Source organism: Molothrus aeneus, chromosome 29, assembly GCF_037042795.1.
Source record: "Molothrus aeneus isolate 106 chromosome 29, BPBGC_Maene_1.0, whole genome shotgun sequence".
Taxonomy (NCBI): domain Eukaryota; kingdom Metazoa; phylum Chordata; class Aves; order Passeriformes; family Icteridae; genus Molothrus; species Molothrus aeneus.
Window position 1 is genome coordinate 2,118,424 of NC_089674.1, and position 119,460 is coordinate 2,237,883.

Below are 119,460 nucleotides of genomic sequence, written 5' to 3' on the forward strand. Positions count from 1 at the left end.
TGCACATCACCCCTTTCCTTGCTGTATGTTCATCACCTGTAAGAGCCGAAATGAGGGATGTGGGACTCCAGGCAGCTCTCCAAAATGCAGTTTATTGTATCCAATATGCAGTTTATTGTATCCAAAATGCAGTTTATTGTAACCAAAATGCAGTTTATTGTATCCATTATGCACTTTATTCCATCCAAGGTGTTACAGCAGTCCAGGCTGGTGGGTGACAGAGCTGTGCCCACAGCTGTCAGCTCCAGCTGCAGGCAGGCCTGGAGACCCTTAGTTAAGGTTACAAACGCATTATATCATTTTCTTTTGGTTACAATGCATTATTTACTTTTCTTTGCTGAGCATCTTCATACAGTAGAACCAATCTATACCTTAACTATTATCTACAGCCTATCATAACTACTATAATTACCATATTCATGGTACTGTTCTCCAGTCACTCACAGTCAGTACATTACAGTTTAAGCTGGAAGTTGTTTTTCAGTTTTCTTGCAGTGGAAAATTCTGAGACCTTTTTTCTCCTTGCCAATTTGCTGCCTTGTTTGCCTGTGCTCTCTCCCTGCTTGGTAAAAACATCTTCTTGTTTGGGGTGGGTTTATCCTTTGCTCTAAGCCACAAAAACCCTTCTAACTAACAGACCCTTTGCCTCCTTGGTTATCCAGTGAGACTGGCTCAGCAATTCTTTTCTTCCATATCAAGACTTGCTTCCATCTCACATTCCTATGCTCTGAAGCACGTTTGTCACACCTTGGGCTGAGGCAGAGTTTAAGCTGTGAGCACTGTCAAGGTGCCCTGAGAAAATCTGTGTGGGCTGCACACAAAGGCTGTTTGTCTTTCCAAGGCTTCCCAGGACTTCCCAACCCAGGGAACCAGAGCTCTGTGCCACTGCCTGGCTCCATCCCTCATTTTGTTTTTAAACCCTTTCTCACTGCACCTGGGAATTCATCATTCCTGTGCCTCCAGCTTCTCCAGCCCCCTGCACACAGCGTGGGGGGAGATTTCCACACTCAAGGAGCCCCAGTGCCCAAATTGTGGCTGCTGACATGTGCAAGGGGGAAGTGAGACATTTCCCACCTGTTCAGCTCGTTTGCAGCTTGGTGGGATATTTCCTATTTTTAACTGTAGCTGCAGTTAAAGGAATAAATTTGTGAAATCAAACATAAGGTAACAACCAAAAGAAGTCGTTTTTTTAGCTGCAGATCTCTCTGATTCAGTACCTGGTGAACATTTTCTTTAGCATAATGGTATTTCTTAGGGTGCATGATAAAAACCTGCAGTAATCAACAGGCACTGTTCTCAGTTTTCAGTCTCATCATTAGCATTTTGCTCTCATTAACCTGAGCATGATAAATTGCTTATAAAACAGCTATTTCTTTGTTGGGCATTAGCAGGTCTAGTTGTGAGGAGAGATGTGGGATTTGGTTTACAGAGTTTTGCATCATGAATATGAACTGTGTGTGGCTCTGACACCGCAGGTCAGGCCAATGTAAATCAAGGAACTGTTTCTAGACTTTAATCTGAACTGAGACCTAGGGATTTAAAGGCATTTAAACTCCTAGCCAGGTGTTTGCTTGGGCTGGGAAACAATCAGCCTTGCTGTCTGCAGGTGGAGTGTCCTCCCACAGAGGTGGAAGCTGCTCTGGCTGTTGCAGGTGAGACTCTGCCCTCTCTCTCTTTTCTGACATTTTAGCACTTTTTGTGCCTTTTTGTCCCTGTGTGCCATCCGCCGTGGCTGCTGGCATCCTGCAGAGCCAGAGTCCAGCTGGGATGCTCACTGGGATGCCAGCCTTGGCTGGGAGCACTGCAGGGGCACACAGAGCGCTTCAGCTGCCAGAAAATTAGGCTCATTTATTTGAAAATCTGTTGTACACAAAGCACTTTAATAACCACATTCATCTAAAGGCCACATCAGGAGAAACAGTACTGCCTGTTCCCTCTTGGATGCCAGTTTTGGGGAATGCTGCTGCTAACATTTAGCAGGAGCTCCAGGTCACCTTGATATAATCAAGCTAAGACACATTTTAATGGCTGTTTAATTAGATTTACCATAGGGAAGGTGCCATGGAAGAAGGCTGCATTTCTGCTTCTAGTGCTGGTTGAATTAAAAATGCAGATAAAGGACTGCAAGTGATAAAGATGAGGGGGTTTTGTACCCCTGTTCAGTGTAATTTTTTACCTTCATTTAAGTGATGTGTCTGCTCTTTGCCTGCACTTGCAGGGCTGGAAAATCTCACACCCCCACAGACTGATGCTGTTTCCTGCCTGCCATAAAAACGTAGGTTCTCCTCAATGTGTGATTTTCTTTTAGGTGACCTGAACTTCGAGCACCTCACTGTAAGGCTCCCACATCCTTCAGAAGCTGCCCCTGTGTTATAAACAGGATTGAAGCAGAAGGGAAGGAATGCATCTGATTTCCAGCAGCAATACCTGAACCTCATGGCAAGCTGGTCCCTGTATTAGAGAACAAATAGCTCATCTCACACCAGTTTTGATTCCTTCATGAGGCTGTGGGAGACTCCAAGGAGCATTTTTTAAAGTGGCCACTTGCTCCTCCATAGGAAATAAAACATTGAAACATTGCTATAAAGGATATGACATCTCTCCCAATGGATTTATTAAGAAGACCACAAGAATAAGGAGTTATAAAACCTGATCCAGTCGGCACTTCAAGCTGTGTAATTGATATCCATTATTTCCCATTGACTGCTCTGCATGAATTTGCTTTTTGTAGCATCAACAGATTCTGCCTCTGAGCTGCTGGGGCTTGGCAGAGAGCAAAGCCAATAGCAAACCTGGAGTGTGAATCCCAGGAGACAGCCAAGGTGCTTTTCCTCAATTTCTTCCATAAATACCCACCTTTATCATCATTTGCACAGTTTCTCAAGTCACTGCGTTTGCACAGGGCAATACAGATCTGCTGTGGCTTTGCTGAGGCAGAGGCTGGGCATCAGTTTGGGTTCCACAACGATAAAATTCCTCCTCGTCTGCTTAAATTCATGGCAATTTTCTGTTTTTACAGAAATTGGGTTATTATAGTGAAGAATTTGCCGAAACAACACAGGCAGAGAGGGGCCATCCCCAGAAATGCAGGTTAATCCTGTGCCACAGTAGCCCCAGCTCTGCTGGTGTCTGTCTGTCCTGAGCACTGTCTGTCAGCTGTTAGGAACAGCCCATCAAGGCTTCCCCAGGACTTCAGTGTTTGGTTTCAGTGTTTGGTTTCAGTATTTGCTTTGCTTTTGGTGGGCGTTGGAGCAACCCAGGGTAGCTGAGAGGCTGACAGTGCCTGGGTGCTGGCTGTGCCAAGGGCTGGGTGTGCTCCCAGGCCTGCAGGACCCCTGGGCACCCTGAGCACAGGAGGGGCCCCTTGCCCATGCCAGCCTCCTGCCCATGCCCCCACACAGGTCAGCATTAGGCAGATCCATCATTTTTCCCTTCTTACTCCTGCAAATCATTTGCTTTTCCAGATGCTTCACTATTAACTCGGACTGTTTCTTGCTTTATTTTATTTTATTTTTTTTTTCATTCTCCTTATCTCACCTCAAGAAGGAGAGGGATTACCTCATTTCCACTGCCTCAGAAATAAATCCTCATTATGGATTTGTACCTGCGGAGGAAGAAACTGATTTCCACTCCCAGCCTGTTCTGGACAGAAATTTGAGGGTAATTGTTCAGTCCAGGGATATCTCACTTGTCTAATAACCATAAAGAGCACTTTTATTAGAGCTGGGCTTGGGGTTGGGACTATTGAGAAGATATTTATGGGGAAGATACCATTTCAGAAAACTAGAATATGGACATCAAATTTGTGGTTTTATTTTAAGTTGGAGCAAAGGGAAGGGACCTAACATGCAATAAATGTCTTGAGTGCTGGTGGGGAGCTCATCCCCAGGCCAGGGTGGCTGCACTGCCCCACCAAGAATGCAGTGTGAAGACACAGGCCTCCCTGGATTGCCTCAGATTTCTTCCAAACCATCCTCTAAGCTGGCTAAACCCAGCAGCAGCTTTTCCCTCGTGCTGTAGTTGTGAAAACTGCTGTGAGCTAGCAGAAAATAGTGGTTTTACTCAGGATCCAGAAGGTATGCCTGGGTTCTGCCTCACTAAACATGCTGGAACACCAGGCTGAAATGGCAGTGGGATGCAGCTCTTTTTTTTTTCCTGGCTAATTGCTGCAGGATGAAATAAGGGTCAGAATAAAATGTGGTTATCTGCTAAATGGCTGCTGCACCCAGCTGTCAGGCTGTTTGCTGCAGCCCTGAATGTATTGACTGGGGAGCTTTGGATGCTCCAGCTCAGGGCAGGATTGTGCAGTGATTTCCCTGGGCTTTGACAGAGCTGGGGCTGAGCTCCTGCCACAGAGCCATCAGTGATGCACCAGCCACAAATGAGAGCCCATGGGAGCTTTCAAGAGGAGAAATGGCTTGGTTCAGTGTTGCAGGTTTCCCCCAAATGTACGCAGATGAGCAGAGGTGTGCGACAGAGGTGTGGGCACAGTTCTGGGGCTCTGGAGCTCTGCAGGGTGTGTGAATGTGCCCTGCCCTGCTCTGGAGCTCTGCAGGGTGTGTGAATGTGCCCTGCCCTGCTCTGGAGCTCTGCAGGGTCTGTGAATGTGCCCAGTTCTGCTCTGGAGCTCTGCAGGGTCTGTGAATGTGCCCTGCTCAGTTCTGAGGCTCTGGAGCTCTGCAGGGTCCGTGAATGTGCCCAGTTCTGCTCTGGAGCTCTGCAAGGTCTGTGAATGTGCCCAGTTCTGGGGCTCTGGAGCTCTGCAGGGTCTGTGAATGTGCCCTGCCCTGCTCTGCTGCAGCTCTGGAGCTGCAGGGACCCTCAGCCACCTGCTCAGCATCCAGCTGGTGCTGAGGATGGATTTTCCTGAATGATTCATGAGGAATGGCATCAAACTAACACAATCACAATTCCCATTTCGCTGTGGGAGCACAGTTGTTCATCCTTGATGATTCAGGACAGTGAGTGCTCACACCCAAAGCTGCTCCCCAGCCCTGGAAGGAGACACAAGGGTTTGTTTGTACAGGTCCTGGTCCCAGTGAAATGGAGAACATGTAAATGAGACTTAGATATAAAGAAGATGATAGATTAAGTTATGTTTGACTGACAGTTTTTCCTTCTGCAGCCTCCACATCCATGCTCTGCCTAGGAGGCTTGGGATTAAGGCCATTAAATTACTTAGTTTATTGGAAAAAATAAAGTATCAGGAACAGATGAAAATGAAAAGAGAGAGAAATGCAAGCTGAATGAGTGCTAAAAAATTACTAATGTAAGGCAGCAAATGAAATAGAATAGCACTAAAACTGGATGACATGTAAGAAATTCTCAAGTGGCAGTGCTGTGGAGTCTGCCTTTCAAACTGTGGAGTTAAAGACAGACACCCACACTGCCCAGTGCCCAGCTGCCTGCCCTGGGCTGGGACAGGGATGGAGGAAATCAAAAGCAGGGCATGGATGGAGCTGATCCTGAGCTCTCTGGAGGCAGGGATTGCTCCTCCTCTGTCTGTGCCTGAGCCCCAGGGAAGGTGCCCGAGCCAGCAGTGCAAGGCTGGAGGGTGGCTGTTGTGGTGTGATGGCAGAGCCTGTGTCAGTCATCCTGCTTCTTTGCCCAGATGTGCCAATGCCCTCTCCCTTCCCCTCCCTTGCCCCCTTGCTGAGTGCTGTCCGTCAATCTTGGCATTCAGGGCAGCGTGTGATTGGCAGAGTTCAAAAGATGCCCCTCAGCCCTGGGGGCACTGGGCCATCCAGGTGTCCTTTGTCCCTTTGTCCCTCCCCTCCTGTCCCTGCTTGGTGGCTCCCTGCCCCTTCCCTGCCCCTCTCCCCGGGGTTCAAAGGAGCAGCAGCCACGGGCTCAGGGAGTTCTGTGGGAGCTGGTGCTGCATTCAGAGGCCTGAGGGCCAGAATAAAGCTCTGGATCCAAAGCCTCCATCAGAACCGACTCCTTTCCTTCACCATGGCCTGAAAGCTTCTCCACAGAGGGAAACCTGAGGAGCAGCCCCTGTTATGGGGGGAAGCTCCATCCCAGCAGCACCAGAGCTCCTGCAGGCCTGGACTTGTCTGCAGGGCCCAGCTGCAGCACCCAGGCAGCCAAAAATGTCTGTGGGGTGAAACACCACACACCCAGGCAGCCCAAAGTGTCTGTGGGGTGAAACACCACACACCCAGGCAGCCCAAAGTATCTGTGGGGTGAAACACCACACACCCAGGCAGCCCAAAGTGTCTGTGGGGTGAAACACCACACACCCAGGCAGCCCAAAGTGTCTTTGAGGTGAAACCAGCACAGCTGCTGCCTTTGGCCAAGCAGCAAGGGCCAGACGAGCCCAGGCACGTTCCATCTGCCTATATTGATATTTAATTCCAATAGGTGGCCTCAGTCCTGCCTCCTCCATGGCAGTTCCCACATCTCCCCCAAATCCAGGCAGAGATGGCTTTGGAGAACTCCTGGTCACCTCTCTTTGTACCTGTATTGCCTCCTTCCTTCCTACCAGTACTTGCACACGAGGCCATGGAGAGAGCTCAGATCCTGCCCTCTGCTTTGGATCCTTGGAATGGGCTCTCACTGCACTCTTGGGTCCCCTGAAAGGAAACAGAACTGCTGCAGATGATTGCAGGCAGGGCCATGCTCCTGAGGAGCTGCATTTTCTAGAGAGCCCTGAATATGAGCAGTGAAACATTTCCTGGAGATTTGATTTCATCTCAGGGCTGGGGAGACTGTGCAGCTCCACAAACAATCCATCAACAGCTGCCCAGAGAGGAGCAATAGATTCATCTTCTTCTGGAACAGCAGTGCAAACTGCCTTCCCTGCACGTGGAAAAATGCCAGATTTGGGTCAAAGGAGCAGCTTTCAGCTCCTCCTTCCCTGCCCACAGTAACCCCTGTGAGCCCAGCTGCTCTCCCAGCAGCTCTGCTCCCCCTTGCCTGGACAGCTGTGCTGCTGGCAAGAATTGTTGCTGCCTTTTTCCCAGCCTTTGATTTAGGCTCTGGATGAGGATGGTTGTTAAATCTCTGGAGCACAGTGAGTGTCCACTGGGGTGGTACCACGTGCAGCCTGATGTGGTATTTGCAGGGATGAGTGAATCTGACTTCATGTTCTTAGAAGGCTTATTTATGTTCTGTTATATTATATATATTATATAATGTCATATTATGTCGTATTATATTGTATTGTGTTGTATTATATTATATTGTATTATATTATATTATGCTAAAGAATAGAGAAAGGATACAGACAGAAGGCTTAACAAGAATGATGATGAAAAACTCCTGACTCTCCCGAGCCTCAACACAGCTGGACAGTGATTGGCCACGAAGTTAAAACAATTCACATTAAACCAATCTAACAACCACCTGTTGCTGAAAAAAAAAAACTCCAGACCACACTCCACAGCAGCAAAACAGGGAGAAGCAATCAGGTAATTCTTGTTTTCATTCCTTTCTGAGGCTTCTCATCTTCCCAGGAGAGGAAATCCTGGCGAAGGGATTTTTCCAGAAAATGTGACAGTGTCAGCCTGACTCTGTGAGTGTCGCTGTCCTCAAACACAAAATGCCTTCAGGTAAGCACAGGGCTTGTGCTCTGTCCAGGGCAACACTTTTCAGGCAGATTTCCTCATCATCCTCATCATCCTCGTCCTCCTCTTCCTCTTCCTCCTCATCCTCCTCATCCTCATCCTCCTCCTGGCAGGGCCAGCTCCCAGGATCACTCCCAGCTGGTGCCCTGGATTTCAGTGAGGTGCCAGAAGGGGCAGATCCTGCTGGATGACAGGGCAGAGGATGGAGATCCAGCCTCTGCACCAAGCTGTAAGTGGTTTAATCACATCACAGCTCAAAGGGAAGAGTGTGAGAAAACGGGGTAAGAGAACATATTCTCTCGTGTTAAATCACCACTCTAGGTCCTGTTGCCATTGGCAGCCTGAGGGATATTTTTCAGAGATGCTAAAACACATCGTAAATTAGGAAAACAAGAGAGAAACCAAACCAAAACACCATATTGTGTAAGATCATGTCTCTTGATACCAGAAAAGCTTCTCAGAATGAACCACCTCGTTCGTGTTTACTCTTGTTTGTTTGGGGTTTTTCATTTGAAGAAGTGAAAAAGATGTCATTTCTGGTTTTCTGTAAAAAACCAGCTGTTGTCATCCATGCCACCTCTGTAGCCTTGCCTCACTGCCTGCAGAGGTCAGCAGAGCCGGAGCCCTGGTGGAATGTGAGCAGCCCTGCTCCTTCCAAGGCCAGGAAAAGAAGAAAAAAACCATTCCGTGATCCTTTAACTTGTTAAATGTAAAAACTTGAAAAGTCTCACGCTGAGATCTCAGCAGCCCCAGGTAAGTTTTCCTCAGCCAGCTTTGTCATCTCTCTGCTAGTTAAGGAGGTATGACTACAGCCCATAATTACTGAGTTCCAGTCTGGAATTCCTTCAGGAAACAGCAGCAGTTCGCTGGAGAGCGCTCAGGCTCACACTGAAAGGAGAGAATTGCAGGTGTTTGCCCTTTTGGAACTGTTGCAGGGGAATATGCAAGGAAGGCCTGAAAAGAGGGAGGTGAGTGTTGGCAGCACCAAGCCTGGGAGGTGCAGCCAGCACAGGTGTGATGCCCCAGTTCTGTCCCTGGTTTTTGGGACCCCAGTGCTCCCAAAAACTTCTGACTTCAAGGACTGAAGGTGAAGGAGCCCTGGGTGATGGCTCAGCAGCATCACACTTTCAATCACTCTTGCTACTTCTATTGCAGCTGCTCGAAGCTTCCCCAGAAAACCTGCGGGAAAATGAGAGATCAGATGTTCTGGACTTTGCTTGTGAAAAGCAAGCAGGGAAAAAAAAAACAGAATAATGTGAAGTGCAGAGAGACTCGTGGTTGTACTTGGCATGCTGAAAGGAGAATAGGGAGGAAAAACTGCAGGTCAGTTTTATACAAAACATCAAAGAAGGTGGGAGTGACTGCTCCTGGGCATGGCTGGCGGGGAAAGCAGCAGCCAGGAGAGAGTTCAGAGCACAGCCAGCCAGGGAACCCAACAAAAGCAGCAGGAGAATTCCCCTGTCCTCAGTGTGAGTGAGAAACTGAGCAGGGCAGAGAAATTCCACTCAGCACTGGATAAACCCAACAGCAGAGTGCCCAGAATCTGATTTAATTTGAAAGACCACAAAATTATATTTCTCTGCTGATTTTCCAGGTGGCAGGATTTGATACAGAGTTTTTAGTTTTTCACTGCTTCCTTTTAAGTCAATTTGACAGAAATGGCTTTTGGTACAAGGCAGAATTTGCTGGGTGTCGCAGCAGGGATAATGGAAACATCAGAGAAATGGCAAAGCCCAACTGGGAGAGATCAAAACTCTGTCTGGAATGCACTGGAATGCATGAAGGCTGTGAAAAACGCCAATCACTTGTTTTTTAAAATTTTAAAAGTTTAATAGTAATAAAATGGTTGTAAAAATAGTAATACAATTAGAGTAATAATAATTTGGACAAATTGAATTAGGACAATATGAGACAATAAATACAAAGAGTTATGGACATCTGGGTACCTTTTTCTGGGCAGCATGAGCCTGAAAAAGGACCCACGTTAACAGAGGATTAACCCTTAAAAGCAACAGCCTGTTGGATATTCATACACCCCATCCATGATGCATAAATTCCATTCAAACACAGGATTCTGTCTGGGCAGTGTCAGCTTCTTCCTCTGAATCCTGACAGCGCCTTTGAGGTGGGAAGAAGTTCATTTCTTTTGAAAAGAGGGCAATAAATTCTCTTTCTCTGAAAGATTCAGGTGTCCTGTGGCTGCTATCTCGCTGAGAGTCCTTTCTTTAAAAAAAGTATCCTACATAGCATAGTTTCTATTTTAACAATTTTTATAACCTAAAACTACATTTAACACACTATTTAAGAGAATTAATACAGCCTTACTTTCTAACACAACACATACAATATTCATTTGAATATTTGCGAAAAGCCAATCATAAAATACATGCATTTTTCACAAAGGCCAAGTTTTCTGGAAGAGCAGAAGTCAGGGAAATTTGTCCCACCTCTTGTGGGACATTCACTGGTCCACCAAAGCAGCCCCTTTTACTGGGGAGACCAAGAGCTGCAGCAGGATCTGGCAGACTGGGTGTGTGCCGGCCTTTGTGAGGATGGGGAAGGGATTTTTGCAGGGTTGGCAGAGCATGGCCACGAGCACGACGCCTGCAGGGGAAGGAAGGGTGGTGGCCAGAGCCAGTGCAGCCACAGGGACACCCTGCAGGAACAAGGGGAGCTGCCCTTCCTCATGGCTTTGCTGATTAAGGAGCTCCTGTTCTTGGCACTGTGAGCTGGGATTAAAGCATTGCTGGGAGAGGCGCTCAGGGGCGGGCGAACAGCTTGTTCCCAGCTGGCTCAGCACTTTCCTGCTCGCAATTCCACCTCTCAGAGCTCAGAAAATGCTCCCTGAAGGCAACAGGGTGCTGGGCTGGCAGCCCCACACAGCCCTGGGTAGGCACAGCCTGTGGCGTTTGTGGGTGCTCAGGAGGAGGTGAGAGATTGAGAATCTGGCTCCATGTTCTCAGAAGGCTGATATTATATTATATTATATTATATTATATTATATTATATTATATTATATTATATTATATTATATTATATTATATTATATTATATTATATTATATTATATTATATTATATTATATTATAATCATATTATATTATAATCATATTATATTATATTAATACATTATATCATTATATTATATTAATATATTATATTAAATAATATATTAATATAATATAATTATGTATTTTTATTATATTATAATATATTATAATATATTATGATATTATATTTTATATTATAATAGTATATAAAATATAATGTATTTTATATTTTATAATTTATATTATATTATATTTTAATGTATTATATTTTAATATATTTTAATATAATATATTATTGTATTATATGCTATAATATATATAATATATGTTATATATATTATATATATTATATATATGGTATATGTATAATATATATACTATATTATATACTATATAATTATAGTATAATGCTATACTAAAACTATACTAAAAATACAGAAAGGATAGAGACAAAAGGTTTAACAGGAATGAATAATAAAAACTCATGACTGCTTCCAGAGTCCTGACACAGCTGATGGTGACTGGTCATTAATTAAAAACAATTCACAAGAAACCAATGAAACATGCACCTGTTGGGTAAACAATCTCCAGACCACATTCCAAAGCAGCAAAACACAGGAGAAGCAATCAGATCATTGTTATTTACATTTTTTTCTCTGAGGCTTCTGAAGAAGAAATCCTGGCAAAGGGATTTTTCAGAAAATATCACAGTGACAACAGCCCCTGTGCCCAGCACCCCTTGGCTGCAGCAGGGCAGGGGCATCTCCCTGTGCCTTGGGAAGGGCTCCAGTGTGGATCCCAAGGGAGCAGCACTGGAACAGAGGCACCAGAAGGCTGTGCTGGCTTGGAAGTTCATTTTGGCTGCTGGGTGTTGCGGGATCCTGGAGGCTTTGTCCCCTCTCCAGGGCAAAAAGGGGATTTTCAACATGACCTCTGTGAGGAAAATTACAAACACCAGAGGTTTATGTCCAAAAAGGAGACAGAGGAGTCCTTTGACTTTATTCCAATACAGGCAGAGGCCATGGGGCATTCCTCTGGGGTCTCTCAGATTTTTAGAGGATGCAGCCTCCTTTTTATCCCAATTTCCAGCCACATTTCCCTTCTCTCTTTCCCCATTTCTGAGGTACTTGAGAGGTTCAGACTTCCCAAAACACCTGATCCCAAAGATTCCCCTCTAATGTATAACCCTCCCTTTTCATTTTTAATTCTTACTGAATTTAGGGCTTTTTCCCCATTGTTTCTTTCATCTTTCAATGTCTAATTTCATTTATCACCAACCCTAAAGTTTATTTGTAAAAACAAATCTCTTTTTCCATTCATCAATCAGTGGAATCCTTCCCATGGTTTCTTTTCTCTCCCAGTGCTGGTTTCATCTCCCAGCAGACCCAGAGCTTGTTTGCAAACACAAATCCTCCGTTCCTCTCCCTCCAAACTGGAGGAGCTGGGGGTTGTGTCTGCCCCAGAGGGTCACCCCTGCATGGTTTAAAGGTCGAGTGGCTCCTTCTGGCCCTCTCCCAAGTGGCAGAGCCCTCTTGGGCTGCTCTTGTCACAGGGAGCAGGGACACGTTTGGCTCGGTGGTGGCTCCCCCTGCTCCCCCTGCCAGAAATGCTCTGCCTGGGAAATGGGCTGTGACTTAGCAGGCAGCTTTCTAATGACTCCTCAAACTGAGATTTTTATCCCTGTAAATGCAACTAGGTCTCAGTGTCCCTGATTAGTTTCTTGTGACAAATTCCATCTGTCTGCCTGGGAACAACAAAGACCTAAAAAACCTGAGCACCAGCCATGCAGCCAACTGCTCCCATGCTGGGCTTTGTCATCACAGGAAATCACTTACAAAACAGGAAACTCTTCCTTGTTCCACTCAATTTCCTGGGACTATTTGCTGTGAAATGTCACCTTCTCAGATGAAGGGACGGGATTTATCACAATTAAGGGAGGCTTTGACCTATCCCTTTAAGTGAATTACGGGTGCTATAATTCTGAATTCGCCCAGGGCTTTGTTGGTGCGGCGGGAGTCCTCAGAACATCAGAATCATGCACATTTTTGGGCAGCTTTTGGTGTGATTTTGCTGCTCCTGGCAGTGCGGGCTGCCAAGGCTGACCAGGAGTGGCTCATTGTCAGAATGCTGGCCCTGAACATTCCTCAGGAATGCAGACAGAGAGGACTCTTGTCCTGGGTTGTTGATTGACTGAGCTGCTTCCTATGTGTTTGGGATTTTGAGCCACAATGCACCCGCGTCACTGCCCTCGTCAGTCACCGCTTTCCTGCTCTGAGATTTCGGCTCTTACACGAGACCCAGAGGAGCTGGACCTGTGGCACGGGGGTTCTGTGGCACAGGGGTTCTATGGCACAGGGGTTCTGTCTCACACAAGTTCTGTGGCACAGGGTTCCTGTCTCACACAAGTTCTGTCTCACACAAGTTCTGTGGCACGGGGGTTCTGTGGCATGGGGGTTCTGTGGCACACAAGTTCTGTCTCACACAAGTTCCGTGGCACACAAGTTCTGTGGCACTGGGATTCTGTGGCACAGGGGTTCTGTGGCATGGGGGTTCTGTGGCACACAAGTTCTGTCTCACACAAGTTCTGTCTCACACAAGTTCTGTGGCACGGGGGTTCTGTCTCACACAAGTTCTGTCTCACACAAGTTCTGTCTCACACAAGTTCTGTGGCACACACGTTCTGTCTCACACAAGTTCTGTCTCACACAAGTTCTGTGGCACACAAGTTCTGTCTCACACAAGTTCTGTCTCACACAAGTTCTGTGGCACAGGGGTTCTGTCTCACACAAGTTCTGTCTCACACAAGTTCCGTGGCACACAAGTTCTGTGGCACTGGGATTCTGTGGCACAGGGGTTCTGTGGCATGGGGGTTCTGTGGCACACAAGTTCTGTCTCACACAAGTTCTGTCTCACACAAGTTCTGTCTCACACAAGTTCTGTGGCACGGGGGTTCTGTGGTACAGTGGTTCTGTGGCACAGGGGTTCTGTCTCACACAAGTTCTGTGGCACACACGTTCTGTCTCACACAAGTTCTGTCTCACACAAGTTCTGTCTCACACAAGTTCTGTGGCACACAAGTTCTGTCTCACACAAGTTCTGTGGCACGGGGGTTCTGTCTCACACAAGTTCTGTCTCACACAAGTTCTGTCTCACACAAGTTCTGTGGCACAGGGGTTCTGTCTCACACAAGTTCTGTCTCACACAAGTTCTGTGGCACACAAGTTCTGTCTCACACAAGTTCTGTGGCACAGGGTTTCTGTGGCACAGGGTTTCTGTCTCACACAAGTTCCGTGGCCCACAGGTTCTGGTTTCGTTCCAGCTTGAGCGGCTCTCCAGCCACAGGAGGGCGGCACCAGCACAAGCTGCCAAACTGCTGGTTACAAAAGCCTGGCTTCGTTAGGAAAGGAAAACAAAATCACAAACCAAATTAGCGCATATTTGTGTGTGTGTTACGAAATAAAAGATAAAACCTTAACAGGAAGGAAGGAGGGAACCCTCAAGCATCGCCCAGCCCCGCTGAGCCCTTGTGCAAACCCAAGGGGAAAGAGTGTTTATTTTTCAAAGCAAGATTTATCCCTAAATCATTTTTTCAGTATCGAAAGAAGGTTAAGCCCCCATGAAGTGATACAGCAGAAGAGCCCTGTTTCCTCTAAGAGCTGGGGGGGACTAGAAAGCCAGCAGGACTTTTGTGGGACCTTTCCATGGTCTAAATGTGCTGCAACAGACTTGGACAGTGACATAATGCACTATTCATTCACAAATCATTTATCATCTCAAATATCTCTTTTAAAAGGGTAAAGATTTAATTCGGTGGCTGTCTTGAGTGGCTTGGAAAATAATTAAAAGAGAAAAATAGTGAGTGCTGAGGTCCCAGGGTCTCTCTGGGTACAGTTTTTGTGGGGTCAGGAGGCTCAAGGGGGCCTGGAGCCACAGAGAAACCCCCAGGGGTGATCTTAAAGCTCCTGCTCAATCTCCTGCTTCACTAAATAAAGGAAAAGTTATATAAATGGTGTTGAAATGCAGAATTGCTGGCAATGCTTTGCAGCTTGGCTGATGTTTAACCTGAAACCCGCTCAGGTGATGGGATTTGCCTGTCTGAGGGGTGTGTGAGGCTAAGGCCAGGCCAGGCCAGCCCTGCTGATGTTTTCTGCAGGATAAAGATAATTTCTTGGCCAGAGCTCAGTCTGCAGCAAGGCAAGGGCATTACCTTCCAAAGAGGTTTGTTTGGTTGGTTGTTTGGTTGGTTGAAGTGAGATGTTTCTGAGAAAGGTCCCTGCAACCACTCCAGGTTAAACTAAGAACTGGCACACAGTGACAAGGGACAGCACTTGGGAATCAACACCTGAACTAGCCAAACCCTGAAAAAAGAGTCCAAAATGGAATTCTTTTATTAGCTTTCCCCTGGCACTGGCACCTGCAGACTTTTATCTGCAGCTGTGTGGGAAGAGCTCGCACTGCAAACCTAATTCCCATAGGATGGGACCTTGAGGAATCAAACTGTGCTTGAACCCTTCCTGGAGAAGTGTCGCAGACATCTTTTATGAAAAATCCTTTCCTTAGGATTTTTCCCTCCTGAGGAAGGGAGGGAAAAGCTGAGAGGCCTCAGGAACAAAATGTAACCAATGGTTATCTGCTGCTGTGGAATGCAACAGGTGCATCTGGGATTGGTCTCATGTGGTTGTTTCTCATTAATGGCCAATCACAGCCCAGCTGGCTCGGACAGAGAGTCAGAGACAGAGCCTTTATCATTCTTTGCTATTCTATTCTTAACCAGCCTTCTGATGAAATCCTTTCTTCTATTCTTTTAGTATAGTTTTAATATAATATATATCATAAAATAATAAATCAAGCCTTCTGAAACATGGAGTCAGATCCTCGTCTCTTCCCTCAGCCTGAGACCCCTGTCTTGGGTGAGAAATAGGTCTCCAAGAGCTTGTGACACCTGGCTGGAGGAGACCCATACTTGGTGTATTCTTTAGTTACATCTCTTAGAAAGACTGCAACATGTGCCCTTCCTTACTGGAGCCAAAGACGTCCTGGCACTGAGATGTTTCTCTGTAAAGAGTTTTGTTATTTTGCCTTTTAATAAAACCTTTTTGTTTCCAACACTGCCATAGAAGCCATCCTGCTGATTTTATACCTTCTGAGGTAGCTGAGCTATCTTAGGTGAGAAATAGACCTCCAAGAGCTTATGAGACCTGGCTGGAAGAGGCTCCTATTTCTCCCAGCCTGTCCAGGCTGCTGAGAATTAATGGGGCTCTTCCTCTCTCTCCATTACTGGGTACCCACCTGTGAAGCTGTAAAGGGTAGAACAGTAAATCTTACAATCAAATATTAAATTAAACCTAATTTATTTGCTTATGGTAAGCTCTGCAATCAAGTGTGTCAGGCTTTATGTCACAAGCTCTCCTGGGAGCCAGGGGACGTGCCTGGCCGTGGATTTAGGGGGGTTTGCTGAGCACAGGGACAGGCAGGGACTGACCCCTGTAAATCTGGGGTGTCCCAGGCACAGAGGCCCTGGAACAGCATGGGTTCAGCTCTGCCTGCTCCCTGACTTTGGTAAATGCCTCTCCAACCTCACAACGTGGTTTTTTTTTTCATATTTATATTGTGCTAAAACATTCAGTGTTTAGGAAGGAGTTTATTGTTTGAATGAGGATAAAGCCAGCATGTGTTTGGCAGCACGTTCTGCATAATATATCAAAGGTTTTTTACTTCTGTATCAAATCCTTCAAGTCACCTGGAATTTTTCCATCGACTGCGCTCTGCTCAAGGTTTCAATTTGCCTTAGAGTTGGACATTTGTCCTTGTCCTCTCTGTGCTGCCTTCCTGCAAACTGGCTCAGAAAATGGTACCAGGGTGAGGGTGCAAATCAGAGCCCCCCAGAAAGTCTGGGGGAAAAAAGGGTCTGATGGCTCCCAAGCAGATTTCTAAATGAGAAATTGTGTCTTGTGCTTTACTGTTCAGGAAGAGGGGGAGAAAAAAAACGTGTCTGGATTGGAATATTTTCAGCATTTGGGAAGGCAGGTGAATTTTAAACAGAGCCCAGCTGGGTTACAGCCAGTCTGGGAAGCACAGTGTGGCAGTTTTCTTTTCCCTTTCCATTATGGTCCAGGCAGAAACAACAGCAGGTGGAGAAAGTACTTTTAGTCAGATTTTCCCTGATTCCTTGAGGCATTAAAGCATCTCTACATTGCAAAGACGATGGAAATCCACTTTTCTACGGGCATGAATGTTTTAAAAACTGAATTTTCTTTTATAGAAGAAGAGAAATTTGATAGACTGTTGGTTTACCCAGTGTCATTGGAGAGGTGGCACTGTCACCCTCCAATCCACCGTTGTCACAGACATGTTTTATGAAAAATACTTTTGCTAGGATTTATTCTCCTGAGAAGCTGAGAGGCCTCAGAGATGAAATGTAAACAATAAATATCTGCTGCTGTGGAATGCAACAGGTGCATCTGGGATTGGGCTCATGTGGTTGTTTCTAATTAATGGCCAATCACAGCCCAGCTGGCTCGGACTCTCTGCTCAGTCACAATATTTTATTATCATTCCATTCCTTTCCTTTCAAGCCTTCTGATGAACCCTTTCTCTATTCTTTTAGCACAGTTTTAATATATCTTTCCCTTTAAAAGATATCATATATATTATATATATATATATATATATATTAGTATAATATATATCATATGTATTATACTAATATCAAATATTATATTATTATAATTATAATATTATAACATTGTATATTATATAATATTATATATTATAATATTGTATATAATATTATTATAATATTATATATTCTATTATTATTATATATTATAATTATATATATCATATATATATATTTATTTATCAAAATAATAAATCAGCCTTCTGAAACATGGAGTCAAGATTCTCATCTCTTCCCTCACCCTGTTCCCTGTGAACACCAGCACAGACTGTCACTTTTGGAAAACTATAACTGTTTGACGACTTTGGTTATCTTGACTGATGATGTTATCAAGTGCTGATCGTTCTTGGGTGTTCTCAGGTGGTTCTGGGGGAAGTCCAATCTCCGCACCAGCCTCGTTTTTTGTTTTTTATTTGTTAATGAGGCATTCTTTCCTGCTGCCACCAGTTTCACAACTTCTGCGTGGCAATCCGGGCTGTCCGTGGTCTGAGGCTCGTTGGATTTTCGTTACATGTATCATTTATTTTACGGTTTTTATTTTACACATTTTCCACCCGAGCGTGAACTACTTTCCATCACATATAACAACCCTGCAGATGAATCAGTGCCCCTTCCCAGGCCTGGGGCGGTGCTGAGCGCTGGAAAAAGCGGATTTTCCACGGGGGAGGCTGCAGGAGCCGCAGCCTCCGGCTGGGTGATGGCCCCGATGACTCCGCAGTGATTGTGCCGGTGATGCTCCCTCGGCGTGGGCGCTCAGCCCGGGAGGAGCCGCTGCCCCAGCTCTGATTCACTGCCCGGGGCCCCAGCTGGGAGCCCTGGACCAGAAAATGGCACAGCTTCCCACGGCACAGCGTGCTGGGGCCGTGCTGCGGGGAAAACTAACCCGCAAACACCAGAGCTTCGTGTCCAAAAAGGAGACAGAGGAGTCCTTTGACTTTATTCCAATACAGGCAGAGGCCATGGGGCATCCCCTGGGGTCTCTCAGAGTTTTGGAGGACGCAGCCTCCCTTTTTATCCCAATTTCCAGCCACATTTCCCTTCTCTCTTTCCCCATTTCTGAGGTACTTGAGAGGTTCAGACTTCCCAGAACACCTGATCCCAAAGATTTCCCTCTAATGTATAACCCTCCCTTTTCATTTTTAATTCTTACTGAATTTGGGGGGTTTTCACCATTTCTGAGGTACCTGAGAGGTTCAGACTCCCCAGAACACCTGATCCCAAAGATTCCCCTCTAATGTGTAACCCTCCCTTTTAATTTTTAATTCTTATTGAATTTAGGGGGTTTTCTTCCCCATTGTTTCTTTCATCTTTCAATGTCTAATTTCATTGATCACCAAACCTAAAGTTTATTTGTAAAAGCAAATCTCTTTTTCCATTCATCAATCAGTGGAATCCTTCCCATTGTTTCTTTCATCTCCCAGTGCTGGTTTTATCTCCCAGCATACCCACAGCTTGTCTGGAAACACAAATCCCCCGTTCCTCTCAGTGACATGGGTGCAGCTCACAGGGAATAAGGGGCTTTTTCAGGATTGTGTATTAAGATTCTGGTCATGGCCCAGCTTTTGGTTTTTTAGCAGAGATAAATGGCAAGTGTGCCATCTCCTGTTGCCTGCAGTATTTTAGAGGCTTTTTGTCTCATAAATAGCCTTGTCTTGACACTGGAGCATCATTTTGCTGCACGTGAGGCGCTTGAGCTTTGAAACCCCAGCCCAGCTCTTTTCTGTGAAAACCACACGAACACATCCACAAATCTCACTCTTTACAGCTTGTCACTCACACTTAACCTCCTTTAGAGCAGAGGTTTCCCTTGGCAGCTGCAGATGAAATGTTTCACCTGTGACTGTTTCCACAAGCACGAGGCACCCCTATGCCAAGGGCACCCAAGCTTTTGCTCTCCTGGTTTGCTGTGAAAAATGCCAATCACTTGTTTTTGAAATTTTAAAAGTTTAATAGTAATAAAATGGTTATAAAAATAGTAATACAATTAGAGTAATAATAATTTGGACAAATTGAATTAGGACAATATGAGACAATAGAGCAAAGAGTTACAGACAATCTGGGTATCTCTTTCTGGGCAGCATGAGCCCGAAAAAGGACCCACATTAACAGAGGATTAACCCTTAAAAACAATAACCTGTTGCATATTCATACACCTCACACATGATGCATAAATTCCATTCAAACACAGGATTCTGGCTGGGCAGTGTCAGCTTCTTCCTCTGAATCCTGACAGGGCCTTTGAGGTGGGAAGAAATTCGTTTCTTCTGATAAGAAGGCAATGAATTCTCTTTCTCTGAAAGATTCAGGTGTCCTGTGGCTGCTATCTCGCTGAGAGTCCTTTCTTTAAAAAAAGTATCCTACATAGCATAGTTTCTATTTTAACATTTTTTATAACCTAAAACTACATTTAACACACTATTTAAGAGAATTAATACAGCCTTACTTTCTAACACAACACATAAAATATTCATTTGAATATTTGCGAAAAGCCAATCATAAAATAGGCCTTTTTCACATTTGCCGAGCAGAGTCTGTCCCTGTGGGTGCAGCAGGGCAGGAGCTCAGCTCAGCAGTTAATTTTTAACCTGCCTGTTGCTCCATGGTGGAAGGGAAGCTGCCAGGCAGGTGTTGCTGTTGACTGGAGCACCCTGTCCCCCCACACACACAACCACAGCCAAGCGAGGGCTTGGCTTTGGACTCTGCTCCTGCCTGTGTGCTGGATTTCAGCAGGCACTGAAGGTCACAGGACTGGGTGTTCAGACTCTGGGAACATCCTCATCTCCTCCTGAACACTCTGCTCAGGTTGAGCCGGGCTGCTGGCTCGTTCCTAACCCATCTTTTCATCTTTGGAGAGATGGGGATGGCTGTTTGTTACTACAGGATATGAAATGACACGACATGCACACACTGGTGTTCTCAAGGCAAAAAAGGGAAGTTTATTTTCCGACTCCAACATTTATAGATTTCCAAAAATGACAGTGGATTGGAGGGTGACAGTGCCCACCTCTCCAATGACACTGGGCAAACCAACAGTCCATCAAACTTCTCCATAAAAGAATGCAAAACAATCAGTAATTTACAGAAAGTGTGTGAGAAAGTTCGTCACAAGAATGTAAACATAGAAGGCTTAGAAAATCTTTAAAAATCAAGGTGACAGGTGTTTGATGAGGGGACAGAGGGTGGGACCTCTGTTTGGTCTGCTGTCACTGACACCCCCTTTGCTCTGGGCTTTCTCTTTGCAGCACCTTGAGTTGCTCCCCACCTTGCCCAGTCCATTAAGCCAGAGCTTCTGCCAAAAGTCTTCTCCTTAGTTTGTGTCCTGCCTTTCTGTGGCTTCTCCCCACCAGCTGAGCTGGGCTGCTGACTTGTTCCAACCCCATCTTTTCATGGACTTTCTTTGGAGAGACGGGGATGGGTGTTTGATGAGGGGACAGAGGGTGGGACCTCTGTGTGGTCTGCTGTTGCTGACACTCCCTCTTGCTCTGGGCTTTGTCTTTCCAGCACTGTAGCCCCACATTTCTCTTCACACAGAGAAAAGCAAGGCACAATTAATTCTTCCCAAGAATATTTCTGGGTTTCGCATTCTCTGAACCTCAGAGAAAGAAAACACAATTCTTATCATTTGCTGTGCCTGTTTGTGCCAATGTAGAATGCAATATGGAGATGCAATATGGAGATTGTTTGCCCAAAGTGATGGTGTTTTGTTTCCTTGGCCTGTCAGGGCCAAGTGTGTAGCCCCACATTTCTCTTCACTTCAGAGAAAAGCAAGGCACAATTCTTCCCAAGAATATTCTTATCTCATTTGCTGTGATTGTGTTTTGCAAAAGTAGAATGCAATATGGAAATTGTTCACCCACAGTGATGGGGTTTCTTTTCCTTGGCCTGTCAGGGCCAGGTGTGTGTGTGTGTCAGAAGTGTTGGGTGACAGTCACAAGATTCTGTGCAGTGCGTGCAGTTTGAGTGCTTGGCAGATTCAGTTTTAGATGCATAGAATAATATAGTATAATAAAGTATAGAATAATATAGTATAATAAAGAATAATATAGTATAATAATTAATTAGCCTTCTGATAAGATGGAGTCAGATGCATCATTCTTTATCCCCTCGTTGGGATTGCCTGCGAATTCAATACAGCACCTTGAGTTGCTCCCCACCTTCCTCAGTCCATTAAGCCAGAGCTTCTGCCAAAAGTCTTCTCCTTAGTTTGTGTCCTGCCTTTCTGTGGCTTCTCCCTACCCAGCAGTGCTAGTGGGGAGCCACCAGCACCCTCCCAGCACGGCTGCCAAGCAGGGCATTAGACAAACTGGATAAAATTAGCTGTTCATCCTCACGTTCCTCAGGATGCTGGGACAGGGGACACCCAGTACAGCCAGCCTGACTCATGGAGAAGAATTAATGGAAACGCCCGGCTCCTGCAGGGAGGAAATTCCTTGAACAGCCTTTTCCTCTGTTTGTTGTGCCGGAGGCTGACAATGGGCTCTGCTCCTGGCCCCGCAGGCGCCGGGACTTCGGCACCGGCAGCTCAGGAAGGGCTGGTGACAGTGACAGCACCGCCCTGACCTGCCCTCCCACACCTCCCAAACCCAAACTAATCTCTGCCATCCTCTCAGAACCCGGGACATCCCTCTGGCTGCCTCTGACAGACTGCTTCAGCTTGTCAAAGTGTGAGTATTTTTACGGGCAAAAAAAAGTTGAAACTGCAAATGCCACTGGACCAATCCACACCCAAAGAAGTCTCGTGCTTCTTTCCCTTCTGTATTTAAACTAGAATTCAAAAACTAGTGCTCTTCAGCTGTCTAGTTGTTTGTAATTGACTATATCCTTCTCTCTTGTACTGTGCATGCAGAAGTTCACCAAACAATTACGGAATCTCCCAACATATTTGGAGACATCTATTCTCAATTTATTTCTTTTAATCAAACTGCAAGAATGAGTAATTAACATTAACATGGTTTCTTCCATACATTTACTGGATTGGGAATGCTTTAAATGTAAACTGTCTGCTGAGCCCAGGGGGCTCAGAGGCCTTGGCACAAAGCCCTGTGCCTTTGATCACGACCCATGGAAAAAATTGCCAAGCTTATATGAGGATTTACAAGCCACAAAAGTTTAAGTAGAATGATAGTGAATTTGTCATGGGGTGAAAGATAGATTTTTGAGGTTTTTAGAATGGGGTTCAGGGTCCCAAGATGGAGGAATCTGGGCGTGCCTTGTCCTTTTTCCTTCTTCTTCTTCTTGGCCTCCATCTTCTGGGTGATGTTGGCATTTTTAGATTGGTTTAGAGTAGAAGCTCACTGTCTAACATAGGTGATAGGTATTGGGAAGTTATGGTAAAATATGTACACATAATTTTTAGTATAAAAAGATAGCACTGCCCCGAGGGTGGCCAGAGTGCCTCTGTCTGTCCTGCTGGACGAACCTCAGCAGGCCAAAGAAAGAATTTTATAGATAAGATACAATAAACAACCTTGAGACCGAGAACTGAAGAGCTCTGACTCCTTCTTCAAGCACCAGGCTGGGAAAAGAGACTTTCCAACACACCTCAGGGTCACTGTGGGCAGCAGAGATTCCGAGACTCCCACACCTCTCAAACCTGAACCAATCTCTGGTATCCCCATGTGCAAGTATAGTTTCAACCCAAACATTAGGCTGTGATTCTAAAACTAGGAGTTAACCCTTCTTATCTGCCCAGGGGAGGTTAAACCAGCGAGAACTCCTAATTCTTGCAGAGTGGGCAAGGGCCTTGGGATGGTTGGGCATTTCTACCTCAACCTCTTTTTGGCCTGTGTTCCATGAGAATTCACTGCAGGTTTTGTTGAGCCTTTTGAGTAAGGCACGTTCCTGGAGAACAAACCTGCCAAAGCAGCAGACAGGCTGCAACCAAGGAAAAGTGCCTTTTTTCACTGTAAAAACACAATAATCACATAACTTCTTAGTAAGTGGCCTTTACTTATCAGGGATACCACTCAGGCTAATGATTTCAATGTAATGAGACAAGAGGGACTATAAAATCCCCAAGTCAGCAGATGTTATGAATCATGTTGTGCAAATCTTGTGAACAGGACTGTCTGGGCAATCCCAGGACGTGCCAGCAGCAACCACTTCAGAGGGTGTGGATTTCAGTCTGCCACAAGCTTGGCTTCTGCAAAATTTGCTTCCTTCTTTCAAGGAAAGGCTGGTGGCAAATGCTGCCCAGGTCATTGGTAGCAAAGGGGAGCTGGGTTTGGTTTTGGGGACACAAAGGGTGACAAGGCTCTGCCTAATCCAGCATTGGCCCTGGCTGGGTTTGGTTTTGGGACCCAGAGAGTGACAAAGCTGTGCCAAATCCAGCATTGGCCCTGGCTGGGTTTGATTTTGGGGGCCCAAAGGGTGACAAGGCTCTGCCAAATCCAGCATTGGCCCTGGCTGGGTTTGATTTTGGGGCCCAGAGGGTGACAAGGTTCTCCCAAATCCAGCACTGGTCTTCCTGGGAGGGGAAATCATCGTGCATCCCAGTCCAGTTATAAATAATTATAATTGCCCATTGTATTAGGTGACTTAAAAGATTATTTCCAGTCTCCCTGACTTATTGGCAATTTGGAGTTCTTACTGTAGGCAAAAAAAAAAAAAAACAACTGTTGCTGGGCTATTGCTCTTCCAAGCTGCTTTATCTTTGTTGCTCTAAGCAGAGTCATGGGAATGTTTTTATCTAAACCATCAGGTTATTAGAGGACAGACTTATAAATAACCAGTCTTTGCTATTTTTAAGTACTTTCAGCATCGTCTATCATGATAGTACAGCACAACCTGCAGAAAAACAGTCCAGTTCTGCTGCCAAAGCTTTGTAACTTACTGCTGTTTCTTTGGGTGGTGAGGAGCCAAGCCCATGTTTTCTCTGCTCTGCAGAAATGCCAAAGGCTGACAAGCCACGCTCCTGAACTGTCATTTTCTACACCTTTCCTCAATGCAGAAGATGTAATTCTGCTTTATTACAGAGGGGGAAACTGACGCTGGAGTTGATTAGCAATAAATTTGGTGAGGCTTTTCTGGGGAAATGACATGGTTGCCATAGCAATTGTGGGCCAGGCTGGTGCTGGCAGGTGGGATGGGGGAGCCAGGGGCTGCTCCACATCCTTTGAGCTGCCAAAGCCATATCTGGGGAATGAGGGACAGGTGCAGGTAGTCTGCTCCTAAACCAGACCTCTATGAAATGCCAAAAAAAGTCTAACCCCACCACTCCAGGAGAACTGAGCATTTCAGACAAGATAATTTAGATTTACTTCATAATTTATTAGTTTTCACATCACTGTATGCAATAAATTATAGCCAATATAATATTAACATTGTCATAAAATATTGCCATGAAGTAAGTACTCATCTAATAGTGGCTGTCACCTACACAGAGAAGAACTGTAGTTATTATATTTAGATTTTTAGTGTTAGTGGTAAGTGAACATAATATTAAGGAACTTCACAGTAAATTCAGGGAAATCTGTCATTATTATTGCTTCTGTGCAAAAGACTTTTCCTGCACACACAGAGCTTGGCAAGGAAAGGCCCAGCTGTGCAGTGTCTCTGGAGCTGACGCTTTCCCGGATGGCTGAACTCACTGCACCACACGCTGCCTTTGGGGGCATTTCACAGATTCAAAGTGACCCTGCCCAGCAGCTGGGAGGTCTCCAGAGCCCCCCCACCACCACAGCACCGGGGCTCAGAGGCAGAGTGAATCTGTGAGCACCAAGTCCATCAGGAGGTCCTGGGTGTGGGGGCTTCCCCCAGCTCAGTCCCGTGGCTGCCCAGAGGAGCTCGACTGCCCCAGCTGGGAGCTGCTGTGTCTCTCTGCGAGCCTCTGGCCACCAGGCTGCTGTCCCCACTGATGTGCTGTGGGCACTGGTCCTGCTGGCCACACTGGTCCTGCTGGTCACACCATTGTGCCATGGGCACTGATCAGGCTGCTGTCCACACTGATGTGCTGTGGGCATCGATGCTGCTGTCCACTCCAGTGTGCCATGGGCACTGATCCTGCTGGCCACACCAGAGCTGCTGTGGGCACTGATGTGCCATGGGCACTGATCAGGCTGCTGCCCACACTGATGTGCTGTGGGCATTGATGCTGCTGGCCATACCAGTCCTGCTGGTCACACCAGTGCTGCTGGCCACAGCAATGTGCCATGGGCACTGATCAGGCTGCTGGCCACACTGATGTGCTGTGGGCATTGATCCTGCTGGCCATACCAGTGCTGCTGTCCACGTCAGTGCTGCCGTGGGCACCGATGCTGCTGGTCACACCAGTCCTGCTGTGGGCACCGATGCTGCTGGCCACACCAATGTGCCATGGGCACCGATGCTGCTGGCCACACCAATGTGCCATGGGCACCGATGCTACTGCCCGCAGTGCTGCTGCTGTTGGCTCATGGTTTGCAGTGGAGCTGGAGCCCCCTGCATGGACTCTCAGGTCCCCAGGCCCACGGGGCAGCCGAGCATGCTGAGCGTGCTGGGAGCTCTCAAACAGTCCCGTCACAAAACGTTCTCCCTCCGCCAGCTCAGTGAACTTTGATGGAGTATTTCCGAAACGTCAGGAACTGCAGCAGTTTGTCTTTTCTCCTCTGCTTTAGTGCCATCAGCGCTCTCGTTTTTTCCTCCATGTCCTGGTCGGTGGCGAGGATTATCTTGGCTCTCTCCTCCGCCTTCTTGTCGCCGGAGTTTTTGAAGAGTTTCTGCAGGGACGCCTCGTTGATGCTCTCGAAGATGTTGGCCGCGGCTTTCTTGCGCAGCGCGGTGTCGAAGCGGTACCCATGGACCGAGGGGCTCACCCGCAGGGATGTGGACATGGCTGCAGTGCTGGAGCTCGTCTTTGCTTTCATCGAAGCTCTGCCGGCTCTGCCCCGCTGCTGTGCTGCCTCCAGGAGTGGTATTTAAAGGCAGGCTGGAGGAAAAAGCCGGAGGGCTCCGGTTACAGCGGTGAGATCACGATGATGTCAACAACCAACAGTCGCAGGCAAAGTTTAACATTTAAGTTGCCAACTTTCCTGTCGTGCGGACGAGATGAAAAGTCCTCTCTGCTTCTGGAACTCTTCTTCTTCTTCTTCTTCTGGAAATGTTGGGGTTTTTTGACCCACTACAGAGCAGGCTTCAACCATGGGACTGAGCCAGCACAGCCCAAACTGCACTGCTGTCCTTGCTGCATGTGAACAGCACTGTGTGCACAATATATCAAATCATAAATGAGTAAATCTCCAGGTGAGACCTGCTGCAATGCTAGCAACAGGCTGGAGCCTGTGCAAACAGCCAAGAACTTGGCTCTGTCTCCACTGCCAACACTGCAAACCTGCTCCTGTCTGGACATGGGTTCCTTTCTGCTTCCCAGCAGGTGCAGCTCATCTTTAGTGCACACAGAGCTGCAGTTTCTGACTGACAAGTGTTGTCCCAGAGGCAGGTGATCCATAAAATCCCCCGAGATGACTTCCCTGGGTGTTACACCCTCAGCTGCACATGGCAATGGTCTCAGGGAGAGCAAGAAAACTCAGTCTGCTGCCCTGCTCCTGCCTCCAGTGTCCTTTTGCTTAAATTTCATGCTCATTAGTGCTGGAAAGAAAACTCACCTCTGCTCCACAAGGCTTTCCATACCACCCTTGGTCAATGACAAGCCCTTGGGCTGGGAGGACTCTCTCTTAGTCATGCAGGTCAGTTTTGGCTCCTGTGAGGAGCAGGGAGCTGCACTCAATGTCCCTTTGGGTCCCTTCTCACTCCAGGGGCACTGTGAGCAGAGCACAGCTGCCAGCAAGGGGCTGCCTCTGCCCACCAGTGCTCCTGCTGGCCTCACACACCTGGACTGCACTGAGCACAATCCAACCTGGCCCAGAATAGCTGTGGGTTCAAGAGTCACTTAAGGCCAGGAGCCAGAGATAAGTGTATTTTGGTTAATGTTTTAAAGCGGCCGGATGCTGCAGAGGCTCTGTTTAGGAAAGTAGAAATTTGTTTACTGTTGCTGCTGACCCTGTTACTCATCCTGGCTGAAAGGCTCCAGGAGCAGCCTCTGTCCCCATCCCACTCAGACCAGGGGTTTCCCTTTTTTACCAGAGAGCTGCGGAAATCACCTCTGACCACACTGAAGAACAGATCCAAGGAAACATCACCCAGATGCTTTTTATTCCACATTCCCTTTAAAACTTCAGCTCCTTCGAACAGAGGGAGGGGACATGTCTGAGCCACACTCAGGGGATATGTCTGGGCCTCTCTAGCACTCAGCAGGAGCAGTGAAGAGCTGAGCACACCTGAAGCCTTTGTGTAGATGTTTGTGCTGGCTCAGAATGGAGAAGGGGATTACCTGTGACTTGTTGGTCACCAGGTGAACTGTGAGCAGGGCACGTTGCTCCTGAGCCCCAGAATGATTGGCAAGCCCAGCTCCAGCCAGGCTCAGATCAACTTCCAGCTGGCCAGGACTTGCCAGGCTTCTTTCCTTAGGAGAGGGGGTGGCCTCATTTCAGTGTCTGGCCACTTTTCTACCTGGGACTTGGGACTTGGTGCTGCTGGGCACATCCTGAAGCAGCCCTGAACCCTGCAGTGCCCATATCCTGCCAGGACATGGGTTTCCTCAGTGCTGCCAGGACTTTGCCCTGGCATGAGCTCTCTCTGCACGTGCCATCGCTTCCTGTGGTTCTGTCATTGTGTGAGTTGCTTTTTACAAGTTTTTCACAATTCCTTTTGTATGTGCTGGATGTTCTGTGCTTCAGTGTGTAAACAGCAGCTTTGCAAGTCCCGGGGATTCTTCTCCCACCAGGCAGACGTGCAGCCTCTCACCTTGCCACGGCCCTGCCAAATTGGTGAGACCAATTCGTCAGCTGCTTGTTCAACATTTGCAGGGCTGATAAATCCACCCTGGAAATAGAACAGTTTTGGTGTGGCTGCCTGGAAAAGATCTCATGGTTTGTAGACTGTGCTAACATGAAATGTGATGGGGGAGCAGAAGGAAGCGGGGCCACATGTGCTGCCCAACCCATCCTGCTCAGAGCTGCACTGGGGGGTAAATCTGCCCAAAACACGTGCCTGGATGAAATGCTCAAAGTGCTTTGCTTCACAGGACAGATAACACAGTGTCAGGGTACTTGGGGCAAAATTCAGTGCCAGGAGATCAGCCAAGATCTTGTGGGCTGAAGAAAACAAACCCTTTTTTTTTTGTCCCCTGGTCAAAAACCAAGAGCTGAGGCAGGTTCACGTGCGCCTTGTTTTCACCACTCCCACTGCACATGGAATCACTCTGCAGGTATTTGCAGAGATGTGGCTGACAGCATAAATTAGCAATATCTGGGGAAGATACAAGCTCAGAAAAGTATCTGCCATGGAAACCGAGACTAAAGCTGATGCTTTAGGAGTAAGACATCAAAAAGCTGCCAAGATCAAGCACGCGTTCCTTGTGAGCTCATCTCACACAGAGCAGTAACAAATGTCTTTGCCCCTTCAAGCTTCTCTGCCCACTTTGTATAAATTTAGTTGTGCTTGGCTCTGACAGAGCGATGAAGCATGCCTCATCTGTTTTTTTCCAGTAATTCTTGTTTATATGGGTGTTTTAATACTGCTTTCCCAGTAATGCCTAGGAGGAATTATTCATGTGTTGGATTGGAGAGCAACTTGAGAGAAGATGTGATTTCTATCATCGTTCTCCGTCTATTCTTGTGTAATTGCTTTGTGAGACGCAAACGCTCCATTTCACCCGTTAATGGGAGGATTAATTCCCATCCCCACCGTCTGCAGAGAGGCGCAGCCACATCTCTAATTGTGCTCTGCTTCTCCTCCCGGCGGGACGGGCTCGGGGTGCTGGGGATGGGGGCGGTTTTGCTGCCAGGAAAGCCCCGGGACTGGGCAGGGATCTGGCAGCCCCAGGGCAGGAGCTGGACGGAGCTGGAGCAGCCACAAACTCCTGCAAAGAACTGGCTTTGCCTTCATGTAACCTCCAAAAGCGCTCCAAAGAAGGTAATCCGGGATGCCTGGCAGCTCCCTGGGGCATGTTTTGCATAGCTTTCCCTCCACTGGCTGCTGCCAAAGCCTGCACGGTCTGGAGCACCCATTTGGGGTCAGAGGATGCAGCAGCCCCATGGAGCACCAGCGCTGCCCTGCCCTTCCCAGCCATGGGGCATTGAGAAACTGAGACTCAGAATATCCTGTGAGATGGAACAGATAGATATGGGTGATTAGATATAGATAGATATAGATATAGATATAGATACAGATATATAGAAATATAGAAATGTAGATATATAGGTATATAGGTATATAGATATATAGAGATATAGATATATAGAGATATAGATATATAGCTATATAGATATATAGATAGATATATAGATATGTAGAGATATAGAGATATAGATATAGATAAAGAGGATATATAGATATAAATATAGATACATAAATATAGATAAAGAAGATAGATATAGAGATATAGATATATATAGAGAGAGATATAGAGATATAGAGATAGATAAAAAGATAGATATATATATAGATATAGATAGATAGATAGATAGATAGATAGATAGATAGATAGATAGATAGATAGATAGATATAGGTAGATATTTGCTTTGTCTTCAGGCCACTCAGTGAAAACCTAAGAATGGGAAATGTCCAGGAGCCTCCAGCCATCTCTGCTCTTCCCATCCCTTCCGTGGCTTGGAGCTCTGGCTCCTCAGCTGGGGAAGCCCAGCCTTTCTCAGGGGCCAGAAATGCCACTGGCTGCTGGGAAGGGTTTCCAAGATGGGAAGGTTTCCGAGATGCAGTGCTCTGCAGACAGCTGTGGGATGGCTCTGAGGTCAAGGAGGAGCTGGTTCATTGTGCTGCTCTTGGAATCCAAATTCCTGGGAGGTTGTCAGGCGTCCAGGTCATGCGAATGGCAGTGCCTGCCCTGGCTCCAACCTGCCCACAGCCTCTCTGCTCTGGGACTTGTGTGCCTCTGGGACTCCACCTGAGATTTCTGTTTGTTTGGCCATTGCTTGGGTTTTTCTGTGGTTGCTCTTTCTTTAATAGAACATCTGGGAACACTTGTGCAAATCTCACGGCAGGACACGGTAGCCTTTGCTCAGAAACCCCAAGAGTTTAACTTGGCCATCTGTGCTCCTTGTGACTCCTCCTGTGGTCCCCATTTCCGAGATATGGGACAGGGCAGGTACTTGTCCCCAGTTCAGAGGTACAGGAAGGAGGGGATGTTTGTCTCCAGGTCAGAGGTTCAGGATAAGGAGAGTCTTTTAAGGGCACTTCTGTTGCAGTTCAGTTGCTGGGAAGCACAGATAATGTCTCAGACAATCCTCACACAGCTCCCTGGCCTGAAAACAGGAAAAACATCCTGGTTTTCAGACAACAGAAGGCACGATGGCACAATTAAGCCAGTTAAATTCCATCAGAAAATATTTTAATAGGGGAAAAAATAAGGAGAATATTTCTAAGTGAGGGGAATGCAGCCCCAGAAGTGTGCAGAGCAGCCCTGGCCTGCTCTGGCCCAGGGAATGGCTGGAGCTGGCTGAGCCAAGCATTGCTCTGTGCAGGGAGACCATATAAGAGTAAAGCCTGTGGTGTTACTGATAATGAATGTCTCCTGATTTCTCATAAATTCTCTGCTAAATGTACGATCACCAAGTTAATAATGCAGTGCAGGGCATGACGGATAGCCAGTTACAGTAAGTAAATCATGTCTGGTAAGAAACAGAAGAGAAACAGAAACTTCTGGCACTTTTACCAGGCAGGACCCCTTGAGAGAAGCCCTGAATGCAGCAAAGCAGAGCTGAGGACACATCTGGTGTGGCTGCTGTGGGACTGCAGGGTCTGGAAATGCAAGGCCTTGCTGTGTAAGGAAGCCACAGCTGATTCTCTTGGTGCTTGAGACTTCTGAAATCCATCTTGCAAAGAGAAACTCTGGCTGTGGTGCTCCCCACATGTCACGGGAGATCATTCCTGAAACACAGTGCTGGGCTGCTATCCAGGGCATTGCCACACAAAGAACAGCCTTGTCTGTGGGGATGCAGGTGAGCAACACCCGGGGGTGTGCAGCAGGGTGGGAATTTAAGGGGGAAAACTCCATCATGTGCCAGCAGGACCAACCCCCTGGGATGGCACCAGCACCCTGGGATGGCACCAACCCCCTGGGATGGCACCAGCACCATGGGATGGCACCAACCCCCTGGGATGGCACCAGCACCATGGGATGGCACCAGCATCATGGGATGGCACCAGCACCATGGCATGGCACCAACCTCATGGGATGGCACCAGCACCATGGCATGGCACCAGCACCATGGGATGGCACCAGTGCCCTGGGATGGCACCAGCACCCTGGGATGGCACCAACTCCCTGGGATGGCACTGGCACCCTGGGATGGCACCAGCACCATGGGATGGCACCAACCCCCTGGGATGGCACCAGCACCATGGGATGGCACCAACCTCATGGGATGGCACCAGCACCATGGGATGGCACCAACCCCCTGGGATGGCACCAGCACCCTGGGATGGCACCAACTCCCTGGGATGGCACTGGCACCCTGGGATGGCACCAGCCCTTCATGTCCTGCTATTCCCCTGCGAGCCAAGGAATGTATTTGAATATCCCTGATATTCTATGCCTGAATACACTGATGACTTCAGCATCTTCCTGCCGGGTCAGGAATGAAAGTTTGGACTTTGGAGCACGAACAACCTTTTCTTTCTCTGCCCAGTTTCCTGTTTGATCTTCCTGCAGGTCCCGAGGAGCCGTGGCTGGAGAGGGGCGCAGGCAGAGCCGTCTCCAGCTGTCAGACAGTTCATTGTGTGCTGCCTCGGGGACGGGCCCACGGAAATCCTGCCGTGGGGCAGGGCTGGGGGCTGGCCCGGGGCTGGCCCGGGCCATTGTCACAGCGCCCCGCACACGCTCGGCGCCGCCGTGCCCGCTCCTGGGGCTGGAATCTCTGCCCAGCCCTTCCTCTGCTGCAGGAGAGGTGGCAGACAGGATGTGCCTTGGTGCCTTTGTGCTGCTCTGTTGTGTTGCAGTAAATAGTTTTTACACTGCTCCTCCTTCTGGGGGTCTGCAGTGCCCCCCAAAGCCAAGCCACCGTGGCCATTGTAAATCAAAGGTGACTCCGACGAAGGGGAGAGAGAATGATGAGGACTCCATGGATATCAGAAGGCTAATTAATGACTTTATTATACTATACTATGTACATTTCATCTAAACTGAATCTGCCCTGCACTCACTCTTGCTCACAACTGCTCACACTGCACTCATCTCTGATTCTCTGGTGACTGTCCCATGACAGTCCCACACACACACACACACACACCTGGCCCTGACAGGCCAAGGGAACAAAACATCCTCACTTTGGGTGACCAATCTCCACATTGCATTCTACTTTGGCACAGCAAGCAAGATCAGAATTGTGTTTCCCTTCTTCTCTGCTTGTCTCACAGCTTCTCTCTGTGCAGAGGGCCTGTGAACACCACACGTGGCTGCCCCCAGAGCTGGATGGAGGGAGCAGGGTGGGTACCAAGGGTGGGGCAGGATGGTGGCACTGGGGCAACCTGGGGGTGTGTTAAGGGTGAGAGACAACTGCTCTCTTTGAAAATTTAAAAAGGTTTATTTAAGGTTTATTATCCCAACAGGGCTTGCCCCACACAGCTCAGGGGAAGGAGCCGTGCTGCCCTTCAGGATCCCCCTCCTCACCTGGGGCACCATGGGGTGAACAGCTTGGGGCTGAGGGTGCTGTGAGAAACAACTGCTCACTCTGAAAATTTAAAAAGGTTTATTAAACCTTAACAAAAATACAACATAAGGAAAAAGTTGCAGTGCTGGGAAATGCCCCTTGTGCACACCATGACTTCAAGATGGATGCTCAGTCTTTTATACCCCTGGGGCTGCATCAGCCAGCCCTGGCCCTTCCCAAAGTCTGTCACTCAGCTCTTCTCTGCCATTTATCACTGGAAACTGCTTTGGAACTGGATTGGAGCTCAGGTGTTGCCATGCTGCACCCCCTGAGCACCCCCAAGCTTTTCCATTCCCAGCTGCCCCAGGTAAGGGACACATGTGCAGCCTTCTTTTTGTCACCATCACATTTTCTGGAAAAATCCCTTTGTCAGGATTTCTCTCCTGAGAAGCTGAGAAGCCTCCAAGAAAAATGAGAACAATAATGATCTGATTTGCTTCTCCTGTGTTTTGCTGCTTTGGAATGTGGTTTGGACATTGTTTACCAACAGGTGATTGTTTCATTGGTTTCATGTGAATTGTTTTGACTTAATGACCAATCACCATCAGCTGTGTCAGGGCTCTGGAGAGAGTCAGGAGTTTTTCATTATTATCTTTTACCCTTCTGTCTGTATCCTTTCTGCATTCTTTAGTATAGTTTAGTACAGCATTCTTTAATATAATATAGATCATAAAATAATAAATCAGCCTCCTGAGAACATGGAGTCAGATTCTCATTTCCTTCTCTGTCTGGGGAACCCCGAAAATCCCACACTTTGTACCTGTCCTGGACAGCCCAGGCTGTCTGATGGTCACAACACAGGGGAAAGGGAACTATGGGGAGAACAGGGACACCTAAACCACAATAACGTAACTGTACATCACTAAAGCTTTTCTTGATATTCACACAATAGTTATCTTTTAATTGTGAGAGCCAATCATCTCATTATCCATCTGTAACATTAAAGGTGGTCTGGGCTCCCCAGGGAGGGTTGTGGCCCTGCAGAGGAGATCCTGGGCTAGGCAGGGGGCACCAAAGGCTCAGGACCATGGCTCTGTCTGGGGCCAGGCACAGGGGAAAGCCTGGCTGACCTCTGTGCAATGTTTGAAACCCTGCAAGCAGCCCAGGCTGGGAAACACTGGCTTCGTGCTGAAAGAGCTAAACCCAAGGTGAGAGGCGCAGCCTTGTTGAGAAGTATTCAGTTTTCAGTTCCTTAATTCTGTGTCAAAGCAAAGGGGAATGGGGCAGAGGGAGCTCCTGACCTGGCTGTGTTTTGGAGAGAAATGGCTGAGGTTTGTGTAGCTGAATAACACTGGGAGAAGAATACCAGGAAGGGAAGGGAAGGGAAGGAGGGGAAGAGCAAAGCTGCATCTGTGGAGATTTATCAGGGAGTCAGGGCTGTGCTGATCGTCTGGGAGATGAGCTTGGCACTGCAGAGTCATCAGCCTTATAGCTCATTTCTCCACTAACAAAAGAGTTTCTGGGAGAGAACAGATGGTGTTTGGCTCCTACCACCATCTCTGGTGGCCCAGCAACTTTGCTTTGAAGCTGCTAGAAAAGCAATTTCTGTGATCCCCTTCCCATCCCTGTGGCAGTGCCTGAGCCACAGGGACTGCTGGCTGCATTGGGGTATTTTGGGGGCTTTTTTTGCATGATCCTCCCCAGGTTCAGCTGCTGCAGGAGGATGGGAGCTGCTCCAGGGCTGTCATTCAGGTTTGTGCTGGGGCTCTGGCTGCCCCCAAGGCCACTGCAGCTGTTAGGGCAGGTAAGTGAACTTTTGCCAGTGTTGTTTTCCCCAGAAAGCTGCCTCAGCTGCACACGTCAGCCCTGCTCAAAGAGCAGCTCAGGGCTGTAAAACCTATCTGTGGGACAGACAAGGCTGGCAGCTCCAGGCACCAGAGCAGAGCCGCCTGCCACAGGTCTGAGCTGGGCAGAACTGGAGCAGGGAGGCTCCCAGGAGCCCTGAATCACCTCTGGGGTGAAACAAACAGGGCAGGAGACGTTTCCTTCTTTTGATGACTTCAGTAAAGGTGATCAGCTCAAGGGATCCGCGGTTTTGCTGTTGCCGCTCCCAGAGTGACTCGGAGGAGGAGAAATGTGCAGCTTTGCCCACTGAGGAGCAGAGCTGGGGGTCCATTCCTCACCCAAGCAGTGGATGTAGCCCTGTGTAGCAGCTTTTGAGATTTCTAGGGTTGTGGTCTTGGTTCCAGCTGAGGTCGTGGTCAGGGCGAGGGGCAGCAAAGGTTTTTGGCATCTCTGCAGGCTCGGCACGCTGTTCCTCATGTCCAGACATCACTCTGATCTCTTAATTCTGTATTGGCTCGTTGTTTTTGGGGTCTTTTCAGTAAGTTTGGTGGGGTAGCTTCCCATGGCATGCTGGTGCTGAGGTTATTTTGCATTCTCTCTGATGCCCCCCCTCATGTCCCCTCCTCTCACCGTCTGGGTAGCAGGAGCATCAGCTTAGCCCCAGGCAGGGCCTTACCGATACAAAAGGAGCAATTAACGAGAACGACCGGTGATTACAATAACAAACAGGCAGAACTTCACCTTGGCAGCAACTGGTTTGACTGGTTCTGCAACCCTTTTTTTTCCCAAAAAAAATAAAAATTGGCCGATTTTTTTACTTATAACACGGGGCAGCTCGGGACAGCTCAGAGAGCTTCCCCTGGTGTCCCGGCTCCAGCAGAGCCCCCAGCCCCAGTGCTGCCACCACCAGCCCCTGCCCCCAGAGGGGTTTAACTCTCCCAGCAATGTTCTGGATGTTTCCCCACAGCCCCAGTCTCAGCCTCAGTGAGTGATGCCTTGTTTGCACGGGAGCCTTGTCTTTATTCTCCAGATCTGCCCTTGACTTGCTGTCGGGTGTTAGTGAGCGGGGGCTTCAGGCTGTCTGCTGGGTTATTTATGCAGCAGTTCAGATGAAAAAGAACCAGTTTAGAGCTGCCAGTAGATTTCAGTTCTGGGAGGGAGGGGAGGGAAGGGGAGAGGGGTGATGCTGTGTGTACAGCAAGCAGTGTAGTCCCTCTAGCAGGGTCTGGCTGAGCAGAAAAGTGCTGATGGTGAGCCTGGGATCTGAGCCCTCAGTGGTTCAGGGTCGAACCAGAAGCCCAGCCAGCAGTTTGTGCTCTGGAGTTGTTGGCATCTGCCTGGGAGAAGTAAATCCTGTTTGACTGAGTGTCTGCCTTGTGGAGAGGATCTGCCCATCGCGAGGGTCTGTGTGAGACCGAGGGAGGTTGTAGGGTCAGGGGACACATGGGGAGCCCTCACCACTCTGATGGGAACAAAAAAACCAAACTAAAAGCTGTGGTCTGTCAGTAAACAGTGCTGAGTGTGACGTCAGGTGGCTGAGGCCATGAGCTCATGTCCAGCACCCTCTGTGCACAGAGCTGAGTCAGTTCCGGCCACTGTGGAAGGAGCATTTTCCAAAGCTGTTTAGGGAAACCTTACAGAGAAAGTAAACAGATATCTGACCCCAACCCCTGCCCTTCTGCAGAGCTCTGTGATCAGCTGGGGAAGCAAAGGGGATCCTCACCCCAAGGTGCTCCTGGTGCTGAGTTTGGCAGGCACCGAGGTGAACACCAAGCTGCTGGTTTGGCAGATTAATTGGAGAAGAGAAAGGAATAATAGCCTAGCCACGTGCCCCTGGGCTGGTGGGACGGTGTCCTGACTTCTGGGACAGTGTCCTGACTCTCAGGGGTGCTGTCCTGATGTGCCCCATCTGCTCTGAGCTCTGTCCCACGTTCCCCTCAGGCAAATTCTTTCCTCGGGGACTTCTCCCCCCACCCACCCCTGGGGCTGTGGGGCTCCTCTCTGTTGAGGAAGTATCTTTGATCAGTAGAAATGAAACCAGGAAAATATTTTCCATTTGTGTCAGGATAAAAATGGCTCAAGCCAGGCGTGATTGAGAGCTGAGACAAAACGGGAGCAGCCCCTGTGCCGTTTCGGAAGGCTTCCCACTGTCCTTGCTTACAGTAAACACTGAATAAATTTAGCTGCAGAGCCCAGCATGACACAGCCTCTGACTGCAATAATAGCAGCTCCTTGTCTCTTTTACTTTTTTTTCTCTTTTCTAAGAAATGAGGTTGAGTAGAGCTCCTGGGAAGCCGGGTGGTGATTGCCTCACGGGTTCACTGGACACCAGGATCTGTGTTTGCCCTTGTTTACTCTGAGATAAACTCAGCAGAGAGTGGAGAAAGATGGGGATAGAAATCAGCAATCCTGGCACAGACCAGGAGCACAGGGAGAGGTGCCCTTGTTTACCAGGGCTGGCACTGTGGGCTGTGCTGACTAACTTGGCAAACAGGTCCGTGGCACATCCTCTGAGTGGCACCAGTGACGTGCCACCATGCACCCCTGGCCAAACCCTGACTGGGCACCCTGGGCAGCAGAGAAGTGTTGACTCTCTCATCAGGACCTGCCTGTGTCTTATTCCCACCCTTTGCCCCACGTTATTTTTATTCTAGTGCCAATGTTTGGGTTTCTTTATTTACCAACAGCTGTAATAGTGCAATGTTGTACAAACAGACACCAAGAATTTTAGGGAAATAAAACCCCTTTCCAAAGGTCCCTCTGGGCATCCATTTATCTGATAATGAAGATTTTACCATCTCCCAGCCCTGTGCCATCCAGCAGTGGTGGCATCTCAATCTGTTCCCCAATCCTTCTCCATATTAGGTGTAATTTAGCAGCTCCTCTCTCCTCCCCCTTGCTGTAATTTGCACTTTTTGGCTTGAGTCATGGCCTGTAATCATACAGTAGCTCTGCAGAGGTGAGCCCTTCCCCAGGTGCAGATAAGCCCCTGCTTGTGCCAAGGGAACACAGTGCTCCAGGCACAGCCTGAGCTCTGTGCAAGTGGCAGCACAGGAAGAAGGTGAAGGCAATTGTTTTCTGTGCTCTCAGATCCCTCCCAATGGGAAATCACAAGGCAAATTTGGTTTTTATTAATAAATTCCTTAGAGACCTGTGGTCAAGGCATGCAGGAACAGAGCCTGGCCAGGTGAGAAGGAATTGTCCCCCCAGCAGAGCCCTGGGATGGTCCCTGGTCACAGAGCAGGGACATTTGGGCCACAGGTGTGACAGCACTGGGGACTTGCTGCCTTTCCAAGGTACTGCAGGTGGTTCTGCAGCAGGGGAAGGTTTGGGATGTGTAGGAGTGTCAGGGGTAGGACGGTGGGGATGGATGGAGATGAGAGATCTCTGCAGCCAGGTGTGGAATTTGGGGTTTATTGCAAAGGGCCAAGGGCAGGGCCCTGCTGGGAGCTGCCAGGCACAGCTCAGAGCAGGCCTGAGAGAAGAGAGGGGGAGAGAGGATGAGAGGGTGAGAGAGTAAAAGGGGTAAGAGAGTGAGGTTCCCATTCCAATACCATAAATCTTCTTCTGTGTTGAATATTCTCATTCTCACTAACCAATCTAATACAATATATATATCTTATAGCATTTACACACAGCCTATAGAATCATTACATCACCATCCTGTGTTACATTTTAAACCCTAAAAGGTCCTCTTTGGGCCCCTTCTGCCAAGCTGTAGGGTCTGCTCTGACCCTTGGAGCTGTCTGCAAGCAGAGGGTGTTGTTCCATCAAAAGGGGATCACCTTCAGCAGCCACACCATGGTTTTCCAGTAGTTCAGTAACTGAGGCATCTCAAAGCTGCTTTCATTTCAATCTGGCTTACAGTTTCTATATTCTCAGAATCTTTTGCCAGACAATCATTTTTATAAGGCTTTCCTGTTCCATCTTCCCCAACAGGGATACAGCATTTGGAGCCCAGCAGCCCCTGGGTGCTCCCAGGAATGCAGCAGCTCCAAAACTCTGCTCCAGCAGCACGAGTGAGGCAGGAGCTGGGGGAGTTGCTCTGAGATAAACTCAGCAGAGAGTGGAGAAAGGTGGGGATAGAAATGAGCAGTCCTGGCACAGACCAGGAGCACAGGGAGAGGAATGGCAGCCGTGGCTCAGGCTGGAATTGGCCATGGCTCCAGTGGGACCTTCAGGATGTAACAGCAGCCTGGGGACCCTGAGATGGGGCTGCAAACTCCCAGCCACTTTAGGGAGGTTGATCATGAACGAGTTTATGGCTTATGAGGGCTTTGTAAGGGAGCCAGGACCCAGATAATGGGGGATTTTAATTACTTGGATATTGATGGATATAATAAGTGTGCAGCAAACCACAAAGGGAAACCTATGGCTGGAGGGGAGAGTGAGATTGATCTATGCACAGCATGCTAAATCACTTAAATCATTCAGAGCCTCTTCTGGCCCCAGCTCCAGGAGCAGAGCCAAGTATGATAAATAAGGCCGCAATTGGGAAGTGTCTGGAATCCAAATGTTTGTGTTCCTGTTCGATTTCAAATATTCATGGGACAAAAGCAGCAAAGCACTTGGCTGGAGCTGCCTGGGGGCTGTGGGAATCCCTGTGGAGGGGGCTGGCCCAGCAGCAGGAAAGGTGCTCAGGAACTTTTGCACAGATTTGTCTCAGTGGCGACCTGGGTGAGACCTGGGCATGGCAAGGAGGGACCCGGAGGCCAAAGCGATTGGGGAGGATGGAAAGTCTGAGCCAGCAGTGTGGGTGGGATGGCAGGCTGGGCATGGCCCAGGGAGCACAGGGAGCCTGCAGGCAGGGCTGGCCACCTCCTGTGGGGTGGTGCCAGGGCTGGTGAGGCTCTCTGGGGTTTGGTGTGTTGCTATAGGACACGAAACAACACGAGCACACACACGGCTGCTCTTAAGGTGAAGAAAAGGGAAGTTTATTTTCTGACTCCAACATTTATAGATTTCCAAAAGTGACAGTGGATTGGAGGGTGACAGTGCCACCTCTCCAATGACACTGGGCAAACCAACAGTCCATCAAATTTTTCTTCTTCTATAAAAGAATGCAGAAAACAATGAGTTATTTGCAGAAAGCGTGTGAGAAAGTTTTTTACAAGAATGTAAACATCAGAAGGCTTAGAAAATCTTAAAAAATCAGGGTGACACTGGTGCATGGAAGGTGTGCCCAGGTGAGGTCTCCTCCTGCCACCCTGGGCATGCACCAGGCTCCATCACACAGGCCTGACCACCAGAGACCATGGGGGAAATCTCTGCTTAACAAAAGCAAGGAGTCAGGAGCCAAAACTCCAGTTTGTGGCTGGAAGAGCTGTTGGGCTGCTCTGAGTGGCAGCTGCTCGATGGAAACTTGTGCCTCGGTGCTGCAGGGACAGGGCTGGCTCCAGAGATAAGGGAGATTTCTGTGTGGGTGGCACTGCTTTGGGTCTGGAGCTGCTGCTCTGCATGTGGACAAGGGCTGTGACATCTCTCCTGCTTTTCCATCCACTCCCTGGCAGGCGTCAGCCCCAGCTGACCCAGCAGATACTGCTGGGCTCGGGGAGTTGGTGCAAACTCCCTGAAAAGTGGAAATTGCAGGGCCACTGCCTCAAGGCCTGCACAGAAAGTGGTGTTTTTTGAAGAGGTTCTTGGCAGTCAAGGATCCAAAAATCTTTCAAATCTGGGTTTAATCTCAGAAGGCAGTGAGAAGCTTTGGGTGTGGATCTCTGACCCCTACAGACCCTGCACCTCTGGGAGCTGAGGTCTGGGGAGCAGCACCTCTGAGAGAAGGAGGGGAGCAGCTCTTTTGCTGAAATACCATTAATGCTATTGCTGAGCTGCAGAAATGGCCTTAACCCTGCCCGTTCCAGGGCTCAGGTTGTCCCAGCTGGGGTCTGACAGAGAGCAGCAGAGCCTGGACATTGCTGCTCAGGGTGAGCCCTGTGCTTGACTCACCCCACACATTCTGGGCTGTGCAGTGCTGCCAAAACAAACCCTTGAGGACAGAGCAGGGCCTCAGGTGGGCAGCCTGTTCCCTCTGGTGGGATGCAGCATGGATGCCAAGCACATGGTTGTCCTCGAACACCTCGTGCCATTTTTAGGCACAGGCATAAATTATTGAAAGGCCACGTGCTTCCAGTCAGAATGCACCTGAGAGCTTAGATGTCTGTGTCTTGTGATCAATGTTAGACAGCAGTGGTTTGAAAACAGAGAGGAATCAAAGCTCTGCTGGAGCAGCTGTCCCAGCCTGCCAGGAGAGCACACAGGAGAGGTCTGTCCTCAGTTCTGGGTTCTTCCAGAGCTGCAGAATCCTCGCTGAGCCCCATTCCAAAGGAGCTGCTGATTGTTTGTGAGCTGGCTGTGACAGAGCATTTGGTAAGCACAGAGCCTGTGCTGTGCAGTTTGCTGGCTGACGCTGTCTCTGCAGGTTTTTTGGCACCTCCCTTGTCCACCAAAAGAAGGGCAGTGTGCTCTCCAGAGCAGGGAAACTTGGCTCTCCAGAGCCCTCTGACATGATCAGTGTGGGAATCCACAGAATCAGAGGGGTTTGGGAAAGCTGCAAAAGGCCTCAGAGACAGCAGAACTGTGATTAGAGCTGAGCAGCAGCCATGAGATTGGGCAGAAAAATTATGTAAAATGTAGAAAAGCAAGGACAAATAGAACAATGCTCTGTGTATTAACACTTGTCTAGAATAACTCTCTAAACTACAGAAAAGTTTATCTAGAGAGATATTAGGGAGTTCTAAGCTTAATAATGGAGCTCTGTGTGTTGTGTTTGAAGGCTCACAAGCAGGGATTGTATTTGAAATAAGCAGGCATTGTTTAACCAAAGGTACCTGTGCTTACAGTGGTTGGATAGAACTACTGTCAATGTGCTTTTGCTTTGTGGGATTGGTCAAAACACTTATAAAGTGAGTTGTGACATTGAGTTCTTGGTCTGCTGCCTGGGATGTGAGCTGGTGGCATCTTCCCATTGTCATCACCATGGAATGAGGCTGATGCTGGAAAATGAAACAGCTCAAGGCACATTCCCAGCAGTCCTGTCCTGTCTGTGATTTGTACATAAACCCCAGCCAGTGCTAATCAGCCTCCCTGATTTCCCATCTCCCCTCTTCTCTTCTGAGGTGACAAATCCCTGCTCCTGAGGACCTGCTCCTGGCCCTGGTGACACAGGGCAGCGTGTTTGGGGAAGGGAGTTGGCAGAAGGAAGAAAATCCCCTTGCTTGGGGTCCTGTGCCTCCCCTGGCACCAGCACTGCTGCTCCCAGCAGGGTTTGGGCATTTCCAGCCTGTGCAGAGCCCCCATCCCTGCAGGGCCAGCCTCCCTCCAGCCCTGGCTGTGTTTCTCATTTAGATGGAGTGATTTTTCCCCTGGCCCAAGTTTGCTGTTTTCCTGAAATGGTCTGAAATGTAATAGGCCAAGACAATCATTGGGATGAAATATTTCCTCCATGAAATATGCAGCAGCTATTCAGAAATGAAGATCAAGTGGAAGGAGCGCTGCCAGGCAGAGATTTAAAGGTGCTGACACGTTCCCGTGGGTTGTTTACTGAAGTCATCTCAGAAGCCCCAGTTTTAGGGCTGTATTCAAAAAAAAAAAAGAGCACAAAATACAATTTAGCAAGAGTTTAATAATTCAAGCTACAGCGTTCTGAGCTTGTTCTTGCCCTTATGGGAACATCATCTCATTTCAAAGGACCTTGACTCTCCTGGTCGTGCAGAAGGGGCACTGCCAGGGCTATTTTTGCACCAAGACACTGACTGGGTGTGAATCCTCCTCTGGTGCTGGTGCCAGCAAAACCTGGGGAGGCAAAACAGAGCCATATGGCCCCATTTCCCTAAAGATGCAAATTCCAAGGAATCTGGGCGTGCTGACTTGCTAGAAAAGGGCAGCACAGGCACCTGGCATTATAAAAAAAGCTTTAGCACGGCTCTTGGCACAGGCTCTGCCCACTCAGCCCAGCTGGGTGGTGCAAGGTGAGCCCATTCCTGCAGCCCTGGGCTGGGCAGGGACATTCTGGAGCAGCCACACCCAGCATGGGGGATGCTCCAGGGTCTCACTTCACCTGCAGAGGGGTCAGAGGAGCCTCTCTATGGGGCTGACACTGCCACCAGGCTGTGTGCTGTCCTATCTATTCTATTCTATTCTATTCTATTCTATTCTATTCTATTCTATTCTATTCTATTCTATTCTTTCTACTCCACTCTACTCTACTCTGCTTCTATTCTGCTTCTATTCTGCTTCTATTCTATTCTTATTCTATTCTATTCTATTCTATTCTATTCTATTCTATTCTATTCTATTCTATCCTATTCTTTCTACTCCACTCTACTCTACTCTGCTTCTATTCTGCTTCTATTCTGCTTCTATTCTATTCTATTCTATTCTATTCTATTCTATTCTATTCTATTCTATTCTTATTCTATTCTATTCTATTCTTTCTACTCCACTCTACTCTACTCTGCTTCTATTCTGCTTCTATTCTATTCTATTCTATTCTATTCTATTCTATTCTATTCTATTCTATTCTTTCTACTCCACTCTACTCTACTCTGCTTCTATTCTGCTTCTATTCTATTCTTATTCTATTCTATTCTATTCTATTCTATTCTATTCTATTCTATTCTATTCTATTCTATTCTATTCTATTCTATTCTATTCTATTCTTATTCTATCCTATCCTATTCTATTTCTACTCTACTCTACTCTGCTTCTATTCTACTTCTATTCTACTTCTATTCTATTCTATTCTATTCTATTCTATTCTATTCTATTCTATTCTATTTCTACTCTACTCTGCTTCTATTCTGCTTCTATTCTATTCTTATTCTATTCTATTCTATTCTATTCTATTCTATTCTATTCTATTCTATTCTATTCTATTCTTTCTACTCCACTCTACTCTACTCTGCTTCTATTCTGCTTCTATTCTATTCTATTCTTATTCTATTCTATTCTATTCTATTCTATTCTATTCTATTCTATTCTATTCTATTCTATTCTATTCTATTCTATTCTATTCTTTCTACTCCACTCTACTCTACTCTGCTTCTATTCTGCTTCTATTCTATTCTATTCTATTCTATTCTATTCTATTCTTATTCTATTCTATTCTATCCTATTCTATTTCTACTCTACTCTACTATGCTTCTATTCTACTTCTATTCTTATTCTATTCTATTCTGATTCTATTCTATTCTATTCTATTCTATTTCTACTCCACTCTGCTTCTACTCTGCTTCTATTCTGATTCTATTCTGATTCTATTCTATTCTATTCTTATTCTATTCTATTCTATTCTATTCTATTCTATTCTATTCTATTCTATTCTATTCTTTCTACTCCACTCTACTCTACTCTGCTTCTATTCTGCTTCTATTCTATTCTATTCTATTCTATTCTTATTCTATTCTATTCTATTCTATTCTATTCTATTCTATTCTATTCTTTCTACTCCACTCTACTCTACTCTGCTTCTATTCTGCTTCTATTCTATTCTTATTCTATTCTATTCTATTCTATTCTATTCTATTCTATTCTATTCTATTCTATTCTATTCTATTCTTATTCTATTCTATTCTATTCTATTTCTACTCCACTCTACTCTACTCTGCTTCTATTCTGATTCGATTCTATTCTATTCTATTCTTATTCTATTCTATTCTATTCTATTCTATTCTATTCTATTCTTATTCTATTCTATTTCTACTCTACTCTACTCTGCTTCTATTCTGCTTCTATTCTATTCTATTCTTATTCTATTCTATTCTATTCTATTCTATTCTATTCTATTCTTATTCTATTCTATTCTATTCTATTCTATTTCTACTCCACTCTACTCTACTCTGCTTCTATTCTGATTCTATTCTATTCTATTCTATTCTATTCTATTCTATTCTATCCTATTCTTATTCTATTCTATTCTATTCTATTCTATTCTATCCTATTCTATTCTATTCTATTCTATTCTATTCTATTCTATTCTTATTCTATTCTATTCTTTCTACTCCACTCTACTCTACTCTGCTTCTATTCTGCTTCTATTCTATTCTTATTCTATTCTATTCTATTCTATTCTATTCTATTCTATTCTATTCTATTCTATTCTATTCTATTCTATCCTATTCTATTCTATTTCTACTCTACTCTGCTTCTATTCTACTTCTATTCTATTCTATTCTATTCTATTCTATTCTATTCTATTCTTATTCTATTCTATTCTATTTCTACTCTACTCTGCTTCTATTCTACTTCTATTCTATTCTTATTCTATTCTATTCTATTCTATTCTATTCTATCCTATTCTATTCTATTTCTACTCTACTCTACTATACTTCTATTCTTATTCTATTCTATTCTATTCTTATTCTATTCTATTCTATTCTATTCTATTCTATTCTATTCTATTCTATTCTATTCTATTCTGTTATTCTCTAAGGATCAGGGCTTTGTTACGAGCATTTTTGCCATGCTGGCCCCTTGGGGGTGCCATGTGTCCCCATGTCCCTACTATAGCACTGTGTGATCCTAAAGGGAAGCCTGTGTGACCTCCAATGCTGCAGCTTTGTACTTTTTGTAACCTCCTGAGCCCTTCATGAACCAGGAGATGGATTTGGCATGGAGAGCAACCTCTGTACCCCAGTGCCTCGGTGCAGCCTCCTGGACACCCCACATTTGTCCCAGCACTTGGCTCCCTTTTCTCATCCCACACTCCTCCGGGGAGTTTGGGTTTGAGCGGTTTCAGCGTCACTCCCACGACAGAGGGTTGGTGTTTGTTGGGGTAATCACGGTCCCTTTGCGGCTGTGGGGGGACAGGAGCCGTGTCCGGGTGCCAGCGCCTGGGGGTCACAGTGGGCAGCTCCTTCTCGCCCTGCATCCCCCGTGCCCACCTCTCCATCCCTGCCCCGCTCCGTTCCCCCGGTGCCAAACGCGGCTTTCTGCCGCCACCTGGTGATGGACACAAAAGGGCTGTGACATCTCAGGGCCCGGCAATCGCTGCTTTATTGGTGCCTGTGACCCACCCGTGTCCATCCGGGGTGGAGCAGGGAACAAGCGGGGCTTGGAGGGACACAGCTCCTCCCTGGGGCCCGGGCGTGATGTGCTGGCATCAGTGCCACAGGAGGACCCTGTGCCCGTGCCAGGGGAGTGTCAGGACTTTAGCTGGTCAGAGTGACCCTGAGATGTGTTAGAAAGTCTCTTTTCCCAGAGTCAGAGCTCTTCATTTCTCGGTCTCAAAGTTGTTTATTGTTTCTTATCTATAAAATTCTTTCTCCTGTCCAGCCGAGGTCCATCCAGCAGGACAGACAGAGGCACTCTGCCTCCCCCAGGGTGGTGTTATCTTTTTATACTAAAAACTATGTGTACAATGTTTACAATTACTTCCCATACCTATCACCTGTGTTAGACAGTGAGCTTCTACTCTAAACCAATCCAAAAGTGCCACCATCACAGCAGAAGATGGAGACGAAGAAGAAGAAGAAGAAGGCAAAGATGGAGGTGAAGATGGAAGCGAAGAAGAAGAAGGTGAAGAAGAAGGAGGAGGAGGAGGAGGAGGAGGACAGGACATGTTCAGATTCTTCCATCTTGCCCCCTGAACCCCCATTCTAAAAACCCCAAAAATCTATTTTTCACCCTGTGATAAATTCACTATCATTCTACTTAAACTGTCGTGGCTTGCAGATCTTCATCTAAGGTTGGTAACTTGCTCCATGGGTCATAATCAAAGCCACAGGGGCATCTTGGGCTCTGTGCCAGGGTCTCTGAGCCCCCTGGCAGGGGTCTTGGCAGCCCAGGACAGCCAGAGGGATGTCCTGAATTCCAACAGGAGGATGCTGAGCTCTCAGCAGCAGCAGCAGCACTGCTCTCTGTCACCAGCCCCAAGCGTGTCCCTCGTGTCCCAGCCTGCACAGGTGGGAAGGTGCTGCTGATGGGAGGTTTTCCATCTTGGCTTGTTGCAGATGGAGCCCCTTGGCCTCCTGTGCCCACTTTGGGCAACCCTCAGGGTGGGGCAGGTGTCACTGACATATTTTCTGAAAAATACCTTTCGCTAGGATTTTCTGCTGAGAAGCTGAGAGGCCTCAGAAATGAAATGTAAGCAATAACTATCTGATGGCTCTGGAATGTGGTCTGGAGATGGTTTACCAACAGGTGCATCTCATGTAGATTGGTCATCAAGTAAAAACAATCACGGTCCAGCTGTGTCGAGGCTCTGAGTCTGTCACGAGATTTTATTATCATTCTTTGCTAGCCTTCTGATGTCTCCTTTCTCTCTCTTTAGTATAGCTTTAGTATAGCATTTTTAATATAATATATACCATAAAATAATAAATCAGCCTTCTGAAGCACAGAGTCAAGGTTCCTATCACACCCACAAACACTGCCACAGTCAGGCCCTTATCATCCCCTCCCTGGTGGTGTCCCTGATGCTCTTCAGGAAGCTGAAGATGTGCGACCCTCCCGTTCCTTTGTCCTCCAGTGCTGACGGCGCCTTTCCCACAGCGGGGCCGGCCCCACTCAGCTCTGCCCGCCTGGCCTTGGCTTTGGCCGCTGCCACGGCGATGTACTTGGTGACAATGGTGATGTGGTAGGACCTGAGCTCTGCCAGCGCCCACACGCAGCGGTTGAAGGCGTCGCGGAGCCGCGCGTCCCCCGAGGAGAGCACGAGGTGCCGCGGGGACCCCGCGCCGCGGATCTGCTCCACGAAGGCTCGGTGTGCCGGGGGCATGTACTCCCTCATCCTGCACAGGAAGGCGGCTGTGAGACACCAGCAAAGGCAGGAGTAAGTTGTGGGTAAGCGGATCAAAAGCCCCGACCCTCTAGGAGAGAAGCTGGCATGGAGCTGTATTGTAAATCAAAGGCGACTCTGAGAAAGGGGAGAGAGAATGATGCATCTGAATCCATCATCAGAATGGTGATGATGGAGTCAGATTCATCATCTGACTTTATATAATACTATATTATACTATATATTGTACTATAATTTATATATAGTATATATATACACTATATATAAATTATATATATATAAATATTATTATATATATTATCTATTATATTTATTTATTTATATATATAAAAATATATATAGTACATATATACTATATATAAATTATATATAGTATAATATATATCATATATATATTATAGTATAATATATACTATATATTATACTATAATACTTTATTATACTATAGTATGTACATTGCATCTAAACTGAATCTGCCCTGCACTCACTCTTGCTCACAACTGCCCAGAACTGCTCACACTCTCATTCTCTGGTGACTGTCCCATGACAGTCCCACACACACACACACACACCTGGCCCTGACAGGCCAAGGGAACAAAACATCCTCACTTTGGGTAACCAATCTCCATATTGCATTTTACTTTAGCACAGCACAGCCACAGCAAGCGAGATAGGAATTGTGTTTTCCTTCTCCTCTGCTTGTCTCACAGCTTCTCTCTGTTCAGAGGGCCTGTGAACACCACAGAGCTGTGGTGCTGACACAGCCTGCACAGCCTCCTCTGCCCTGCCTCCAATTAACTGAGAAAGAAAACCCATATTAGGTCAGTGCTCCATTAGGGCTGGTGCTAACCCTAAAAGGCAGGGTTTAGCCCTGCTCCCAGCCCTTTGGTTTTTGGTTTTTTTTTGTTGTTTTTGCTAATTTCTGGTAAATATTTCTGTCGTGGGCTGGACTAAAGTGGAGCTTCATGAAAGGCTTCTCACTGGCAGGATGCCTGCACGCTCTGCTCCCTCATCTCTGGGCCCATAGAGAACCTCAGCAAAAAGCTGACGTGCAAGAAGCCAAATGAGTGCTTTTATGAATTTATCATGGTGAGGAAGCACCTGCCAGAGGCACATTTATAACCTTCCTCCCTGAAACTGAGCAGAGCCTGGTGCCAGCCAGGATGAGATGGGCACATGTCCTCCTGCCTGCCAGAGCTGGCACACTCATGGGAATCACTCTGGCTCATCTCTTCCCCAGCCCCTCATCTGCTTTGGAGAAGGAAAAGTGTCACCATCATATTTTCTGAAAACTCCCTTTGCCAGGATTTCTTCTCCTGGGAAGCTGAGAAGCCTCAGAGAAAAATGAAAACCATAATTATCTGATTGCTTCTCCTGTGTTTTGCTGCTTTGGAATGTGGTCTGGATATTGTTTACCAACAAGGTGCATGTTTGATTGATTCCATGTGAATTGTTTTTAATTAATGACCAATCACCATCCAGCTGTGTCAGGACTCTGGAAGCAGTCATGAGTTTTTGTTATTCATTCTTGTTAAGCCTTCTGTCTGTATCCTTTCTCTATTCTTTAGTATATAGTATAGCATTCTTTAATATAACATTGTGGTGGTGTTCACAGGGGTCCCAGGATGAGGGAAGAGATGAGAATCTTGATTCCATGTTTCAGAAGGCTGATTTATTATTTTATGATATATATTATATTTTAAAAATTATATATTAAAACTATACTAAAGAATAGAAGAAAGGATTTCATCAGAAGGCTTGAAAGGAATAGAAAGCAATGATGATAAAATCTTGTGACTGCTCACAGCCTCGACACAGGTGGCTGTCATTGGTCATCAAGTAAAACCAATTTCACATGCTGGGTAAACAATTCTCCAAATCACATTCCAAAGCAGCAAAACACGGAGAAGCTGAACCTTCCCAACTTTTCAGGAGAAAAGATCCTAACAAAAGGATTGTTCATAAAATATGCCTGCGACATAACATAATACCATAAGATAACAAATTAGCCTTCTAAGAACACGGAGTCACATTTATCTACTCTCCCCTCATTGGGGTTGCTGCAAATTGGACAGAAAAGCTGGTGGCTCACCACAGTCCTGGCGGTGGCGGATGCCCAGGAGCTCATCGAAGGCGTGCAGGACCGTGCTCTGCGCCGCGCTGCCCCCCGAGAACGCCAGCGCCTCCGGGGACACCCCCTCGTAGATGAGCCCGTGGGCCATGGCAGGGTTGTCCTTCCAGCTGGGCAGGAGACACGGAGTCAGGCAGCAGCCATGGGGCTGGGGACAGGGCCCTGTGAGAAGGGACCTTGGGCTGCCAGGATTGAGCAAAACTGTCCTGGCCCAGCCCATGGATCTCCTCCTCCAACACGGCCATGGCAGCCTTCCTCAAACAGGAGATAATCTGATTTCTGAGTTTCAGTGCCAAATCAGATTCTGTGCCAAATCAGATTCTGTGCCAAAGCGCACAATGAGACCATGGGGGTAAGGAGAAATCCTTCATTTTTTTCTGGGCCCTGTGAGAAGGGACCTTGGGCTGGCAAGATCGAACAAAACTTCCCTGACCAATGGATCTCCTTCTCCAATGCAGCCGTGTCAGCCTTCCTCAAACAGGAGATGAACTCAGAAATCAGATTCTGTGCCAAATCAGATTCTGTGCCAAATCAGATTCTGTGCCAAAGCACACAATGAGACCATGGGGGTAAGGAGAAATCCTTCATTTTTTTCTGGGCCCTGTGAGAAGGGACCTTGGGCTGGCAAGATTGAGCAAAACTTCCCTGGCCCAGCCCATGGATCTCCTTCTCCAACGTGGCCATGTCAGCCTTCCTCAAACAGGAGATAAACTCAGAAATCAGATTCAGTGCCAAAGCACACAGTGAGGACATGGGGGTAAGGAGGAATCCTTCATTTTTTCTGGGCCTTGTGAGAAGGGACCTTGGGCTGCTAAGCTTGAGCAAAACTTCCCTGGCCCAGCCCATGGATCTCCTCCTCCAACGTGGCCATGTCAGCTTTCCTCAAACAGGAGATAAACTCAGAAATCAGATTCAGTGCCAAATCAGATTCTGTGCAAAAGCACACAGTGAGGCCATGGAGGTAAGGAGAAATCCTTCATTTTCCTTTGCCAGAAGAGTTCTCTGGGATCTCCCCGCCCTGGTGAGCACCCTGTGGCCTGGTGCTGGGACACATTGCCCTGCCTGGCTGCACCTCCTGCTCCAGCTCAGGAAGGTTTCTGCAAGCAGAGAGGGGAGGGGACACTTTTCTGGGCAACAGTGGCACTTTACATCAATTCCTTGAATGTCAGTGGCCATTTGGAGAAGCAGGCAGTCACCCAAACACTCCTTTGAGCCCCTGAAGTCTGGATTTTCCTTTGTTCTTGTTACTCAAGGTGATGTCTTTTTAAAAAGCATTTGAAAGAAAAATAGAGGCCAGGCCAGCCTGCTTCTATTTATCTCTGCAGATAACAAGGCAAGGGTGGGATTTCCTCCCTCTGAAGCTGCTGGTCCTGAGCAGGTGGGGAGCCAGCACTGCTGGTGCCTCCCACACACACCCTGGACTCAGACCCTGTCAGCCCCACTTTTGCTGAAATGAAGAAGTGCTCACACCCAAATGGAGACAGGAGTTGGGATTTCAGAGAGGTAAAGTGCCTGGCACAAAAATATCGGTGGACTTTTAGCAGAATGCACCATTCCATGAGGCTTTGGGTGCTGGCTGCAGTTGGGCTACAGGAACAGATTTTACACAAACTGCAGAGAAAATAGATTCATTATCAAATACCAAAATATTTTTAGTCTTCCCAGGATTGTATTTATAGTAACCTCTACTAGTGGGAAGTTCTTAGAAGCAGAAGGGAATTTAAAAGGCATGTTTTCCCAAGCTGATGACCATCGAGACAAGGTCGGCTTGGATAAAAAATGAGACAAACTTAATCACAATGCACGGAGCCTTTTACTTGGAAATGCTGAGATATGATGGAGAGAAATAAAAATAGAATCCCCCTGAGAAGCCTGGGATTTAGTGTCTGCAGATGCTGCAGCCCCACAGGGTGCTGGGGGATGCTGAAGGCTCCGTGCTGGGCTCTGGGCTGTGGTTCTGCCTTGCCCAAACAGCATTTTCAGGATTTGGGGGGGATTTTCTTTTTTTTTTTTTTGAACTGACAGAATTGTAACAGAGCAGCAGCAAGAGGATTGTTACAGATGTTTGCTTAACACGCGGTGGGAAGAGCCTCTGCTCAGCTCTGCAGCTTTGTGTACACAGTGTGGAAGGAAAGAGAAATTCCTCTTCTGTCAAAACTGTTCAGCCAAGAGCAGGGAAGATTCATTTGTGCACAATTCTGGCTCTTGGGGCTGTCAGGGCTGAGCTGAAGCGTGGGATGGAGAGAAGCTGGAGGGAGGCAGAGCCCAGCCCTTGGCCACAGTCCCTGCCCAACTGATCCAGTGCCTAGGAGGGACAGGGTCATGATGCTCCAGGGAGAGCAATGCTGGTCCCTACCTGCCCTGGGGAACTCCATATCCCACCTGGGCTGCCCCTTCCCTGCACATCCCCAGCTTCCCCCAGCCCTGGGAGCTGCCAGCACAGTGACCCTGGAGGGAAACAGAGAGAAAGATCCACTCACCCAGACAGAAAGATCCGGATCACAGAGTAGAATACTTCTGGATCCACATAGTCTAGGAGGAAGTCAATCAGATCAGATCAGATCAGATCAGAGGTGATGGGCAGCTGCAGCATGCACAGGCACCAGCTGCTCTCACCATGCATCCTCCTCAGTGCCTCCCTCATGGCCTCGATGGCCCCTGCCAGCTCCTCCAGGGCTCTGTGCAGGGACTCCTCATCCCCCTGCAGGGTGGCACCGAGGGCCCGGGGGATTGCCTGTGGGAGGAGGAGGGAGAGCACCAGGTCACAAAGGGGGAGGATGTCTGTGCACAGCAGCTCTGGACATTTGCTGCCAGCCATGGCAGCCCTGCCCCTTCCCCAGCCTGGGTTCAGGGGCAGGAACACCTTGGGGTGCACCTCAGGCACTGGGCAGTGCAGGTAAGACCCAACACAGGGTGGTACCCACCTTAATGCCAGGCACAGCTGCCTTCTCAACAAGCAGAGTAACAAGGATGAAGCCCCTCAGACTCTCTCCCCCAGGCAGTGTGATGATCGTGTCCAGGTTCCTGCACAAAAGGGCCAAGAACAGGGATTGGGGGGAGTGGTGGCTCAGGATTTCCTTACACACTGTGGGACCCTGGGAACAAAACCATCCCAGAGTCCAGAGCCTCTTATTTGCACCCCATGCAGAGAGGAGCTGGCACAGAGTGAAAGGGGAGTGTGGTATTTGCAGGGTCCCCAGGATGGAGGAGGAATTGAGAATCTGACTCCATGAAGGCTAATTTATTATTATATAATTTATATTACATTATATTACATTATATTACATTACATTATGCTATACTAAAACTATACTAAAGAATCCAGAAAGGATACAGACAGAAGGCTTAACAAGATACTAATTAAAAACTCGTGACTCTCCAGAGTCCCAACACAGCTGGACAGTGATTGGTCATTAATTAAAAACAATTCACATGAAACCAATTAAACATGCACCTGTTGGATAAACAATCTCCAACCACATTCCAAAGCAGCAAAACACAGGAGAAGCAAATCAGATCATTATTATTTTCATTTCTCTCTGAGGCTTCTCAGCTTCCCAGGAGAAGAAATTCTGGCCAAGGGATTTTTCCAGAAAATATTACAGAGATGGGGGAGCAGGACTGCTGTGGTTTAGGGGCCCTCCCCATGGTCTGTGCAGGCAGAGCAGCCCAAGCAGTGCTACAGAGCTGAGCCAATCCAAACAATCGCCAACACCGTTAGAAAATAAATGAGCAGTAAGTACTTACTCAATTTCCAGAGGCCTGAAGGCATTGCAGTTATAGCCAACAAAATGCACAAGAAAAGGAGAGAGAGAGAGAGATTATAAATTGTTCTAGTAACAATTGTTCTAGTAACCTTGGCTCTGCACAGGAGAGCTCTTCATCTCCTTTCCCTCTTTTCCTCCCTCTGGGCATGGAGGGAGCTTGGTGACTTTAGCCTGGGACTCGTGTGTGCAAAGAGCAAATCTGGGCAGAATTGGGGCAGGGAGGGCTTGGGTGGACCTTGGGATCTGTGCTGGGCACAGAAGGTGTTTTCCATTGCTGTGAGACTGTCTGCTGTGCAAAGTAGACTTAATACCCAGCAGAGGAATGACTTTTCCATTTGACGGAGCTGAAATGGTCCCGTGCTCTGCAGGGAATAGAGGAGCTGTTCCCAGGGGCTGCTCCCAGAGACACCCACATCCCCACAGAGTTCCTGTGTCCACAACCACGAGGCTGAGCTCAGCAAAAGTGGGGTTCAAGGGGCTTTGGCAGAACAGGAGCAGTTTGGGAACAGTCTGTCCTGCTGATCACTGATCCTGTCCCTGACACCTGCAGGAAGAACCGTGCTTGCCCGCTGGCATTTGCTGTTTACCCGCTGGGGTCCTTCCTCCTCCAGTTGGCCAACACAAAGTCTGCATGGCTGAGGATGGGCGGGAGGCCCAGGGCCTGGGACACCTCCCAGAAGGGGACAGCGAGGTTTCTGGGCAGGACCTGAGTGTCACAAAGCACAGGGGAAGGCGGGGATGTGGTCAGGCTGCAGGAAGGAGGCAGCAGCTCCTGCTGCAGCCACAGGAAAGGGGATTTGCTCCCATGGCGTAGGTGCTAAGGGAGCAGCACCAGCTCCCAGAGCCCAAGGAGCAGGTGAACCTGCTTTACCTTGCCTTTACCTGCACGGTGCCTTTACCTGCACGGTGCCCTCCTCGCCCTCCTGCCAGACGTAGCCCATGGTGATGAAGCTGAGCACCAGGTGTGCCAAGTGCAGCTCCTCACGTCCTCGGAGCTGCCGGGGGCTCAGCTGCGGCATCTGCCAGGGAAACCCTTGGGAGCAAGGAGCAGAGCCAGCAATGCCAAGGCCCCTGTGGTGGAGGGGCTGCCCTGCCATGTTGTAGTGGGGTTTTATTTTGTAGGTTTTTGTTTGATTTGTTGTTGGGTAGTTTTTTGGGCTTTTTTCCCCTTGCTTTTGGAGTGACACAGACTTGTCTTTGTTATTCAATTGAGCCAGGAGTTGGTTTATCTCTTTGCTACTTAGCTACTTTTCTGCCAAGTTTCAAAACCCCTTCCTCCTACATCCAGCTGTTAACCCCTCCTGTCCCAAGCAGTTTTCCTCCCTTGTATCCCTCGCCCTTGTGTTCCACCCCCAGTTCTCCTGATTAGCTGAACATTGTGTCCTCCCTTGAGACCTGCCCCCCTGTATAAGCTGTTGTTTGCCCCCAGCTCATTGCCTGGGAGTGTAACATCAAATAAAGGAACCCAGTGCCACCCCAGGGCCCGTGCTGCTGCTGTGGCCTTTTTGTTCCGTGCTGTGCCTCCACTGGCAGCTGGGATTCTGAAGAGGGCGATTGTCACCCCCCTACTGTCACCATGTAGCCAGGACATGCGACACTGCCAGCTGCAAGGAACCCTCCTGGTGCTTCTCTTTATGCCTTCCTTCCCAGCCACTCTGCAGGATTTGCTCCTGCTGCGCTGTTACTGCTTTGTGAGTAAAATCCATAGGGTTTTCCTCCTCCTGGTGCTGGGACACCCATGGGGCAGCTGATCCCAAAAAGGGTCGGGCCTGACTGGGAGCTGGCATCAGGGAGCCTGGCTGGGATGAGACATGGCTCTTGTGACACCTAGAGGGGCATGGCTGGGATGAGACATGGCTCTTGTGACACCTAGAGGGGCCCTGCTCCAGCCCTTGCTGCCTGCTGAGCACTCGGATCTGCTGCAGGAGCTATTCCTGTGCCAAAGTTAAGACTTTGCTGTCGCCTGGTGTCAGCCCTGGCTCAGCACACACCTGGGCTGCTTTGGCAGGTTTTGCAGATGCTGCTGTGTCAGAGCAAGGTTTCAGAGAGCTCTTCTGGGGGAAGGAAGGAGAAGGCCATACCTGGTGCACGCGTGAGCGGAGCTGACGGCTCGTGATCAGCTGGGGCAGCTCATGGGCAATGTCCATCCAGGGGCTGTAGGCTGCTGGCAGCTCTGTCTTGGTGGAGAGAGGCAAAGGGAGGGCTGTGAACGTGCCCAGGCTCCCAGCTGTTATAGTAGCTTTTTTGTTATGTTTAATAAGTTTTCGGAGGCTTGTAACACACTTGAAATAACTTAGCTACTTTTAAAAGCATAAAAATGAACAAAATAGCTTTTGTCACAGTGTTAAAAATAAAAAAGTTTTATAAAAAGCAAAATAACAAACAAAAAAAACTAAGTTAGATGTTAAACGTTTTTGTTTTTAGTAAAATACTTTATAAAAGTGATTAATTTATTTGGTTTTTTTTAAAATTAATTACTTAAGCAAAACTTTTTAGCTTCTGTCCAATTAGCTATCCTTAAGTTTAAAGCTAAATCTCTTAAAACAATAAAATAAAATAAAATAAAATAAAATCTTCTAAGCTTCTTTCCTTTTTTAAAAAAACAAAAAATAGTTTTGTCACTCCGTCAACAAGAAACATATTCCTATAAGTGATAAATAGCCCCACTTTGGGCACAGGGCACCTGCTCCCTAAATTCTGTAGAGCCAAGGCCAGTCAGAGCTCCTTCACCTCTCCTCTGTGCTGCTTGCTGCAGCTGCTTGCATCATTTTCAAGGGTAGAGGTTTGTCCTGTGAAACTCCCTGTGCCAGAATAGCACCTGCCTTCCTCATAGCTCTTTGGAAAGTGCTACAGCAAAATGCTAAATCAAAGCTCCCCCACCAGAAAGCTGCTCACCAACCCCTCTATTTCCTGCGCATGCAGATGGGGAGGCACAGCCAGCTCCTACCAGAGGGTTGGGAAGCAGGAAGCCAAACTCCTCGGAGATGTGGAAGCTGCTCAGCGCCAGGGGCAGCAGCGGGGGCTCCTCGGTGTCAGCGCTGCCCTCCATGGCTGGCCCTGCCTGCCAGGGCTGCTCTGGCCTGGCCACCCCGCTGGCAGAATGTGCTGAGCCAGCACCTTGGCCTGGGGGGGTCAGCCTGGCTGCCCAATGGCCAGAGGGTCTGAGCAAACACGGCTAAAGGTTGCTGATAAGGCTTTGTCTGCAGCAAACACCACAATCTACGTCCCCTCCGGAACAGAAAGCCTCACCTCCTTCTGAGAATGAAAATCCATTATAAACTTCAAAATCCCCATCAGCCTAAAAACAGACTTCTACTCCCTTACCTTCCTCCTCATTGCACTGTTCCTATCATGATCTATCCTACAATTTGCAACATGATATATGGCCTCAGAGCCCTGCATTAAACTCTGTCCCCGTGCATGGGAAAGCCTTGGGTCACCTGTCTGTGGGGGAGCAGGGGCTGTGAGCTGACTCCTCCCAGGGCTGCCCCAAAGGGCTGCCAGGCTCCTGTGGGGTGGGAGGCTCTCAGAATATCTGCTGGTCAGAGGGACTCTGAGATATGTACAAGTCTCCTTTTCCCAGCCCAGCACATGAAGGAAGAGTCAGGATTCCTATGTTCTCATTCTCAAGGTTATTTATTATTTCTTATGTATAACATTCTTTCTCTGACCTGCTGAGTTCTGTCTGGCAGGTTGGGTTGAGGCACACTGACTGCCTTCAGGATGGTGTTAACTTTTTATACTAAAAACTACGTGTACATTATTTACAATACCTTCCCAATACCTGTCACAGACATGTTTTATGAAAAATGCTTTCCCCATGCTGCTGGGGTCACTGGGGCTGCCAGTGGGGTGCCAGCAGGATTCTCTGGGCAGAGCCTTCCCAAACAGCACCTTCCTGGGGGAAAATCAGCCCTGAGAATGCTGCCCGTGCAGGCAGGGGCTGGGGCTGGAGGCACTGGGAGTGCAGGGGAAGGGAAGAGCCAGGGTACAACAGCAGGACTGACATCCCTGTGGGGTGCAGGTGCAAGGACAGGGGTACAACAGCAGGACTGACATCCCTGTGGAGTGCAGGTGCAAGGACAGGGGTACAACAGCAGGACTGACATCCCTGTGGGGTGCAGGTGCAAGGACAAGGGTACAAACAGCAGGACTGACATCCCTGTGGGGTGCAGGTCCAAGGGCACTGCAGGAAACATAGACTTTACATACAAAACAGAGGTGACACCCTCACTCACAGTCAGCACCAGGGCCACCACACGAGGCAGTGGCCTTCCCTGGTCCCCAGCTCTGAGGAGGGGGGCCATGAGCCACACACATCCACAGTCACCCAGGAGAGGTTCACTTCAGAGGCAGCCCCAGTGCCTGAGCCAGCACTGCTGAACAGCCCCCAGCATCAGGCAGCTTCACACAGACGGGCAAATCCCAACCACCACTGTGTGCCTACAGAGAAAAGGGGACAACCTCAGCAGCTGTGGCCTCTAGGCCCCGAGAGAGGGTTAAATCTGATAAAAAACATAAACTACGTAAACATAAAACCACGGGGCACTGGCCATGACTCCAGCTTTGCCCAACACCTTTAATTAGTGCCCGTGGTGCTGCCCCAGCGCTGATTCTGCTGGTGGGTCCGTGTCTGTCTTCATCTCCAGCTCTGGCTCCAGCTCTACGTCTATCTGCAGCTCCGGGGCCAGCTCTGGCTCCTGTAGCTCCAGGTCTGGCTCCCATTTTAGCTCCAGGTCTGGCTCCCGATTTAGGTCGAGGTCTGGCTCCCATTTTAGCTCCAGGCCTGGGTCCTGATGTAGCTCCAGGCCTGGCTCCTGTTTTACCTCCTGCTCTGGCTCCAGGTTTCGCTCCAGGTCTGGCTCCAGCTCCCTGCCCGTGTCCCGGCTGCTGCTGTGGGGGATCTGCAGTGGGGCCTCGGCCCTGCCTTGGCTCAGGGGTGCCTCAGCCTGAGGTCACCTCTGCCCAAGGGCCAGGCCTGGGCAGTGTCCTCATGTCCCCATGGGAGTCACCCTATCCCCTCCCCTCTGCAGGGATGCCCTCAGTCCTCTGGCCCACCCTGCAGCCGTGGGGCCCCACTCACCCCTCGGTGCCCGGCGCCCGCTCCCCATGGCACTGGCCAGGCACCTGCTGCCGCCACAGGCCGAGCCCCAGGGCCGCCGTCAGGAACAGCAGGACAAGGCTGGAGCCCAGCACCAGCCAGGCCATCTCACCGTCCTCCAGTGCTCGCTGCAGGCCTGGTGGGAGATGGGGTGTGAGATGGCTGAGGGCATCCCTGCCAGCCCTGCACAGGCACTGCCAGCCCTGCACAGGCACTGCCAGCCCTGCAAGGCACAGCCCCTGCCAGCCCAGCCTGTCCAGCCAGACGGGCACAGCCCCTGCCAGCCCAGCTTATCCAGCCCAGATGGGCACAGCCCCTGAGCCCCTGCCAGCCCAGCTTGTCCAGCCCGGCTGGGCACAGCCCCTGCCAGCCCAGATGGGCACTGCAAACCCAGCCTGTCCAGCCCAGCTGGGCACAGCCCCTGCCAGCCCAGCCTGTCCAGCCCAGCTGGGCACAGCCCCTGCCAGCCCTGCCCACGCCATCCCTCGGGGGCCCACTCACCTCCCTCTGTGAACTGCAGCCCGCTGTCCCAGCTGCCCCCCCGGCGTGACCCCCTCCACTGGCAGTCGGGGGGCTGCCAGCCCATGTTGCAGTGGCAGTTGCCCTTGTTGTTGCACACCTGCAGGGCCAGGGAGGGGTACAGGTGTGCAGGGGGCTGGTGCAGCCTGCCCTCCCCAGCCCAGCACCCCTGGGACTCACGCCGTGGCCGTGGCACTTTTTTTTGCTGTCACAGATGGGTCCCAACACCGACAGTGGGTGGCATGTGTTGTTCATACACACCTGGGAAAAACCATGGCAGCTCCAGCCCAGCTCTGTCCCACCCATACAGCACTCAGCATATCAGGCTATGGCCCAAAGGGAAATGAAAACACACTATTTTAAAAAAAAAAAAAAAAGAAAAAAAGAAGCCACAGTTCTGCCCTGAGGCCAGGTCATTTTAGTGCTCACACCCCGCCAAACCCAAACCTTGAATGCAATACTTGCAAGTATTTACAGTGTTTTTAAATATCAAGCACACTGCTGCAAGCAACAAGTGTTTCTATGATCTTGTTAATATTCACAGTTTCTATTTGTCATTCCAGGTGATTACAGAATATTTCCTTACCCTTCCAGAGCCACACTTTGTCCCTGGAGCAACCAGAAGGGGATCCAGCCATCTGGACACGTTCAGGTAGTTCAGAGACACACAGATATGATGCTTCACCCGGGCGTACATCACAGCAGTGGCAGGGGCTAAGAAGGGCTTGTGGGACGGGTATGTGCAGATTAACTTCCCACACCTGAGGTCCCTGGAAAGCAAATTTGCACAGGATGTGTATCAAACATACACAGACACGTGGGTCTGATCTTCAGCACAGGCTACAGCCAACGTCTGAGGTCACCATTTGTGGTATTTGCAGGACAAAGTCAGAGGTGAATGAATCTGACTCCATGTACTTAGAAGGCTAATTTATTAATTTATGATATTATTAGTTTATTATTTTAATAATTTATTTGTTTATTAATTAATTGACTGCTTTATTATACCATTTTATTACATTATTTTTATCACATTATTATTAATATACTATTTATATATTTTATATTATCATTTTCTTATATTATTATAATAAATTTATTATTATATTATATATTATTATTTTATTATAGTATTATATTATTTATATATTGCTTTATTTATATTATTATATTATATTATATTATTATATTATATTATTATATTATTTCATTATATTATTTTTATTTTATTTTATTATTATTTTATTATATTATTTACTATAGCATTAAAGAATGCTATACTAAAACTATACTAGAGAATACAGAAAGGATACAGACAGAAGGCTTAACAAGAATGATCATGAAAAACTCATGACTGACCCCTCAGAGTCCAACACAGCTGATGGTGATTGGTCATTAAGTAAAAACAATTCACATGAAACCAATGAAACAATCACCTGTTGGATAAACAATCTCCAAACACATTCCAAAACAGCAAAACACAGGAGAAGCAAATGAGATAATATTGTTTTCCTTTTTCTCTGAGGCTTCTCAGCTTCCCAGGAGAAAATCCTGGGCGAAGGGATTTTTCAGAAAACATGACAGTGACACTGCTGTTATAGATCTTATTGCAAGCACCCATCTTTTCTGTGTGGGATTGAGGGTTTTTTTCACAGCTAATACACAACTGGAACCATCAGAATGCATTTTCCCTGTGATTCAGACCTTCATTAGCTACAGGATCAATGCTTAAATGCCACACTGGCTCCATTGTAAGACAACACCAACCAGAAATAAAAAGAAGTCTCAATTCTGACCAATATCACGTGAAATAGTGGAGTTCCAAACATGCCTTTACACAGACACAAGAATTGCAGTAATTGCAACAATCTGTCCCTGTCACTTGCTGGATGTAGCACAGCTTGCAAGAGCTTCCTAAACTAATTCTCAAGGTGGGTAAGTGCAGATGGATTTAGAGATGGAAGAACTTGGTGGATTTCGGCAGAGGCAGCGCCCCCTGGCCCGCCTACCTCCAAACACAGAGCCGGTAGCTGTGGTCGGGCTCGAGGCCACAGTGCCCAAACCTGTCCCGCTGCCCGTTGATCTCCTCGTAGCACATCACAGGAGCGTTCCTGGAGTCTGCAAGTGCAGCAAGAACGTTTGTTGCTCTAATAGATGATGTGTGTAAATTCCTGCTGAGTAATCCCACCGAATGAAAATCCTGGCGTGCCAAAGGAGGGCTCCAGGAAATTCCCTCTGATGAGATTACAGCAATACACACCAAAATCCTAGCCTGAACATTCATCTCCAGAAGTGTTGATTCCAGATGATTATTCATGTGACCAAAGCCCAGCAATATGTATTCAATATGCATCATCGATAAGATAAATATGTGTCTCCTAGCCTGAATATTCGTCTCCAGAAATGTTGATTTTAGAGGATTATTCATGTGACCAAAGCCCAGCAATATGTATTCAATATGCATCATCGATAAGATAAATATGTGTCTCCTAGCCCGAATGTTCATCTCCAGAAATGTTGATTTCAGAGGATTATTCATCTGACCAAACCCCAGCAATATGCATTTGATATGCATCATCAAGAAGATAAATATGTGTCTCCTAGAATGTATATTGCAGGAGATTTTCTAACAAAGTGAATTGTTCACCATTTTCAGGAAACTCTCAGCAAGAGCAGCAGCAAGAATGGAAAAACTACAGAAATATGCTAAAAAGATAAAATCAACAGTAAGAAAGCAGCAAGAAACCCTTCCCAGCAACCCTCAGGAGTTTGGAAATGTATAAAAAAGACTTTGTGAGAGCTGTCTCTCCATGATGCACAGAGGAGTGGAGCCCTAGTGGCCCCCCCATCTCACCTGATGCTGTTAGCCTGGTTCAGCACTGATCTGATCTTTCCTTGTGGCCTTTTATATGAATGTATTTTAATTATTGAATAAATTTTCCTTATTAATCAAATTAGCTAATTCATTTATAACAGTACCATTAAAAGGAACACAAAGGGAACATATTCTGGTATCTAACAACTTCATTTTTCACTATTTAATTAGAGAAAACACACCTATCCCTGCCCAAACCCTCAGCAGTCCAGAACCTCAGGAATCAGCAGGGGAAGTTCTCTAATTGAGTTTGCCCACAGAAAATAACTACGGAAAGAACAAAAAGCAAATTATCTGTGAAGCACTGGGGGTTGGGACTCTGTGCTTCCAACCAGAGCTTGAAATGCTTCCCTAGAGCTGTGCCTTCTCTCCAGGTGCCCCACTGTGCTGAGCTTGGTGCATCGAGGAGCACAGGTACGTGATGCTGTGCTGTTGCGGCCACCCCTGCCCCTGAGTAGTGCCAGTGCCACCAGCCCAGCCTGTTACCTGTCCCGTAGAGCCTCCTGCACTGCAGGTCTGGGGACTGGCAGCGTCCCTGGTAGCAGTAGCCGGTGCCACGCCCGCACTCCTGCCCGTCCTGCACGTACACATCGGGCGGGCAGGAGGCGGAGGAGCCGCTGCAGAACTCGGGCAGGTCACACTGAGCATCGGCGGCCGGGCGGCACAGCGAGTTCCTCCACTTGAACTGGGGAGAAGGAGGAGCCCTGCAGCCTCCATCACCTCCCAGCCTGAGCAGCAGGAGCTCTGCAGCCCCCCCATGTCCCAGCCTGAACAAGAGGGGCTCTGCAGCCTCCCTGACCTGCCAGCCTGAGCAAGAGGAGCTCTGCAGCCCCCCATGTCCCAGCCTGAGCAAGAGGAGCTCAGGAGCCTCCATCACCTCCCAGCCTGAACAGGAGGAGCTCTGCAGCCTCCCATGTCTGCCAGCCTGAGCAGCAGGAGCTCTGCAGCCCCTCATGTACCCAGCCTGAGCAGCAGGAGCTCTGCAGCCTCCCAGCCTGAGCAGGAGGGGCTCTGCAGCCTCCCATGTCTGCCAGCCTGAGCAGGAGGAGCTCTGCAGCCCCCCAGCCTGAGCAAGAGGAGCCCTGCAGCCTCCCACCCTGAACAGGAGGGGCTCTGCAGCCCCCCATGTCCCATCTTGAGCAGCAGGAGCTCTGCAGCCTCCCTGACCTCCCAGCCTGAGCAGGAGGGGCTCTGCAGCCTCCCTGACCTCCCAGCCTGAGCAGGAGGAGCTCTGCAGCCTCCCTGACCTCCCAGCCTGAGCCCACACAGCCCCCTCTGCCCACGGCCTCAGGGTCCCTCCCCCTTGAGGTGCTCAGGTGTGGCAGGTGTGTGACACTGCCTGGGACAGTCCCCAGGTAATATTCCCCCCCCAGGGGATCCCAAGACCTGAGCCAGGAAGCCCAGCCCCAGGAACCTTTCCCACTGCACAGCAGGAAGTTTGGCTCTATCCCTCAGCATGGGAATATGCCTTGTGTCCAAAAATAAACAATGATTTTGTTATAATTATAAAAATCTGCCTTACCTGACAATTTCTACAACATAATCCAGAGGCACATTTTGCTCTTGGCCTCAGTCTACATCTTGGAGTGCAACACCTGTCCTTCAGGCATTCCTGTGGACACATGGCAAACCCACGTTATTTTATTTTGTTGTCCCCCCAAGCTTCTCCTCCTCCTCTGCCCATATTACTTGGGCAATATCCAGCAGAACAAACGGGCAAAGCTGCCACACAGAAACAATCCCCAACCCAACACAGCCCTCCCTGGGCTGCTCCCCATGCAGGAATCCATAAAATCAGAAAGGTTTGGGAAAACTGCAAAAGGCAGGCCTCAGAGAGAGCAGAACTGTGATTAGAGCTAAGCAGTAGCCAGGAGATTGGTCAGCAGAAAAATTATTTAAAAAGTAGAAAAGCAAGGACAAATAGAACAATGATCTGTGTATTAATGCTTGGCTAGAATAACTCCTTAAGCTGCAGAAAAGTTTATCTAGAGAGATATTAGGGAGTTCTAAGCTTAATAATGGAGCTCTGTGCATTGTGTTTGAAGGCTCACAAGCAGGTATTGTATTTGAAATAAGCAGGCATTGTTTAACCAAAGGTACCTGTGCTTACAGTGGTTGGATAGAACTACTGTCAATGTGCTTTTGCTTTGTGGGATTGGTCAAAACACTTATAAAGTGAGTTGTGACATTAAATTCTGGGTCTGCTGCCTGGGATTTGAGCTGGTGGCATCTTCCCATTGTCATAACCATGGAATGAGACTGATGCTGGAAAATCAAACAGCTCAAGGCACGTTCCCAGCAGTCCTGTCCTGTCTGTGATTCGTACACAGCCCCTGGCTGGTGATACCCTGCTGCACTGGGGCTCCTGATCCCAAGGCTTGGTGACTCCACAGGCACTGGGAGCACAAAGACAGGGCTGTGCCCCCCAGGGCTGTGCCCCCCAGGGCTGTGCCCCCAGGGCTGTGCCCCCCTGGGCTGTGCCCCCCAAGGCTGATCCCCACCTGGGCTGTGCCCCCCAGGGCTGAGCCCCCCAGGGCTGTGCCCCCAGGGCTGAGCCCACCTGGGCTGTGCCACAGTCGCACTGCTCGCCCGGCTCCACCACGCGGTTGCCGCAGACGGCGCCGCTCTGCCGGGACTGGCGGCTCAGCCTGGGGCTGCCAAAAAGGCAATCCCCTCTGCCCTGCTTCAGGAAGCTCTCAAAGTCCCTGATGCTGCAGTTGCTGAAGGCTTTTGACCCACTGAGATGTCTAAAATAAAGCAGTGATCAGGTTATACATTACACAAAGCAATTATCAGTTTATACTTTACACATTGACCACCCCTCTCTCTCCAAAGCTCTGTGCAAGTCAAGGGCTCACCCAGACACTGACAGCCCCCAGGGTCTATTAATTCACCTGATCTACAGCTCATTATTAACAGAGATTGAAAAATATCCTGGAGTACCTTCATTTTAGAGAGCAAAGGTCTCTTTTGTCAAATTAAGCGCTAAATTGCTATTTAATTAATTCTTTTTTTCTTCTTAGAGGAATAAAAGCAGGGATTTCTTCACTGAAATAATGGTATTGAAATAACTGGTATTCAGGCATTGGAATTGCTGCTCAGGGAGGTGATGGAGTCCCCATCCCTGGAGGAGTTCAAGAAATGACTGACACAGCACTCAGTGCTCTGGTCCAGTTGACAAGGTGGTCATCGGTCAAAGGTTGGACTCCATGGTCCTGAAGGCCTTTTCCAGCCTGAGTGATTCCATTTTTGCAGTGGAATGACAGTGGTGGAGGACACCTCTGACAAGGGGACACCATGCAGCCACCCCTGTGCCCCCCTTCACGTGCCCCAGCCCTGCAGCCCCTCAGGCAAACTCACAGCGCCGCAGGGCTCATGGTGCACACTCGTCCAGGGCAGCTGCAGCCTCGGGGGCTGTCGGGGCTCATGCCCAGGCTGTGGCCCAGCACCTGGGCCAGCAGCACTGACAAGGACTCCAGGGTCACGTTCCCGTGGTACTGCAGGGAGGAGAGAGGGGAGCAGCCAGAGCTGAGCACTCCTTGCAGAGATCCAGATCCTCCCATGTGCTCCATCCACCCCTGCTCCTGCTGCTGCCCAGGCTGAGCTCGCAGCCATGTGGGCGGCTGAGGGACAGGACAGGACAGGGGGGACCATACCAGGGCCACCGTGGCAGCAGCATCTCTCTGACATGCCTTTCCTGGAGCTGCTGCACCCACGAGGGCTCCTTGGTGCCTGTACCTGGAACAGAGGGGGGGTCACTGCCGTGGTCAGGGGGTGGATGCTGGCTCCGTACAGCCCAAGTCCCCTTGGTGTCCCTGTTTGCTGTCCCCAGGGGAGCTGGGGCAGGGTCTGGTGCCTGGTGTTGGCAGGGACTGGGGGGGTGACAAGGGATGGACAGCACCATTGCAGCTGCTGCATCGCTAGGAAGAATGGCTTGGAAGAAATACTTGAAGGATTTAGGAAATATGGATTTTTTAAAAAGCACTTTTTGTCAAAGTTTCGACTTACATTGGTTTGACTGATTGCTACCACGTAACCTTTAACACTAATGAACCTTTATCTTACCCTAAAAGAGAAGCAATGTTGTGTGCCTGTGTCTCCAGAGACAACTGTTTCCACTGTAAAAATCGCTGTAGAAGGTCATTTGTGTCCCCTGCTGTTGATATTTTATCCCCTTCTGCCCACAGCTCCAGGGAGGACAGCACAATGGTGACATTAAGGGGATTAAACATCTGAAAGAATAAGAGAGGAAATCTGTTCTCACACCTTCCCTTCATGCAGTCATCACTCTGCACACAGTAAACACAGGGGAAAAGTAAATTGCTGCTGTCAGTGCCTCAATGACATCTGTAGCCAAAAAGAATGAACACACCTAAAGAACAAAGAGGCCTGAGCCAAACTCCAATAACTTCATAAGTGTTAGGGGTTTGGGGAATAACTTCTCATTACACAAGTGAAGCATAAGACCAGCAGTGGAGTAAAGAACAGGAATGGAAGTTGGTTACAAGCACCTGAGAGTAAGCAGGTGAATTGGATCAGTGAGCTCAGGGGACAGGGAAGCAACCCAGGAGTCCTCAAAATGCAGGGTTTGGCTGCCCTGAGGCAAACTGCCTGTTTTTCTGTACCTCTGCACAGGACATGGCCATCACACAGGGAAAGATGTTCTTTTGTGGCAGACTGACATGTCCAGAGGAAAAACCTTCCCAGGAAACGTGGAATTTTTTACATAACATCCTCCTAAACCTAAAAGCAGCTAGAAAAGAGGGTGGCCACTGCTAACATCAAGATCCCCCTCATCCCCCATCTCACTGCAGTACAAACCAGACTTAAGAACTCACATTGTTGATTAAATTGAAGGCCTGGATTATGTTCTGTGTCGCAGCATTCGGGTCTGATCCCATATAGTTGTACTGAAAAACAACCCAAGGGGACACAAAGGCAGACAAGGTGCTTACCAGGGTGAAGCATGTCAGTGTTGGAACACTGAAATGATTCCCAACACTGAGCCATGGAGACATGAGCTACAAATTCACATTCCTTATTTCCTACAAAATCCACAGCATGTGTAATTTTGAAAACAGAAAATAAATCCACGTAAAAGCTGGGGAATGTTACCATTGCCATGCTCACAGAAGTCAGGCAAAGAAAAGGGAAAAGTGGCTGGCATGGACTTACCAAAGCCTTGTCCAAAACCACGTACACTGTGAGGTATTTGGGAGATTGTGCAGCGGCCGGGAGGGGCTAAAAGAGAAAATGGGCTTCAAAGTACAGATTCTGCATTCTCTGGTCACCTCACTGCTGCTGCTGCTGGCTGTGCTTCTTCAAAGCTTGTGTCCAAGTGTCTGGCCAAAGACAGACAGGAGACCTTCCAGCAGAATCAGCTCCCTGCTCACAGGGGGACAGGGACAGCAGCAGCACTGGGAGAACAGGCACCGCTCACCTCATCATCCCTGGGGGCCTTGCCCAGCAGGTCCCAGGCTGCCAGCCCACCCTGCCCTGCCTCAGGGGGGCTGTGGGCAGGGGGGGCTGCTGCCATCTGCTCCTCACCCACTCGGTACAGCACGTGCTGGAAGGCAGGGGAGTAGCCCAGGGGCTGGATCCCGTAGCTCACGTTCTCAAACTGCAGCAAACCCCTGCCAGGGCACCAGCACTGCCCACTTGCCCCTGGGCACTGGCACAGCTGCGCCAGCTGTGTGTTCTGCAGGCCAGGCTGCCAGGGAGGGCAGCACAGGGATGGGGGTGCTTTACCTGAGCCCTGAGCAGGTGTTGAGGGTCACTGCTGAGCTGGGGAAGCCATCGATGTAGCCCCAGTAGTGGCAGCCTCCCTGTGACATGACAGAGGACAGGGAGCCCTTCCATGGCTGGGCAAGCCATCCCCTTACCCACCACCCCAGCTGGAGCAGCTGCCCTGGGCAGAGACAAACAAACCCCAAGCATAGCCCAACATGGACAAACACAGCCCAAAGCAAGGCCAGGTTACCTCAGCGTGGGCAGAATCAGAGTGCAAAGATCCCTGCTCACTGGCCACATAAGTCTGGAAATCATCAGATAAAAAGGCACTGCAAGAGAGAGGCACAAAGTGAGGTACTTACAGCAGCATCCATCATCACCCAGAGCTTCTCAAGCTTCTTGCAGCCACCAGGGAGCAGGGCAGGCACTGGCAGCCAGGGCAGTGGCAGGGCCAACTCACTGCTGCTGCAGGTGGATGGTGTAAGGCTTCCCCTCGATCCTCAGGGTGTAGGACACTGCCTCCTTGCGCATACAGAAAAGCAGAGAAGGGGAGAAATGGGAACAGGGAGTTGGGAATAGCACAATCCAAGGCCTGCTGTGAACAGCAAAGGGGGAGCACAGCGTGGCTGCAGCCATCGTGGTGCTGGCAGTGCCATTGTTACAGCTGCCACCACATCTGTACTCCCCCAGCCCTTTTGTTCAGCTGAACCCTCCTTCCCTCAGCCTCTGTTACAGCTGCCACCACATCTGCACTGCCCCTGCCCTCCTCTTTAGCTGAACCCTCCTTCCCCCAGGCTCCCCAGAGCCCCCCAGCACCGTGCCTGCTTCAGCCCCTCCTCTCCTTTTGTGCTGGCCCCCAGCTGCTGCGGGACTGTGATCTGGGACCAGACCTGCCCACCCACAGGGGACAGAGACCCCCATGGCTGAGCCCACTCCTGGCGGGCTGGGGGCTCTGGGGGGCCCTGCCCAGCCTCGTGCAGCAGCTCCAGGAGCAGCAGGAGCAGCACTGGTGGCATTGCACAAAGTGGCCCCATGGCCAGCCGGTAACTGCCCCGCAGTAACGGCCCCACAGCCCACCAGTAACTGCCCACAGGTAACAGCCCCACCAGTAACAGCCTCCCCACCCCTTAAAGCAGAGGCTGAGGCAGAGATTTGTACAAAACTGGCATCTTTATTGCTCGTTGGGGCTGTACAAAGGGGTTGGGAGCAGCCCTTGGGCCAGGGAGCAGCGCGGGGCTGCTGCAGAGGGGGACACAGCTGCCGACCTGCCCGGGACAGGTATCCCTACACTTTACAAAAGAAAGTCAGTAGTCATCTTCAGCATCCACCACCAAAAACTGGAGCCATTTCCTGTCCATGGCACGGCTCCTCACACCACACATCCCTGCTATTCCAACGGGCACGCCGGGAGTACAAAAACTCTTTGTCTATGAAGGCACCATGTTCAGCATAGTTTAGTTCACACGCACAGTTAAGAACATCTCTCTGGATGACTTCATTCCCTGGATCCCCTCCTCTTTCCCCACCCTCTGACCAGGGCTGGAGATGGGCTGCATCCAGCTGCAGAGCTCACTGTGACAGACAGACAGACAGACAGACAGACTGCCCACTCAGGCAGAGCGGGTCACAGCAACACAATTAGGAAGTAATTGATTATCTTGGAACAAAAAGGAGACCCCCACCAGTACAGTTGGCGAAATTCTAGGAGACATTTTACAGATTTTTAATGGTGTTATAAATCTTAATCTAAGTTTATGGGAAACCACAGGAGTTCAAGTATTTTATTACTGCACACACTATATATATATTTATGTATGTATATACAGAGAAAAAGATTATTTTTTGGCAATATTAGGGGGATTTTACAGATTGAGCTGTGCTTGTGGCAAGCACAGAGCAAAACAGCCCAGCAGGCTCTTTAGCACTTATCTCACTTTTAGCAAGTTTGTGCAATAGAACCTCACTTTTAGCAACTTGTGCAATAGATTTCTATTTGTGACCACGACATCCAGCTTCTACCCATGGCACCACAGGATCAGGATCTCCAGCTCCCTCACCTAGCAGAGTGGATGCTGAGCACCTCTGCTCAGGAGGAGTTCCAAAATCCAGTCCAGCCCATGGTGCAGGAGCAGAGGGCAGCCCAGTCTGACACACAGCAGCCCTGACTGACACTACAAGGGCTTGGCTGTTAAATTCAGGGTGCATGAGCCACCAGGTTCCCATTTAAAGTCCTCAGAGAAGCTCTGGTGGTCCAGGCAGAGACACTTCCCACTTCCCAGTGTTCTGCAGGGACTGCTGCTGTCTTTAGACCTCAATTAAAACCTAGCAGCAGCCCATTTTTTAAAACCAGAATATGGCCGTGTCTTCTCGTACCTTTATCTTCACTGCCCATCCTTGTATTAGTGGGAATTAGTACAGGAGTCTCGTTTAGCCACTCTCTAATTAAAAAGCATTAAACTCAGTGCTCCTACAGCACAGCTTAGTGTCAGTCAGCATGGAGTTAAGAATTTAAGTGCATTATTATGCATCTATAAACATATATACATGCATAAACATGTTTAAAATAGATCTCTCTTCCTGAAAAAGTCCTCTGAGACCTCATTCAATTTATGCCATTAAGATGTACATGGGAAACCCTTCCCAGTCCATGCAGAGTAACTGTAAATTAACTGACAGATCTCCTTGCTTTGCAAACGGGTTACTCCAATTCCTCACTGCACAGTCAGAGAGACAACAACAAATCAGACAATTTCCTTACCAGGGCTCATGGCAGAAATGGGGAAACCCAAAGCCACGTGCTGGATTTCAGGACTATTTCCCTGCAGGCTGCTGCACTCCTGCTGCCAGCCTGGCTGCAGCGGCAAAGCTTGGACAGAGCGAGGGACGGGCTGGGTGTTTCAGTCCCTGGAGCTTTGGTCGAGGTATTTATTGAGTGTAAAGTTCTACATTCCTGCTTGGGATCTCTCGTTTGCCCTGTCCCAGGCTGCAGAGGGAGGCTGCCGGCACTGCACTGCCACGGGATGCCAGAAGGGGAACTGCAATTTCAGCTGTCGCGGCCAACAGCTCAGGAAGCTACTTGGGAGGCAGGGGTGCCGGTCGGGAGGGGAAGTACTGTCCCTGAGGTAAACATTTCTGCTGTGCTGGAGGCGCTCCCTGAGGTACAACCTTCTGCTGCGGGGGTGGAGGCCTGCAGGGGACACAGGAGGAGCAGTCAGTGCCACAGCCTCACACCCCACCCTGCCCGCTCAGACACCGAGATCCATTCCAAACATGCCAGGCTCGGACTGTGCCTTCAATGGCCTGAAATCCTCTGGGAACCCCCATCTGGTAAAACTCACCTTTAGTATCCGCAGGGAACCCTCAGTGAGGGGAGAGAATGATGTATCTGACTCCATCTAATCAGAAGGCTAATTAATTACCTTATTATACTATATTATTCTATGTCGTATAGTATATATTATTCTATACCATATATTATTCTATACCATATATTATTCTATACCATATATTATTCTATACCATATTACATTACATCTAAACTGAATCTGCCAAGCACTCAACTCTGCTCACACTGTACAGAATCTCGTGACTGTCCTGACACACACACACACACCTGGTCCTGGCAGGCCAAGAAAACAAAACACCATCATTTTGGGTAAACAATTTCCATATTGCATTCTACTTTTGCACAACCACAGGCACAGCAAATGAGATAAGAATATTCTTGGGAAGAATTGTGCCTTGCTTTTCCCTGTGAAGAGAAATGTGGGGTTACACACTTGGCCCTGACAGGCCAAGGAAACAAAACACCATCACTCTGGGTAAACAATCTCCATATTGCATTCTACTTTTGTGGTAGAAAAACAATAAGCATTGTTTTTCCTTTCTCTGAGGTCCAAAGAATGTGAAACCCAGGAATATTCTTGGGAAGAATTGTGCCTTGCTTTTCTCTGCAAAGAGAAATGTGGCCACCACACTCACCTTTTCTCTAGAATTTTCTGAAGATCCCCCAGCCCAAGAGCCCTACCAAAATGAGCTACATTAGGATGCTCCCACTCAGCCACTGGCACTTGCTGGGTCTGTGTGTGGCACAGCACAGCACTGCATCTCACAAGCACAACTCAAAACTAAGATGAAACACACAGGAAAACTTCCTGCTCAAAGTTAAGAGAAATGGTTTTGCACTTGGCCATAGCATTCACAAATCAGCACAATGACAGATTTGTGAGTAATTTGCTTTTAAACTGACTATTTTAACAGGCCTTTCATCCACCTGCTGGGCTAATCTGCCTGCACAGCAGCGCTCTGAGCCTCGTCCATCACCACACAGCCGTGACGGCGCACGATGAACGCGCTGCCTTCCAGGGTGAAGTGAAGGAGAAACTTCCCCCAGTGAAAAATCAGCCCAAATCACAAACAACACACGATGGCACACCCCAGGAGTGACAGCCAGGATGAGAAATGCCATCAGTGCCCCTGCCAGGGGGCATTGCAGTAACTGCACTGACCTGCTGGGCACCCTCGGTGGCTGCTGCACCGGGTACTGCGGTGGGGAGTAGTAGGGCTGGTGGAAAGCCTGCTGAGGGTGCTGGTTAACTGGGTAAGCTGGCACAGGAAAGGTGTTGGGATGCATATCCTACAAAGAAAACACAAAGAGAATGGTCACCAATTGCACGTAGGGAATCGAAATATTTATGTCAGGGAATCGAAATATTTACATCAGGGAATCGAAATATTTACGCCAGGGAATCGAAATATTTGTGTCGCTAAATAAGTGATGGTCAAGAAGGCTGCAAAACAGCCTGGCAATGTTCAGAGGTGCTCTTTCCTCTGAGAAACTCAGTAGGAAGAAGCAACAGCACTGTGGAAACGGCTGGATTTTGAAAAAGGCAGAAAGGCTGATCACAAGAGCACTTGGTTTGTTCTGGGAGTGTGCTCGGGCTGCCTGTGGCTTTCAGAGGACAACTGCTCTGACAAGGACAGAGGGCTGGGCATCTGTCATGAGGAAAAGGGAGCAGCAAAGCAGGTAAACCAAGCACAGCCTGGGACAACACCTAAACTGGGAAACTGAGGATCCCCCCACAAAACAAATATTCTCTCTGCTTTTTATCAAGGAGAAACATAATTTTCAGAAGTGAAGAAGTAAGTTTAAAGCTTTTATTAGGGCCAAAGTTAGAGCAACTGCCTTCATCTCTTTACTTGAGAGTAACAAATAGAGTAAGGGAAGGTAGCAGATTCCTACCATGGGCACAGCTCTTGGAGGGTAAGGCATGCCACGGGAGAAGCCTCTCTGCTGGTAGTCCCTGGGCTCAGTGTCTGGCCGAGGAGGAGCTGACTGAAGTGACCTGAAATCCAAAGGAAATGGGCTGTGTGAGCACATAACTCAGACACAATCACTGTGCATGCTGGGAACCCAGGCACTGTGAACCTGAGCTGGATTTGTACTATCTTAGCACGTATCAAGTGTGAGAAAGATAATATTTAATATTACAATGTTAATATTTACAATATTATTTGTAAATAACAATATTTACAAATCTAATAAACAAAACCAACCCTTTTTCTGTTCAAGACTCTGGCAGCTTCCCTTTGCCCCTCTATAAAAAGATGGGACCCAAAAACATAAACCCCTATCACCAATGTACAACAACAAATGTTAACAGTAAAGAGAAAACTCCTGCTCTCTTGATTTGGGATGGATTTATCCTTTCTGTCATTGCCAGAGGCAACCTGCAAGTGCCACTGGATGCAGGGGCCTTCCCCTGACATCCTGAGACTGGGATATGCCTCCACACTTTGGTATGACTGGTGTAAACAACCATCCACGGATTTTGCCCTGTTCCAGGGCGGAGGAGAAGGCAGAAAGGAGGAGGCACTCACGAGTGGCAGCGAGACATCAGCCTCCTGCAGCTCCTCTTCAGCCTGTCCCTCTTGGCAAAGGCCAGGGCAGCAGCCACGAGCAGGGGGAGCACCAGGAAGAAGAAGACCAGGAGCCCATTGCGCAGAGAGGTGTCCTTGTCTGAGGGCACAAAACCACGGGGTAGAAATAAACCTTACAGCAGAGAATATGAGGTAGGAATGGTTCTGTAACTGCTTCCCATTTTTCATAGACAAAACCCCCAAGAATCCAAGAAGACAGATGCCCAAATAGATCCTTTCTCTTTATCTTTTAGAGCTGACACCCTGGGCTGCAGTAGCACATTAAATTAGGAGATAATCCTCATTTTTCATGACTGTAATGTTTCATTACTAAAGATTTTATGAGAGAGGAAAACAGAGCTTCTGCCTTTTGGTCTGATGTTAAATCTACCTCTTCTCCAGCCACTGTTTGCTGTAGACAAAGAACTTGGGCTCTTCATTTTGACATTTTTACATGCAGCAATTTCTCCCCTGCAGGCTGTAGTAAAACAGCCTTTCCCTTTTTCTGGCTGATGATTTGAGGGATCTGCCTGAGCTCCAGTGTGCTTCTCCAGCCTGCTATTGCATCAGAGTCCCTAGCCTTCCCAAACCCACACCAGCTTCTGAAAAACAGTCTTCAAGACCATTCTTGGAGCCCACAGAAGTTACACCAACCCCATCTTTATATACTCCACATGGACACAGCAAGTTTTCTCCAGATTAGAGCTTGGCTCTGGCTTCCTATTTCATCTTCAAACCCTCAGTGAGCAAAGCAAGCTTCCCAGCTCTGTCAGTTTGATTTCTCTTGTGCAGAAATCATGCTTCCCTTCACTGGACCTTCCCTTCCAAGCCTGGATACAGAGAAGTCCAAGAGGATCTTTGTTCTGAGGTGGCAGAAATCCCGTGAACTAAACCAGATCCTTACAGATCCCTAGCCCAGCACCCCGGGACAGAAGTGCAACGCCTTGAGCACAAAACCTCTGGCAGAATTCTTGGCCAGTGAAACCCAGAGGTGCCTGGTGCATGCAGAGCCATGCACCAGAGTTCACCAACACGTGGGGCTGCCCTGGAGCACCCAGCCCCAGCCTAGCCCAGCCCTCACAGCCACTTGCCATTGTATGGAGGGCCACTGTCCACGCTGCCCCCGTAGCCTTTGGAGTCACAGAAAGGGGGAGCCCAGCCTGCTTCACAGTGGCAGTTCCTGTTGTTGTTGCACACCTGTATGCCAAAACACAAATACTCTACTCAGTAAGCTCCATTTCTGTGCATTTCAATCTGCTTGCAGCAGCCACGACCTGTTCTGTCCTTCGTGCTGCTCAGCCTGGAGACTTTTACCCAGTTACTCCACAGTCCTTGGCCAGGCATCCCAAGATTTCACATGACTGAGCACACACAGCACTGCTCAGGAAGAGCTTCCAAGGATTAGCTATCCCAACAGCTTACACACCATGGCTTTTACTTGTTTGTTTTTTTCTTTGTGAGATGCAGAGTCAAATTTCATTAGCAATACTGGAACTGGGAATTCTTGCCTGGCAGAGAGCTGTGTCAAAGATTTTTTTGACACTGCTACAGGTTCTCTTGCCTAGAGGCATTTTATAGAGAGTTTTACAGTTTGACAAAACAGAAAAATAAAGTTACTAATCACCTCTCTTCCCTGCTTACCCCATGCCCGTGGCACTGCTTCTCCACATCACAGTCGTAGTTCAGGACAGAGGCACTCACACACTGGAAGTGCCTGCAGATCTGGGGAACAGAAATGCACACAGATGAGGGACGATGGCATTTCAGTGCCCCCTTGCCTGCCCAGATCCCTGCTCCTGGGCCGTGCTTGCTGCCACAAAGCCTCACACACTCTCACTGATAATTCCAAACTCTGCAGAAACTCTGCTCCACAAAAGGCCTCTTAGCATGGGGCTGAGCTGGCACTGGAGCCTTTTGTCTCCAGTCTGAATGTAAAGGAACAGCAATTAAATTGTGCCCAGTAAGGACAAGTGGAATGCACATTCCTCTGCTAGGGCTAAGCTTCTGCACTCTTTAGTTTAGTTGGATTTTAATTGAAAGTTGTCTTCGAGGCATTTGTGTGGGCCTGCCTCTTCCTGCTCATTGACAGAGCAAAGTTCCTGGCTCTCAATGAACTCAATTTCTTTCGCTTCACCTACAAATGAAAGGCTCATTAAAGGTCTGGTGCACATGCAGTGCAGTACTGGGCAGTGGGGGCAATCAGTGGACTCATTTCATTTCACATTAACTACAGGCATCCAAAAATAATGGCCATAACTATTCATGAAACAGTGCAGCTGAAAATTTTATTCCCATGAATACCCCAAATTATTACATTAGAGTATCATTTAAAAAATTGTTATTACCTTTCCATTACCACACTTGGTGCCTTCATTCACCATTCCTGGGTCTGGGACATCAGAGCCCAGCTGGAAATCCACTCCCCAGCATGTCTGATGGGTGCCTCTGATGGGAGTTTGGATAATAGCAGGCTTGATTCCAAACACAGGCATGGCTTTCACATTTTCACACTGCAGCTTCCCACACATGGCATTCCTACAACAGCAACACAGGAACACTGTAGTGACACTTGAATTTATTCTGAGAACCAGACTGCCATGTGCTTGATGCAATCTTTCCTTTCTACTGGAAGATGCTACTTGAAAACAAAATTGAGGCAACTTGACAAATAAAACTGAACTGGGCTTCATTCCAGTGCTGCAAGAGTAGTTTATCCCTTCTTTCTGTAAGCTGTTGGAATCTCTACATTAAGGAAAACATGATGATTTGCTTCTCATCTTCCCATATGTGATCACTCAGGGAAAGCACAATCCTTGACAGGAGATGTGGAACACCCTCTCCTCAGCACAGCCCTGCATCCCTCCCCTGTAACATCCCAAACTGACACCACAGCACCCAAATACAGATTCCCAAACATGCATCTCAGCACTTCCCAATGCACTGGGCTCAACCCCAAACTGACACCACAGCATCCAAATACAGATTCCCAAACATGCATCTCAGCACTTCCCAATGCACTGGGCTCAACCCCAAACTGACACCACAGCATCCAAATACAGATTCCCAAACATGCATTTCAGCACTTCCCAATGCACTGGGCTCAACTCACCAGCTGGAACATTTCTTGTAGTCATGGCCATGGAAACCACAGTTGCCAAATCTGTCCCCCTTGGAATTCACTTCAGCAAAGCAAATGTTGGGGGCTGCTTTGGCTTCTGCAAACAACAGCCCAGCCCCAGAGAGAGGAGCCACGTTACCCAGGCACAGAAACATCTCCCACAGGATCTCCTGTACCCAGAGCAACTACCCTGCTACACCAAGGATTTGCAGCAGCGAGCTTAGGAACTTGGGCAAAACACTAAAGAGGTTACAGTGTCAGAATTACAAGGTTGCAAGTTTAAAAACTGAGGAAAACAGTTACTTAACCTGATATTTTTTGATATTTCTTTACAGACCTATAGAGCAGAAACCCCACTGTACCAGAAAAAGATAAGTGCAACAAAATTATGACTTGGATCCCCAGCACAAAACTAAATGTAACACAGGAAGAATGCATGACCATGATGCTAAACCATTACTACCACTGCTCCAAATACTCTGCCAAAGCCAGCTGGTCTCTGTTAGTGACAAGGAAATAAATATATTTTAAATAAACTTAGTGTATTTATAGGAATGTGCCACCTGTTGATGGACTGACAAAAGAGAAATAAGCCTAGAAGTTTTTCTCTTCAATGAGGTGAAAAGGCATCTCATAAGACTTAGGGGACTTCACTTCAAAATTAAGGATAGCTAATTGGATAAGAGCCAAAAAGTTTTGCTTGGGCAATTTACTAGAAAAAGAAGAGAACAAAGAAACTAATTGCTTTTGTGAGGTGTTTTACCAGGGGCAAGAGGGCCTCTTGCACCTGGCTCAGTTTTTCTCTGTAAAGAGTTTTGTGATTTTGCCTTTTTATAAAACCTTTTTGTTTCCAACACTACCACAGAAGTCATCCTGCTGATTCTATACCTTCTGAGGTAGCTGAGCTATCTTGGGTGTGAAATAAACCTCCAAGAGCTTGTGAGACCTGGCTGGAGGAGACCAAAATTTCATGTATTCTTTAGTTACATCTCTTAGATTGTAACCCTGTGGCCTTCCTTACTGGAACCAAAGATGTCCTGGCACTGAGAATTTTCTCTGTAAAGAGTTTTGTCATTTTGCCTTTTAATAAAACCTTTTTGTTTCCAACACTACCACAGAAGCCATCCTGCTGATTCTATACCTTCTGAGGTAGCTGAGCTCTCTTGGGTGTGAAATAAACCTCCAAGAGCTTGTGAGACCTGGCTGGAGGAGACCAATATTTCATGTATTCTTTAGTTACATCTCTTAGATTGTAACCCTGTGCCCTTCCTTACTGAAGCCAAAGATGTCCTGGCACTGAGCATCGTAGTACTGGCACACGCCGTTGTAGCAGTAAGCCTCCTGGTTGTGGCAGGGGTGCCCATTCTGCACGGTGAAATCTGGCTGGCAGAACTGGGAGGTGCCATTGCAGTACTCAGGGAGGTCACACTCGTTGGTGCTGGCACGACACTCTGTGCCTCCAGGGAGGAGCTGAGCAGAGAGAGGAGGGAAAATTGTGTTAGAAAAGAGGAATCTCAGAGCAGAGAGCGGTGCTGCACCTGAGCCACAACACGCCCCAAAGCAGGGACTGATCTGAATTCTGATCTGTGTGTCCTCGTGGGGCAGGTGTGAGAAACAACTGCTCACTTTGAAAATTTAAAGAGGTTTATTAAACCTTAACAAAAATACAACAAAGGGCTACATAAGGAAAAAGTTGCAGTGCTGGGAAATGCCCCTTGTGCACACCATGACTTCAAGATGGATGCTCAGTCTTTTATACCCCTGGGGCTGCATCAGCAGCCCTGGCCCTTCCCAAAGTCTGTCACTCAGCTCTTCTCTGCCATTTTTCACTGGAAACTGCTTTGGAACTGGATTGGAGCTCAGGTGTTGCCATGCTGCACCCCCTGAGCACCCCCAAGCTTTTCCATTCCCAGCTGCCCCAGGTAAGGGACACATGTGCAGCCTTCTTTTTGTCACCATCACATTTTCTGGAAAAATCCCTTTGCCAGGATTTCTCTCCTGGGAAGCTGAGAAGCCTCAGAGAAAAATGAGAACAATAATGATCTGATTTGCTTCTCCTGTGTTTTGCTGCTTTGGAATGTGGTTTGGACATTGTTTACCAACAGGTGATTGTTTCATTGGTTTCTGTGAATTGTTTTAACTTAATGACCAATCACCATCAGCTGTGCCAGGGCTCTGGAGAGAGTCACAAGTTTTTCATTATTATCTTTTAGCCTTCTGCCTGTATCCTTTCTCTATTCTTTAGTATAGTTTAGTATAGCATTCTTTAATATAATATAGATCATAAAATAATAAATCAGCCTTCTGGGAACATGGAGTCAGATTCTCATTTCCCCCTCTGTATGGGGAACCCTGAAAATCCCACACTTTGTACCTGTCCTGGACACCCCAGGCTGTCTGATGGTCACAACACAGGGGGGAAAGGGAACTATGGGGAGAACAGAGGACACCTAAACCACAACAACATAACTGTACATCTCTAAAGCTTTTCTTGATATTCACACAATAGTTACCATTTAATTGTGAGAGCCAATCATCTCATTATCCATCCATAACACAGGACAAGTCCCTCTCACAGATGCACTGACAAAGCCAATGCTCTCCTTTTCTCAACCTCCTCCCACCAGCACAGTCTCCTACCTGGCAGTTTTTGCAGCAGTCCCCATAAGCACATTCAGCACCAGATCGGAGCCTGCAAGTTCCTGGCTCGCAGCACGGATCACTCTCACATTCCTGAGGACACAAGGGCTGTGAATGTCACAAAATCTCCTCCTCTGTCACAAGCAGTCCCCTCTGAGCAGGGGCACAAGACTGGGATAAGTTACATACACAGCTACAAACCTTAGGAGAGCCACAGTCACACTCCTCCCCAGCATCCACCAGCTTGTTCCCGCAGTAAGGGACACTGTAGGTCTCATCAGGCTTTGGGACATTGAGCAGGCAGCTCCCACCTTTGTTGAGTGTCAGCTTCTCAAAGTCTTCTGCACTGCAGCTGCTGAAGTTCCTCGATCCCCTGCAATGGACAAAACGAGCTGAGCTTTACACCGAGCCAAGCCAGCGCCCCCTGTGTTTGCAGAACAAGGGGGACATTTGCATCCCTCATTACAAGCACAGCAGGACTCTTTGCAAGGGAAATTTGAAGCTGAAAGTAATCCATAAAAACAAAGCACGTGGATAGGGCATTTTGAGCTTTGTTTGCCTTCCCTTGGTCAGCTACTTACGATGCTCCAGAGCTCATGATGCAGCTGCTTGCCCCACAGTGACAGACTCGTTCATCATCGTGGTTCATCCCCAGGTTGTGGCCAAGCTCGTGAGCCATGATGGAGGCAAACATCTGGATACTGATCCTTCCAAACTGCACAGGAGTGACACAGAAGGCTGTCAGCACAGAGCTTATCCTGACTAAGTCAATGTTTGCTTCTGTGCCAAGGAGACCCTTTTGCCATTCTGGCTCTACATTATCAGGATTCTCAGAGCAACAGTGCTGGATTTCCAACCAAGTACATGGAATTTGCTTAGCAGTAAGAGCCCTCAGAGAAACCTCTCTGGGACACTACCCAACAACCTCCACTTTCCAGAGCAGCTGCAACACTAACACAAAAACTAGAACTCTCCACACCAGCCCAATTCTCCTGAAATGTGCAAATTCCAGCACTTCTGTCACTGGTCCAAAGAAGCAGATTTCTGGGATTGTGAGTTATCTGACACCAGCAGCTTGGCTCATTAAGGCTCTGCAGTTTCATATAAAACATGGAGTGAACCAGCACTGCTCAGGGAGGTCACAACTGCAGGTCAGACAGCACAGGACAGATTTGAGAACACCCATAGCTCCCACAAACTTCTGAGGCAGAGATGCTTAAAACAACACAAAGAAATCCTCTTGTATGAGTACTGCACACTGAGCAGAGGAGAAGCTGAGCAGAAGATTATAGAGAAGTTGTGATCCAGATACCCTGAAAGTGTCAGAAATTGTTTGGGACAACATAAGAGCCCCACTAAGCCACTTCAGCTTTGTTATGAAATACACTGTGCTTCCAGGAAGATTTTCAGAGTGCAAACTCTGACCTCAATCACGTTCAGAGATCACTGAAGAAATCTCACCACGTTGATGCCTCCTGCATGGCTCTTGGAGCACACTGTTCCCACATAGGCCATTCCAGCTGTGCCACCAAAACCCTTCTTCCTGCAGTCATGAAGAGAAAGGAGAGGCCATCATCTGTCTGTACAGACACACCCAGAGTCCATAGCAGCACACCACTCCTGCCTGTGGGGCACAAATCCTGCTGCTCCAGCTTCCCTAGGCTAACACAGGAGCACTGCTACTGACTGCAAGCACAAATGGCACCACTAAAGCTTTTGCTGGCTGCTCAAGATTCCTTTCCTCTGTGAATTTAAACCAAGAGAAATTCAGCCTCTTCCACATCATCCCTGTGCATGTAAGGAGCACAGGCACTACAGCTGTGAGGCAGCTCTGGTGTTTTGGGGTCTCTCTGCCGTGGGTGCCCAAGACAGAGAAGTCCAATTAAGCCCGACCTGTCCAGGCCCCTCAGGCAGACTCCAGACTTAGCAAGCAGTTCAGCTCTTAGTGATTATCAGCTGATTAGTGATTTCAGCTCTTTAGCTTGCTAAGTGGCAGGGAGAGAGAGAGAGAGGAGGAGGCTGTATGAGGTTCCACAGAGATGCCTTTACTGGTATCTTCTGCAAAGGTTCTCAGAGACAGCTCTTCTGCCAAACTGGGCAAAAGTGGGGGTTTTTATAGGGTACAGGAGTTTTGGAAACTATCCAGTGGTGAGGGTCCTATAGGCTTACAGAGAGATAACAAGGGTCTGAGGGCAAAGAGGGGCTTCTAAGGTCCAGTGATCATGGCCAGGCATTTCCCGACTTAGGCTGCTGAAAGCCATGGAGGCATTGCAGGCCCTGTGCCTGCTACACAGCTGGGCTGAGCAGGCAGGGACAGAATGAACTTCCTGGTGTTAGGAAAATTAATCTACAAACACCAGAGGTTTATGTCCAAAAAGGAGACAGAGGAGTCCTTTGACTTTATTCCAATCAAGGGAGAGGCCATGGGGCATCCCCTGGGGTCTCTGAAGAGAGCAGTTTTTGGAGGACGCAGCCTCCCTTTTTATCCAAATTTCCAGCCACATTTCCCTTCTCTCTTTCCCCATTGGCTGAGGTACTTGAGAAGTTCAGACTTCCCAGAATACCCAATCCCAAGGATTTCCCTCTAATGTATAACCCTCTCTTTTAATTTTTAATTCTTACTGAATTTAAGGGTTTTTCCCCATTTCTGAGGTACTTGAGAGGTTCAGACTTCCTGGAACACCTGATACCGAAGATCCCCCTCTAATGTATAACCCTTGCTTTTAATGTTTAATTCTTACTGAATTTAGGGGTTTTTCCCCTTTTCTGAGGTACTTGAGAAATTGTACTTGTACAATTCCTGGAACACCTGATCCCAAAGATTCCCCTCTAATGTATAACCCTCCCTTTTAATTTTTAATTCTCATTGAATTTAATTCTCATTGAATTCTTTCATCTTTCAATGTCTAATTTCATTGATCACCAAACCTAAAATTTATTTGTAAAAGAAAATCTCTTTTTCCATTCATCAATCAGTGCAATCCTTCCCATTGTTTCTTTCATCTCCCAGTGCTGGTTTTATCTCCCAGCAGACCCACAGCTTGTTTGGAAACACAAATCCCCCGCTCCTCTCACTGGGAGCAGAGGGAAGGAGCTGCACTCACAGGACAAACTGGGCGCTGTCGTGCCTCCGCCGCAGAACGAGGTTCTTCTCTCGCCACTGCACAAAATTTGCCAGCACATCCCCAGCCCCCCCATCAGTGCTGATGATGTTCTCGTGCTTCCAGATCTCCAGCCCAACCAGCACGATGCGGATGTTGAGCATAACGTACATCTGGGGAGAAAAACAGGAGAAATATTTGTTAATAGCTACAGACAAAAACAAGTGTCCGGTGTCTTGTATTTGTGGGGTGTCCTGTGGCAGGAGGAATGGTGAATCTGATTCCATGTTCTCAGAAGGCTAATTTATTATTTTATGATGCTATATTATATTAAAGAATGCTATACTAAACTAAAGAATACAGAAAGGATACAGACAGAAGGTTAAAAAGATAATAATGAAAACTCCTGACTCTTTCCAGAGCCTCGACAAAGCTTGACCAGGACTGGCCATTAAAACAATTCACATGAAACAATGAAACAATCACCTGTTGGATAAACAATCTCCAAACACATTCCAAAACAGCAAAACACAGGAGAAGCAAATGAGATAATTATTGTTTTCCTTTTTCTCTGAGGCTTCCCAGGAGAAAATCCTGGGCGAAGGGATTTTTCAGAAAACATGACAGTGACACTGCTGTTATAGATCTTATTGCAAGCACCCATCTTTTCTGTGTGGGATTGAGGGTTTTTTTCACAGCTAGTACACAACTGGAACCATCAGAATGCATTTTCCCTGTGATTCAGACCTTCATTAGCTACAGGATCAATGCTTAAATGCCACACTGGCTCCATTGTAAGACAACACCAACCAGAAATAAAAAGAAGTCTCAATTCTGACCAATATCACGTGAAATAGCGGAGTTCCAAACATGCCTTTACACAGACACAAGAATTGCAGTAATTGCAACAATCTGTCCCTGTCACTTGCTGGATGTAGCACAGCTTGCAAGAGTTTCCTAAACTAATTCTCAAGGTGGGTAAGTGCAGATGAATGTAGAGATGGAAAAGCTTTCATGGGGATGCATTCCCCAAAGTGGTACCAGAACAGACCCCAAGGTGGACATTTCCAAAAGGCAGAGCATCCCTCCTACTCACACTGTCAAGGAAGTTGGCCAGCTGCACCATGTGTTCTCTTACTTCTGTTTCACTCTTCCCAAAATCTTCAAACTGCAAGACAAAGAAACTTAGCTTCGTGAAGAGAAGAGACAGAGACAACAGTTAGAAAAAGGAACAGAACATTTGTGCCTGGCTCCAAATCTCCAAGAAAATGCAAACCAATTCAGCAACATCTTCACTGGTACTGCTCAGCAGCTCAGTATTCCAAAGACAACAGCAAAGGCAGCTTTTACCACGTGCTTTCCTTACATCAGGAGATTCCTTGCTAACAGAACCTCTCCCTGTCTGATGGCTGACTTCTTTTCTGAGGAGGATTGCATTGCACGCATTAGCCCTTTCCAGGGTAGCATATTTGTACAACTTGGGTAAATTGTCAAGTGTTTTTCAACAATCCAATTGGGAGTAATGAAATCTGAGGGCTTTCCAGGCCCACTCCTGAAGAGAGGGAAAAAGAAAAAACAGACAGAACTCCCACCTTTTCTTTATCCACAACTATGAACAGCTCCACATATCTTGTCTGGTGCAGGACCGCCCTCTTTCTCTTGGGGAAAAAAAAAAACAAAACTGTTTTAGACAACTTCAGATTTATTAGTTCAAGTGTAAACAAAAAAACCCTCATGACACTGTCCTATTTCCCTTGATACCACCAGTGGTTTGAGACACACCCAAAGCACACAGTGCCAAACTCAAGCAGTGTAATCCAATGCAATGAGAGTCTCTGTGTTTTACACTAAAACTCAGCTGCACAACGACTCCCCTTGTCTCAAAAGCAAGGCACCTCTGCACAGCTTGCTTTGAAAAGTCACCACACACTGAGATAAAGGGGCAGAAAGATTCTACCAGCAAATACCAATGACTTTGATGTGAAACACAACATTTCTTCATTCTCCTGCTTTCATTTCAATCTTGTTCCTGTACAGACAGTCCTTGAAGGACAAGGGGGACTTCACAGCAAACTGCTACTGGGAGGGTGATGATGGTGAGGAGGATGGAATAAACATGACAATATTCTCCTGGCTCCTGATGCAGCACTTTGTTAACAAGCCTCTCCACGATGAGGGTCATGCTCCTGCCCCTAGAAGTCCCCCAAAAAGATTCTGGGAATATTCTAATCAGCTGCCCCACCCTCACTGCCATGTGCAGAAGCAGGAGGAGACTGTGGCTGCTTTGGGGAAGAAACTGAGTTGTCCTGTAGAGCAAACCCCCCAAATCATAAACCTTTAGGTATGCACTAAGTCCCAGGAAATCTGATAAGCTGCTTCCACACTCTTACATGAACTCACAAAACCCCTTGTGTGGGACTGGGGAGGACTTACCCGCAGCAGCTGGGTCATACTGGGATGGAGCTCTCCCTCTGCATGTTCCCCTTCCTGGCCTGCAGTGGTTACTCCACACCCTGTGGGCTCTTTCTTCACATTATCCAGTCGATATAAAATGTGTTTAGAGCCAGAGGAGGGATCCATGGGCTCAATCCCATAGGTGACATTCCCTATTGTCACCAAACCCCTAAAATAAGGCAGTGTGTAAGAAATCTGGCACTGAGCACAGAAGAGAAGACAGTAACCCATCATTTTATTTTACTGGATAACCAAAGCCTGCCTATACCTCAGTTCTTGTGAACCAGCACACTTCACCTCACTTCACAATTCTACATTTCCAAAGGCCTTTCACTGAGCTGGGCCTTACAAAGGCAGGACATTAAATACCTGTGTAAGGCTCTGCAATGCTCTAGGAATTACATCACAGGTCTTTTAGTTCAAATACACTATTGCCACTCTGGTGCCTGACATGGCCCTGCAAAAAATCAGTGGCACACAATATATGGCAATTAGCCCAAAGGAGAAAACAATTCCATCAAACTTGATGTGCATAAGGTTTAGGACCAATTTTGTGAAATTTGGAGACTAGTGTTTAACATTCCACTTCTGCAATAGGTACAGTTGTCATGACTATCTGTGTAAGTTAAAAAATAACTTATTTTTTAAGTTATTTTGCAAATACACATCAAAACCAACTTAATGCATTCTGGTAACAATCTGCATTAATAACTTATTTGATGGTACTTCAAATATCTGTGAACTCCTTGAATAAAAGGACACCAGCACCAAGGCAGCTCAGTGCAGCCAGTGACAGACAAAGCAGCAGAAGTGGGTTTTGGCTTCAGCAGCCCCAATGTGAGAGCAGGGACACAAAGGAGGAGTTGTGCTACCTGAGCCCTGAGCAAGTGCTGACAGCCACCAGGGAATCCAGGGTCCCCTCCACGAAGCCCTGATAGTGGCAGTGATCCTGGGCAGGAAAACAAGGCTGCATTATCAGGGGTTTCAGGCATCCCTGCACAGCCAGGGCAACCTCTGAGCTGCCACTGACCAGCAGTGATCACAACTCAAGAACACAGCATGTATGAAGTTCAATTTACCACATCTGGATTTCTTGATTTGACCTAGGCTATCCCTCTCCTGTTCTGTCCTCCACCCTGCCTCAAATATTTTGAGGCCAGCCCCTCCCTCCTGATTTGGGCCAAATTACCCTTCAGTCTTCTGGCAGAAAGTTCTGGCTTGTCTGTCACCTCTCTGTAGCAGGAGGAGGGACCTGCTGTGCCCCCCAGCTGAACTGTGCTGCACAGTGCAGCCCTGACACGTGGGCATACAAACTCTGGAAAGCAGACAAGGGGGAGCATAGGGAAATACACCCCATTTCCTCTGGCAAGGGCATCTTTAGACATTGATAGAGGGGGCTACAATACAGGTTCTGTCTCCTGTTGCTCAGCAAGGAATGCAGAAAGCACAGAGGGTTTGTGCTAATTGTTCAGGGCCAGTGTGACTTCTGTGACCTAATGCTGAAAAAGCATTTTTCCTCTCAGCAATCCTTTTTAACTAGGAAGCAAACAGTCCTTTGACTCAGGTGCTCTATTTTCAAGAACAAGATCCTATGAATCATGGATGACTAATACTTCCCTTTCAAAGGAACCACACTGATCCCTAAGAGTGAAACCATTAGGAAAGCTCTCTTGCATTTTGTATCACACAACCTGCTTTCAATTCTACATTTCCAAAGGCAACACATCAGGCCTGCTTGTACAGAATGAGGGCTGCAAAGCTTTTTGTGGAGTGACTCCAACACTGCACAGATCCCATCCCTCCCAAAGGTCCTTCAGATTTGGTGCATCCCCTCCAGCAGCTCCAACCTGTCAAGACTCACAGAGTTTTTAGTTCCTAAAATCCATCCCTGCTGAATGGATGGGCCAGTGACCCACAGCTCACTGTGCCTTAGGGCACATCTGGAAGCTCATTGTGTGCAACAAAAAAGAGCAAAGTTGCCTTTTCAGCCCCCAGAGCACCCAGAGCCACCAGCCCTGCACTGGGCTGTGGGACAAGGACAGCAGCACCCCAATAATGAGACACCAACAGCTGAGAGCTGCACTGCCTTGTAGAGAGGAGCAGCTTCTAATGAGACAGCAACCACCTCCACAGCAGAAAATACAGGTTTTTCACAGGTTAGAGCCTCATCTAAAATGAAGGACTCTCTCCAGGAAGAGGGCAGTGGGTACTGAAGGGGGCCCAGCAGAAAATACAACTATCCTTTTGTAATCCCAGCTCCCTCATCCCACAAAAGCTCTGTTCCAGTCACCCTCAGTGAGGGTATGAATAGAAGGAAGTCCTACCTGGACATCTGGATATTCCAATTGCAACTTTCCCTCCTTGTCATAGGTATAAACTGTGAAATCTTTGGGCAGCAGTTCTCTGCAATGACAGGGGACAAGGAATACAAGAGGAATTTCATGGAATGGCTGTGACATTGGAACAGAGCAGTAAGTTGGCCCTAATCAAAAGTGTGACAAACATGTAAATTGAAATTAAATAAGGAAACATTAAAAAGGAAAATCCTCTAAAATTAACAAAGAAACAGTATATTTTCACAGCAAAAGTCAAGAGACCAGAATGGCAGAACTGCTAATGAAATCAAACAAACCACCTCCCCTCAGAGAGGAGAACAAGCAGCAAAACCCATTAAATTGTGCTAAAACCCTGTTTCCAAGCAGAAAAAAAAAATTCTAGCCCTCAGTCTGCTGCATATGCCTTTTCCTCCCCAGTCTGAGGAGGAAGTGCATTGGAAAGTCTCCCACGACCAAGACTGCTGCACCATCCTGGTAATTCCATTGATGTGGTGCAGCTGAATTCCCACATTTCTGAGGGTCAGGGCCTTGGCAAGTGGCAGCTGGAGCTCCCCAAGGGTTTGCACAGTTGTGTTTCTATCACAAGGGCAGCAGTGGCCTGGTAAATGACCATGTGCTGGTGCTGCAGGTGGCCCTTAAACCCCAGACAGACAGACAGACAGACAGAGGCTGTATCAGCTGTGAGGTGTCAGCATTCAGACCTTGGAGAGAGTCAGTTTCCTCATTTATTACTGTCCTTGTGCTACTGAGACAGGAAAACCCACAAAACTAAAACAATAAACAAGATCCAGACAAAAGTGAAAATATTTACTTGAAATCCAGTTCAGCTTGTTTATTTTTAGCTGTGAATGGAAAGAGTTGTAGATTCCCTGGGTCTCCTCAGAGTAATCTGCAGCTTCCTGCTCTGAAGGGGGTTCCCCAGGGCTGCAGGAATCAAAAACCATCTCTGGCTGATGGCCAGGACCACTAGGACTCAATCTTTTCCCACTGTGTAGAGCTGGGATGTACCTGCACTTCCCACACAGAAGCCCAGGATTCAAAACTCCTGTGCTACCTGCCAGCTTCTCATCTGGACACAACAGTTTGGGTAATTGAATAATTGAAAGAAGTTCATCACTTACTTGTTCTTTTCTAGATGAATGGTGTATTCTCTTCCCTCAATCTCAACAGCATATGACACCTTGTTCTGAATATAAAGAAAGGTGCATTTTATTCATGTTAGTGAATAAAAGAGTCTTTCAAACCAACAACAGAGGAGGAGCCTGAAATTTATTTTATAATTGTCCCTGCCTTGAGAACTTAGCATCTCTTCCTGTGTGACTGGGGAAAAAATCCCATGAAGGAAATGGTTTCAAAATAGAAATGGAAACGGTTTCAAAATAGAAATGTGGTTTTCTTATTCTGTCCTTCTAAAACTTCCACAGAAAAGTTCCAAGACAGAACCAGAAAAGGACAACACAGTTTTTTTACTGAACATGATGCAAGTTTTACACCCAGACCAAAAATCCACTGCAGCAACTTGTGACCTCTGGATGAGGGAGGTACTCCTGTCCCAGCAGTGCCAGAGGTGATGCTCTCTGCAAGGACAGACATTTCCCTGCTGCCAGGTGCATCCAGCAGCATCCCACAGGCATTTCAGGTCAGTTTTGGGTGGACTTTATTTGGAAATGGACACTAAAGTGAAGATTTGTCTCAGACTGCCCAGTACCTGTACGGAGGAGCTGTTGGAAGCCTCTCGCCGTTCTCTCCCCAATCTCTGTGGAGTTACAACTTCGTAGGAAGTGAGCAGGGAAATCTCCTGGAAACCTGGAGAGCAGAACAGAAACATTGGCTAAAGAAACAAAGCAACCAAGAGGATGAAGCACAAGGAAGAAAACACTACCTGAGGAGAAGTCCACACACAGAAGAGCACAGGGCAAGGCACACTTGGATCGCCTTGCAAGGGGCCAGAGAAAAACAACACACAAACAGCAGAGGAGACACCAATTCTTCCTGAAAGTTTTGAGTTGAAATCTTGACATTCCAAATACTGGCTTACCAGCACCACCACTCTTCACCAGCAGAATCAGCACAGCAAGGGATGCCCAGTGTCAAACCAAGTGCTCTGTGCTGCAAAGCTGCAGAACTGCCCCGTGCAGCCTCTCTCAAGCAGCCCCAGCAGCTCCTGCTCTGCCCATGGCACAGCTGAGCCTCACAGCCTGGCCCTGCACAGCCAAACTCCTGCCCCAAGGCTGGTGCTACTATTTATTATGCTTTTAGAGAGCTCCCAAGGGCCTCATCAAAACAACTGAGGTGAGACAAATCCCTGCAACAAAGAAGCTGTCACAGATCCCTTTATATATTATCAGACAGATCCCCTGCACCAAACAAGTCCACAGTCCAAGCTCCCTTTATCAGTTTTTGCAAGCTGTTTTATATTAACTATGTAAACAACAATAAATTGTGCATGCAAATTACTTTTCCCATCAGTGGTGGCATCTTCCTGGTGCCTGGCTCACAGCCACTCACCCAGGAATCAGGAGGTTGGCCAAGGCAGATCAGGCAGCATCCAGAGAAATAGTTTAATAATAGTTTAATAATAATAATAGTTTAATAATAATAATAATATTATAATAATAATAATAATAATAATAATAATAATAATAATAATAATAATAATAATAATAATAATAATAATAATAATAATAATAGTTTAATATTCCAGAGAAATAGTTTTCCTGGCTCATGGCAAGGGAATCAATGAGCTCATCAAGAGGAGTCTGAGCTTCCCAACAAAGGCAGGGGGAAGGGAACAGTTATCCTCACTGTCTGTCTCCAGAAATCATCACCATGTCTGGGTGAGCAAGTGTTTGGTGTCCAAGACCCTCCAAAATCTCTCAAGTGGGACTGAGATGCTGCATCCAGTTAAAACCAGCCCCTCTGAGCACTCCAAACCTCACACTCCGTGTCCAAATGGCCTCTGGCTTCTCTAAGTTGCAGGACAGCACTGTGAGCCCAAAGCTCCATGAGAGGCCTGCTCCATCCTTTGGAAAATGGGCAGGCTTGAAATGCTATGGGTTCCCCAGAAAGGACCAGGCTGCAGTGGCTTTCAGGAGATGCCTTCCCCTCCCTGGCAAGCTGACACACATCATCATCATCCCCTTGGGGAGCACTCAAAAAGGCAACCCAAGAGAAAAGCAAGTCCCTTGCACACTCTTCCTATCACCAGCCAGGGGCTGTGCACAAATCACAAACAGGACAGGACTGCTGGGAACGTGCCTTGAGCTGTTTGATTTTCCAGCATCAGGCTCATTCCATGGTTATGACAATGGGAAGATGCCACCAGCTCACATCCCAGGCAGCAGACCCAGAATTTAATGTCACAACTCACTTTATAAGTGTTTTGACCAATCCCACAAAGCAAAAGCACATTGACAGTAGTTCTATCCAACCACTGTAAGCACAGGTACCTTTGGTTAAACAATGCCTGCTTATTTCAAATACAATACCTGCTTGTGAGCCTTCAAACACAATGCTCAGAGCTCCATTATTCAGCTTAGAACTTCCTAATATCTCTCTAGATAAACTTTTCTGTAGTTTAGGGAGTTATTCTAGACAAGCATTATTACACAGATCATTGTTCTATTTGTCCTTGCTTTTCTACATTTTACATAATTTTTCTGCTGCCCAATCTCATGGCTACTGCTCAGCTCCAATCACAGTTCTGCTCTCTCTGAGGCCTTTTGCAACTTTCCCAAACCTTTCTGATTTTATGGATTCCCACACTTCCCACCACTATCCCTGAAGAACGAGCCATCAGCTCACTGCCAGCTTCCCTCCTGTCACAGCACACGTGGCCATGGCAGGAGGCCTCAAATGCCCTCTCCTGCTCTGCCACACAGAATTTCTGTGACCAGAGCACAGGCACAGCCCCACTGCTCTCAGGAACTCACACAGGGCACACACTGCAGCACAACTTTCATTACTGTGGTGTTTGTAGACAAAAGGTATTTATTTGTTATTAGAGTAGACATAGTACAATACAACAACAAAAAAAAGTAGACATTAAAAGTATTAATAAGTAGACATTAAAAGTATTAAAAAGTATTAAACTAATACTACATTAAAAGTATTAAAAAGTATTAAAGTAGACATACAATACTACAAAAGTATTTGTCGACTATTAAAAAAGCAGAGATAAAATTCCTGAAAACAGCCCCTGACATTCACTGGCTACAGAACACAGTGTCAGTACCTCCCTGGCCAGAAAACAAGGGAGGGAAGGGCTGCTTCCTTCCCTGGAATGAACCACCAAAAGCACATACTGCAGCAATCACTTCTGTCCATTTGTCATTTCCCAGCACACGCTCCAGCCAGCCCTGGGCTCCTGCTCTGCCCTTGTCCCATCCCCAGTGCCCTTCCCACCCTCAGCAGAGGGGTGGAACACTCAGGCCAGGCTCTGCAGGCTAAAAAATTAAAAAGAGGAAACTTCATACTGTGGCATGTTACACACACCAGGTGACACACAGAGCAGGGCACAGCCAGCCTTGGCAGTGCCTGGGACTGACACCTTTGCCCAAGAGCTGCTTGGAGGCAGAAAACAAGTCAGTGAATCATCACATGAAGCACAACTGGGAGGGGTTTCTGGGAAGAGCACAACTCCAAGAGGATCCTCTTAGAGCAACAGCACTGAAAGAGGCCAATTTTTGAGTCTCTGAGTGCTCTGACAGTTCTCTCCCCACTTTGTGCCCTCCTTCCCATCCTTCACCACCCCGGTTTGGGAGGTGGTGGGGGTGACAGTCTCCAGCAGGTATGTCCCTGGCACTGCCCCTCACTTCCCAAAGCGGCTGTTTCCATGCCAAGTGCCCTGGGCAGCATCTCACACATCCCCAGCAACCCTTAGAGAGGGCACAGAGCCCATCAGAGAGGGCACAGAGCAGTTCAACAAAAACCCCACCCAAGGGACAAGTGCAGCCAAGCAGAAAGCCAAGCCTGCTGCCACAATTTCCTCCTACAAAGGCCAGGTTGAGTTTGGGATCAGTTTTTCAGCAAGTTACAGGACTTGTAATAGTCAGGTGCTTTCTGGCAGCTGCTGGAGCTGCACCACATCACTGCTGAGGACAGGACATGCTGATGACCCATTTCCTTCTGAGATTTTATTTCTGATCAGAAGAACACAAGTGCATCCATGAGCATAGTTATCTCATCTGATCTCATTAAAGGCTACCATTAATTACCAAGCACTGGAGACAACTAGGAAGATGTGATTCATCTTCCCCTCCCCACCCCAAATCCACCAGAGGAATTCCATGCATGCTCCACAGGCATGCAGGAGCTTGAAAAGCACCAGAACACATCACAGCCATAATGACTCTCGAGACACTGAGGGAACCTCTGGGGGTGTTCAGGTGTTCTGGAGGTGCCTGACAGGTAAGATCTGCATTCAGCAAAGGTCAGACTGCAGCCCCTGTCTTGCTAGACCTTGGTGTGCCCATTGGCTCAGTGACAGAATCAGAGCACACAGCTACATCCACTTACTCACTCACCCTTCCCCTCAATCACTATCCTTCCTGAGCTGTGACTCCTTCCCAAGGAAGGTCAAAGATACACTCTTCAACGGAAGAAAAAAAAATTAAAAAGAGGAAACTTCATACTGTGGCATGTTACACCACAAAACAAGCTAATTTTATAAAAACAACTCAGCAGCATGTGAGCAGGACAGCTGCTAACACCAAAACTCATTAAGTTAACTGTGGTTATCATCAATTGATTACAATTAATAGCTGAGGTCAGCTTCCACACTTTGGCAGGGGATTGCTCACCAGAAGTGCCAAAGGCATTACACAGCCAGGACAGCTCCACATGGAGCATTCCTGACCCAGCCATCAGCTCCTTGTGCTTCAAGCTGCACTCTGAGCCCAGAGCAGGGCAGCCATTCACCCCCCTCCCTCCAGCTCCACATCTTTAGATTTCCTGCTGTAATATTTGTATCTCCCTTCCTGCAACTAAGGAGCATCAGCATTCAGTATTTCCTTACACCTCTGCCTGGCCATATCAGGCTGCTCTGGCTCCACTACCCCAAAAACCCCACAACAGGACACAGCAGCCCAGTGAGGCCTCACACATACCAAGGCACACATGCTGTGTGTGTTTATGGATCTCCACAGGTTAAACTCACCCTCAAAACAGAGAGCACACACCTGATTCACTTGTCATTTAACCCATGCTCCTGCTCCCCATTTTTCACCCTCTGGTACAGAAATTGTTTCCACCTCAGCAGAACACTTTGCACCATCCTTTCAAAGCCACTTATCTCTGACAGACACTTCTCTCATGCTCAGATCACTGGGATTGCTATCCCAGTCCTTATGGAGCCTGAATCCCATCTGACTGGGGGGTACCAGCTGCCAGCTCAATCTGCACTCTCCAGATCCTATTTTCAGAATCGTACAGGAGTTTGCCAAGCAGTGTCTGAGGAGAAACTTCCATGACCTGGCTTACTTACATATGTCCTTCAAAACAACAGAACCACTGCTGGAGGACTTCTCCAGGCAATGACACACCAGGAAAAGCTTTTTTTTTGGTGCACTTGGCTTTTGCACTAAGGTCACAGCTGAAGTAGGATTTACTTTTTGGACTACTGCAAGCAAAAACCTCCTTCACTTTCACTATGCAAATATTATCCAAGTCCACTTAAAAATGTTTAGAGGTTTATAAAAAACACAAAGATAACAAGTCTTCTTCTAAATGTAGGAATGTTTTCTGTCGAGCCAGCAGTTCCAGCTCCTCCCAAACCTCAAACACCAAAGAGTGCCTCAGTGGTGCTTCATCTTCAAAACACCTGGGAACATCTGGCCAGCTGTTCCTCCACAGGCACCACTCCTTGGGACTTTTCTTTCCACCTCTCCCTCCCCTGCTCTCACTCTTTAGACCTGCTGGGTTCTCCTGCTGTGCTGGTGCAGGAAGAGATGACCAATTATCATGGCACGAGCAGCAAATTCCTCTGGATGTATTGCTCACCTGGAATATTTGGATAACATTAAACCTGGCCAGAGCAGCTCATGAAGTTTCCTCTGGTATTTCACTGGGGATGTTGGATGTTGATCAGGTTACGGAGCTCTTCCACAGAAATATTTCCTAGAAAATTCTTACACCCCTTGCTGAAATCCAGACCTATGCTGTAAGTGTTTCCTGTCTAGACTCTCCCCATTCCTTCTGCCCTTCCTAAAGCCTAACTTGTCTGCAAGACAACAGCTCCCCTTGTTCTACAAAAAGGACTGTCACACGTGTCCACCGGTACTGTCACAACATCCTCTGCACCTCGGAGCCTTCTCAAAGGAGAAGCAGGGTAAAGCTCAGCTATCTGCAGCAAAACGAACCTTCCTGGGGGTCACTGGCCCTGAGTCACTCCCTTCCACCCACGACAGGGTGCCCATGGATGGGCTGAGCACACTGGGCCCACTCACTTCCTCCCCATCTTACCAGCTCTGCTTGCTCAGCTGCCTCCGTGGGAAGCTTCTCTTTGGAGACACCACTGGCTTTACATCTGGCCACCAAAGGGAACTGTGAAATGCACATTCTTACCTTTTTTAATATATTTAGCTTGTGAAATAATAATGATCATGCAGAAACTCTAAAGCCACGATCCTAATTTCTTTTTTCCAAAAGCAAGGCATTACAAGAGGCAACGTTAGCTACACTGAAATGTCTTTCCTCTCTTTCCTTTTCACGTGGAGGAAATAACCACAAACCCACTCTTTGCTGAATGATTGTCCCAGATTTGTTGCAATATGGGTGAGGCAGTGCTGTGTTTTCTGCGATCTGAACAAAAGAATTATCTTAACCACCCTATCTCCCCAGAAATTTAAACCCAAGCATTTAGACACTTCAAGAATTGTGGTCAAGCCTGGCTGGAACATCCTGGTGTGTGTATGACACCAAGTATCACGAAAGAGATGGAGTAGCACAAAGCAGCCTCTGCCTGTGAATTTTTTTTTAATCCATATAATCAAATCTTGAAGGCTTCTATGGACACCAACAGGAGAGGAAAAGCCATACACACAAATCCCTTAAGGCTACACACCACTATGTGATTATGGTCATTTAGGAATTTGCAGATAATAGTCTCTGGTAACACTCCACTCCTGCCTTACTCCTTCCCTATGTGTGTCAAAAGCACTTACATTATAACCCAAGAGCTGGAGGTTTCTACCCTCTCCTTCATGCTCACACTCAGGCAAGGGAGGTTTATTATATTTCATGGAAGGTTTGGCATTAATAGCTGGGACAAAGAGTTCCAAAGGCAAAGAGGAACACCACCATCCACCATCAGAAATGGCAGTCTTTATTTCTTACAGGCAGGAGCAAAAATCTTATTCCTAAAATACCAAGCACCCACTGGAAGCACAAGCACCTCAGAGATGCATGATTCCAGACATCACTCCTGGGCCTCCAGTCAGGCAGCTCCCAATGTGCTGCACCAGCTCTCAAAGCCGACTTTCACCTCACACAGCTCACACACCCTCCAGCAACAACACAGCAAGCGAGAGGAAGAGATTCCAGCACAGAATCCGTCAGGGAGAGGCACACACCACATAAGCACTGTCCTCAGCACAAAGCATCAGTACCAAGTTGTATATTCCTCAGTTGGGAAGACCTGACTATAAAAACATGCATTAATGACAAACACAAAAGTTATACATAGTGCACGAGTCCCTTCAGGAAGGGGAAACAACGACAGAGGAGACATTTCTGCCTGTCATGTATGTACAGCCTGGAAGCAGCACCATAAGAGCCCATAAACAGAACCAATTCAATTCATAAACAATCCCTAAGGACAGCTCGGGGCCAAGTCCTTTAGAGCCACACAGAACGATGGCACTGAGTCCTGCCCTCCCTCCCTCCCTGGGGACAGCAGCCTGGGCAGCTTTGCCCCATACCTGAGCTCCTGGATGGCCAAGGCCACCTGCACTGACCGGGCAGCCCCACATCTCGGGGCTTTGCTGGGGTGCAAGAGCCGGGCAGAGCTCCTGGGAGCATGGAGGAGCAAAGAGCCGCGGGACACCTGTGAGCTCGGGCAGGTGTGCTGGGACCCGAGGCCACCGCCGGGATCAGCTCCCCACGTGGAGCTCCGTGGGCCCGGCACCACAGCCTCGTTATCCCGAGATCAGCTCCCTGTCTGGAGCTCCGTGGGCCCAACACCAGAGCCCCACTGTTCGGGATCAGCCCGGAGCTCCATGGGCCCGGCACCGGAGCCCCATTATGCCGGGATCAGCTCCCCGTCTGGAGCTCCACGGACCCGGCACCGGAGCCCCACTGTCCCGGGATAAGCTCCCCATCTGAAGCTCTGTGGGCCCGGCACCAGAGCCTCGTTATCCCGGGATCAGCTCCCTGTCTGGAGCTCCGTGGGCCCAACACCAGAGCCCCACTGTTCGGGATCAGCCCGGAGCTCCATGGGCCCGGCACTGGAGCCCCGTTATGCCGGGATCAGCTCCCCGTTTGGAGCTCCATGGGCCCGACACCGGAGCCCCGCGGTCCCGCCGTGCCCTCCGCAGCATCCCTGAGCACTGGCGAGGCTGGGCAGGGCACAGGTGGTGCTGGCATCCACAGACCCGCCTGCTGCGGGTGGCACCGGCCACCCCCGGGAGCCGCCGCGGGGCACACGGGGCCAGCGGGCAGCACCCCCACTCTGGCCAGGCTGTGGGGGGCTGGCTCTGCCCCACCGGACCCCTTCGAGGGCAGGGGAAGGGTGACAAGGGGGTGCCCGACCCTCCGGAGGGGACGGGGAAAGGGGAATGGGGCTGTCCGGGAAAGGGCATGGGGGCCGAGCGGGCTGCGGGCGGCAGGCCCGGCCCGGCCCCGCGCACTCACCCGTGGGCTGCCCGGGCGCGGCCGGCGGCGGCAGGAGGAAGATGAGGAAGATGAGGAAGATGAGGAGGCGACAGAGGCAGCTCCAGGCCCGGGCCATGGCACCCCCTGGCCACATCGCCCCTCCCGTGGGGCGCTGGGTCCGGCCGGCGGCCCCGCGGCCTTATGGAGCCGGGCCGGGGCCTGCGCTGCACCGCCCCGGGGCGGAGCCGTGTGCCCGACCGACCGCCCCGGGCCCGGCCGACCGCCCGCCCCACGGCTCGGCACGGCCCGGCACCGCCCCGGAACCCAGCACGGACCCGGGCATCGGCACCGCCCGGGCACGGCCCCGGGACCCAGCACGGACCTGGGCATCGGCACCGCCCGGGCACGGCCCCGGGACCCAGCACGGACCTGGGCATCGGCACCGCCCGGGCACGGCCCCGGGACTGAGCACGGACCTGGGCATCGGCACCGCCCGGGTACGGCCCCGGGACTGAGCACGGACCGTGGAATATCCTGAGCTGGAAAGGATCATCAATTCCGACTCCCGGCCCTGCACAGACACCCCAACAACCCCACCCTGTTCATCCTTGGAAACGTTGTCCAAACCCTCCTAGAGCTCTGGCAGCCTCGGGGCTGGGGCCCTTCCCTCGGGAGCCTGTTCAGTGCCCCATCAGCCCTCTAGGGAAAGAACCTTTTCATAATGTGTTGGAAGCACATGAGAACACACCGTGTCAGCCCCTGGCTGGGCAATACCACAGGTACAGGTGAGCACGAGAAATTCCCCAGAATGAGAAGGCATCCCAGGCTTTGCCCTCCTCTACAAGCACCAAGCATACTGCCCTGTTCCACCAGTCAACCGTGGACAACCTGCCAGGGCAACTTCAGAGCTCTGCATCATCCTCCAGAAAAATCAGGAACAAACACCTGACAAACCCATCATATTAGGCGCAAGTAATGGCAAAGCGGAGTCAATTTACTGGGGGAAAGAGCAAAAATACACCCTGTCCTAGGCTGCCTCCCGTTCTCATAGGGCGGGCTGGCACTGGGGAAAGCCGCGCAGCACAACGGCCAGCTCGGACGGAATGAGTCGCTGAGCCGCCGCGCTGCCCGTTACCGGCAACGCAGACCCCTGAGAGCCCTTCTCCGGTGCGAAGGGTGTCCGCTCTTCGGGTGAGCGCGGCGGGCGCCCACCGAGGGAGGGGTCCCGGGGTCCCCGAGTCCCGGCTGGGCCCCGTTTGAGCCAGTTCGGCCCCGGTCGGGCCAAGTTTGAGCCGGTTCCACCCCGGGATTCGGTCCCGAGCGCCGCGCGCGGCGACACCAGCGCCCCGCCCCTCGCCTTCGCCCATTGGCCGGCAGGCCCCTCGGCAGCCAATCAGCTCCTCGTCCGGCGCGCACTCCCTCCGCCACGCCCTTCGCTGCCGCTTCCGCAGCTTTTTCCGCTTCTCTCGGACCAGCTGCGAGCGGCGGGCGCCCATTGGCTGCGGGAGCGGGGCGGCGGGTGCCCATTGGCTGCGGGAGCGGACCGGCGGGCGCCCATTGGCTGCGGGAGCGGACCGGCGGGCGCCCATTGGCTGCGGGAGCGGACCGGCGGCGCCCACTGGCTGCGGGCGGTGCGGCCCGAGGCCGAGCGGGGCGGCGGTGCCGCCATGGCGCCGCCCGTGGGGTACGCGCTGCTGTGCGGGCAGGCCGCGCTCCTGCTCGGGAACCTGCTGCTGCTGCACGGCCGCGGCCTCCCGGGCAACGACACCGAGCCCCGGGAGATGCCGCCGGGGCCGCCCGCCGCCGCCTGGGCTTACAGCGATCCGCGGGCGCCGCTCGTCCTCTGCACCTACCTGTGAGCACCGGGCCGGGGCGGGAGCGGGAGCGCGGCCTCCCGGGCTCCCTCACCAGCCTCTCCTTCCCCGCAGCCCCGATGAGTTCGTGGAGTGCGAGGAGCCGGTGGACCACGGCGGGAACGCCACGGCACAGCAGGAGCTGGGCCACGGCTGCGTGAAGGTGAGGGCGGGGCGGGGGCGGCCCCGGTGCCCCCCGGGCCCCGGTGAGCGCTGAGCGCTGCCCCCGCCGCAGTTCGGCGGCCAGGCCCACGGCGAGGTGGATCACACGCGAGTGCAGTGCCGGGCGCTGGACGGCATCGAGTGCGCCGAGCCGCGGAGCTTCCTGCGGGGCAGCCGGCCCTGCGTCAAGTAGGAGAGTCCCTGTCCCCTCCCGCAGCCACCGGACCGAGCCCCCCCGGGAGCACGGCTGGTCCGGCGGGGAGCGCTGACACTCGCTGACCCCGCCGCATCTTCTCCCGCAGGTACACCGGCCACTACTTCATCACCACTCTGCTCTACTCCTTCTTCCTGGGCTGCTTCGGAGTGGATCGGTTCTGCCTGGGCCACACCGGCACCGCCGTGGGGAAGCTGCTGACCCTGGGGGGCCTGGGCATCTGGTGGTTTGTGGATCTGATTCTGCTCATCACCGGGGGGCTGATGCCCAGTGATGGCAGCAACTGGTGCACGGTGTACTGAGGAGGGGCAGGGCTGGCCCCAGCTGCAGCCCCTGGGTGCCTCTGCTCGCTCCCAGCACCAGCCTGGCACAAACTGGACTTACAGGACTGTAACTCAGGGTGCACAGTTACTCTTGATAATGACTCTGTACCAACCTTGGACACAAAGTTGTTCAGGATATATTTTGCTCGTTTAAGATAATCTGGCTTCCCACTGCAAATAGTGACAGCTTCAGAAATCAGAGCTTGCAAACACAGGGGGTCAAACAAACAATAAAATCTGGAAGAAGCTGACTGCACCTACTTTGGGGATTAGTAGATCACAGCCACACAGAGATGAAGGCCATGGGGTCATGGGCCACCTGACAACTGGGAGCTGGGAAAGGGCCAGAGGTGCCATGGGGCAGCTCCTGTGTGGGTGCCAGGCACCCTTTGGGTGCTCCAGCCCCAGCACAGGGCACCTGCAGCACACAAAGGGTGCAAGAAACTCACACCCGAAAGAGGAAGCCCCACCAGCTGCAGGTTAAAAACTTACCAAGCTGAATAAAATGGGAAAAGGAAGCTGCAACAAGTCCCAGCCAGAGCCAGACACAAAATCTGTGTATGCAAATGTCCAGTCATATTTGAGATAAAACAGCAAACACATGCTCCCAGTTTGGCAGCTTCAGCTGGGGCGGGGGCAGGGGGAAGCTTTGTCCTGAAAATGCTATTCCTCAGCAGAACAACAGGGCTGGAAAGTCCATGGAGGGGGAAAAAGTTCTGCAGTGACCCAGAAAGAAAAACAAAAAACAATCCCATGTGCAAAGGCCCGCTATCATTAACAGCTCCAATGCCTCCAGCTCCCCACTGCCAGCTCACAGCAGGACCTTGGTCCAGCAGCTTCCCTCCTCCCCGAGGAACATTTGGGACCTTGGTCCAGAAGGAATTGTGATGTCCCTGCCCTCACCATGCACTTGTGAGCATGGGGAGCAGCCAGCAGTGCTCCTGGGCTCTCCCCAGCTGCTGCCCTGTCCCCCCACCCTGGTGGGGACAGCATTACCCAAAACACACAGTGCACATGGACATAACTGGGATTTCCTTCTTTATTTAAAAACAGGGGAGAAAGGGCATTGCAGCATGTACAGGCGAGGGGTGGGAAGCAGGGAGTCCCCACCCCGGGAGTCACAAGCACTGCCCCAGCCCTAAGAGCACTTGGAATCCCCAGCCAGCACTTCCAGAAACATCTGGAACCACGTGGGAATAGCAAACCCTTCTCTCCCACCGCTCTGCCCCCCACAAGGCACCCCAAATCTGCACCACACCCAGCAAAGCCCCACAGCACAGGAGGGAGCAGCTCTGGGGGGATGCCAGGAGCAAACACAGAGCTGAGGGGAAACCAGTTTGCTTTAAAATAACCACAAAGCTCCATCGAGCTCTGGCTGCACCCACCCAGCCCTCTGGAACAGGAGGGAAATCCCTCCCTCCCAACAGCATCTGTGCTCTGGACGGCTCTGGAGCCCAGCTGAGCTCCACACTTGTTAGAACCTCACCTTCAGCCTCTCTGCTGTCCTGGGGATGCAGGAGGGTGGGAACCAGCAAGAGGAATGTTGCAATATTGCTTGTAGTTTCTGCTCCTGGATAATTACCTGAATTGTGCAACAAGCCTCTGCTTTACCTTCCCAGGCCTGAGGAAACTGTGCAATTATCAAGCACCAGGAATACTCAGGAGTCTGTGGTTCCAAGGCCTTGCACAAAAGAACCATCGTCCCTCTGCATTCCCTGCTCTCCAAAACTGAGATCAGAACGCTGCAACTCTCTGATGGATGGGCTTGCCAAACTACTAAAACATTCCTGAAACAGTGTTAGGAGCCAAACAGCAAGTCAGCCTAAAAAAATGAAAGTTTCAAACTCTAGTGCAAATAAAGCAAAAAGGAGCAGAAAAAGGAACAGCAGGATCTAGGTAGCTACAAATAAATAACATTAACACTCGCCCCTGTACCGTTTGCACTGATTCCCACTCATTTTCATGGTGTCTGTGTTCTTCAGCACACAATTTGAGACTCTCTTCCCCCTCAACTTGGGGGACCCCATTCCTGCCTCCCCCAGCAGCAGGGAGGTACCTGTGCTGTGCCCATCCCACAGCAGCCCCACGGGGACCGAGGCAGGAAGGTACAACTGGCATCACATTGAGGTCAGTCAGGCTAATCAAGGCTCAGGCACAGCTGTCAAACAGCTGAAGGCCCCAAAAGGGCTGGGACAAACCAGATGTTCTGCTCCTGGGGAACACACTGGGCTGAGCTTGCAGAGCGGAGGACGTGCCACAGCCAGGGAAGTGAAAGGGGAGCTGAGTTCTCGCTTGGCACGCGGGGATTGCACACACTCGTGGGGTGAAGGTATCAGATCTCTGCCAAGGGAACACCTGGATTTTCTACACACTATTTATCACACCTACAGGAGCTCATCTGGTTATGGAAATGACGATTCACATTGCTCTAGAAACTCCTGCTGCTTTCCATCTCAGGCAGGCAGTGGGGGACTTGGCTGGACAAGTCTGCCCAGCTCCATCAGGGCTGGTTTTCATTGCTTTTTACTAAAAGCCCTTCACCATCTGGCACAGCTACCTGTGCCTGCCCAGGTGTGTGTAGTGCAAAACCAACATCACACCTGAGGATGCTCCCACCTGGGAGCCACTGTTGCTCTGGCTCATGCTCAGGAAGTACCAAAAGCCTTTGGAGGGGTTGAGCACCTGCCCAGGCTGGGGTTCAGCAGAAGCCACAGGTATAAAAAGACATAATTAAAAGCCGACAGATTGCTGATAAACCCTTGTGTGGGCAGTGGGAAGATCGGTCTCTGAGGGGATTAAGTCACTGTAAGGGGAAGCTGCAGTGAGTCCCCTGTGTGGGCAGCTGCAAGCTGGTGGCTCCCAGCTCTGCCCTGGGGAATCCGAGCAGCAGAAAAGGGGAGAGAAACATTTGACAAACACAAGAAAGGCCACACTCCCCGTCATGCCTTCAAAACCTCCTGCCACTTCCTCCAGACCTAGTTTGTGGGGGAAACAATGCAATTGCTGAAGATGTCCCCTTGTACAGGCCCCCAGCACCTCCTGCCCTGCACAGCGAGCGCCAGAAGCACCTTCCAAGACATGGAACCACCGGGGGCCAGGCTTGGGCAGGAGCAGCCAGGGACCCCACGCCCCGCAGAGCACCAGGACGTGGGTGCAGACAGATCCTGCATCGCAGGGAAGGCTGTGCTGGAGGGAAGGGGGCACTTTGTGCGTCCCAAACAGACCCTGGGGAGGCTTGGTCCCTGCTCAGACATCAGAGGTCCGGATGCTTTCATCATCCAGGTCGAAGGCGAACGGCTTCTCCTTGAGGGGCTGCGGCTCGGAGCGGTGCCGCAGGCGCGTGCCGGGCCCGGCCTGGCGCTCCGTCAGCGCTGGCACCAACACCGAGGAGTCCCTGAGCGGGGCTGGCAGCGCCCCCAGCCCCGGCTGCTGCCCCTCGGCCCGCGGCACCGGCGTCCAGGGCTGCCAGGAGCTCGTGGAGGGCGCCCTGCATGAGGATCGCCGCTCCTCCGCCGACGGCCGCAGCTGTGAGGGGCCCGCGGAGCCGCCGGGCCTGGCCACGGAGGTGGATCTCATAAAGGACATCTCCTGCAGGGACAGGGCAGATAATCCGCTGAGTAAATATCTTGCACGTTGGTAAAATCTCCATTTGACAGTAAAGGGGAAATTGAAAGTCTGTCACCTACCCTGGGACGGGTTTTCAGGGCCTGCACGGCGGCTGTGATTGCCCGGATCCAGCTGTGCATCTCCTCAGGACTGTCTGCCTGCAAACACAGCAGCCCCAGTGAGGTTCAGCTGTCCTGGCACTGCCAAAGTTCAGCTCTGCTCCCACTAACAGCCCCTATTATAAATAATCCCAAGGGAGAAGGGAACCCCCACAGTTCTCCCTCACACTCATGTGTTACAGCCCCATCTGCTCATGTTCACTGGTGTTCACTCATTTCTTGAGAGCTGAACTTTCTGCCCCAAAAATTATCCTGGCCTCAGCTGCTCACCTGGATGTAAAAGGTCCTGGAGCTCGTTATGATTTCAAAAAGGTTGTCTCGCATAAGGAGGTCACTAGAAACAGTGAGAAAGAGACAGTCACACCCCAGCAGCCATCGTGGACAGAAAAACACCTGTATTTATCTTCAAATCTGGAGTGTGCCAGGGAGGAACATATTGAAGGCAAACCTTGGATCTCATTGGGATCTTTTTAGCCTTCTCTATTCTTTAGTTTAGTTTTAGTATAGCAGAATAGAATGGAATGGAATAAAATAGAATAGATTAATAAATTAGCCTTCTAAGAACATGGAATCAGATTCATTTCCTTCCTTCTCAGACAGGGGACCCTGAAAACACCCCACATGAGCAGCTGGAGCAGCCCAAGCTCCCTCTGGCTGCTCTGGCCTGAGCCAGCCTGGGGCCAGGGCAGGGAAACAGGGGTGGGAGCATTACCCAGACTTGACCAGGCACTCGTGGGTCTTGCAAACATCTTTCAAGAGAATCGAACGCAAAGGCTCCTTGTCCTGCAGAGGTGAGAGGAGACAGTGCTGGGCTTGGCTGGCCCCAGGGTGGGCATGTGCCCCCCCAAGAGGAGGAGGAGGAGGTGCCAGAGCCCTGCTGGGGTCCTGGGAGAGCTGCTCACCTGCTCACACTTGTAGTAACTGATGGAAAACTCATCCAGAACAAAGTACCGCCGCTTCCAGCTCTTCCTCTGGAAAAGAGCAGGAGATTGGGTGCTCATTCCTGCCGCTCTCTGTGGAGGTCCTGCAGGCAGAGCACCCCCAGAGCAGCCCCAGCCCATGCCTGGCACTCACCACGTTGCCCTGCTTGACACAGAAGCCGCTCTTGAGCGGGGCTGGCCCGGCAGGGGGCTTGGTGGCCGAGGGGGGGATGTAGCTCTGCGAGCGCCTCAGCAGAGGGTGTGTGCCCACCTCGCTGCCCTCCCCGTCCTGCAGAGGGAGAACACAGCCCCTGTCAGCAGGGAGGCAGCCCAGGACAGCCAGCTGCAGGGAAAAGCCACCTGACACAAGCCCCGAGTGAAGAGTGCGAGCCAAGGGCTCGTGGAAGCGCTGAACATGGGCAGGGAATGAGCCCAGAGCTGATGTTCTCTCATTGTGTGCAGCTCCCTGGTGCTATTCCCCCTCTTGCAACCATGTGTTAAAAACCAGGAATCAGAAGGGCTGCAGAGAAGCAATTTGAGGGCTGAAGGTAATCCCCTGCAGCAGGGGAGTTTACAGAGCCCACCTGCCTGGCTCATCCTGCACAAAGAGGTGACTCAACAGCATCACTGAAGGTATGAGGAGAACAAGAACCACCAGACAAACACAAGTTGGAAAGGAATGCTTTAGAGAAGGCAATATACCACAGGAATAAATTGCTCAGAAAAGCCATCAAGTCTCTGATTCTCATTTTCAGAGCCAAGTTCTCCCACAGATACTTGGGTGTTAGGAGCTCAGGAAGGGAAGCTGTGCCTCCTCTGGCCCCAAGCTGTCCCTCCCAAGTGCAGTGCTCAGTGCTGTGAGCACAAAGGGGCTGTGGCCACGACCACGTGCCCAGCACCCAGCCCTGGCTCCCCTGAGCACATCCCAGTGCACCCCAAAGGCCAGACCCACCCCAGGAGCACTGGGATCCCAGTGCACCCCAAAGGCCAGACCCACCCCAGCAGCGCCCTCCCTTCCCCCCAGCAGCACAGAGGATGGCTGAGATGAAACATCTTCTGCACTCAGCTTCTTCCCCATCCCTCAGAGCCCTTCCTCCCTGGGCTGAGGTTTGAGCATTGCCATGGCAGCCGCTGCCAGCCTTATATGGCCCCACAGCAGGGACTGCGGTTTGGGTGAACCTGCCTGCCCAGCACCTTCCACAGCTGCTTACGTGTCCCCAGGACACACCAGCAGCTTTTTGTCTGCCTCAAAGTGCTGCCCAGCCCTGCAGAGAGCAGTGCAGCACAGCTGCAGCACCACGATGGGGATGCCACCCACACCCCGAGCCAGTGCCAGTTCTGTTGGGCATTGCACAGGGGGTTTCCAGAGCAGAGGTGGGGACACTCCTGCAGCCAGGAGTGTCACACGCCCCGAGGCTGGGGTGATGCTCCTGAGCGTGGGACTCCCCTCTGCAGTCCTGCAGCAGCACAGCCAGGAAACCACAGACACACCCAGGAAGCTGCAGCAGGGGAATGGCCATTTCACACGGGGGGGGGAAAGCAGCAAGAGCACGGAAATATTCTGGCAGCTGATGCACCACCTCCAAAAAACCCCTCTGCACCCCACAGCCCTCCCTACACCTCTGCACCCTGCCTAACCCTGTGGCCAGGGAAGTTAAGAGCATCCGCCAGCAGAAACTGCTGCAATGACCTAAGTCTCCACTCTATTTTTAGTGCTGCCACTGATAAGAGTTGAAGTGAGACCCAGAGCTGGACAAGTGCCCGAACATGGGAGATACTGATGGCCACGTGCACGCCCAGCTGCGTGCCAGGGAAGGGATGCAGAGCCACAGCAAGAGGTGCCACCAGCCCTGGGACAGTCCCTGTGGCTGCTGTGGTGGGACACCAGACACAGGGCTCCTCTGCCCTGGGTACCTAAACAGGATTTGCACCCAAGACACGTGGGTGGGTGGATGGTGATGGCCAGGAAGCCGAGCAGATTCATGACCTTCTCCTCCTCACACCCCCTCATCTCATCAGACTTCAGAGTGAGAAAAAGTAGAGGTGTTCAGGGTGCTGAGAGCAGCCATTCATACCTGCAGAGGAAAGGGCTTGCAGGCACGCTGTTTCCAGGAATGAAACTGCAAACCAGCTCACCTGGTTGATGGAGATGGGCGTGTGGACCACCACCCCCCCAACAATCTCAGTTTTGTAGGCCACCTGGGTCTTCCTCTCCTGGGCCTGGGGCACCACTGGAGGCTTTGTGATTTCTGTGGCCGGTGGGACGCTGCCACCCTTTGGCACCTGTGGGAGAAAGGAAGGGATGAGGGGCACAGGGTGACCATGCTGGGCACCCCATCTCTGCCCAATGCAGCCACATCCCTTCAGAAAACAACTCCTGGCCAAGCATCCCAGGGTGTGGAACCCCCTGGGCACAGGGTGACCATGCTGGGCACCCCATCTCTGCCTAATGCAGCCACATCCCTTCAGAAAACAACTCCTGGCCCAGCACCCCAGTTAGGGAGGGTGTGGAACCCCCTGGGCAGCAGGAGACACCCAGAGAAGAGATGAGAGGAGCTCAGTGATTAAAGCATCCCTTCACAGGCGCCTGTGATTCGCCTCTGCAGCTCAGTGAGTTTGTGGGACACTTGCTCCTTTAATTGTCCCCGCTCCATTTACAGCCAGGCTTAATGAGGAGCTGGGGCTGGCTAACGAGGCTGAGCCAGGCACTGCTGTGACCCCAGAGCTGGCTGTGCCCCCCCTGCGTGGCCCCACACCCCTGGGCAGAGGCTGGGCTGCAGCAATGCAGCTCCCAGCACTGCCATCCTCCCCTCTCCCTTCCCTGCTCCTTCCCTTGGACAGAAAGGGCAGTTTCCAATAAGTTTAGTTAGTAAAAAGCAAAGAAAGCAAAGGCAGTTTAGTAAAAAGCAATGAAAACCAGCTTCCCCCTTCCCATCCCTGCACTTCAGCTGCCCTAATGCCACCCCTCACTGCCTTCCCCCAGAGCAGGGCAGAGTGACAGCAGCACCACATCCCTGGCTTTCCCAGCCAGCCAGGGCCAGCTCCTCCCTGAAGGGCTGGACGAGCCGGTTGGCCAGCTGGGACACAGCCAGAGTGGGGAAGGGCTGGCCGAAATCAGGCCATGGAAAGCACCACGGCTTCTTGCAGAAGCAGAAGGTGCATCTCATTATTGTGCTGTCAGCCCAGCTCTGCCAGCCTGGCAGAATCCCCCTGGCCCAGAGGCAGCGACCCTGGAGGACACTGCTGACAGTACAGCCAGACACAGAGCCCAGGCAGGCTCTGGCTACAGCTCTGGAGATGGAGTCTGTGGCCAAGAAAGAGAAGGCACGAGCCAGAGCTGTGTGGCAGCTGCAGGTGCAAAGGTTGTCACACTTAATGTATTTGCAGACAAAGAAAGAAAATACAAGCCAGGCCTGATCTTGCAGATGAGTTTCCCAGAGACTACACCATGGCACTCCAGGGATTTTAAAGAAAAAACCCATAGATAGGCCCCAATCAAACTGTTTACATGACTTTTCCTTACATTTAGTTTACACACCCTAAACAACACGCATCAGTGCATGACCTAATAAAACTCTGCTCATGTTATGCATTGGCCCTACTGTTGTATTCACAGGCCCTCTGAACAGAGAGAAGCTGTGAGACAAGCAGAGAAGAAGGAAAACACAATTCTGATCTTGCTTGCTGTGCCAAAGTAGAATGCAATGTGGAGATTGTTTGCCCAAAGTGAGGATGTTCTGTTCCCTTGGCCTGTCAGGGCCAGGTGTGTGTGTGTGTGTGTGGGACTGTCATGGGACAGCCACGAGAGAATGAGAGTGTGAGCAGTGTGAGCAGTTGTGAGCAAGAGTGAGTGCAGGGCAGATTCAGTACTTAGTATAGTATAATAAAGTCATTAATGAGCCTTCTCTCCCCTTTGCTGGAGTCACTTTTGATTTACAATACCCTACTGCTCACTGCAGGTGAGCCCCCAGAAGAAGCCCCTTCAGCAGAAGCCCCCAGCCCTTTCCCAGAGACCCCTGTCCAGGCAGAATCCATCCTGGAGCTCCCAGCCCATGCCCTGGCGGTGCCCAGGAGGGAGCAGGGCACATCCCATGCTGCCAGGAGCAGCAGGCACCGGGTCAGTGCCCATCAGCTCACGGCCCTGTGAGCACAGCAGCACAGCACAGGAGATGGCAGATGAAGCCCTCTGGATGCAGGCACAGCCTGCCTCGCCGTGCCCCACAGTGATTCGCTGCCTCATCACAAGAGCCAGCATTCCAGGGAGAATAAAAACGGAATAAATAAGTTACTGAAGCACAATAAAGCCAGCCTTTGACGGGCACAGTGAGGCCAGATCCCAGCCAGCAGGAGCAACGGGAGGAGGAGGAGGAGGAGGAGGGCCTGGATGGCTCCCACAGGACCTTCCTGGGGCACAGCTGCTGTCCCCCACAGCTGGGCTGGGAGGGTGAAGGAAGAGGCACAAGCAAACCTCAGCCATAAGGATCCCTGGGGATGGTGGAGGGAACAACTGAGAGGAGCATGAAGTAACCTACCGTGATCTTACTGGCCCTGTTCAGTGCCTCCACCCAGTCCTGCAGGTCCTTTTGGTCACTGGCTTGCAAGAAATAGCGCTGGGAGAGAGCGTTGATAACTGCCAGAGGAGGAAGGACAAGGAGAGAAGGATTCAGAAGGGTTCATGGGGCACCCACACTGCAGCTTCCCGTGGGAGGCTGTCCCCCCACTGAGCCCACCAAGACCCCACTCACTCACCAAAGCAGAACGGAGTTTTAGGCTTCTGTTTTGGGGTGGCAATGCTAACCTGTGACACAGCAAATCAGGGAGAAAAATTAGAGATAACAGCACGTGCTAGTGGCGGGCAGAAAAGCTGGGAGTGTCCACCCACCCACCCTGCTCCCTGCCTGGGCTCTGCCAGCCCAGCCAGGACCCCTGAGCAGGACCCCAGACACACGAGGGCAGCTGGAGCTGCAGCACAGCTGTGCCAGCTGAAGGGAACTGGCCCGTGTCAGAGCACATGCAGCACAGGGTGCTGGCTCCCAGGGGAAGGTCAGCACTGAGCCAGGACTTCCATCCCCTGCATCCCCTCAGGCACTGGCTGAGCTGCACAGCAGAGGACAGAAAGCTTTCAAAGGACCTGAAAACATCCATTCTCCTGGATTAACACAGTCACTCTCATCAGCAATTAAGAGAATTGAGGGATAATAGTGGGGGTTTTTCCCTGAAGAGTAGGAATCGTTTATATAAGAATAATATTCCTTGAGGCTCCACAAACAACATTCGTGGAGTATTTATTCTGACAGTCCTCCTCCTTCAAAGCCAGTCCATAATGCTTTAAATATGTTTTCTCAAGCAAACCTCCCTTTTTCTGGTGTATTTACTGTTGGTAGTTCCAGCCACTGACAGAACCCAACCCCGCAGTTTGTGACCAAATGCTGTCCTGCAGCAATTTTCATTTAAACTAAAACCTATGTAATTTGTGAGGCTCTTTCCAAAATGGGGAAGGCTCAGCCTCCCAGCATTGCTTCATCTGCGCTTAATTTATAAATCATGATTCAGCAGGAACAGGAAGATCTGTCCAAGGCTATATCCAGCTCCAGGATAAAGCAGCCACCAGCCCCACACTCCCCCCCAGCAGCTGAGGGGCCACTTGCAGGAGGAGGAGGAGGAGGATGGTGGCAGCTCCACTCTCCACACACAGCCACAGCTCTGCCTCACTGCACTGCTCCTGCCTTCCCAAGGAGACTGGGTAACCCCCTTGAGACACACAGGTGACTTTCCAGAAGGTCTGATCCTTCAGGGCACTGCCCTCTGAGCAAGGGGAGAGCTCCTGGAGCACTGCTCAGCTGATTGCCCAGCTCACACCAACACCACGCTGCTGTCCCCACTCAGCCCTGGCCACCCCCTGGCCTTCCTCACAGCAGAGCAGTTCCTCTTCCTCCTGCAGCCCAGCCTTGCACCCTGTCCCGTGCCACTCCAGGATCTTTGTGCTGGGGGGTCCCTCCCTGCTCCCCACAGCCCTGCTCAGCTTCATCCCAGGGAGATGGAGCCCAGGCAGGACCAGCAGCTGGCCTTGGGTGCTTCCCATTGCCTCTCCTGGGAATGGCACAGGGATAAGGGGAAATCAGGGAGCACTCACCTTCCCTGTGCCCCACCCCAACATTACCTTGGAGATGTAGGTCAGCTGCAGAGATCCGACAGCACCCGCTCCGATGGCCAGGTTCTGCAACACACAGGGGAGCAGTGGGAGGTAAATGACAGGGAGAAGGTGGCAGGGGCAATCCAGCCTGTCGTTTGTGCCCTTGGGCTCAGGCAGCAGCTGCCTCCCTCAGCCACTTCCCTGTCCTGCACCTGCTTCAGCCCAGACCCCTCAGCAGTGGGAGCAGCCCTGCTGTGCTCCTTGGGACAGTTCTGGAAACCACAGAGGGCACAGAAGAGCTGGAGCCTGGTCATGAGAGACACTGACACAGCAGGCGGGGGCCTGGGGAGACCTGGGGTGATGCCTGCTCCAGGGAGGTGGGATGTGTAGGAGCATTGGGGGGCAGGACGGTGGGGATGGATGGAGATGAGAGATCTCTGCAGCCAGGTGGGGAATTTGGGGTTTATTGCAAAGGGCCAAGGGCAGGGCTCTGCTGGGAGCTGCCAGGCACAGCTCAGAGCAGGACTGAGAGAAGAGAGGGGGAGAGAGGATGAGAGGGTGAGAGAGTAAGAGAGGCAAGAGAGCAAAAGCATAAGAGAGTAAAAGGGGATGAGAGTGAGGTTCCCGTTCCAATACCATAAATCTTCTTCTGTGTTGAATATTCTGATTCTCACTAACCAATCTACTACAAGATACAAATCCTATAGCATTTCCATACAGCCTATAAGAATCATTACATTACCATACTGTGTTACATTTTAAACCTTAAAAACTCCTCTTTAGACCCTTTGTGCTAAGCTGGCAGGGTCTGCTCTGACTTTTGGACTTGTCTGCAAGCAAAGAGTCTTGTTCCATCAAAAGGGGATTACCTTCAGCCAGCCACACCATTGTTTTCCAGTTGTTCAGTAACTAAAAGATCTCAAATCTTGCTTTAATTTCAATCTCGCTTATAGTTTCTATATCCTCAAAATCATTTGCCAGACAATCATATTTATAAGGCTTTCCTGTTTCATCTTCCCCAACAGGGATGTGCCCACAGACCCACTGTCAGCTTTAGGGACATGCCCACCTGAGGATTGTCCATGTACCACAAGAGGTGGTTGGCCTGGGTGTCCAGGATGAAATACCTCCGCAGAAACTTGCCACAGGTCTCATTTTCCTCAATGTCCAGGAAGCCACAGATCCGGTTCTGTCGGTCCAGGTACGGCATGCCGGGCTCCTTCTGGCATCACCCTGTGATGGATGGGGGCAGGCAGGGGCAGGTGGGTGCCCTGCTCCCCAGGGAGCTGCCCCCTCATCCGTGGCACCCAACCTGTCCCAGGTGTTCCAGGATGCCAGCACAGCCACTCAGCCACAGCTCCTGTGATGGATGAGGGCAGGCAGGGGCAGGTGGGTGCTCTGCCCCCACATCCACAGCACCCAACGTGTCCCAGGTGTTCCGGGATGCCAGCACAGCCACTCAGCCACAGCTGAGCTCTCTGGAGGGAGATGGGAGGGACAACGTCCAACCCACCACTGCCAGCCCCCAGAGCCACCAAACCCCATGAGCGAGGCCAGAGCAGCCACAAAGGATCTGCCACAAGACACCAGATCCCTGAGAGCTGTGGTGAGCAATAATCCCAAAGCAGAGTGCTGGAGAGAGCCTGAGCACACTCCCAGGAAACGGGGAACAATCTGCAACTCCAGCAGAAAATCCCTGCAGCCAGGATGTCGAGTCAGCAGGGAAAACAATGACCCATCCCAGCAGGGCCACGCTGTGTCCCCGGCTCTGCCAGGGGCATGGACCCTGCCCAGCACTGCCCCTCACCCTGGAGGGATCCTTCAAGGCCCCTGGGCTGCTGTAGGAGCACCATCATCACTCCCAGCCCTGTGTGGGGAGCAGAACCAGCACCAAGGGGCCAGGGGAGGCAGGATGGGTCCCCCTGCCCAGGGCACAGGGTGGAGGGCAGGGATGAGAGCAGCCGTTACCCAAAGGATGTGAGTGAACCCAGTGTGGTTTGTCTGGCAGGAGAGTGAGTGGTGATCACGCAGGTGCCAGAAGCAGAGCTACACAAATAAAAGAACTCATGCAGCAAAAGGAGGAAATACTATTTTTGAGCTGCAGTGGAGTGGGGCCCGGGGAGGTGAGGGTTGTGCAAGAGCTGGGGTGCAGCTGCAAAGGTAGAGGAGACAGAAAAGGAGTCAACCTGCTGTGAGGATCTCAGTCTACCACCAACATTTCAGAGATGGGTATCTTGGCTCACAGGGACCATGCTGCTGCAGGGGGAGAGATTGTTTTAGACCAACGACAGTGCCCTGGCACAAGGGTTTCTGTGGGCACTTCAAGGCTCACTGCTCTTTTGTGGGGTTATTTTTGTGGTGGGGAAGCACATGGAAAACCAATCCCTAGGTACCTTCAACCATACCAACACGTTCAGAGCAAACCTCATAAACCCTTCCTTCTGCTGACAGCAAAGGTCTAGGGATTTCTGCTTAGGAGGTGGATGAGGAAGGAGCAGAATGTGCCACAGGCAGCACAGAGATGAGCCCCCAGCCCCATGGGACACCTCTTGGGGGTCTCCATGTCCTCCCACCACCATCCTGCATTACAAACTCATCCCTCCTGTGCACACTGACCTCAGGCTGCACTTGGAGATGCCCAAAGCTGTGAGCAGAGGAGATTGGGATTGCCCCACACTCTGCACCAAGTCAGCCAAGTTCCTGTCCCCTCGCATCCCACCAACCACAGAACACAAATGGTCTCTCTTGGGAGCCACCAAAGAACTGCACTTTTCCATAAGAAAATGATAAAAGTAGCATCTCCAGCCGTGCTAAGGAAATCCAGGAGAGTCAGAAAATGCTCAGTTTCCTAGTGAAGCCTATCAGAGACTTCCAGGACTCTTCCCTACTTCTGAAGCAACTGACTTGCCTACTTTTTAAATCACAATATCCCACCACAAAAAGCATCCCTTTCCTGACTCTGTGAATAACAAGGCAAGCTATTGGGCTGCAGAAGAAGATTTACAGCAACACCACCCCCTTGCCTGCCTGGGCCAAAGGGAAGTGCTCCCCAGGGAGAGGCAGGAGGTGCAGGGCACTGTCCGTGCAGCACCCAAGGGTGGCTCAGAGGCCTCGTGTGCAGCCACCCAGCCAGACTTTCCGGGAAGCACCTCAGGATGCCCTGCACGGTCACGGCTGCCCGTGCCCTGCTCTGTCCCGGCACAGCAGCAGAAAAACCCCGGTGCCATGGGGGAGCCGGCATTTGGAGCATCGCAGCCGCGCTGCCGGGAAGCATCGCCTCGGCACCTCCCTCCACAGCAGCCGGCGCACCTGTGGGCAGCCACAGCGTCCTTCTCGTCCTCTCTCACACCTGGATGAGCCTCCCTCCGTTCCAGGAGGACTGGGACGTGCCCGGTGCCCCGCAGCGGCTGCAGCAGCGCTTCCTCTCACCTGCGCTTGCAGAGGAGCTCCCACGCGGCCGCGTCTGTCGCGACCCACGAGACAGACGCCCAGCAACTCGCTCCTACTAATGGCAGATCTTTGCCTTCATGAAACTATCAGCCTGTCGGGAGGAAGGCTGCATACAGCTCTTCATCTGCCGCAAAGATTCGGAGAACACACACAGAGTAGCTGCAAATCCCCACCACCAGCCTGCCTCCAACCCCACGGGCTTCGGGCGAGGATTCGGTGCCTGCAGCATTCCCGGAGCTCCCACGGGGCAGAGCCGCCCTCGCTGCCCCCATCGAGCCGCTGGCACCGGGAGGGCTCCGCTCCAGCCCCGGCACGGATGGTGCAGCTGCAGGAACCGGAGCCTCCGCCAGGGACAGGGGGACCAGCGCTGTCCGGAGCCGCGGGGCGCGGACCCTGCAGCCCGGGGGGTTCGGGGGCAGGGAGAGGGAGGGGAGGGGACATTGAGGGCTCCCAGCCCGGCCCGTGGGGTCTCTGGAGGCGGCTCGGTGGCCACGCGTGTCCCCCCGGGTGTCACTTACCCCGTGGCGTCCCTGGGCTGCGCGCCCCGGGCGGGCGGGGGGCGGCGGGCGCTGCGAGGAGGACAGGAGGACGGACGGACAGACGGACGGACGGCCGGGAGGCGGAGGGGGTGTGCCCCTGGCTCCGCCGTCGCTTCTTTCCGGGTTAATTACGTCTGTCATTAGCAAACCCGGCCCCGGATGTGAGTGCGGGGCGCGGGGCGGCTCCGCGGGGCGGGGGGGGTCGGTGTCCGTCTGTCCGTCCCATCGCCGTCTGTCCGCCTCCCTCCCGCGGCTCCGGGGGCTCCGCCGGTGGGAGGGCTGGGGGCAGCCCGGTGCCCTCCCGGTGCCCGCCTGTTGCGGGTCCTCTGCATCCCCCGGGCGGGGAATTCACCCCATTCCCGGTGAATCCCCCCAGACCCGGCACAAAACAACTCGGGCGGTGCTCGAGGCCGGCACTGACAGAGATGAGCCGCCCCCTTGGCGATTCCTGCAAGAGCATCTCTTGGGGAAGCTGCTGCCGGGTGGATTTGGGAGCAGGAAACACCCGCTGCCCCCGGGGAAGCCCCACTTTCTCTCCGAAACTCCATCTGGCCCCGATGCACTTTCTCCCGGCGCGATCTTGGTGCAGCAGAAGATTTACAGCAAAACCAAGGCAGCGCGGGGATCTCGCTCACGGACACGCGCAGCCCCTGTCCGTGCCACGCCAGTCCCACTGCTGCCTTCTCCCGGCATCCTGGAGGTCCCGAGCCCTCCCTCTCTCCCCTTCCCTCCCTTTGCAAACACGAAACTGTTTCAGGGTTTTCGTAGCGAGGCTCCTCTCGCAGCCCCTGTGACCCGCCGGAGCCCACAGGGCAGCGCTGCGTTCCGGGCACGGTCACACGGCAGCGACTCACAGCGCTGCTCTCCCTTCGTTCCGAGAGCCTGGCCGCTCTCCCAGACTCTCCAATGCGTTTTTGTGCTGTAACGTGTGGGGGGGTGCAAGCCCCTGGCGCTCACTGAGATACCCCATCGGCAGATGAGGGAAGCCCGGGGCAGGGAACGTCTCTGCCACGGGATCTTTGGAGATTCCACCAGCAGCCAGAGAGCCCCGTGCAGTGCAGCCGTGATATTTTCTGAAAAATCCTTTCCTTAGGATTTATTCCCCCGAGAAGCTGAGAGGCCTCAGGAGCAAAATGTAACCAATGATTATCTGCTGCTGTGGAATGCAACAGGTGCATCTGGGATTGGTCTCATGTGGTTGTTTCTAATTAATGGCCAATCACAGCCCAACTGCCTCAGACTTTCTGTCCGAGCCACAAGCCTTTGTTATCATTTTTTCTTTTTCTATTCTTAGCCAGCCTTCTGATGAAATCCTTTCTTCTATTCTTTTAGTATAGTTTTAATGTAATATATATCATAAAATAATAAATCAGCCTTCTGAAACATGGAGTCAGATCCTCGTCTCTTCCCTCATCTGAAAACCCCTGTGAACACCCTCACACACCGAACCAGCTCCATTCCGTGCTTTCTCTGGCGGTTTTGCTTTCCCTGGCAAGGAGAGGCTGCGGACGCGGTTCTCTCTCTCTCTCTCACAGCGTTTATTGGACCGGCGGCGCTGGGACCCTCCCTTGGAGCATCCCGCCCGTCCCTAGGCTAGAGCAGGAGCAGCGGGAGCTCAGAGCCAGCCCAGCAGCATCGTCCCGGCCAGGGCCGTGGCCAGGAGCCCGCCGGGGGGAGGCAGGGCGGTTCCCCCGCCGTTCCGGGAGCCCCGAGCCGCCGGCCCGTTGCAGTCGTCGCTGAAGCAGCAGCGCACGGTGGCCCCGCCGGAGCCGCCGCGCCGAGCCTGGTCACAGAAGGACTTGTAGGAGCAGGATTTAATGATGCTGTCTGCAAGGAAAGGCGCGGGGACAGAGGGTCAGGCGCTGCCGGGAACCCGGCTTAGAGCGGCACAGGAGAAGGGACCCCTCAGTGCAGCACGGAATTAACGCATCTCCCTCCTCCCCACAAGCAGAAGCCACCTCCTGCTCCGCCTCATGTCCCCCTGCTTCTCCTCACCCTCTGGTTCTCAGCCCCTCTGATCCTCTCCAAGACCCTCTTGTTCCCTCCAAGACCTTCTGGCCCTCTCCAAGATCCTCTTGTTCCCTCCAAGACCTTCTGGCCCCCTTCAAGACCCTCTGGTCCCCTTCAAGACCCTCTGGCCCTCTCCAAGATCCTCTTGTTCCTTCCAAGACCCTCTGGCCCTCTCCAAGATCCTCTTGTTCCCTCCAAGACCTTCTGGCCCCCTTCAAGATGCTCTGGCCCCCTTCAAGATCCTCTGATCCCCTTCAAGACCCTCTTGTTCCCTCCAAGATCCTCTGGTCCCCTTCAAGACCCTCTGGCCCTCCTCAAGACCCTCTGGCCCCCTTCAAGATCCTCTTGTTCCCTCCAAGACCCTCTGGTCCCCTCCAGGACCCTCTTGTTCCCTCCAAGATCCTCTGCCCCCCTCCAAGATCCTCTGCCCCCCTTCAAGACCCTCTGGTGCTCCCCCCTTTCCCCCCTTTCCCCCCTGGCCCCCCAGCCCAGGCGCTCACTGGGTGCAGTGATGGTGGAGCAGGCGTCGGCGTACTGGGGGCAGCTGTGGGATCCCTGCTGGTTGCAGTCGTTCTCGTTGGATGCCACGCATTTGTGGCATTTCAGAGCTTTGCCTGGGTGAAGATGAGGAGGAGGAGTGAGGGTGAGAGCAATGCACCATCCCAGAGCCCCCAGTGCCCCCGACAATCACACACAGCCCAGGGACTGGAGGGGTCACAGGTGAGGGTTGGCACCAGACAGAGCCAAGCCACGAGCAGGAGCTACCATACCATAGCAGGATGCAGGATGGGGCACCTATGCACAAATTTTAATTTAAAATTTATTCATTTATAATTATTATTATAATAATTAATTTTAAAAATCCGTCCACAAAATTAATGCAAAACTCTTCCAAGTGTGACTCAAAACGATGAGAGATGAACCTGGCAGGTGAGCTCTGCCAAGTCCTTGCCCTGCAAAGACTCCCTGCGAGTCCTGGAATTCCTTTCACCGCAAAAATAGGTAGACATAACATTTAAAAACCATCCTAGATCTTTGTCTTCTTGTGCCAGATTTCATTTTAATAAGTTTTTTTTTTTTGGGGGGGGGGAAGAAGGGAGAATCCATCCAACCTGTGGGAGCAGCTCCCTGAAATCAGGAAATTCAGCCTGGGGACAAGGAGGGTGACAGGCAGATGCAGGAGGGACAAACCATCTCCAGATTGTCCTTTAAGGAGCCCACAGGCAGGTTAGATAGCAGCCAGCCCTGTGACCCCTCAAATCATACACACACCCCAGAAAAACCCGGACCTGAAGATGCTGCTCCTGCCTGAAATGAGGGAATTTTGATTTTGACGGGGCTGGATGAGGCAGCGCTGGGGCTGAGGCTGGAGCTCGGCCCTTGCTGACAGAGCAGAGCCCTCTCGTGGCAGCGGGGCCGGAGCTTCCACCTCCATCCCAGGGAGAAAACCCGGGAATGGTGGGGCCAAAATTGGGATTTCATGGGGTCAGGGGCCAGTAAACACCTTCCATTAACCCACAACGACCCAGCCTCTGCTGCTGGGCTGTGTTTGCTGTTCCTCACTGCCTCTCATCTGCCCTGAGCTAAAAGTACAGTCGTGTTCTGTCGCTATGATATTTTTTGATAAAAAATCTTCTTTGCCCGGGATTTTTCTCCTGAGAATGTAAACAATAATTATCTGATTGTTTGGAATGTGGTTTGGAGGTTGCTCCCCAACAGGTGCATCTTTGATTGGTTCCATGTGAATTGTTTTAATTTAATGACCAATCCCAGTCCAGCTGTGTCAGACTCTCTGGTCAGTCACAGGTTTTTATTATTCATTCTTTTCTAGCCTGCTGATGTCTCCTCTCTTTCTTTAGTATAGTTTTAGTATATAATTTCTATAATGTAATGTAACATTATAATATGATATGCAAATGATATGAATATACTATAATATAATAATAATATAATATGATATTCATATAATGGGATATGATGAGATATAATGAGATATAATATAATATAATATAATATAATATAATATAATATAATATAATATAATATAATATAATATAATATAATATAATATAATATAATATAATATAATATAATATAATATAATATAATATAATATAATATAATATCAGCCCTCTGAGAGCATGGAGTTAAATTCTCATCTCTCACCTCATCCTGGGGACCTCACAACACAACAATGTTCATCTTGCCTTGGTCTGAAGACCCTGAAACACTCCAGAGCTGCCCCAATTCCATGGCATTGCTCTGAGCAGTGCAGCCACCCCCCTTTTACCACATCTTTTTGTGATTATGCCTTGGAGGAACCAAATTTTAGCAGGCAAACACAGCTTTAAACAAGAGAAGCTGCAGGGTTTTGGCTCAGGAGCCCCCATCAGAGGCTCTGTGGTCCCTGCTGGGCACAGCATGCCCAGGCTCTGTGCCAGTGGCACAGGGGGCTTCTCTTGGTGCCACTCAGAGGAGAAAGCCACCCTCCCTACCCCCCAGAACATCATTTTCCTGCAGGAAAATGGGAGCAGCGCGGGGCAGGGCACAGGGACAGGGCAGCAGCAAGCACGGGAGCAGCTACAGGGATTTACCCCACCTTGTGCTGCCCAGAGCCAAGGGACACTTACTTCCTCCAGCCAGGGACGTGAGCAGGGCCAGGGCCAGCAGGGTCTTCATGGCAGGCATCCTCAGCAGTGTGCAGGGTGGGCTGTGGAGCTGCTGTTTTGTCTTAAGGTCTTACAGCTAATCTGCTTGGGTGAGTGCATCAGGGGCTGGGCTAATGCCATCTTAGCTGGGGGGACAGGACACAGCTCCCCAAGGACATGGGCTGGGTGGTGGCACCACACTGGTGCTGTGGGTGCTCCATATCCTGCTCTGGAAACCTTCTCTGGACACAGAACCTCGTGGTGGCTTTCAAAGGTCTCGATCAGGCCCAGCTGCTCCATCAGAGAACAGCCCCTTTCTTGTCATGAGTAGCAGCAAGTTGGGGAAAACCCCTCCAGATTTTCCAACCCACCAAAGGAGAAGTGCAAGAGAACAGCAGAAAACCCCTGGGAGCCCAGTGGAACCATTCCTGCACCCCCCCGGGCTCCAGCAGGATTTAGCCAA

At 49.8% G+C, this 119,460-nt stretch overlaps 6 protein-coding genes across 6 annotated transcripts; 1 reads left to right on the top strand and 5 right to left on the bottom strand.

Moving 5' to 3' along the window:
• Positions 1 to 24,544: 24,544 nt before the first annotated feature.
• Positions 24,545 to 26,168, bottom strand: TCIM (transcriptional and immune response regulator). Its single transcript, XM_066567405.1, has one exon. The coding sequence runs from the start codon at positions 26,137 to 26,139 to the stop codon at positions 25,819 to 25,821; it is 321 nt and encodes a 106-aa protein (XP_066423502.1). The 5' UTR covers positions 26,140 to 26,168; the 3' UTR covers positions 24,545 to 25,818.
• Positions 26,169 to 46,972: 20,804 nt separating this feature from the next.
• LOC136567657 (indoleamine 2,3-dioxygenase 2-like) lies at positions 46,973 to 56,466 on the bottom strand. The gene is given in 12 exon segments (XM_066567339.1): positions 46,973 to 47,527; positions 49,612 to 49,760; positions 52,131 to 52,182; positions 52,267 to 52,384; positions 52,575 to 52,674; positions 53,398 to 53,412; positions 54,005 to 54,123; positions 54,317 to 54,477; positions 54,480 to 54,507; positions 55,499 to 55,594; positions 56,313 to 56,331; positions 56,333 to 56,466. Coding segments are annotated over 12 exon segments (1,359 nt in total). The 3' UTR covers positions 46,973 to 47,159.
• Positions 56,467 to 56,542: 76 nt separating this feature from the next.
• Positions 56,543 to 68,173, bottom strand: LOC136567564 (disintegrin and metalloproteinase domain-containing protein 32-like). Its single transcript, XM_066567209.1, has 18 exons — positions 68,103 to 68,173; positions 67,893 to 67,971; positions 67,661 to 67,737; positions 67,353 to 67,545; positions 67,088 to 67,153; positions 66,751 to 66,822; positions 65,978 to 66,144; positions 65,569 to 65,650; positions 65,273 to 65,409; positions 64,473 to 64,659; positions 63,435 to 63,524; positions 62,399 to 62,597; positions 61,047 to 61,155; positions 59,624 to 59,807; positions 59,218 to 59,298; positions 59,020 to 59,137; positions 58,501 to 58,654; positions 56,543 to 58,310 (listed from the first exon to the last, which is right to left on the bottom strand). The coding sequence occupies exons 1-18, from the start codon at positions 68,171 to 68,173 to the stop codon at positions 58,001 to 58,003; spliced, it is 2,376 nt and encodes a 791-aa protein (XP_066423306.1). The 3' UTR covers positions 56,543 to 58,000.
• A 1,236-nt stretch (positions 68,174 to 69,409) lies between these two features.
• On the bottom strand, positions 69,410 to 97,218 carry LOC136567775 (disintegrin and metalloproteinase domain-containing protein 9-like). Its single transcript, XM_066567483.1, has 22 exons — positions 97,060 to 97,218; positions 88,919 to 89,016; positions 88,332 to 88,396; positions 87,199 to 87,277; positions 85,747 to 85,823; positions 84,854 to 85,043; positions 84,013 to 84,078; positions 83,517 to 83,588; positions 82,424 to 82,593; positions 80,781 to 80,862; positions 79,901 to 80,034; positions 79,521 to 79,692; positions 79,320 to 79,412; positions 77,954 to 78,149; positions 76,671 to 76,776; positions 75,907 to 76,096; positions 75,203 to 75,283; positions 74,653 to 74,758; positions 73,523 to 73,661; positions 72,885 to 72,987; positions 72,151 to 72,278; positions 69,410 to 70,829 (listed from the first exon to the last, which is right to left on the bottom strand). Exons 1-22 carry the CDS (start codon positions 97,172 to 97,174, stop codon positions 70,715 to 70,717), a joined length of 2,577 nt encoding a protein of 858 aa, XP_066423580.1. The 5' UTR covers positions 97,175 to 97,218; the 3' UTR covers positions 69,410 to 70,714.
• Positions 97,219 to 98,647: 1,429 nt separating this feature from the next.
• TM2D2 (TM2 domain containing 2) lies at positions 98,648 to 99,828 on the top strand. The gene is made up of 4 exons (XM_066567485.1): positions 98,648 to 98,875; positions 98,949 to 99,036; positions 99,109 to 99,224; positions 99,338 to 99,828. Exons 1-4 carry the CDS (start codon positions 98,688 to 98,690, stop codon positions 99,549 to 99,551), a joined length of 606 nt encoding a protein of 201 aa, XP_066423582.1. The 5' UTR covers positions 98,648 to 98,687; the 3' UTR covers positions 99,552 to 99,828.
• A 765-nt stretch (positions 99,829 to 100,593) lies between these two features.
• Positions 100,594 to 114,395, bottom strand: PLEKHA2 (pleckstrin homology domain containing A2). Its single transcript, XM_066567484.1, has 12 exons — positions 114,319 to 114,395; positions 111,420 to 111,583; positions 110,378 to 110,434; positions 108,967 to 109,015; positions 108,750 to 108,847; positions 106,354 to 106,500; positions 104,372 to 104,506; positions 104,200 to 104,268; positions 104,010 to 104,080; positions 103,568 to 103,631; positions 103,259 to 103,336; positions 100,594 to 103,160 (listed from the first exon to the last, which is right to left on the bottom strand). The coding sequence occupies exons 2-12, from the start codon at positions 111,558 to 111,560 to the stop codon at positions 102,819 to 102,821; spliced, it is 1,251 nt and encodes a 416-aa protein (XP_066423581.1). The 5' UTR covers positions 111,561 to 111,583; positions 114,319 to 114,395; the 3' UTR covers positions 100,594 to 102,818.
• Between the last annotated feature and the right edge of the window lie 5,065 nt (positions 114,396 to 119,460).

Bases quoted from the DNA above. Each gene is read 5' to 3' on its own strand.
- LOC136567564 (XM_066567209.1), bottom strand. From the start codon at position 68,173: ATGCGCAAGGAGGCAGTGTCCTACACCCTGAGGATCGAGGGGAAGCCT. The intron at 67,972-68,102 runs GTGAGTTGGCCC...TCTCTCTTGCAG, and splicing joins ACCATCCACCTGCAGCAGCA to TGCCTTTTTATCTGATGATT. The intron at 65,410-65,568 runs GTATGGTCCCCC...TCCTCCCTGCAG, and splicing joins CTGCTGCCACGGTGGCCCTG to TACCACGGGAACGTGACCCT.
- TCIM (XM_066567405.1), bottom strand. From the start codon at position 26,139: ATGAAAGCAAAGACGAGCTCCAGCACTGCAGCCATGTCCACATCCCTG.
- PLEKHA2 (XM_066567484.1), bottom strand. From the start codon at position 111,560: ATGCCGTACCTGGACCGACAGAACCGGATCTGTGGCTTCCTGGACATT. The intron at 110,435-111,419 runs GTGGGCATGTCC...TGTGTGTTGCAG, and splicing joins GGTACATGGACAATCCTCAG to AACCTGGCCATCGGAGCGGG. The intron at 109,016-110,377 runs GTAATGTTGGGG...GCTGTGTCACAG, and splicing joins AGCTGACCTACATCTCCAAG to GTTAGCATTGCCACCCCAAA.
- LOC136567775 (XM_066567483.1), bottom strand. From the start codon at position 97,174: ATGTGGCCAGGGGGTGCCATGGCCCGGGCCTGGAGCTGCCTCTGTCGC. The intron at 85,044-85,746 runs GTAGCACAACTC...GCCTTATTTTAG, and splicing joins AGCACTTGCTCAGGGCTCAG to GGGTTTGGTGACAATAGGGA. The intron at 79,693-79,900 runs GTAAGTAGCTGA...TGTCCATTGCAG, and splicing joins ATCATGAGCTCTGGAGCATC to GGGATCGAGGAACTTCAGCA.
- TM2D2 (XM_066567485.1), top strand. From the start codon at position 98,688: ATGGCGCCGCCCGTGGGGTACGCGCTGCTGTGCGGGCAGGCCGCGCTC. The intron at 99,037-99,108 runs GTGAGGGCGGGG...CCCCCGCCGCAG, and splicing joins TGGGCCACGGCTGCGTGAAG to TTCGGCGGCCAGGCCCACGG. The intron at 99,225-99,337 runs GTAGGAGAGTCC...CTTCTCCCGCAG, and splicing joins GGCAGCCGGCCCTGCGTCAA to GTACACCGGCCACTACTTCA.